The following is a 134,566-nucleotide window of genomic DNA, read 5'->3' as shown; positions in this document are numbered from 1 at the left end:
AATAAGGCTGAAAAATGCTTGAGGGGATGCTTAAATCTAAAGCATAAATTTAGGGAAATACAGAAAATCCGCAAAATTCCAGTCAAAATCAGGAAAAAAACATTTTTTGTAGGCTCAAGTAATGTTTGCCATATGCTTAATTTTTCCCCATATCTGAGCCTAGATATGCTTATAAGTGCAATGCTTATAAAAAATATCCATATTTTCAAGTTAAATCACGCAACCGAGAGTGTCGAAGTGGATCATTGTCTAAACCGATGAATTCTTCATCAAACTTAAGGCGGTCGTTATCCAGTGATGTGAGCACTGTTCTAGTTTCTATATTTCTTTACAACTACAACCTCCATCGTTGTTAAAATCGTCTCTACGCAGGATTCCCTCTACGCATGACCTTTTTCCCAGAGTAAACACGTGTAAACAAAGAAGATTTTTTACAGAAAATGTGACCGCCCTCAATCCTACAACTACAGCGGGCGTCACGCCCATCTATCTGCGCAGATAGCTGCCTAACCACAGATATCTAAGCCCGAAGGGCTAGATTTGCAGCTTTAAGCTCTCTCCAGCAAAAAAAAGTGAAGCTAAAATTTGACTTTTTAAATTTCGTGCCGATGGATAGGATCTAGCATTTTGATTGTTTTCGGAGCGCGATATCAAAAAAATTAGGCGGCAAACGCTATTTCACATCTCTCAAACCGGTGAAATTGCATATTTTAGTCATGTGACTCTGGTAGGAAATCCTTCCAAAGATGAGCTTCACTTTTTGAACAAAGCTGCAAATCTAGCCCTTCGGGCTTTACAGATATCTGTGTGCCTAACCCCCCTGGCGGCCATTTTAGTTTTTTGCCAAATCTAGCGCCACTGTAGCAATCGATCTTTATTTTTCGTTCGCAAAACATGCGTAGGGTTGAAGCGAAGCAAAATTTTTTATTTTGAGAGAGAATGGTTAGCAGAAATGGTGGATAAGGTGCTGTTGGGAAAATAATGAATAATGAATAATGAAATCATGCCGCATCTATTTTTGGGTAAGTTCACGACGGTAAACTCATATGTAAATTTCATCGGCCTTATGTAGTCCAGCCATAAAAACAATAATAGAGCCATGCATAATTACTGTATCATGCATATTGTAATAATTATGCATGGTTTTATCATTGTTTTTCTGCTGGACTACATAATTATTCAACAGGGTGGCCTCTTTGAAAAAAGCTCTATTCTATCGGTTAATCGATATCTAATCCATCGATTACTTATCGATTATTTATCGATTAACTACGCCTGGCATATGACATTGTGCCTAGAAAAAGGTCTATCGCAGATAGAAAATGTACTTTTATGTGCGTATTAAATCACAAAAATCGAAAATGTACTTTATGTATTATGTGATAATTCAATAGAGTGGGAAACTCTTGGATATATCCCCCGTCCCAATACAGGCTGATTAGATTAACAAATTGACTGAAATAAAGACAAATAAAGCTCTACACCAAATCAAAAAATAAGATCATATTCAAGTGTGTCAACGTGTATCAAAACCAAACAATACAAAAGAATAAGAATAAACTCTACAGAAAAATCAGAATAAGAATATGGGTGTATCCTCTCTACATAGAAGCTGTAGGTCATATTTAGTTTGAAAAGTTGCTTGGAAAAGCAGAAAGTCAAATAGATACCTAAAAAACCCAGAATAGTTCTAAAACGAAAGTAACGTGATACAACGTGATTATCCCAGGTCACACTTACTTGATTAACTTTAATCGTCCTTCATCCATAATCTTTTACGTATGTGAGACCGAGACACTTTTCCGGGAATTCCCCCTTGGGCGGGATACGGTGGGAAGGGTGTCAAACACCCTTGAAATATCTGTTCTTTTTTTCCAGGAGAGGAAATTTTGTCGATTTTGGAGTAAAATCCAGGAGCCAGCTACTGTTCAAGGATTCAAGCACTTCAAAAGTCTAGGAAGGATTATGAAATATCTGTTCGGAAAATCCAGGAGCAGTAAAATAGAAAAATAATTAATTTAATTTTCCAGCAGGCCTCAGATATGTCCCCTGCCTTAGAGAATCCAGGACCAAGTTTAAACAAAGAACAGATGTTATTCTTCCAGGAACATCGCGGCGTTCAACTAAATTATAAGAACAGATGAATTTTTCCAGAAGGCACGATTTAAACTCAGAACAGCTAAATTTCCAAGAGCTTGAATTTTTTAAAGAACAGATAACTTTATCCAGGGAGTCTGGCAGGAAACGAACAGATACATTTTTCCAGAAAAAGTTGTCTTTCCAGTCTTTCAGAACAGATATTTTGTAATTTCTAGCCGTTCAACGGCCGTTGGCTACTCGGCTACTCTTGATTATTCTTAATTTTTTGGCCATTTTCATCATGGACATTCTTATGAAATGTATTCTTATAAAAAAAGCGTGTACACCAAAACATTCATATAACCCCCACATAACCGCGTTACCTACTTTAGTCCTTTTATTTGGGTTTTATTTCAATCAAATGGTAGAAGATGTAAGATGTTGTCGTAGTCTGGCTGGCGGAGGACGCTGGAGCCACTCTGTCTCGACGGTAATCATTTCGATATTTGATTTTACTCTCTCCATCTCTTTCTCATTGACCATGCGGGAAAAGTATTGGAAAATTTTTTTAAAGCATTACCGGGGGAGAACAAACTCAATGACGTAATGTTTAATTTTGAAGGGTGTTAATTAATGAGATGGGAGTGGAATAAAAACTGTTATTCATTTATTTTTATAAGATTTATATCTTTTTTGTATAAAAACATTTATAGTTTTTCATAAAAGAGTTATTTTTTGTAACTTTTTGCCTTTTAATTTAAAAAAAATTTACTATGACACCTTTTGCAAACCCCCGGCTTTATGCTTTGTTTTCTTTACGGATTCTAAAAATAGCTCTATCAAAGATACACAATAAAAACTCTGTGAAGAAGGAAGGCACACACACAAACGGGAGACGATAATTACAAGGTCTCAAAAGAAGGTTGTCTATTGCTCATTCCGACATCGACTTATAACCTGACTGAAATTCGAGCCGTTACTAGCAACCCTGCGGGGCCCAAGGCGCCGAGTATGCACCCGGCACAGTGACAAGCCGTTACTAGCAACCCTGACCCTACCTAACTGTTAGTTAATCAATTCCAAACAACAAAACCCCCGGAAAATTTAAAATGTCGGAATGAGCAATAGACAACCTTCTTTTGAGACCTTGTAATTATCCTTTTCCCACACAAACAGACTTATGAAAACTGCATAAGTAAGAAGGAAGTATCAATTTGACTTGTTGCACATGTGGCTTGCCATTGATACTTTGGAATGGGTCCATGCTAATCTGATTATCCTGTCTCAATTTTGTTTTGAATTTTGCTGTCCAGTTGTATCCATCATCAATCATGGAACATTCAAATAATCAAACTGATGAAACTGATGGTACCAGGTATCAAAACTCTCTATCAAACACTCGAGCTGGTGTTCCATGTCCCCTGGGTGCTTTAGGCCCTGGTTCTGGGAATTTTAAAGCTACTTGTGATGTCACAAATAAGATAAATATTGACAAATATTTTGAGTTAATGAAAGAGGAATATTCAAACCCAAACTCACCGACTTTCAAACCTCCACGATCACCTCGCCGTACACTTGGAAGATCTGCTAGTTCCAGTAACATTGAACCTGTTGTATTGAACAATAATTCTTTGCCTCTCAGCCCAAGACGTAAGAAAAATGCTAAAAAGCGCATAAGTTGTGACGAGAAAAGTTTAGCAGCCATGTATACAACACGTAATACCGTCCCAAGAAAGACAGAATCTTATTTCAATTATGACTTATCTGGACAAATAATACCTGGGGAGGCTCATACAGAGAATCATACCATTTCAAGGCAGAAAAGTTGGGATCTGAGCAAAAGTAAAGAACGAAAGGCAAACAACTTGAGTGATGACGATGAAGAGCTTTCAGAACTTTCATTATCATATTCTGGGGGAGATTTTCGTAAACTTGCTCACAAAAAAGATGAAAATAATAATAACGCTGCTGTGAAAAAGAGTTTTGTTAAATCGTCAAAAAGTTGTGAATCTATAAGCAGTTTGGGAGAACGCCACAAGGAATTTGCTATGATGCATGGTAAAATTGGGTCAGTCTCGGAAGAAAATAGGCGACGTCGAAGAAAGCAGTATCGAAAGAGTCGAAAGGGTTCAGATGAACGTCCGTCATCAATGGTTGAAGATTCTTGTGGTAGAATCAATCATTTGTTGATGGAAAAACTTGTAATTGATGTTGGTTGAATTTAAATTTTGAATCCGAGAATGCTTATTTTTAGGTATAAAGTCTGGTTTTGATGTGATTGCATTGAACACAAGTTTTCTTTTTACTGACTGAAAGCTCGGTTTGTACATTCTAAATACGTAATTTTAACGCGCAATTTTAATTTGGTGGATCATTTTTAATCCATCCAAGCTACATAAAAATATGATTATGATTTATTACATCTTGTGTTTCTCATCTTTTTGACAGACTAAACTTAAAAGACCCTTTTCAAGTTAAAATAATATGTATATAATATTAATAGACTTAGAAAGAAAAGCTTTCTTAGTAAGTTTTAAATTAGGTTGTATGGCTTAGAACGTATTAAAAGATTTTTGAATACTTTTTTTGAATTGTAAAATGTAAATATTAGTTCACAGAAACCCAGAAACAAGTGTATACTAAATGACATAATCTTTTTGTAGTTATTTTATAACAAATTTTTCTGTTATTTTATTCTTTCCTTCTTATGATTTTGGAAGTGCGAATAGACTCCCCCCCTCCATTTTGCCCAATTAAATGATGCTATTTTCAAGTAGCCATTGATTCCAAGTTAGTGAATAAACCAGAAACCAAGAGCAATTATTCCATAAAAAGGAATAATTTGGAATAAAAAGGAATTAAACAAATAAAGAAACACTCTCTGCATTAATTTTGTATACCTTCTGTGACCAATCTGTGAAAAATCCCCTTCCTAACTGTTGATAGTGTATATATTGGATAAAAAATATGTACATAAAGATTATTATTATTATAAGAAATTATTTTTTGAAATTATCACATAGTTTGATGTTTATTTTTCTTTAACGCAGTGTCTTAAATGATTTGAAAAAATCTATGATTTTCTATTTGTGACCAAATGTCGTTAAGTTGCCAGAACGTCAGGTTACTTCCACCATTTTAATTTGCAAGAACTGGTATGGTTATTAAAACACTGAAAATTTGTTTTGTTTTGTTTAGCAGTAATATATAACTTTTCTATAATTATTAAGAAATTTAAATTTAAATCCTGCTTATCCAAATCATTTTTCATTTTAACTTTTGTTTCACTTTTTAGCCTAGAAAAAGGGTTTTCCACACTTGGTATATATTTGAGATAATTTTTTTACTGATTTTCTGCTCCAATGCTAGCATAATGTTAAACTAGATATCTTTGTTCAAGTTCTTCTTTGTGTAATGTACTTACCCGTAACAATCCAAAAGTTTCCTCGGACAATCAACAGTTTTCCTGAGCACAAAATAGATTTAGGTCAATTACATCATTATTTCATTTTCAACCAATCAGGTTGATTTGATTGTTGAGGGAACTTTTGGATTGTTATGGGTAAGAACACTACCCCACTGTTCATAGAAAAGCAGCTGGTTTGGCATATATACTTGGGACTCGAGGTAATTTGAGAAATTGAGCTTTTGAAAAAAATGAAAAATTTACAAACAGTTTTTCAATCGATTAGAAACTTTTAGTGATGGTTTTTGGAAACTGTTTACAATGTGCATAATATGTTTTTAGATACACAAAAAATGAAAAATATAAAATCAAACAGCTTTCACAATTTTAAAATTGTGGTTTGACAGCTATGTTTTGTATGGGCATTATTCTTATAAATCACTTTTTATATTTTTCTCAAATAAAGCTTTTGCTTTCATATTTTATCAACGTGGAGTCATTAAACCCCTAAAATATATTTTAAATACCTATAGGTAGTGCTTTTAATCCCTGTCAAATGTCGGTAAAGTGAATCTAAAAAAGAAAAAGACCCATTTTTTTATAATGACTGAGTTTAAATAAAAATCAACTTTTTTTATAATGAATTCGATATGATGGAGACAAATGGTTATCAACCCTTTCACAGATTCAAATTTTATCCTCATGATCCTAAGGGCAGTTTTTGTTAAATGAAATTTATTATTTTACATATTTGTTAAGAATTTATTTCCCCCATATTTCTTATATTTCGCTGAAATTAAATGCCTTTCTTTTGTGTGCATCAGTGGTAGTTTTTGGTGATTAAATTTTTTTATACACAACGAATGGAATAGTATTGTATTCATAATCAATTAGAGCCTGACTTAAAGCAATCCTATTAATTATGAAGATCCCATTATCAGATAACTACAATCATTAATCAATGGGTTATAATCCATCTAAGATAATAGCTCTACATATCATATTTTAAAGAAACAAAAATGCAGATAAACTCCAGGTCTGAAATCAATTAGATAAGAGGTTAAAGGTCTTATAAAGGCTGCAATTTAAAATTGGACAATGAATACTTCTATTCACTTCACTTCAATAGTGTTCACTCTCATGTGACTTGTCATAAGCATTTTAATGCTATTTAATATAAGAAAGTGGAAATATTTAGAATTTATGTGTAATGTAATAAAGAACTATTTTTAATATTTTCTTCCTTTTTTATGTTTTTTTGGCTGCAAGACAAGACAAGACAAGACAAAAAAGACATACACATTCTCAAGTGAGATTAGACCCGAATCTAAGTCAAAGATCATTCGGCAGGATCTTTTGGCTGCAAAGCCTAATAACACTCTATTTTCTAACTTTTTAGCCTCTGGAGCCTTTATGTTCTTTATACTTTGTTCTAAGTTGAAAAAAAATGTTTGCGTTAAATTTTTTTAAATTAAAATGTCTGGATTATTTATTAACATCCATAGAGCTCCTCGATTCCAGTCTGTCGTGTTCTCTTTTTTATAAATATCCTAGAATATCAATTTACAATTACTGTATTTCTTCTGTCAATATATAGAATTTATAATTAAAAGAGACATGTAATATATCTATATTTTTATCACTGATCTCTGAAATAATATAGTGCAATATCTACGTTATTTTAGAGATCAGTGGTTAGTATTTTAATATTTTGTTTACAAAAATTATTGTGTCAAAAAATATGTGACAAAATGCACAGATTCAAAGAAACAAACAATAGAAGTTTTTATACTGCATAACAAATATAAATTCTTGAAGTTTTCTTCCTCTTTTAAAAGATCAAATTTTCCTCAACTTCACTTTCTAATCCTTTCAGATTGGATAATCTTTTTAATGTTTATTTTGAATAAAATTTTTACGAGTCCTTACTCTCGGGTACCTAATTGCCGGGGGGGTTGGAATAAGCAGGGGAGCTGGAAAAAATCTCAAAATTTAATAAGCGGGGGGGGGGTTTGGAATAGAAATGTCCTGGGTGGAAAATGTTTGAAAAAGAGGCTAATACAGCAGAATTAAGACAAAAAAGGGAACTTTCAAAAACATTTTCCCAAAAATTGATAAGCAGGGGGGTTGGAATAAGAATGTCCTGGGTGGAGAATTTTCGAAAAATTAATTAGCGGGAGGGGGGCGGCTATTAGGTACCCGAGAGTACTTATTTTGGAAGTTGATCTCGTCCGATTGTTCACAATACATAGTATATAGCTGTACACATGTTGAATTTTGGCAACTCCATTGGATAAAAAGGATCATTAAAATGTTTTCTAATAGTCTCGGTCGGTTCTTTTGATTCTACGTAAATATGTTTTTCTTAATTTTGTTAATTATCATTTGCATGCCATAGATGATTATCTTCCTTTGCCAAGAGAGTGAAATGGTTAATGAGGTTATTGAATTTTATCAACAGATTTCTTTCTTTACATATATCCTTTGTTGTTTTGTTTTTTATAATTTGGTGATACCCTAAAGGAAGAAATTTTTGCTTATTTATTGACGATATTAGCCCAAAAACCGCCAAATTAAAGTTCATATAATGGCCGCGAAAGTTTTACTACCTGTCATCTCGAAAATTGATTTTCCCTAAAAATACTTTAATTTTCAGTCACACACCAGTATAAAAATATCTGTCAAATTCTTTTTAGAAGAAAGAGAATACACATATCACTATTAACCCTCATACCACATTCACTGCATATTCTTTTTTTAAAAACATGAGGCTCAGAATACCTAAAAACTAAGAAACAGCTGACGCTGAGAATGAGAAAATAACATTTTTTAATTCGGTTTCTTTTAAGAACCTTCCAATCCAGCCTTCCATGAGGCTGAGTTTAGAAACATGTAAGAAATATTTAAGGCTCAAAAGGCCGATTTCTTAAGAAACATCGAGGCTGCTTTGTAAAACTAGTTTCTTAAAAGAAAACAGTACGTACTTTTGTGTATATAAAAAAGTCCCTAATTTACTTTTTTCAATTTTTTCTTATTTGTGTGACACGTCAAATAATGCACACTACGTTAATTCATCTCACGTTAGATTTGTGATATTCATGACGCAATGTTTTATATGGAAGCACTCAAAACGAATCAGTTGCTTGCCACTTATTTTGTACTTACTGTAATTACGGATAACTATCCAATAGTCGAAATAGTCCGCTCAACAATTTAATTACATTAGGGAAGAATTTTTGTGGTTCACTGCTCACAATTTGAAAGTTTCATTGATTAACCCAGTTCTTAAAAACGTACTCTCGGGTACCTAATAGCTAATTAATTTTTTGAAAATTTTCCACCCGGGACATTCTTATTCCAACCCCCCTGCTTATTGATTTTTGGGAATTTTTTTTTGAAAGTTCCCTTTTTTTGTCCTAATTCTGCTGTATTAGCCTCCTTTTCGAAAATTTTCCACCCAGGACATTTTTATTCCAACCCCCCTGTCCCTTAATTCGTTTTTTTATGATTCTAACAGCGAAAGATAGTGTATTACGGTTATTTTGTCCATCATTAAAATCAGAAAAGTTGAAAAGTGGGTAGAAAATTAAGTTAAGGGGCTGCTAAGAAGAGGTTCTTTGAAAAGATATTTAGGCAAAAGTAAGTGTTGGTGTATGTGCCACGTTTTTTGACATTCCCAAACCTGTTAAAAAGGGGTAAGTCAAGTTATAATAATTTCTAGAAGAGTCGGGATTTTTCTCCTTTTTTCGGAAAATATGTCTCCGTTAAGCTTTTTCACATGTACTTAAAATTTTACTTTAGACCTTACGGAAAATCATTCGTAAGGCTGTCTTTTGGGAACTTCCCCGACATTATGTAGAGTTTTTGTTGATTAAGAGGGTCTTACGTGACTTTTCCTTACGTTCTAAACTTTTTGAATGTAAGCAAACTCTACATAAGGACTTAAAACACTACGTAAGCTTAGGGAAATTCCCCAACCTTCAAGGTCTTAAGTAAAATTTAACGTACATGTGAAAAAAGCTTTAAGGGTAAAAATATCGCTAAAATTTATTAGTCTCTCTGTAAGTAATGGTCAGATTTAACAGGTCTGGTGCAACTATTAGAAAACCTATTAACAATAGACGATATCGGCTTTCCGAATTCTCCCCGAATGATTACCCATGATGCATTGCGCAAAAAATTCACGGAAAGTCAATATCGTCCGCGAATTCTTTTGCGCAATGCATCATGGGTAATCATTCGGGGAGAATTCGGAAAGCCGATATCGTCTATTCATTTGTTTTTGCATGTGAAAATCAAAAACTGAAACTCGATGTGACGTCAAAACTCAAATGTAACAATTTACAAATATTCAATGTACGTTTTAAAGACCTTTAAAAGATGCTGTTTTTGTTTTGATTTTAAAAGATTATATTTTTTAATACTTGATAAAACCCACTGAATTACTGTATTACCTTTTAAATAAATATTGTTTTTGATAGCTCATGTTGCAAAGAAACTATGTAAAAATTTAGACATGGCGGCTTAATTAGTTGTACAGTTTGACCTAGATCTATACTGCGTAGAGTCCCTTATAGATCTAATATTGGAAACAAGGATGCTTTTGAGAAGTCCGGGGGGGGGTACTTAAGCGAATTGGGTGCCGGGTATTCAGAGATAAAGGTCCCTTTTTCACACCCTCGAAAGTCCTCCAAAGGGATACCACCACCGTTCCACGTTTTTTTTTTTAAGAAAGACACTTTTAAGAAACATGACGCTCAGAATGCCTAAAAACTAAGAAACATGCTGAGGCTGAGAATGAGAAAATAACATTTCTTAACTCGTTTTATTTAAGAACCTTCCAACCCAGCCTTCCATGAGTCTGATTATGTTAAAAAGTTTAGAAACATGTAAGAAACATTTAAGGCTCAAAAGGCCGATTTCTTAAGAAACATCGAGGCTGCTTGGTAAAACTAGTTTCTTAAAAAAAACCGTTAATGAGCAAATGAACCTCTGTAAATCGAATATCGACTCATGAATTCTTGAAAATTGTACTAAAATTTGAAAATTTTTGCTAAAACTTTGGAGAAAAAGTCTCTCTAAGAGTGGCAAAAATCTCCAAAAATAGACACAATTTTCGTGATCTAGTTATTCAAAGGGTCGATTTTCGAACTTTGGCTTGGACATACATGTCATCTCGCAAACCTAGTCCCCCGGGTGGGAAGTTCATAAATTATTTTCCTCGACGGCAAGATTTTTTGGTCTATTTAATTTTTGGATACTTGATCTGCTTGTTTTTATCTATCAAGCACTCGAATTTGATATTTACATTTTTGGGATTTTTTCCAATTTAGAAATTTATTTAAAATTTATGTGTTGCGGGTTAGGTTGCGGCCTATCAGACATTTATTTTTATCCAACAGACATGTATCTTATAAATAATGGAGACAAATTTATTTTCATGCCTACACCACCTTTTACTTTTACAAAGTCTATTCACCATACACGTTTTTTCTATAAGAGCACCCAAAGTTTCCGAAGCCTTTCGGATGTTCTTAACTTTTTGAGTTTTAAGCCTAAAAATGTTCTTAACATGTTCTTACTTTCACTATTTTTTGAGTGATTTTGTCCATTTTCCTAAGAAATTGGGTGTTTTTAGGTCCACAAAGCCTATTAAATGTTCTTAACTTGTTCTTAACATTCTGGCCATCGAAGCCTTATGTTCTTATAAAAACATGAGGCATCTGCTTGAATTTGTTTGTTTTTTTACTTTACATATTATTGTGGAGGGTACTAACGGTGTGGTTTTCAGGGAGTGACTTCTCAGCCCTCGTTGGATCCTTTCGGCCTTTGTAAGCCGTGTTGGTATGGTCTCTAACTACCAACCATGGGTCTCGAAATGTGGCTCGCGCATTACTTTTTCTTTCTGAAAATATACACAAACTTTTAAAATGTTATATCAATGAAGAAAATTTTATAAAAAGAGAGCGTTAACCACGAAAATAAAGCGTTTATTTCCCTAACCCTAAACTATTCGCAAAATTGCACTCAAAATCTTTTGCATATAAAATTACAAGAAGGTGGGAATTTACAGAAAATGTCCAAAGGCTTTAATATAATTCAGGAGCTATTAACATTAGTTTACCCACCGAACAGTACCCCCCCCCCACTTACTAAAAATAGTGTTCTAAGCCCGGGGGTACTGTTAATAGGTTGCTGGCATCTACTAATGGATTGCGAGACGACGGGTATGTCCGTGTAAAAGTTCGAAAATCGACCCTTAGAGAGACTGAATTTCGAAAATTTTGTCTTTTTTTGACGTTTTGCCACCCTTAGAGAGACTTTTTTTAATTTTAGTCCAAATTTCAAGAATTTATGACCCTTTGAGAGAATTGATTTTTTATATTCGTAATTGTGAAACCCTTACGGAGATTCAATTGTTTTTTAATGGTTTTTGTACCCCTTTGAGGGATTTTTGAAACAACGAATGTCGTACAGTCAACCCGGCACCTTTTTTGCCTTAGTACCCCCCCCCCAGGGTTCTAAGATAAGTTTCAAAGGGTTACACTTTATCTTTAACCAATAATGCAAATCGTAATTCTATATCTAATTTGTTTGTCATTTGATGCCTGATACTCTTATACTGGAAGGGTCTTTCAGGGAAATGCGGTTTTGAGCGGAGAGCTTCTTATATTATAAGAAACTCTGTCATCTTTCAATTCATTCATTTTTTGTATTTTCAAACCTCGATTAAACAGAGACTGGTGATTAGTCTTTTGCAGGCCTGTAGCAACCAGAGGGGATCACAGGCATTTCCCCGCCCTCCCCGAAAAAAAAACTTTTCCAAAAGTTTGTAGTTTTGAGAAATTTTTAATGGCTTAATGGCTGACTATTAATGGCTTCATTTTGAACACAATCCTATAATTAAATACGCTTTCATGCAATCTAGACACTTCAAATTGCAATTTTTTTCCCTCAGGCCAAACCATGGCTAGTCCTCGGTTTATATTTCTCACTTTGCCCCTCGAAATGAAAATGCTTCCTACGGGCCTGGGCTATATTAACAAGGATACTTTAAAAGCTTTAGCTTTTAAAGTATCCTTGATATTAAAGACTGCAGCTGACAACGATTCTCCATAAAAAATAACGAACCAAAACTCAATGGAGATTGATTTCCCATCCCATCTTTTATATGGTTGAGAATTTGAATTCCATTTTTTGGGGAGTTGGGATGGAAAAAATAGCTCAATATTTTGGGCAATTTTTCCAGTATCTATGGCTTTTACAAGGCTAAAATTTCAATTCCTTAAAGCCAAGTTAACGATATTCAAATTGAGTAGGCCAGAGGAATCATAATGTAAAACGCTTAAGCTTGCAAACACCCCTGTCTCGCAGCCCCGGAGAAACCTTTTTCCTCAGTGGGGATAAAAGTTCCTATTGAAGTCCCGATGGGGATAGAAATTCTATTGTTCCAAGGTTAAAAAATCCAGTTTGGATGGTTTTGGAGTACAATTTATAAGCATTGCATTTCAAATGCGGATGAAATCAAAGTCAATTTCTCATTGGGGCTGAAATTACAGGTTATTTGCCCACTGGGGACGAAATATTTGCTAAATTTCCAGCGGGGCTGGGGTCCCAGTGGGTCTGTGACACAGGGGTGTTTGCAAATCGGAATCCAAAACCAACCCCACTGGAATTTTTGACTTGGAAACAATGAATTTTCTATCCCCATTGGGATTTCGATAGAAATTTTCATCACCACTGAGGGAAAAGGTTCCACCGGGGCACTGAGACAGGGGTGTCTTGTAAAGCTAATCATTAATAGCTTGTATGTTGATTGTCCTATTTGACAATGCATAATCCAGAATTTAAACGATCGGTAGCGTATGGTTCTTGCCTAATATCAGTTCTGACAGTGCCTGATTCGAATTTTTTTAGTTTGAAGAAATTTCTTACATTTGATATGAGGGAGGTTTTATCAACCGTAAATTCTTTTAAATGGATGTAAACATTTTTTTTAAAGAACATCCAAATTTTTGAAGCCTTGGGATGTTCTTAACATGTTTTTATTTTCGCGATTTTTTGAGTATTTTTGTCCATCCTAAGAAATCCGGTGTTCTAAATTGATCTTACCTTGTTCTTAACATTTTTTCCACTTAAGCCTTATTTCTTATATAGCCTAAGTTCTTATATAGTTTGTTCTTATAAAAAAACGTGTATACTTTGTTTATAGTTATGAGAAGTTGTGTAGAGAATAATTTAAATACAGTATATCTAACCACACTTTAACCGCACTTCAAAATTTCCACTTTTGCATCATGTCTAAAGAGGTATCTTGAATCTTCCCAAGCAAGAAAATGTGAACTTGACGTGGACCCTACGTGGAACTCGTTTTTTTTCAAAAATTTGAAATTTGCGAAAAAAGTGACCCTGAATTGGACTGAAATTCCAAAAAAAATTCAAACTTTCTACTTTTTCCCCAACATTTTCCAAAAAAGGCACCCTACGAGTGACTGATTTTTCTATTTTGGTGTTTTTGCGACCCTACCTGGGAAACGTGGAGGTTAAAAAGGTACCCTGACCAATGGCGCAACTCCGTAACCCATTTTGCCTTAGTAGCCCCCCCCCCCGGGATTTTCGCATGGCATATTTCAAATCTGCCGATTATTTTTACTTCCAATCTGGCGTTCATGTAAAAAAACCACGCGGGTCACGCTTTAATTTTTGGATGGGGAATCCGTGGACGAGATCTAACTGTGGGAACTCTAAAGTGTCTAATTAACGGGATATTTTTTAAATCAATAAGCGAAGGGGGTTTTTATTAGGCGCATCTGAGAGTTAATAATTTTTAAACTTTTAAAGACAGAGAGACGCTTCAATCTCAGTTGATCGATGAGAATCATTGAACAATCCAAACCATTTGTTTGAAAAACAAAATTGTTTTGAAAAGTTAAACAAAAAAGAAAAACCAAAAAAAAACAAGAAATGCATTTATACAAACAAACAAACAAACGGCGCTCAATCGCAGCAGGAACTTAATCATTTTTTCACATTTTATGCATTAAATTGATACAAAGATCATTTTATTATCTGCCAAATTCACTCATGCGTAAAACAAAGTCTTTATTGTTTACAAATTGTACATTAATACTTTTTTTCACTTTGCGATTTCTGTTTTTCATTCTTCTCTTCTTTGAAAATCGGGATCAAATCTCTCAATCAAGGTAAGCCTTCTTTTGAATTTTACTACCTACACGTTTGTTTATAAAGAACATCCAAAATTTTTGAAGCCTTGGTCTTTAAGGCTAAAAATTTTCTTAACATGTTCTTATTTTTGCCCTTTTATTGAGTATTTTTGTCTATTTTTCTAAGTGATCGGGTGTGTGAGTCCACAAAATATAAGAATAACCTTAACTTGTTCTTAAGGTTCCGGCCCTCGTAGCCTTATGTTCTTATATGGCTTGTTTTTTTGTTATTTTTCTAAGAAATTGGGTGTGTGAGTCCACAAAATATAAGAATAACCTTAACTTGTTCTTAAGGTTCCGGCCATCGGAGCCTTATGTTCTTTTATGGCTTGTTCTTATAAAAAAATGTTGAGCGATCAAATAAACATCCTTATGTTAGTTATCATAAACCCAACGTAAAAACTCGAACCCAGTCTTATAGTTCGCTTTTTTATGATTCTTGATAGTGCTCACGATATTGTATACACCTTTTCGACCGTAGCCACCAATTGCTGCGCGGACATTTTTTTGTCCGCTTTATCCCACTAAAACCGTCCCAGTCCTTTTTTCACACCGATAGACAATAGAAAAATGCGTCAAAAATGGATTGGACGGTTTTAGTGGGATAAAGCGGACAAAAGAATTCTTATTTTCTTACATAGTTTATAAAAAAACGTGTAGGTGGAATTTTCACCAGATTGCCTCTACCGATCGTTGTGGATGTGTCGCTGAGATAAAAAAAGGCCAAACGTCGGCTCTCTATCTGAAAAGGTTTAGCAAAAGTTTTTTTATTGAAAAAAGGCACTCTACGAAAAGCAGATTTTATTAAATTTTTTTAATTCCTTTTACATTCTACCCGGGACTGGTGCAGGAACAACTAACTTGTCTAGGAGTGCATTCCCGTTACACGGGCGGTCATGTTGCTTTAAATGTTTATATCAAATTTAATAGGTGCACTGCTTTTAAAAACCCCATTTATCTATTAATTTTCATCTAGATGAGGGTGTCAATCCTTTTCTGCTCACTCTTGATTGGCTGTTACCTAGCAACCATCAGTGCATCTTCAGATGACGATTGTCCATCTAACGAACGCCTTGTTGAATGTTGCAATAATGCACCACGGGGTAAGTATCTTATTTTGAAAATATGACGCTGTTCATTGTTTACACCATTACAACGTATAACTTTCAGTACTGCTCATGCAAATTTCCGTTATTTATGAACGGTTCTTTCGTTTGCCGGTCATTTTGATGAAGGACCTCATTCAACTTAGCAGCACGCCGAAAAAGAATAGATTTTGAAAAAAGATTGCTATAGCAGATAAATTAGTATTTGAAGATGAAGCGCCGCAGTAGCTTTCTCAGAAGTGTCGGAAAATTTTGGATTATGGATCTTTTGCTTATAACAATTAGCAGGGGGACGTCTATTCGGGAGACAAGAGTAGGCGACTATCTTAAAAATTTATTGTTGTCTTTAATTACCCAGCTGGCACACAACGTCGTTTTAACGTTCATTTAATGTGCACAACGTCCATATAACGTTAATTGAACGTTAAAACAACACTGGCACACCCAGCATGGAAATTAACGAAACATCCCTTGTTGTTTTTTAAGGTCCGGCTACCGATGCCACTGTCACGAATCTTCTTTCCTACATTCGAAGCATGAATAAGAAAGAAAGCGAAACCAAAGAAGGGGAGGAAGGTCTGTTTTCATTTTACACCAACGTTGTTTCAACGTTCATCTAACGTTTACAACGTCCATATAACATTAGATGAACGTTGAAACAACGGTGTGTCTGGGATTTTATACCCACAACAATATTGGTCAAAACATATTGAGAATCTTGGTTAATTCTTCATTTTTAGCATTTTAAAGTTTGGGTGAGAAAGTGGCTTTTGGGCTGTTTGTTATATAATTGAATATTTAAATTCGGCTGGGTTTATAGACTTCCAGGCTATATTCTGAGCCCTATTAGACCGTTGTTGAACTTTTGGATTAGTCTCAAGTTAAAATCCAAGTTAAAACTCGACCCTACCAACCTAAGTTAGAGCGCTTCCAAATCGATTTGTGGCTATAAGATTTCTTGGGAATTTCCCTTTTTTCTTTAAATATTATGGCCGGTATTGCGCATGATCCTCTTTGCAAGGAAATTCTGTGCCAGGGGCGGTGTTTCACATTGAACGCCCGTTTTGTTATCTTGTAATATTCTCTCAATCTAAATCAACTAGATAAATATTTAGTATGAATTTCGTAAAAAGATTAATTTTATACGATGAAAATTTTCCCTAAGGTGCTAAGTTTGTCCTTATCTTAAATTTTCGTTTTCTATTTTGCAAGATAAATTCTTTACAGTAGGTATGCATACACAAGAAAAATTCAGTAAATCACCCGAGAAAACTGGGGAAAATGCATTTCACACCTTGGAACGTGCAGGAAATTCACCCGCATGTTAAAATCATTCACGTTCCAAATTAAGAAATGAACTTTTCCCACCTGGGTGATTTACTTAATATTTTATGTGAAGCTTTTCAGCTTTTGTGCAGAAACCGTTTTATATCGGCTTGTACCATTTGGAATGGTTTCCACATTGAAATCAAAATTATTTTGAAATTTCTTGTTCTAGAAAAACGCTGGGGCTTTGGTCCTCTAAAGGGTGCTCCACGCGTACGGCGACGACGAAATTTCCGAATCATTCGCCTCCGAATGTACCGAAACCGAATATCAGCTAGATTTCATTTAAGAATCCTTCAACGCCAAAGACGTCGTCGATTATTGCTTGTCAACTTCCGTGTAAAGTTACGCCATTGCCGTAGAAGATATAATATTCGCAGAAGGAATTGGCAAAATCGTGTTTTCTGGTCAATGATGAGAGGTCGAGCCAATTTTGCTGTTAGTATTTTTCTTCGTTTTTCTTTTTGTTTCATCCATCAACTTTGTGTCTTAAGCCCGGTCTTAAGCGAGAAATTCATTGTGTTGCACTATCTCCTCTAGCCCTTCGGGCTTTAAATTCAATGATTGCATCCCATCTGTTGATATTTGAATTAACAGGGTGGGAGTATTTTATATATACCACATATACCATGCTCAAGATGTAAAAATCATTCGGTGTCAAATATTTTTTTATTTTGAAGCTAAATAAAGGTTAAGAATTTACAGAAAATTTCATGCCAAAAGCTCTATTATTTCAGAAGCTATTAAGGGCTCTGACCATGGTAAATTTTGATATTTGTCATGTATAAAATATGAATTTCCGCCCGGTGTAGTTAACAAAACTTTGACATGTTTCTGTTTGCCCAACTATCCTTGAATCTGAAAATTTAAGAATCACAAAGAAAAAATTTGATGAAGAAGACCCAAGGGGGGGGGTACTACGGTTGGTGAATGAGGGGTATGTGCGGACGGGACCTCCGAAAACCAACCCTTAGAGAGACTGATTTTAGCTGAAAAGGTGACCCTTAGAGAGACTTTTTGAATTTTTTTTTCGATTTTTGAAAAAGCTTTTGAAAAAATCATACCCTTAGAGAGACTTTATTGCAATTTTTTCTCTGGAAATCAGAAAATTTTATAAAAATCCTGATTTTTCCGACCCTTAGAGAGACTTTGAAAGGTGAAAAAACCGACCCTTATCGTCCGCACATACCCACCATCCATTTTTGCCTAAGTACCCCCCCCCTTGGGAAGAAGAAAATGAATACTTTCGCAACGAAGAGTATTTCAACTTTGAAGAGCTTATTTTGGTCGAAGAAAAAATATTTTGGTAGTGGTAGGTGGTGTATCTTTTGCCGAACTAAAAACATATTTTCGGAAAATCTTTCTAGAAGCTTACTTGTCTCAAAATCTTTAAAAAAGTGCTTTTTGACCAATTTTTTATCCTAATTGTCCATAGAAAAACAGCTATTACTTTTGATGCATCAATTTAGAAAAATTTTCCGAAAGATTTAATACAGTTCAACTCTTTGTGAACAGTTTGAAAAAAATTCGAAATAAAAAGGTTAATTGCCCATTAAAACATACCAAAATCAATTTTTTGACCTCCGAACAGAAACAGCCCCCTCCTTGTAGTACGAATATTTAAATTGGGAGCATTTCATACAAAATATGCATCTCCTGCTAATTTCACCGTGTCACACATAAATTCGGGAAGATTACACAAATGAAAATCAATTCTAAAAATTCCAAACCAAAATCTTTTGACTTTGAAAAACAAGGAGGTGGAAAAATATGGAATTTCAACAAAGGATTATGGAAGGTATTTTTTTGGCTGAATTTCTTTTTTTATCTGGTTATCCCTATAAAGCTTTTCTGGTTGCTCCCAGCTGGTACACAACGTTGTTTCAACGTTTATTTAACGTTCACAACGTCCATATAACGTTAGATGAACGCTGAAAAAACGTTGTGTGCCATCTGGGTTGCGCAGCATAAGAATGTCCCTTTAAAGCTTTTCACACCTTTTTTGTACAAATAAATCTTTATTACAGAGAAGTAGACGTCATGTCAATTGGATGAGACGGCGGTTCGAGGTTTGCAGGAGACGTGCCACATTTACTTATCGAAGACTCGTGAGGTATAAATATTAGATAGTAAATATATCTACTTATTCATGGGGAGCTATCTAGACTAACACGCCGAGGGGGTACTTAGGTAAATGGAGGGTACGGTATGTGCCGCCCTTAAGGGTACCTTTTTCGGACTTTCAAAGTCCCGCTAAGGGTCGGAAAAATCAGAAAATCAAATTTCAGTTCCACTAAGTGTCGGAAAAATAGGAAAATTTCAACTTTTTACCCCCTGTAAGATTTGGTCAAATTTATCCCACTAGGGGTCGTAAAATTCCCAAAATTTTCCTTTGTTTTCTCCTTTTTAGTCCCGGTAAGGGTCCAAAGTTCGAAAGTCGGGTAGCACCCCCTCCATCAGCTCGCAACCCTAGTACCCCCCACCGGGACTAACACCAACATTAGGGTTAGGTTAGGTTAGGGGAAAATGGGACAGGAGAACCGTCCTGTACTTCAATTCATCTGATATATACAGAACGGGTTCGAGCTGTGAGGCAGATTGCTGCCTCAAAAAGTTTTCAGTGGGAAAGTCGAACTTAGCGCTGTCCTCACTTATTTAAACTAAAACCAAATGTCGGAACTTGCGTTTTCTCTAAGAAAGTGTGACCAGTGAAAGAATAACAAAATTTGATTGGTTGTCTATCAGTATATAAAAGAAGAAATCATAGCGTGGATCTCCAGGCTAGGGATAAATTTGCCAGAATCAAAATTACAGAAAGCTTTGGTGATCGAGAATCGACGAAAAATGAACCTAATAAAATTATCTAAATGTTGTAACGTTATTTCAGATAATAATTAATAGTCTCATTTTCTTAAGGCAAAGTATGAGACTAATTCAAATCATTTTCTAAGAGGGTTCCCCAAAAAATGTATTTGCAAATAATTTCAAGAACGGTCCTTTCTTCTTTAGATTAGCTCACCGCCGAAGATACAGACGAAGACGTGGCTGTTGTTGCAGGTAAAATATGTTCATTATTACGCCCCATATAAGTTTTTTGACTGTAGAAAAAATGGATACTAATGGAAACAAGAGCGGTTTCTACAAAAAGTCCTTTTGGAAATCGAACCATAACTTTTCGCCAATTTCCAGCAGCTCTTCAAATCAAAAACCTGCTAAAACAGGACCTGTCAGGTGTTTTGAAACTCGTATAAGCAGCTGGCATTTTAGATATTCCCGTGCAATATGCCTCCTGTGAGCATCACAGTTTAGATTTCTCTGAAATATGACCTGTGGTGACGGACTATTATTAAAATGTTATCACGCATAATTCGATCACACATTGCTGATCAAAATATCTATTTGTTCTGGTTGAATACGTGCTAAACAAAACCGCTATTTCTCGTCACAGTGAATATGTATAAAATGTCAAACTCAGGGCAAGCATAAGTTTTTTTCAATCCCTGAGAATTACTATTGAAGGAAGATTAGATAATATTCCTGTTTCTTTTTTTCTGTATTAAGAGCTGGAAATCGAAGATCAGAGAATACAAATACTAAGAATGATGACGAAGATGAAAAGAAGGTACAATACTTTCTATTTGGTAAACTTTAAATTTTTTGGGATAATTTTCTGCCTTCGCCACCACCTGCAGAATCGTGGAATTTGGGCAGATAGTCTTGAACGAGTGCTTGAACTTGAACTTAAAAGCACAGAATCTAAAGACACAGAGCCTGAACCTTTCATGTCAAAAAAGTCCCAAAAACACTGAAAACACCTTTCATGCTTTTTGGGATGTTTTTGGCAAAAATCATTTCCCAGAAACACCTTACCTCTCGAGGTGGTGCATTTCCTGTGTTCCTGGGATTTCCATAAAGCAACTCTCAATTTCTCCATAAAATCTAAGCTAAAATGCATTACCTGAAACACCAGCAAGTTTCTGAACCATTCAATGTTTTCTATGGTGTTCAAGGTGTTTTTCAAGACGATTTGAAGCTCTTGCAGTGTCCTGTCGTAACCAATCAGATAAAAATCGGGTTGAAAATCGGGTTAAAAATTGGGAAAAAATCTGGAAAATTAGCCAGTCGGGACTTTTTTTTAACAGTCGGCTTCAACAGGACATTCGGTGTTTATAAAAACTTTGAAAACTAAACCATTCGTGACCAAAAGTGTTTTCTGCAAACCAGGTAAGCAATGTGTTTTTAAAGACATGAAAGGTTCAGGCTCACATTAAAACATCTTCCCTCGTCCATAATTCAGGAGATATGCAAGATATACAGGATAATAAAAGGGATATGTTTTTTTTGCTTTCATATTCTGATTTTTGTTATACTTTTCCTTGAATCAAAAGAGTAGAATATTATAAATTGAACGAAAAAACTCAGCGTTTGATCTTTTATCTTCAACGAAATCTAAAAAAATTTAAAAAACTAAGAACGTCTAAAAAATGACATTTTAGAACGAAGGAGAAGAGAAGAAAGATGATGAAGATGATGATGAAGATGTTCAACCTGAAGACGAAAACGAGGCTGAAGAGGAATCAAAGGAGGCTGAAGAAGAAAAAGGTGAAGAACAAGAAAAACCAAAAGATTGCAAGTAAGTTTGTTGTATTAGGAAATATTTATACACCCTGTGTCACAGACCCACTGGGACGCTATAGGCTAACTGGAAAATTCGTCCAAAATTTGGTCCCCGGTGGGAAAAATACCCTTCAATTTCAGCCTCACTGAAAAATTGACTTTGATTTCATTTCCATCCAAAATTCAGAGTAAAAAGTTGCACCCTAAAACCACCCCCGCAGGATTTTTAGACTTAGAAACAATATAATTTTTATCCCATTAGGATTTCATTAGAATATTTTATCCCCGCTGAAAAAGTTTCACCGGGGCTGTGAGACAGGAGATTTATTGAAAAGACGAAAATTCTGAAAATAGGAAAGTAGGGGTAATCTGACATGTCATAAATTAGAGAAATTCCAGGTTCATGAAAAATATGTTTGAATATAATTTGACTTAATTCATTTATGTACGTTCAAATAGTCTCTTCATATAAATTTTAATTTTAAACAATATTTCGACCTCCTTTATTGGAGGTCTTCATCGGGTTTACAAACGTTGAAAGTTGAAATCATTGTTTTGACGTCAGATGACATCAATGCAATGACTTCAACCTGATAGGCGAGAGCATTGGTTTCCAGAACCTAGACATCACGTACTGACCATATTCTAGATTTAGACCATGTTCACTATGTGGCACCGTCTCACAGATTTGGATCTCCAATGCTTCTCACACCTTCCTATCAACTTTATTTTCCTCTCTTTTAATGAGCGATACATCATCCCATTTCAGTCCCTCTTTACATATCTATAATTCGCAATACCAGATAAATTCCACTTTTCGTCCTCAACGTTTTTCTTATGTTGATTCACTCGTGTGGATACTTTGACATATGTAATATACTAAAATAACTATTTTACCCAGGACTACCTCTGGAAACTGTTGCAGTGCTCTTGAAGCACTTGGAGATGATACCAAAGCCGATGACAATCTTGCCAATGACGTTAAAGCACTGTTCGAAAATTTGGTCAGTAAAATCTCGGAAGCTGATGAGGACACTGATGTGGTGACTTTGGAGAACGTCTTTGAAGATTATATTGAACTTAGCCAATGTTCTTCTAAGAAAGGTATCCTTTTGATATAAAATTGGTTCGAATAATCGAGTTATTCTCAAAGTGTGCTGTACTAATTTCTGTCTTTCATACCAGCAATGCCATTTTAATTTAACAAAGTTTGGAAATTAAGTTGGTTTAATTTTGAGTTTGAAGTTCTATTTGCTTATGCGTTTTGATAACATAGTCAAATCCTTTTCAGAGAATGGTCAATGAAATAAGTGGATTTTCGGTGCCGAGTATCATCTCTAATCTTTTGGAGTTCCTTTTGTTTTTTAAGGTGTTAGTGTGGACACGAAGAACGACTTGGCAGAAATGTTGAACATGGAATCTCCAAAATTAACCTTGGAATTGTTTGGCAATCCACAAAGCTATGATGAAGAGATGGAATTCATTTTGGAGAATGTTGATGATTCAGTTTTCGGAAAAGAGGCTTACTTCTGTCAAGAAGATAAATGCGAAAAATATGGCAAGGGAGAGGTATGTACTGTGTATCTGAATAAATAAATATCTTAAATTTGCAAAATCTAATCAATCATCTTCTTTTTCAAAAACCCACAAAGAATGGGTATCATTTTGTAATCATTTTAAACTCCAATTGTTCCAAATAACATGATAATTTTTGAGGATTCTCCTTTTGCATGAGATCTGTTCCAGTTTCCGGACATACTTTGTATTCAAAATATTTGTTATCATTTATTGCTCCAAGTGGGATGAGTTAGCTTTTTGGTTTACTTTAAATTTTATGCATTATGCTCTATTCCTTTCACCCCTTTCTCACAGACCCACTGGACACCCTTCCCACTGAAAAAATTGGCCAAAATATCGGTCTTGATAGAAAATTATCCTCCAATTTCGGTCCCCACTGAAAATAATTAAAAACACCAATCCTTACTGCAAAATATTTAATATTCTTCCCATCCACACTGAATTTTCACACTTTAAAACAAAACAATTGAAATCTCCAGCCATAAAAAATATGTGAATATCAATCCCCATCGAGTTTCAGTCCGTTAATTTAATCCCCACTGGTAAAACAAATCCTACTGGATCTGTGAGGAAGGGGTTGTTCCATTCTTTACCCCTCTAGTTCTTGAAAATAGTACTTCAGTATATGATCCACTGATCTATTTTGATATTTTTTGGCTCCCTGTTACCAATGGTCGTATCAATAGTATCCAATCTAGCACACAACGTTGTTACAACGTTCATTTAACGTTATATGGACGTTGTGAACATTAGATTAACGTTAAAACGACGTTGCGTGCCAGCTGGGAAAAATGACTATACAAATTAACAAACTGGAACTAAGTCACTTAGTATGCTTCTTTATGGTTCCGTAGCGCTTATTAATCTATCCCCAGCTGCCACACAACGTTGTTTCAACGTTGAAACAACGTTGGTTAGGAGTGGCTCTGGGTATGAGATTGAAAAAATAACAGATGAATAATAATGATTTCAATTTCAGGCTGATAGTAAACTCAAAGGAGAAGTTGAGCTTTTCGTTCCACCCAATGTTAAAGTCAAGGGAAGTAAACGAACTTATTTGCCAACTGCTGCTTACACTTTGGACAAACAAGATGGTGATAAATTTACCGTAGAAGAGGGAGAAAAAGATACACCAAAAGTTATCGTTGATCTTGAGAAAGGTATTTGTTTTCATTGTTCGGTCCATAACAGAAGATCCCGAGTGGATTTCTTTTGACGAGCCTAGTTTTTGACCTAGTGTCGACCTTCACATAAATAGTAAGAATAAAAGATACACTACTTTGTTTTTATGGTTTTTCTTTTGTAAAGAAGGTTGTAAGACGTATTGGTAATATACGTAGTCCATGATAAATAATCTTTAGTTTTCAATAAACCCAGTCGTAGCTTTGTTAAGTAGCTTTAAGAAACAACAGTCTACAAATTTATGATCAACTATGTATTTTTTACTGCAGAGAGCTATTCTTTGGCAAAGGATGAGAAAGTCTCTGACCTCCAAACACCATCACAAGTTTGTGTTTCGAAGAAAGTCAAAGCTGAACTCAAATCAAAAGGAGGTGAATGGACATTGGATGGAGAAATCTGTGCAACTAGCGTCGATGAAGTCACTGATATTAAGGTTTGTTTATTATATTTGAAAAATTTAACACGAATCTTGTAAAACTAATCAATCCCAGAATCGTCAATCGGGAGCAGATGAGATGGAGTTTTTATAAGATATTTTAATAATGGGTCATTTGAAGTAATAAAAATGACGCGTTTTTTAGAAAAGGTAACAAAATTGTTTTATTACTGATTAAACCAAATCAAATAAGAGCTTGTAAAAATCCATCTTGTCCCATTGTAAGTAGGGAAAGAGTTGTAAAACTATTAGGTCAATTGTTCGAGTGTATAGCAAATTTATCCTTAACACAAATCTAATATTGATGGAAAAATAACTTGTTAATTCCGTTCAAAAACCTTTTTAAGTATTTTATTACGAAAAAGTTTCAATCTTAGAATTTGAGAATAAGAATATTTTTTGCACGCAAGCTACAGTCTAGTTTAATTCCTTGACGTTCTCAAAAAGCTGAAAAATTTTTTTAATACTTAAAATTTGAATTAAATTATCTCGGCTTTGGTGATAGATAAACCCTTAATGTTTGGTACTGCTGGAAAACCCTTTCAAAGTTCTATCTTTCCAGGTTGCCAGATTTTTTAATTAGATCCTCAATAAAAACTACCGGCAGCCAAAAATATCGCTCCTGGGAGAACAAAATTTTACTGTTGGGACGTCAAGGAGTTAACCATTGTTGGTTTTCATGTGTATCGACTTTTGACGATTTTTCTTGGCTAAATGTTTCTTTAAGATAGACAATTTCGGCAAAATATATTAGCAACCAAATAGCAATTTAAAAGCTGCAAAATTCTGAAATTTTCATTTTATTATAGGTTAACACATCTGATGAAGACGATGAAGATATGTATGTCTTTGATATCAGCAAAGAAGGCACCGCTCTTCCATTACAAATGAAAGAATTCAACAATCAAAAGAATACAGAGCTCTTGGAAAAATACAAAAAGTTTTTGGGTGACTCCAACAAGGAAGAATTGGCGATCCAATATGCTAAATTCCCTAAGGATGAAGCTATCTGTTTCGGTAATGGTTCTGTTAAACAGAAAACCAACGAGGTGCCAACAGACCCTCCTCTTGATGTTGTGAAATGCAAGGAGTCTGGAAACGACAAGAGTGAGGAAGAGAAGAAGAAAGACGAGGCAAAGAAAGGTGAGAAGAAACACCGAATAAATCGTAATCATAACCGTTACTGGAGAAAACAACAAGTCATGAATGAATAGAAAAAAATACAAGAGCATCTACTGAATGTAGAAATTTATATTTTTCATCAAGAATTGTGTAACATGCATATCTAGCTTTACTTAGTTTTTATTATTTGCAACATATAATTTATATTATGAAGGTTTATTTTCATCAACAAATGCTCACATAGATAATAAAATTACATTCAATTTCGTTTAAATCCCGGGGTACGGGGATGTGCCATTTGTCAGGGTACCCTTTTCACCTTTATGAGTTTTTCACCTCAACTTTTTGGAGAAATTTGGGAAAATATAGGACGGAAAAATGTGGGAAATTTTGGAATTTCAGTTTCATCTAGGGTCACTTTATACACAAATTTTGGCAAAAAAAAACAAAAAACAAAAGATGCTCTTTTCCTGTTTTTTTCATTCCTCTTAACCTTGTTGTAATGATTGACTTAATAATACAATCATGGTCGAAATCTATTGAGAATTAAGCTTATTTCCTCGTTTTTCGAAATTTCGAATTTGTCAAAATTTTAGGTCTGTAGCACCACTACAGTCGGAATTAGGTGAATTCCGATTTGCGGGATCTAAGAGGGGATTTCTAGGGATTTTGAGGGATCTGAGAAAACGAAAGTGCTCTGTTTCAAGAAACGTTATTGTAGTTTTCGGAAATTTTAGATTTTAGTATATTTCGTACATCGATTGCACTATATACACAAATTTCCATCTTCATCCAACTATTAAAACTTGAGTTATTAAAAAAAAAGAGTCAAAGTTTCCCCGATTTTTTCCAACACCAGATCAGCGTGGTGCAAATTTTTGCGTGGGCCATCTCTCCAATTTAATCGGATATTTCAATTTGGCTCGGGTTTATAGACCTCCAGGCTATATTATGAGCCTTATTGGACCATTTTTAAACATTAAGTCTCATGTTAAAACTCAGAGTTAAAACTCTACCCTTCCAACCTACTTTAGAGCGCTTACAAATCGATTGTGGTTTCAAAACTTTCCGGTGGATCTCCCTTTTTTCTCAAATATTTACGACCATGATTATATTTGAAAATGAAAAATGCCGATTTCTGCTCTGCGGGGGGTCCGAAATTACGAGAAAAGCCCAAAAATTTGAAGAAAAAAAAACCTTTTTCCGACCATTTTGAATCATTTTCACTAAGTCAAAATCAGTATTTCGTAAAATATTTCACTTTTTGAAAAATATCACTTTTACGGAAATCCAAAAATGCCAATATTTCAGAAAATCTTGAACTTTTTCTGAGTTTCTGGCTGTAAATTCGAAGAAAGGGATATTTTAACCCGAAAATGTGCTTTTCCATTGAAATGGGACCACCAGCAGAGCAGAATTTAGCATTTTTCATTTTCAAAGACAATCATAGTCGAAATCTATTGAGAATTAAGCTTATTTCCTCGTTTTACGAAATTTGGAGTTCTGGCGAGAAAGTCGATTTTGGGCCATCTCTCCAATTTAATCGGATATTTCAATTTGGCTCGGGTTTATAGACCTCCAGGCTATATTATGAGCCTTATTGGAGCATTTTTTAACATTTGGATTCTCAGATGCTAAGGTCTTAAGTCTTAATTCTTATGTTAAAACTCAGAGTTAAAACTCTACCCTTCCAACCTACTTTAGAGCACTTACAAACCGATTGTGGTTTCAAAACTTTCCGGTCGATTTCCCTTTTTTCTCAAATATTACGGCCATGATTGTAGATACATGAAAATTAAAAAGGTTACATCATTTTTCACCGTTTCTAAGAATGACTTTTATCAATCATTTCACTTCTTTGCTCTTTTTGGGAGAAGGTTGCTGCTATTTACAGTGTGTCCAGGAAAAAACAGAACAGTTTTTAACCGAGGCACATTTACATTTCTATACCCTTTTTTTATAAGAACCAGTAAAATTTTTCTGAGGCACGGCTGTTCTTTTTGGCGCTTTGAGCCTCAAACTCAGGGTCAGTATTGTTCTTAAATTGTTCTATTTTTTGGTGATTTTGAGCCTATTTGTTCTAATAAAATTTCATAGAACAATGTTGCTCAAAATTGCCAAAAAAAGAACAAATTAAGAACAGTGCTGAGCCTGAAATTACTCAATTTCAAGCAATTTAGGGATCAAAGTAGTAAAAATTGGCTATAACGCCCAAAAACACTCAATAACACTCTATAAATAAGAACAGGATGAGAACAATTCGAGGCTCAAAGTGCCAAAAAATAAGAACAGCCGAGCCTCAGAAAGATTTAACTGGTTCTTATGAAAAAAGTGTATGAATGCGATATTAAAAGGCAGAGGGATGGTCAGAAGTCGGCTAATAAAAGAAATATATCAAATAATCTAAATTTGGTGAATGGTGCTATATAAGAACAATGAGACCACGAAATATTTTTACCGGTAAAATCTCTTCCTTTCAAGCAACTCATTTAAGATGAGTTGCAGTATTGAAATAAAAATCTTTAAAAATTACAGCAGAGTCTACATAGCAAATTTGTTCGATTTGAGGAGATTTCGAGTTATGGAGTACAATTCTGTTCGAGTTAAGGAGACATAAGAGTTTTAAAGGTTCGATCTAAAGAGACTCTACTGTATTTCATATGTTTTATAAAGAAACTAAGGTAAATATTACCATTTAAATTGTCTGTTCATATTGACAGTCAGCACAAAAAAGTTTCTTCCAGTTGGAACGTTTCAAAGGAGACCTAGAGTTTAAACTGCAGCTAATATTTCCCTCTTTTTCACTACCTGTTATGAGCCCAGCTGGCACCATTCGACGTTTATCTAACGTTCACAACGTCCATATAACGTTAGATTAACGTTGAAACAACGTTGTGTGCCAGCTGGGAGTGTAAAGGTGAGTATTAGGTTTAAAAAAGTATTTCACTAAGCTTTCCATTTGACATCTTAGAAACTTAAAACTTAAAATTATCTTTCTAGCGAGTTATAACTTTTAATCTTTCTCCCGTAAGAAATATAAAATCGTACAAACAAAGTAGGTATTAGCCAAAGGCCAGAGTTGATTTCCCTATAAATGATTTGAGGTAACTTATTTCCACGCGGGCTGCGTGATTTCATAGAAATTCTAGATTAAATGTAACTTTTAACCGCCAGAAATTGAAACGCGATGAAGATGTCTAAAGGGGCATTTTTAAGACTTAACTTTTCTTTGCTTGAGAAAGATTCCTCTCTAGTACGGACTGCCAACTAAGTACGAACTTTTTTACAAAATGGTTTTTTAAGAGCAATATGTTAAATAATAAAATCTTAAAACTGATAAAATCCTTAAAAATGCTACTGAATAAACGTATTAACAATTTTTGGTGAAAAATATAAATTCCTACATTCAGTAGATGTTCTTGTATTTTCTTTTATTCATTCATGACTTGTTGTTTTCTCCAATAACGGTTTTGATTACGATTGATTCGGTGTTTCTTCTCGCCTTTCTTTACTTCATCTTTCTTCTTCTCTTCCTCACTCTTGTCGTTTCCAGACTCCTTGCATTTCACAACATCAAGAGGAGGGTCTGTTGGCACCTTGTTGGTTTCCTGTTTAACAGAACCATTACCGAAACAGATAGCTTCATGCTTAGGGAATTTAGCATATTGGATCGCCAATTCTTCCTTGTTGGAGTCACCCAAAAACTTTTTGTATTTTTCCAAGAGCTCTGTATTCTTTTGATTGTTGAATTCTTTCATTTGTAATGGAAGAGCGGTGCCTTCTTTGCTGATATCAAAGACATACATATTTTCATCGTCTTCATCAGATGTGTCAACCTTAGAAAGAGGAAAATTTCAAAGCTAAGAAGAATGTGATTTCTGTATGGTTTTATAATCAATTTATCAAGATGACTTTCAAATTCTATTCCAGCTTTTACATGTTGGTTACTACGTTACTACCTTTCGACTGTAACACTCTCAAGCTCTGATACTCAGGGTATCTTTCCCTACTTACGATCGAAGATTCTGGGATTGATAAGTTTTGCAAGATTCGTGTTATCGAAACAAGTAAATTGTAAAATTCTAAACAAACCTTAACATCAGTGACTTCATCAACGCTAGTTGCACAGTTTTCTCCATGTAATGTCCATTCACCTCCTTTTGATTTGAGTTCAGCTTTGACTTTCTTCGAAACACAAATTTGTGATGGTTTTTTGAGGTCAGAGACTTTCTCGTCCTTTGCCAAAGAATAGCTCTCTGTAGTAAAAAATACATAGTTGATCATAAATTTTTGAGTTGTTGAGGACTGGCATTATTTATCATGAGTATCACAAAATTCCATACCAATACGACTTCCATCCATACGACAAAAACAAAGTAGCATCCTTTATTCTTACTACCTTATCGGTCCTTTTTACACCGGCCCTTATTGGCGTTATTTTTGGGCTAGTGGCGTAATAAGGGCCGGCGTAAAAAGGGCCAAAATTTTGCAATTTTGCAATTTTTTAAAGTGGCGTTAATTTTTGACCATAAACTTATTTGAAGACGAAAATTGTTTTATATTAAAAGGGCCGATAAGGTAATTATGTATGAAGGTCGACATTTTCAAAAAATTTAGGCTTGTCGAAAGAAATCCATTCAGGACCCTCTGTTATGGACGGAACAATAAAAACAAATGTAAATACCTTTCTCAAGATCAACGATAACTTTTGGTGTATCTTTTTCTCCCTCTTCTACAGTGAAATTATCACCTTCTTGTTTATCCAAAGTGTAAGCAGCAGTTGGCAAATAAGTTCGTTTAATTCCCTTGACTTTAACATTGGGTGGAACGAAAAGTTCAACTTCTCCTTTGAAATTAATATCAGCCTGGAATTGAAATCATTATTTTTCATCTTTTATTTTTTCAATCTCATACCCAGAGCCACTCTAACTGCTTCTTCTTCTTGATTACACAGCTGGTACACAACGTTGTTTCAACATTAATCTAACGTTAAAAGGACTTTGTGAACGTTATATAAACGTTGAAATAGTTATGTGCCAGCTGGATGGTACATATTCGTGATTGCTAACCATGATCATAAATAAGCATACTAAGTGACTTAGTTCGACTTTGTTCATTTGTATTGTCAATTTTCCCAGCTAGCACACAAAGTTGTTTTAACGTTAATCTAATGTTCACAACGTCCATATAACGTTAAATGAACGTTGTAACAACGCTGTGTGCTAGATTGGTTACTATTGATACAACCATTGATAACAGTGAGCCAAAAAATATCAAAATAGATCAATGGATGATATACTGAAGTACTATTTTCAAGAACTAGAGGTGTAAAGAATGGAATAACCCCTTCCTCACAGACCCGGTAGGATTTGTTTTGCTAGTGGAGATTAAATTAACGGAATGAAACTCGATGGGGATTGATATTTTCATATTTCTTATGAATGGGGATTTCAATTATTTTGTTTTAAAGTCAGAATATTCAGTGGCGATGGGAAAAATAGTGAATATTTAGCAGTGAAGATTGGTTTATTTGATTGTTTTCAGTGGGAACAAAAATTAGAGGATAATTTTCCAGTGGGAACGATATTTTGACCATTTTTTTCCAGTGGGAAGGGTTTCCAGTGGGTCTGTGAGAAAGGGGTGTAAAGAGTAGAGCACAATGCATAAAATTTAAAGTAAACCAAAAAGCTAACTCCACACACTTGGAGCAAGAAATGAGATGATTGATTAGATTTTGAAAATCTAAGATTTTTATTTATTTCAATATAAAGTACATACCTTTCCCTTGCCATATTTTTCGCATTTATCTTCTTGACAGAATTAAGCCGCTTTTCCGAAAACTGAATCATCGATTTTCTCCAAAATGAATTCCATCTCTTCATAATAGCTTCGTGGATTGCCAAACAATTCCATGGTTAGTTTTGGAGATTGCATGTTCAACATTTCTGCCAAGTCATTCTTCGTGTCCACACTAACACCTTAAAAAACAGAAAGGACTCAAAAAAATTAGAGATGATACTCGGCACCGAAAATCCGCTTATTTCATTGATCATTCTCTGAAATTAAAATGACATTGCATTGCTAGAAATTAGTACAGCACACTTTGAACATAAATCGATTGTTTGATTATATATCAAAAGGATACCTTTCTTAGCCGAACATTTGCTAAGTTCAACATAATCTTCAAATACGGTCTCCAAGGTCACCACATCAGTGTCGTCATTTGCTTCAGAGATTTTACTGACCAAATTTTCGAACAGTGCTTTGACGTCATTTGCAAGGTTGTCATCGGCTTTAGTATCATCTCCAAGTGCTTCAAGAGCACTGCAACAGTTTCCAGAGGTAGTCCTGGGTAAAATAGTTATTTTAAATGGATAGATATATATGAGCCCTCCAAATACATTCGGAATGGATCCTACCGACGGAGGAGTAGGAATCACGGCGCTGACAGACACTGCAACTCAACAATCGCGAGCTGCCTAGCCATGGCGTATACCATGACACTCGAACGACACTGGAAAAGCGATGCTCACACGAGGCCGAACCTTTTGAATGCCACGGCACGTCATAATGTCTGTCTCATAGACACACTCTTGTATCAGCGTAATGGTACCCAATTCCCCTCACTTGGCGGCATGGGTTGACCCGAGTGAAGGAATATTCACTTGCCAAGGGAAACGTAGAGAAACGGTGGGTATCGAAATCGGGCCACCTAGGCGGGAGTCAAGGATGGTGTCCACTATAACGGGGGGCCCTATAACACTACGCCTAGTTGTTTTAGCTATTTTAGTCTATATATTAATAGCGGTGCTTTGTGTGTCTGTGTGTCACCACTTTCATTTTCGCTTTGTTTGTGCTTTAAAATTATGACTTTTAGTTTCTTGCTCCACAAGTTTGTTCTATTGGATTCGCGCCATTTTCAAAAGATCGGATAGAGCTAGGTTTAGACTTTATTCAGCCTTTGTTTTGAAATTTAAGGCCCATCTACATTTTAGTAATTTTAACTTCTGCCCAGAGTTGCCTTTTTCTCTCTTCTTTTGTTTTAAATGTTTCGATTGTATTTCGGTATTTAACGATCGTATTTATTAATGGCATTCGAATTCTTTTCAAAACAAAACAATTTCATTTCATAGAAATAAAAGAATATTTCAAAAATAAATCAAAACATAAAAATCAAAAAGTTTGTGGACAAAAACAGCATTCAAAGGCCGATATAAAGCATAAGAAAAAATTTGTTCATTTCTTTATTCTTATAAAAATATTCAAGTCGTCGTTATGTTAAAAAGTGTGTACGTCATTTTTTATGTTTAAATTCGAAAAGTTATGCCAGGGGTTTAAAAAGCAACTTAGAATTGTCTTATTTTTTTTTTGATCTGATAAAAAACAAAGAGTTGCACTATTCTTTGTGACCTCCCCACTTTTTCCTGAAAAATTGTCATTTAAGGGCTCTGACCATAGTGAATTTTTCATAATTGCCGTGTTTAAAATGTGTTTTCTGACTGATGTCACCAACAAAACTATGGCATGTTATACATTTTCTGTTAGACAAACTATTGCTGAATTAGAAAATTCAAAAATCGCATTGAAAAAATTTGATGAAGAAGAAAATGAAGACTTTTGCGAGGAAGAGTATTTCAACTTTGAAGAGCTTAGTTTCGGCGAAGAAAGAACATTTTGAAAAAATTTTCGCAGTAGATGGTGTATCTTTTACCGAACAATAAACAATTTTGCGGAAAGTTTTTGTAAATGCTTCTTTGTCTCGAAATCTTTAAAATAGTGGTTTTTCATCAATTTTTCATCTGGATTTTGCTTAAAAAAAACAGTCATTTGAAAAAAGTTTGAAAAAAGTTCGAAACAAAAAGGTTAATTACCCATTAAAACTTAGCACTTTTTATAAAAGAAGGTGATGCGACATATTATTAACGTCTTTTTAAAGTTCATAACGTCATTTTTGCAATTAAGTTCTTAATTTTTCTTAAGGGGTTTGATTAAAAAGCAATTTATAAAGGCAATTCTTTGTTAAAAGTGCTAAAGAATCTAAAACATTACTTTTATGTTCAGATACTAAAATCAACTTTCTGACTATGGTCAGAGCCCTTAAACTGGACGGCATATTTAACGCGAGCGAAGCGAGAAAAATAACTACCTTCAGAGTCGTTTCAAACGACACTGGTACAGTAAACAATGCTCTTTCTGATAACTTTTGACTTAAACAAAAAAATATGTCACGGGGGGGGGGCAGTACACGATCCAAATATGGTTAAAAGATAAGACACCCGGGGAAGGTTAGAGTTAAACGTTTTTTTTTTGATCGCTTTTTTAAGCCAGGCTTAACATCAATAGGACTTTTAGTGCGTTCAGCTACAGCTTAACCGGCGTGCGACGCCGGGTACCGGCTAGTATAATAATAACTCAAATTATATTAAAACATATTTCTCATGAACAAGTACCTGGAATTTGGAACTTCTCCTAGCCACCCAGTGAGCAATCTTTAATTTATGACATGACAGATTACCCCTATTTTCACATCTTCAGAGTTTTGATCTTTTCAATAGATATTTCTTAATACTACAAACTTACTTGCAATCTTTTGGTTTTTCTTGTTCTTCGTTTTTTTCTTCTTCAGCCTCGTTGAACTCGGGTAGAACTTCTTCATCATCTTCATCGTATTTCATCTCGTCTCCTTCGTTCTAAAATGTCATTTCTTTGTCTTTTTCATTTTTTTAATGAAGATTTGGTTGAAAATAAAAGATCAGTTCAGTTTTTTTATATTCTCCTCTTCTGATTCATGGAAAATATAACAAAAGTTAGAATATGAAAGAAAAAACATATTCCTTTTGATATCCTGTATATCCTGCATAATTTATACAAAAGATCTGAAGTTCCATAATTCAGCAAACGACAAAGAATGTTTTAAAGATAATAGTTCGAAAATATCCACCCAAATTCCACGATTCTGCAGGTGGTGGTAGTGGTGGCAGAAAATTATTTCGAAAAAATTTAAAGTTTAAAAAAGAGAAAGTATTGTACCTTCTTTTCATCTTCGTCATCACTCTTATTATTTGTATTCTCTGATCTTCGATTGCCAGCTCTTAATACAGAAAAAAAGAAACAGGAATATTATCTAATCCTCTCTGAATTGTTAAGTCTCAGGGATTGAAAAAAAACTTATGCTTGTCGTGAGTGTGACATTATACATATTCACTGTGACGAGAAATAGCGATTTTATTCAGCACGTATTCAACCAGAACAAATGGATTTTTTGATCAACAATGTGTGATTGAATTATGCGTGATACTTTTTGCCCCCGCAGGAGCGCAGCGACGAGGAGGCACTTATAGTTTCACGCATAGATATTGGACTGGAATCTCGAATTTTTGCGTTTTTTGTTTTGTTTTGTTTTGTTTTGTTTTGTCGCGCAAGCCTATAGGTCATTTCAGGGACGGCTGCTAGTCTTTTCATTTTACTTTCGAATGACGATTGGTCAACAGGCTCTGGAAGAAGCAATTCAAAGCTTGTATCAGATTAAACAAGTTTGCTTCAAATTACAATTCTCCCTTCTTCTGCTCGATCATGAATAATAATGAACAACAAGAATATAGATTATATTGGCAACGAAAGAAATTCAAATACTCTACTCTATTCCGTGGTTATGGATATCGACTGTATATCCTTGCTTTTATTAATTTCTATTAATCAAGATTGAAAGAAACTTCAGAAGTCCATGAATTCAATATTACCTCGCCTAAACATGACCAAGAATTGTTACAACTGCAAGATTGGCATAAATGAAATGAGATCCCTTATCGAAATGTACGCTATATCCAATACTCGTTACTGATAATTCCACACGATTTACACAACGCTGAGGTGGTGGGTATCCTTTGTAAACAGTGGCTAAGTAAACCTATCAATTTCGAAAAAATTTCAAGTTTAAAAAAGAGAAAGCTTGTACCTTCTTTCATCTTCGTCATCACTCTTATTCTTTTGTCTTCTTGATCTCGATTTCCATTCTTATACAGAAAAAAGAGATATTTTTTCTTCTTATTGTTAAGTTCCGATTAAAAAAACTTATGCTTGTGTGAGTGTGACATTTATTTTCACTGTACGAGGAATTAGCGATTTTATTCTTCACTTATTCTGCCAGAACAAATGGATTTTTTGATCACAACAATGTGTGATTGATTAGCGTGATACTTTTGCCCCGCAGTAGCCTCAGCGACGAGGAGGGAACTTATAGTTTCACGCATAAATTGACTGGAATCTGAATTTTTGCGTTTTTGTTTTGTTTTGTTTGTTTTGTTTTGCGCGCAAGCCTACCCGTGTTAGGCTCTTGGTAAATGTTGGTTTTTTTTCAGGGCGGCAGTAGTTGCTAGCCCTTACCTTAATCTTTTTTTGGCAGGCGGCCGCGGGGCCCATTTACCTTTTTTTTTCGACAGTAGATATATTCCGCTTGTGTTTTTGTTGGGTTTGCAGGGTGGAGTGCTTTCTGAATTTTTTAAAATTCACGCAACAACCTCAACCTGTAGTCAAAAACTTGATGCATTTCTTTTGGTGTTTTTGGTATTTTGATATTACTTTGTGAATTTGCCTGCCCATTACAATCTGTTCTGTTAGACTTCAGGGATTGATTTCATTTTTCTCCAAACAGTTTGTCCCCAATTAATGAACACTTGTTAAATGATAATAGTAGTGAACTGATTGCTATGGACAAGTTATTTATTGTGGTGTTGAATTGCAACGAAATTCCACTGAACTTTTTGGTTGTTTTGTTGTTGGGTTTGTTCTGTGTTCTGGTATACTTTTTCTCGGGTAAGTATAAATATTTTTCTTTCTGTTACTTTTATTTGGTTTTATTTTTTTTATGTTTTCCCACAGGTTTCTGTGTTCTTGTGATACTTTGGCACTATTTGGGTTATTATCTGATGAAAGATTTTGGTGTGTTTTGAGGGTTATACATCACCATATCATCTATTCATGTTTCTTATTTTTCCCTTTACGCTTTATTGAATGAGATTCGTTTACTTGACAAACGCCATTACCTGTTTGCTCTTTACCACGTTACGTCATGATTTTCCATCCTTTTACACGAATTGCTGTTACAACTGCAAGATATGCCTTTTTTTATTTTCAAAATTTTGTCCGTGAGATCCCTTATCATGCCATTGGTTCTCGGTCCTTTTACGCTTTTCGTTAATTACTGTTCTGCTCATCATTTGGCTCGTTCTTGATACTATTCCCGTTACGTCCTATCTCTTCCTCTTCACCCGCGTTATAGCTTTGATTACGTAAACCATTTGTGTATAAAATTTGGATCACGCATATCCTTTTCAGTGGAAAAAACTCCTAAGTTGTGATTACCATCATTTTTGGTTCTGCTCGTTATGTTTCTGTGCTCCATAGCATTTCCTTGCTGTTTGGTTCTACTATGTTTCATTATACTATTTCAAATTGGTTGAAATCCCTATCGTTGATGTCTTTGTTGGTTTAGTATACACAAAAACACAAAAACAAAAACAAATCGGTAACTGTCTGATGATTTTACCTGGACCAATTTCTATCATGTTTTAAATTCGTATTTTTCTTTGTCCCCGTAATTCATATTTTAGCCCCCCCTGTTTCCTTATGTGCTATTCATTGATTCTCAAAGCCCTGCGGCGCCCTTCTAACTATTCCAAATCACTTCCACCTTTTGCTCCTCCCGCCTTCCCAAGCCTTCTTAGCATTATTGTTTTTACAGCATCCGTATTAATTAGCCGTTGGCCCGTCTGTCTCGTTTCCTCCTCGTCTGTGTAGTCTGTCACCACAGGTTATATTTCAGAGAAAGCTAAACTGTGATGCTCACAGGAGGCATATTGCAATGCAATATCTAAAATGCCAGCTGTTTATATGAGTTTCAAAACACCTGACAGGTTTTCTGTTTTAGCAGGTTTTTTATTTAAGAGCTGCTGAAAAATGGCAAAAAGTTAGGTTTGATTTTCAAAAGGAGTTTTTGTAGAGCCGCTCTTGTTGGCCCAGCGCACAGCGGTATGGGCCTTTAAAACGCAACTGGTCGAAAAGATTTGACTTTATCGGGGCTTATGCGCACAATTATCAATTGACGCGTCCAGGCTAAAATTGAATTATCTGACTTTCTATTGTGCGCATGTATAAGAAAAAACCAAATATAATTAATACCTCCAACTTATATGGTCAAATCTTTCTTTCTTTCAAAGGTACTTATCTCAAAATGATAAAGTAATTAAATTTTTATTGCTCGCGTGACTCGAGTCAACACATCAGAAAAATTTACTCCTGTAAATTTGTATTGCTACTCTGCAACGAAAATATGTTGACACTGCCAACACTGCTGGTCTTTACCTCGCTGAGGCTTTCTTGTTTCCATTAGTATCCATTTTTTCAACAGTCAACAAACTTAAATGGGGCGTAATAATGAACATATTTTACCTGCAACAACAGCCACGTGGCTGTCCACGTTGTCGTCTGTATTTTCGGGGCCAGGCTAATCTAAAGAAGAAAGGACCATTCTTGAAATTATTTGCAAATACATTTCTTGGGGATTCTTAGAAAATCATTCGAAAGAAAAAGAAAAAAAACAAGTTTTATTTTTATTTTCAGCAAAAGCTTTTTGGTAAAACCATCTTCAGTGCTAAAGGTAAATCATTCGAATTAGTCTTATACTTTTTTTTAAAGAAAATGAGCCTGTTAAATATTATCTGAAACAACGTTACAACATCTACATAATTTTATTAGGTTCATTTTTCATCGATTCTCGATCACGAATTCTGTAATTTTGATTCTGGCAAATTTGTCTCCAGCCTGGAGATCCATTCTATGTTTTCTTCTTTTATAAGTATACTGATGGCAAAATAAATAGCATGGTTTTGATTGAGTGTTTGAATTTGTAAGATCCTGAAACGACGGTTGAAAACACAGCCAATCAAATCTTCTTTTACTGGTTACACTTTTTTAGAGAAAGCACAAGTTCTGAAATTCATATAAATTTGAATTTTCCACTGTAAATTCTTTGAGCCAGCACAGCTCGAACCCGTCCTGTATATATCAGATTATAAAAAGTACAGGACGGGTCTCCCGTCTCCCTAACCCTATGGTGGTGTAAGTGTAGATAGCTCCCCTTTGAATAAGTAGATTTATTTACTATCTAATATTTTATACCTCACGAGTCTTCGACGATATTTAAGTTTGGCATCACTTTTGCACTCATGACGCTCATCACGTATCTTCGCTCCCCTTCTCCATCTCTTTTTCTGTAATAAAGATTTGTACAAAAAATTGAAAAAAGTACAAAAAAAAGGAGTGAAAAGGTGTGAAAAGCTTTAAATAGACTGGAGTCGTTTTAAATGCATGTAATACTAATAATAAACACAAATAATGATACGGGATTTAGTTTGTATAAACGACTGGAAGAATCCGGTGTTCCAGCCTTATAGATGCCGGGCCTAGCTACGCAGAAACTTGCGTAGCGAGAAAACAATTTATTAAGCAACAACAAACTCTCACAATAAAATCAACTCAAATGAAACATTTTTATCACACAAATCCACCCACATTTTATTTTCAAAAAATTTTTTTGAGCGGAAAAAATTTTAATTGCGATATTGACACTTTTTTTTGTTTGGAGTTAGTGCACAAAGGTTTCTAGACTAAAATTTACTTTTTTGCTTTATTTCTAATATGTCTGAATTAGTCGTCTAGCTTGCTAGACTAAGCTTCAAAGGGACATTCTTATGCTGCGCAACAACTGGGCCCCCTACAAATGATGGAATATTTTTATGAGTGAGTCATTACGCGGAAGTTGAAAAGTACTAACAGCTGATTTCAATTTTTTCAATTTAAGTCTTTGATCATTATAATTTTTCTTGCAATCACTTAACTCGTTGCGTCTTTGGAGTTGAAAGATTTTCAAATAATGTAATTTAACTGAATTTCCGTTCCATTTAATCATATTAACGAGTTGGAAATTTTTTTGCCTCCTCCATGGTCCTCCTCGTTTTTCTAGAACAAGAAATTTCCAAAAGAATTTTGATTTCAATGTGGAAAGCATTCCAAATGTTACAAGCCGGGATAATAAAGCGGTTTCTATATAAGTAAAAGCTGAAAAGCTTCACATGAAATATTAAGTAAATCACCCAGGTGGGAAAAGTTCATTTTTTTATTTGGAACGTGAAGGGTTCTAACATCCGTGTGAATTTCCTGCATGTTTTAAAAGGTGGGAAATGCATTTTTTCCCCAGTTTTCTCGGGTGATTTACTCAATTTTTCTTGTGCTTGCAAACCAATCGTGACAGAAATCAAAACATAAAACACAATTTTTTGAACACAATATTAGTGGTTGGTAAAAGACACCTTCTTGACTGTAGTGTCGCGCAGGTATTTTTTGTCCGTTTTATCACCCTAAAACCATCCCAGTCTATTTTTCGATCCTAAAGACAATAGAAAAAAGTGCATAAAAAGGATTGGATCGAGTTTAGGGTGGTAAAACGGACAAAAAAACCGCACAGCAATTGGCGGCTACGGTCGAAAAGGAAAATCTCCATCGTATATACTGAATTTTTTTGTGCTTGCATACCTATGTAAAAAATTTATGCAAAATAGAAAACGAAATTTAAGACAAGAACAAACTTAGCACCTTAGGAAAATGTCCATCGAGGGGCAAATCACTGAAATAAATCTCGTACACAATTTTATAAATAAAAAATAAATCAAAAGTAAATCATAAATCAAAAATAAATCAAAAATAAATCAGAAATAAATCAATAAATCAAAAATAAATCAGAAATAAATCAATGAATAAAAAATAAATCATAAATAAATCAAAAAAAAAATCAAAAATCTTTCGAAAAAAATTTTATTTTTCAACTTTTTTAATTTTTTTTTGACAATGATGTTTTCGATAAAATTTCTCCTATTCATATGTCGAGATGGGAATAAAAACCATACAGATAAGAAAAGAAATCAAAATCATAAATTAGAGATGTATCAAAAATAATTCAAAAATAAATCATAAATCAAAAATAAATCATAAATCTCGTACACCATTTTCTGAGCGATTTGCCCCTCGATTCCCATCGTATAAAAAAAAATCTTTTTAAAATTCAAACAAAATGATAATTATAGGATCACGAAATTCTTACTAAATATTTATCCAGAGAACTATCGTTTAAAAGTTGGCAATGAATCAAAATAAAGATCAGATATACAAGTGTCCTTGGATTAAGCAATTAAAAAGAAACTATGAGAATCATTTAGGATCTTTGATAAAAGCTGTAATCACAAGTAAGAAGCAGAAACGGCGATTATACTATGTTTAACTCGTTCAGTACAGTCACACCTGGCACGCAACGTTGTTTCAACTTTCATCTAACATTATATGGACGTTGGGAACATCAGACGAAAGTTAGAAGAACGTTGTGGACCAGCTGGGGTGGGAAACTGAAATTTAAGGATTGTTTCAAAACCGTGGTTAGTAGCGTCCTAAAAGGTGTTGGAAAATTTGTGTAGGAAAGCAGGTTTTTTATGACAAAATTATTAGCTATTCATAACATAAAATACAATTACTTCGTGACAAAATTGTGCTCTCTTACACAAAGATTTTCCGACACTCCTGAGAACGCTACTGCGGCGCGTCATCTTCAAATCCGCTTTAGCAATCTTTTTTTTAAATATATTATTTTTCAGCGTGTCACTAATTTGAATTAGGTCCTTAATCAAAATGACCGGTAAACGAAAGAATCGTTCATAAATAACGGATATTTGAATGAGCAGTACTGAAAGTTATACGTTGTAATGGTGTAAACAATGAACAGCGTCATATTTTCAAAATAAGTAACTTACCCCGTGGTGCATTATTGCAACATTCAACAAGGCGTTCGTTAGATGGACAATTTTCATCCGAAGATGCATTGACGGTTGCTAGGTAACAGCCATTCACAACGAGAAAACAGAAAAGGATTGACACCCTCATCTAGATGAAAATCAAAAAAAAATCATTTAAAAAAACTCTATATACATACGTAGCAGAAATCACTTGAACAAAGATTAGATGATCCCAGACGGCACACAACGTCAAAACAACGTCCATGTGACATTCATAACGTCCAAATAATATTATTTGAACGTTAAAACAACGTTGTGTGCCAGCTGGGATCTGTTTATTCCCTTTGAACTCTTGAATCCCTATCTAAAAGATACCTTGATGAGTGTATGAGTACTACACTTGTGACGAAGAACATTCTAGTTCAACAAAACTAACCAATCAAAACACGAGTAAGAAACGTCATCAGGCCCGGTGGAACAACTGTAAAAGTGAAGGCTCAAAATGAGATAAAACTCACTAGGAATTCGAGAAAAAAAATCTTATTTGCTCAAAAGTGGGGAGGCTGAAGTCTCCCCAGTCTCCCCTATTTCTGCCAGGTCATCTCCAAACATAAAAAATATCATCACAAATGTCTTACAAAATATTGATACCACACTAACTAGCCTCTCTTCTTCCATCAAGACTACACGTTTTTTATAAGAAAAAGTTAAGAACATAAGGCTTCGATGGCCAAAATATTAAGAACAAGTTAAGGCTTTATGGATTCTAAAACACCCGCAATTTCTTTAAGAATTGCACAAAAAGACTCAAAAAATGGTAAAATTAAGAGCATTTTAAGAACATTTTTAGGCTGAAAACTCAAAAAGTTAAGAAGGCTTCAAAAATTGTGGTGTTCTCATAAGAAATTGTGTATTGAAATTTTTTGGCAACTCCTTTGAAAACCTTACCTTGTTAACCTTGTTACTTCTTCAGTTTGCCCAGATCGAATGATCGAATGAATGAACAAATAAAGAATAGCTATGGTTAAATAATATGTATTATCAGCAATGGAGCGGTGGTCTTTATGCATGAATAAGCAATTAAGACATACACACAGAGGAAGCCCCGTAGTTATTTATGTTAAACCCATAAAAATATACAGAAAGTCCAAATTTGCACTGTCAAGCTGTTTATAGCCGTCTAGCTGTTGATTCGATGGACTGGCAAGCTTCACAGCTGGCACACAACGTTGGAAATAACGTTGTGTACCAGCTAGGATGATCCGGTCGTTTGTGGTTGTTTGTTTTATGATGTTAAGTCAAGCGAAAATGAGCAATAGCTACCCCAGCTGGCACACAACGTTGTTTCGACGTTCATCTGACGTTCACAACGTCCATATAACGTTAGATGAACGTTGAAACAACGTTATGTGCCAGCTGGGACTAATAAACTGTTTAGTAAATGGTTGATAGATGGTTTTATTTTATTTAATCATACACCAAAACAATACAAGCTGTGTGGTTTTTTATAATATTCAGGGTTGGTTAGGTTTATTCTCTTTGCACACTGTTACACTGTGTTTCCATGGAAAGTGATCCGTAAAATTCCAATATATCAATTTGAATTTTGAAAATTCTAAAAGAACATAATTCGGGACAAAAAACATCGATTTTCTTGCTCAATATATTTCGAAATTAAATTCGAAGTTTAAAACTCTGGCAAATATTTCACATTTTCTCATAAAATCTAATACACTTTTTTTATTATAAGAGCCAGTAGATTTTTTATTAGGCTCAGATAATTATTTTTTGGCACTTTGAGCCTCAAAATATACTTACCACGTACTTTTGTAAACATTAAAATTGAGGTATTTTAGGCTTTATACCCAATTTTACAAGTCTATTTTCTTCTATCTGCCGAGAGTGCTCAATGATATCACGGACTATGATGATATCAGAGCTTGGCTTGTTCAAGAATCAAAAGAAGACTTTGATTTATTATTTAGAACTTTAAGTTTCGACATCGAAATAAACATTTACTCGTGAACTTCGGGGTCACTCAAAAATTGACGTCAGAATTTCAAGCGAAGAAGCCATTGTATATGAATACTTTTCAAACGATTTTCATTTAGCTGATGATTGTCGTCTATACGGACGGCATGAAAGTTCTCAATTATAAATAAAAGTGTCTTTCTTTTTATTTTTACCTAATTTTTACTGCTTTGCCCCCTAAATCGTTGAAATTGAGTAATTCCAGGCTCAGCATTGTTCTTAAATTCTTATTTTTTGTTGATTTTTGAGCCTCAAGTTTGCATAATCTCAAAGAATATATACCATGAATTTATTATAGACACTGGAAAAACAACGTATAAAACGGTGGAGAGCCAAGCATTGTATTTCTTTTGTTTAAGGAAACAATCGAGGATCTAGCTTTGTCCGCAAAGGACAACTGTCATGGCGGCTCGAAGTTCTCTGATTTTGAAAAATGATTAATAATAGTCCTCTATCTTTTTCTTTTTGTACTTTTACTCGCCAAAAATTTGGAAATAAAGGCTAAAATAATTAACGGATACATATATTAAATCTGTTGTGACAAAAACATCATCAGACAAGAAAAATCAAACAAAAGGCCTAAAATGACACAGAATTTTAAGTTGGCAATATCTCTCTAACATCTTTCTGAGAAGAGCTAAGATCGACATATATGAGAATTGAGTGTTTTGGAGGCTCGTGGTGGATCAGTGGTTTATTAAGGTTAAATTTTGAAAATTTCTGGTGTCAACATTCATTTTAGCATGTTTTTCGTATCTTTCTTGCAACTTGAAACGTCATAACGACACGTAATTAGCAATTATTTTGATGCGTTCGCCTCTCTAAGGAAAACTTAATTTTCATTTGGGAATTGAAATGACTGTGTTAAGATGAAAAAAATGATCAAAATGTTACGAAAAATCGTTTAATGAAGGAAGGAGAGTGAACAATAATGTCATTACTGCGGACAAGGCTAGAACATGAGAAATCAATGAAAATATAGCTCGTTGGTTATCCGGTGTCTATTAATAAATTCTTGTATATACTAAAATACTAATGGTCGTTTTCCTTGCCAAATAGAAATAAAAGAAATTAGTTTAGGTAATTTTCCTTTGAAAATACAACGAACTTGTTTTTAGTTAATTTCCCCAAATATTTTTGGGAAAAACAGGAAAATGTTTTAATTCATATCCCATTCAATATAAATGTTTTTGTAAAAAAAATTTGTTAAATTTAAATTTATTTTCTTAAAATAAAAGCGAGAGAAACGAGGTTAAAGATTTTATCTTTACATAAGTGGTCCCGTTTCATTTGTCTGTACACATACCCAGTATCTACAGCTAATTTTAAAATTCATTCCCGTAGAGGCAATACTACGAAGCGATAAACGTGAGATACACTCTGGTACAGAGTACCGTTTCATTTAAGACACATAGTTCATTCATGGAGGTCGTAATATTTGAGAGCAAAGGGAAATTCCCGCAAAATCTTATAGCCACAATCGATTTGGAAGCGCTCTAACTTACGTTGGAAGAGTAGAGTTTTAATTAATTCTGAGCTTTAACACAAGACTTAAAACTTAGGACCTTAAGATCTGAGGATCCAAAAGTTCAAAAATAGTCCAATAAGGCTCAAAATACAACCTGGAAGTCTATAAACCCGAGCCAAATTGACATATCCGATTAAGTTTAAGAGATGGCCCAAATAGACTTTCTCGCCCGAACTCCAACTTTCGAAAAACGAGGAAATAAGCTTAATTCTCAATAGATTTCGACCATGATTGTACCTATTGCTATATTATGCTTTTATAAGCAAAACAAGAGCCGCAAAGATGCGGATAAATATTTCCTTTACGAATGATAAAATAATTATTGATGTCCTCAAAAGATTTCAAAGTGCTTTATCTCAGATAACATCAAGCAACACAAGTCCCCAAGAATTTCAAAATTCGTTTATGTAATTGCTAGTATTTGCAGGATTATTCCTAAGATGACGAAGGCTCAAACCTACGGATTACGGAGTATATCCAAGCTGAACTCGACTGAGAATAACAATGCAGTAACCAAATTGGCTAGACAACCTTTAATTTTTGTTACTCTCGGGTACCTAATAGCCGCCCCCTCCCCGCTAATTTATTTTTCGAAGATTTCCACCCAGGACATCTTATTCCACCCCCCCCCCCCCCCGCTTATTAATTTTGGGAAAATGTTTGAAAGTTCCCTTTTTTGTCCCAATTCTGCTGTATAGACCTTTTTTCAAAGAGGACGTGCTGTTGAATAATTTTGTATTCCAGCCATAAAAACAATGATAGAGTCATGCATTAATTACTGTATCATGTATTGTATACATTATGCATGGTTTTATCATTGTTTTTCTGCTGGACTACATAATTATTCAACAGGGTGGCCTCTTTGAAAAAAGGTCTATTAGCCTCCTTTTAAAAAATTTGCCACCCAGGACATTTTTATTCAATTCTTATTAGAGTTTTGAGATTTTTTTCGAACCCCCCCCCCCCCGCTAAATTCCAATCCCCCGGCTATTAGGTACCCAAGAGTAGGTGGACTTTAGTTGGATTTTAGTATATACTAGCCGTCACCCGGCGTCGCACCTGCTGAGTAGAGTGTTGTGTTATTGAACACATCAAAAGGCCTTGGGATAGTGCATAATTATATTATTTTATTTTAAGCGCTTATTGCCAGAAATATTAGCCGAAAAGGAGAAATATCTGAAATGAAAGAATGAAAAAAAGGAAAAAGGTTGCCATGCCAGGTCAGGAAATCACTTGAAAAAATTGTCAATTGAGAACAAAGTTTTCTTCATTTTTTAAATGCATATGATATGTGGAAGAAAATGTCAAGTTTTAAACGCACATTGAAGAAAATATATTCATAACAAATGTTTTCCATCTTTTAAATGTACGTGTAAGAAATCTCCAAATTTATAAAGTTTTCCACGTTTTCAACGCGTATTGAAGAAAATAAATTCATAACAAAAGTTTTCCATTGTTTAAATGCACATGTAAGAAATCTCCAAATTTATAACAAAAGTTTCAACCTTTTGCCTTTAAAACGCACTTGGAAAACAGTCTACAAATTCACAACCAAAGTTTTCCACATTTTAAATGCACGGGGAAGAAAATCTCCAAATTCACAACAAAAGTTTCCACGTTTAAAACGCACGTGGAAAAAATCTCCACGACCAAAGTTTTCCACATTATATGGATTATAAATGCATGGGGAAGAAAATCTCCAAGTACCAAGTTCAAGACAATGATTCCAATTGTTTAATTCCATATTCAATACAATCAAAATTTTAAGAGTTAACATTCTTCATATTATATTAGCCAAGGTGTTCCGGTTATATCAGCTTAAAAAGTTTGAAATTACAGTTCTGTGAACCGCAACAGAATTTTCCCCACAAAAAGAGTTTTCACCAACTGTCAATAACCAGTTAGGTAATTCATTGTTGTAGATAAAAACACCAAGGGAAATTCAATCATTAACCAGTCAATTTTTCTCCATGTTTAAATTTTTTAGCTCAAAGCTAGCTAAATCATAGTTCATCACCACCCATATCGCCATCTGACCATTGCGCATTGGGTGGTGCATACCATAAAAGTGAGTTCAAACTTTTTTGATGTCGCAAGTATTTTTTTTCAGGTATAACATGGTCAGATTTATCCATAATATCACTTTAGGTAAATATACAGGCAAAATTGAAGTTAGTTTGTTGTGAAGAAACATGAAAGTTGACAAAATGTCCTGTTTTTCCAAGACCATCAAGATAAGAGATTGTATCTCTCACACCAAGAGTATGTAAACGAAACATCAAATCCAGACAATCGTACAAAAAACATGATCCAATTCAACTCATGAAAGCATAAAAACGAAAGAAAAATAGCGAAAGAGCAACATTTGTTGTCTATTTTTTGCCTCCATCTTTGTTATGACGGTTAGTGTAAAACGCAGGTCACAGGTCACAGGTCAACAAAGTGCAGACCAGAAAAACGATAATAAGATCATAACATATGCATAACATAACATCACATCAATACATAACGCATTAAATTACAAAAAAGTAATACATGTTATTTAGATATTATAAAATGACAATTATATAGAATAACAACCTAGTGACACTTACAAAAATAATGACAAAATCATAAAATATGATGCCTAACAAGACAAAAGCACGAAAAATATTTATTATACAGAATGTGATGTTGATAGTGTGAATGGATATAAAACGGCACCAATCAGAAGCTTGTAAGGTCCCTAAGAGAGTGGTTTTAGAAGGATGAAACTAATTAATCATTCATTTGTTATATATTTTAATGACTTAATGACAATTTTTGACAAAAATATTGACAGAATCAGAAAATATCATGTCTTACAAGAGAAAAACACCAAAAATATTTAGCATACCGAATGTGATGATAACAATATGGCTGGATATAAAATTACGCCAATCAGAAGCTCGTACGTTCTCTGAGAAGGTAGTTTTAGAGCGATGTGTTTTATTATATGTAACCATCATATAACATTACAAACATTACAATATGTAATATACCTGTTATACGTATAATATGGTTTCAAATATTTTCTGGTCTGCGTTATACACGGCGCAAACTGCGAAAGATCGATAAAAGCACATGGTTAAATTTTGATGTTTGAAATGGTTTTATATGGATGAAATTGCTTAAGAATTATGTTTTTGATAATTCTTTGTGTTTTCCAAACATTTTCCTCTGCAATGACATTGATTAGAGTCAACCTGTCATCACTGACCTGTGACCTGTGACCTGCGACCTGTGACCTGTGACCTGCGTTTTACACTAACCGTTGTTACGACTGTTAAAAAGCAGTATGGTCCGATCAACAATACGCTTTCGAACCGGGCGACGTTTTCCGATGGGCAAGGAGAATAGACCACCGTACGCATATTTCCTACGACGTGTCTTGAAAAAATGACGTCTTCCGCCTCGAAAAAAGAACATCATACTGTTTTTACCACCGGAGCTTGATTTTAAAAGAGACTCATGTACAAACTCACGAAATTGACCAAAACCGGCGTTAGACTTGAAGGAGAAGAAGGAGAAGGAGAAGGAGAAAAATTACCGTTTTAACAAATATTTCCTTCTGGAAAGGAAATATTTAAAAATGTTTTTCTTTTTCTCTTTCTGACCAATCTTGCTCCACATATGTGTCAATCCAATGTGAAATTAAAGCTTGTTAATTAAAATTGATGAGTAAGCAAACGTCATCACTCTTATTTAAAAGCAAAACCTTTAATTACCGGGGCGGCTAGTACTTTGAATAACCCGGGGGTGGTACTAGGGCAAAATTCGTTTTTAACCTCCACGAGTCCCAGGTAGGGTTGCAAAATCACCAAAATAAAAAAATCAGTCCCTCGTAGGGTCTTTTTTGGAAAATTTGGGGAAAAAGTAGAAAATTTGAGAAAATTTTAGAATTTCAGTCCCATTACGGGTCACCTTTTTCACTTTTTAATAAACCATCCCTCCCCCCTAGGTGAATAACACTCATCCCAATTTCGATTAAACATGTCCATTAGTCCTCGCTAAATAAACAATCGGTCGAACTCTATTAGTTTGTTGAAATATACTGAATTTCAGTGTCTTTTTACTTGCTCTCTTGATATCCAAATGTTTCTTTAAACATATTATAGGAGATAATGCTGAATTTATAACATAACATGATTGAGCAATAGCCGACATTACACTTGTATGTTTTTGTTTGGTAGTTTCTCCACTTAAATCCATCAAAAGATTTGATGTTATGGATAGACATAACGGTAAAGATAATACGAAAGTTGTCACCATCAACAAACCAATCAATTCTGAAGCTTTTTTGAATTTTGTTGATACTATATAATACGATCTATTTTCGCCATGTCTAACACTTTTGCACGCTTGTAATGGGATAATAGTTCTTTAACAACCATGTTATACGTTATAACAAATATAATGTAGTACATTATAATAAGTAATAGAGTGATCAATAAAGTCAGTGTGGATGATAGTAGGATAGTACCGACAACTATTATAGGTGACAACCAACATATAATGATATAATATGTGTAACTTGGTTCATCCTTTCGCACCAACCAATGATATTTGTGGAATTGTTTCAACCGTCGATAATAGATTACGGACACAACAGCTATACAGGTCCCAGATATGATCAACAGTCCTTGGCTGTAAGTACCTAAAACAGAAAAGGAAACTACCTAGCTAAAGATAGCCTAGCCTCAACCTCGTCCCTGTGTATTCCAGGCTTTATTTACGTTACTGATTGACGGCATTATCTAGCGCTATCAGTAAGAATCAAAAAGCTGATAATACGCAAGAAACGAGTTTGGCCTAGCCTCAATCATGAGACACCCCTGTGTTACAGACCCAGGGGACCAACCACCCCATGGAAATTCCAAAATTTCGTCTACGTTTTTTTTAAGGAAATAGACTTTTTCACAAATTACGTACCCTCTTGCCTCGTTTTCAAAATAATGCCATAGTGATTGATTCCCAATTCATAGAAAGTCCACTCTAGACGCAAGAGATTTAATCAACTTTTTGGTAATGGCTTCAGACGAGGCAGTAGTTGCACTCAAAATAATTTATAGAATGAACTATAACAAGCTATATAAGAACATAAGACTTCGATTGTCAAAATACTCTAGAACACCTAGAACACCCGATTTCAGTTGGTTGGTTGTCTAGAGCAAAGGAAAAAACTAGTTAAAGATACACCTTTTCATAAGAACATATAGTAAGCATGAGGGCAAAAGTATTAAGAACAAGTTAAGAACATTTTAAGGTTTTGCCGAATCTAAAACACCCGATTTCTTAAGAAATGGTAAAATCAAGAGTGTTTTAAGATACATTTTTAGGCTTAAAATTCAAAAAGTTAAGAACATCCGAAGGCTTCAAAAATGTTGGATGTTCTTATAAATAAAAACGTGTATTTCAAACGATTACCTAACTTGTTGACACTGCACAGGTCGGAGAAATACATCTGCAGGAGTTTGGTAACTACAAAGAAACTTGTCACCAGAAAATCAGCCACAAACATGGAAAAGAATAATTTATTTCCACCTTTTCTGAGTTCTTCAAATCTCACCATTAAATAAAGAACGTATGCATTTAACAATGTGCCGAATACACCGAATCCAATGAGGAAAATATAGAAGAAGATTTTAGATTCGGATGATAGTATGGACATGAAGGAGATACAACGTTCGAAATTATGATCTTTAGTGTAATTTCCCATCCTCTTCTTTCTTGTGTGTATTTACTATTACATATGACTGAGTGCTGGTTTATCTCATCGCCTATGGATATATTATTGAAATATTGAATTATGACACGGGAGGGACTCGATTCAAAAGCGATTATACATGCCGCCTAAAACTAGGCCTCTCAAAACCCTTACAGTGCAGAGAAAATTTTGCAAAATTTGAGCCAACCATTTTCAGGCAAAATATGGTCAGATTTTCCAAATTTTACACTTTTATAAGTGCAATTTTTTTCACCTTTGCTGATATCAACCCTTACAGTGCACTTTGGGAAGCTTGAAAAATATACCCTTAAGGGCCGCACGCATGGTATGTAGGTGATCTACCTTGAGTGTCCCCACCCTCCGGAATCATGTATACAACCTCTATCACAGCATGGAGGTATAAAGAAAGACAGGAGAAGTATGCTATTGTAACCAAGCTCGCCCTACGATTAAAAAAGTTACGATGTATGCATGCTCATAATCTCATATGTCGTGCATTTTTAATGAGCTCTTATTGGCTCATTTAAGTTTTAGAAATTAGATGAGACGAGATTCATTGTTTCTGACATCAGTGTAAGAAAATATTTGGACTAAAAAAAGGCCTGTAAACTTGGCAATCCTTCATCAAATGATAAGATTTTTCGATCAATGTTTTCTTTCAGGTGAACTCTATTGCTTGATACTTTCCTCCAAAATTCTCCAGCGACTTTATGTCTACAAATTGAGTCTGAAATCGTGTGTGCTTATAAAGAACTTTTCATTTTCTGGCTTGAGAAAATATCTTTTCAAAACAAAATTGAACGGATAGCGAAATGGAACATAAATTTGTTCCGTGGACGAAGTTTTATCTAATTTTCGTATATTAAAAGGCTAGAATCTTCAATACTGATTATTAGAATGTTCAGAGCAAACTTGAGTTCTACTAAAAAGTCTTATTTCATCGGGCGAGCTTAGAATTTCCTTTGATACATTTTATAAAAGAAATCAAAAGACTTTAACGACCAATTACCGACACATTCAACTCCTGTTTTCTTTATACCTCTATGATCACAGTCCAGTGAAAATTTACATTGAATTGATATTTCCCAGTGGGGAAATATATTTTGTACAGTCCCAGTACCTACACTCGGACCAAATTTTGACCAAATTCTCCAGTGGGACTGGGGTCCCAAATGGGGGTGTATGCATTCGTTATGATTCAGCTTCACAGTATTGAACTTTCACAAGAAGCGAAGCGTTTAGTGTGGTAGAAACGCATTGATATAGTTTATTATTCCTTTTTTACATATAATGCTATATTTATACACCCCTTCTCACAGACCCGGTGGGACCTGAAAAACACTGAAATAATTGATCAAAATATTAAAAAGATGTATGGAAAAAATTAAATCCAATTTCCTAGAGCCATAAATAAAACATGGAAATATCAATCCACATCGAGGTTCAGTCCGTTGATTTTACCCAAAATGGCTGAAAAAAATTCAACCGGGTTTTAAAAATTCTCTACCACAACAGATCTTATCGGAGTTTTGATTTTTCTAAAAAAGCGATGCATTGTGGGATTGTTTCGGGGGTATTACAATAGAAATCTCTTAGGAATTCCTCGAGGGAATTCTATTGTAATACCCCCCGAAACAATCCCACAATGCATCGCTGTTTTAGAAAAATCAAAAACTCCGATAAAGTCTATTCAACCAAGATCTATACAGGTTTTTCAGGAAATAAGATACACAAAACAAACTGCCCGATCATTTGATATGATCACATTAAAAAACAACAGAAATTTCTTTTTTTCTAACACAAGTGTGTGTGGCTATAAGAAATGGTCATCAGATACATATACATTTATATTTTTTGTAAGAGCATTTACAATATCTTTAATTACGACAGTTTTTGATAAGCATGCAAGTAAGTCTGTGACCGCAGTTGTAGGTGACCCGAAAGCTCCTCTTTAGATAGCTATCTACTGGAAGGTAGGGGAGGGCGCCACTCTTTCTCCCTAGATTGCTCCATTTACCCTTGATCGTTCTCTTAATTGCTGAGCATCAAGCAGGAGTGAGTGAGTGAGTGAGTTCCTACAGAGTTCAAGCAGAGAGAGGCATCAAGTACCATTTTGAGAATCTATGGTATGACCCGGCTTGGGGTTTTAGTATTGGGGTTGGAGTTATGGGGGTTTGAAACCACAACCTTGCGAGCCGTAGCCGGATACTCTACCACTGCACTACGGTCGCTACCAAGATAAGCAAACCATAAAGTCCAAGAGAAGGAACATTAAAGGCTTCAATGACTCTAAAACACCCTATCTCTTTGGGAATCACACAAAAAATACTCACAAAATGGTGAAAATAAGAATATTTTAAATATAATTTTTAGGCTTACATCTTAAGGCTTCGATAATTTTGGATGCTCTTATAAAAAAAACTAGTTTCAGTAATTAGTGTGGTTAGCTATTACGAGATAATGAAGTGAAATCATTAATTCGTGACATCCTTAACATTAACAATCAAAACAGGAATACCAAATTTTCCGAACACCTTTTCGACCGTAGCCGCCAATTGCCGGAAGGGCATTTTTTTGTCCGTTTTACCACCCTAAAACTGTCCCAGTCTTATTATTGCGCCTTAAAGACAATAGAAAAAAGTTTTTAAAAAAGATTGGATCGAGTTTAGGGTGGGAAAAGTGGCGCACACCTGACCGCGCAACTACGGTCGAAAAGGTGTATCAGTCCGGTCGCGATGAGATAAACTTTTGTTTGACAAGATCAATTATGGGGTTGTAGGAGCACCACATTTTTGATCAGAGCCATGGAAAATAATGCTAAAGGGGTAACCAGATAAAAAGCAAAACAAAGCTGAAAGATTCCTTTCATATGGTCCTTAGTATAAGCACCATATATTTTTGAAAAATAACACATCCTGAAGAAGATATGACGATTTAGAATCTCAGATTTTCGTACCTTACAGATTGTGGAAATTCTATTGGTTTCAAGCAGAACTAAAGTTTACAAACCTAAATATCAAAACAAATAGCCAAGCAGTAAAATTTGAAAGCTCTGCTAAGAACTATGGAAGGAATCTTTTAGTTAAATTTCATTTTCATCTGGTTATTTCTTAAAATCCTAAACTTATGAACAAGCTCTTCTCCACCCAAGCTCAAACCGCAATGGCTAAAAAGCTCCCTTTGCGTGAGATCGGAATCCCGTAGTAGATAAGTACTCACAATATACAGGTATGGTGAATGTTCAGTGGTAGGATGACGTTGAAAATTTAGTGAGCATGTAGCTATAGTGTAAACATAGTCCGTATAAGAAACCCCGGTCTGGAAGCCTTTTGTTTCTTTCCATTGTTTCTTACTTGAACTTGTGTTTGAGAAATTAGTTTGTTTTGCTCGCTTTTTGATCATGTGATTAAATATTAAATCAATCCCAAAAGGAATACTTGGTAACGTGATCAAAAACTGAGCAAATCGATTTTTATCTTTTGATATTAACAAAGGAAAGAGCTAACAAAAAGTTAAAAATTCTTAAGGCTTCAAGACCAGAGTTTTTTATACGGACTATGGTGTAAAGCAGAATACAAAAAATAGATGATTGAACCTTCGAAAATTTAAAAGACGTAGGTTTACACTGGGCGAAATAAGAGATTTCCAATCCTGGAAATATCTTGAAAATATGATATTTCCATATACTTTTGTAAATATGGAAATATGACTTTTCTATACTTCCAAAGTTGTGGAAATATCACATTTCATGATATTTCCGATTCTGAAATTCATTGAAACATCATATTTTCAATATATTTCCAATTTTTGGAAAATATGATGTTTCAGAATTGGAAAAATCATGAAATATGGTATTTCCACAACTTTGGAAATATAGAAAAGTCATATTTCCATATTTACAAAAGTATATGGAAATAGCATATTTTCAAGACATTTCCAGGATTGGAAATCTCTTATTTCGCACAGTGTTAATTTAATTCTGATCGTTATTTTTTGCCTCCATTTCTTGCAGCCTTATTTTTCGTAATGACTTTTTAGCTGTTGAGATTAAAATCCAATCTCAGAGAGATTATGACTTTAGTGATAGACGTTTTAAGCAATCAATTATTTTTACAACAATTGTACCCTGTCAAACCATGGAAATACAAAGGAAAACAGGAGATGTATGTTATTATAACCAAGCTCAACCTACGATTAAAAAGGTTACGAGGTTTACATGCACATATAATCTCATATATCATGTATTTTCAATGAGCTCTTTTGTCAATTGGTGAAATCTTATATTAGTTTATTTCAGTTTTAGAATTAGATGAGACGAGATCCATTTTTTTGACATCGGTGTAAGCATGAACATCGTGTAAGAAAATATCTGGACTAAAAAAGGCCTGTAAACTTGACAATCCTTCATCAAATGACAAGATTTTTCGATTGATGACTTCTCAGAGTGAACTCTATTTTTTGATACTCTCCTTCGAAATTCTCCAGCGACTTTTTCTCTAAAAATTGATTCTGAAACCCCGTGTGCTCATAAATAACTTTCCATTTTCTAGCTTGAGAAAATATATTTTCGAAACAGAATTTAACGGATGACGAAATGGAACATAAACTTGTTTCGTGAACGAAGTTTTATCTAACATCCGTATATTAAAAGGCTAGAATCTTCAATACTGATAGTCAGAATGATCAGAGAAAACTTGAGTTTTACTGAAGAGTCTTATTTCAACGGGCGAGCTTGGAATTTCTTTTGATACATTTTATAAAAGAAATAAAAACACTTTAACGACCCTGATCGATGTTACGTGCCCTCCCCCTTTGTATCCTGAGAGACCTCGCCCCAGGAAGCCAAAAATAAATAAATACATACATATTCCTTTCCCTCAAAGATGTATTTCAAAGATTCAATAATTAAGGTTTAACGACAAAATTTATAAACATACTTCTTAAAATAAAATTCTTGGACCGTAATATCAATTTTAAGACACCATTTCAACTGTGAAAATGCTCAGAGTTTTTTCAGTTATGATCTTTTTTATTTTGTCGTTGGAGACGTAGAACCATAGAGGTATAAAGAAAACAGGAGTTGAATGTGTCGGTAATTGGTCGTTAAAGTCTTTTGATTTCTTTTATAAAATGTATCAAAGGAAATTCTAAGCTCGCCCGATGAAATAAGACTTTTTAGTAGAACTCAAGTTTGCTCTGAACATTCTAATAATCAGTATTGAAGATTCTAGCCTTTTAATATACGAAAATTAGATAAAACTTCGTCCACGGAACAAATTTATGTTCCATTTCGCTATCCGTTCAATTTTGTTTTGAAAAGATATTTTCTCAAGCCAGAAAATGAAAAGTTCTTTATATGCACACACGATTTCAGACTCAATTTGTAGACATAAAGTCGCTGGAGAATTTTGGAGGAAAGTATCAAGCAATAGAGTTCACCTGAAAGAAAACATTGATCGAAAAATCTTATCATTTGATGAAGGATTGCCAAGTTTACAGGCCTTTTTTTAGTCCAAATATTTTCTTACACTGATGTCAGAAACAATGAATCTCGTCTCATCTAATTTCTAAAGCTTAAATGAGCCAATAAGATTTAACCTATGGATAAAAGAGCTCATTAAAAATGCACGATATATGAGATTATGAGCATGCATACATCGTAACTTTTTTAATCGTAGGGCGAGCTTGGTTACAATAGCATACTTCTCCTGTCTTTCTTTATACCTCCATGGTAGAACGTCCTTAAACTAGTCACGTTTCGGATAGATTCTCTTTTTTAGAAGGTTGTGTTAGTTTAATACCTTATTGGTACAACAAAATACTTGTTGACGACTTTTTTTTGGCAGAGGAATGTTAGGGAATGTTTAACTCTACACATGGTCAAAATGGTGTCTTCTGTTCATTTGACCTCTCTATCGAGGACAGCAGTAACTGATGGTGACATATCTGTTTCTCCAGGACGATCTATACCGGCCAGAATTCGGTACCCGTTGTGCACATTGACACGTCTGCCCATAAAACAAATTATACGCACTTGACCCGAATCCACATTGACATCTGTAAGCATAATGTGACGGTCTTGGACAAACATTTCGGGCTTTTTGAGCAGTAGAGGTGACTTTGATTTGAGCATGACAGGGCGTTGTACCTTTCAATCGAATGTATTGGATTCCACGGAGTATTGCGTATGCATGATGGCAGTGTTTACCGAACTTACCAGGGTTACATCTACATTTACCAGTTTGCGGGTCGCATTGAGCTCCTCCGCAATTACAGGTTTGTCTGCACCCGTTTCCAAACTTATTGTGTGGACATTTTTGTCCGCAGGTTTTCCCCTACAAGAAAAATAAAAAGCAATGTTTGATTCAAGAGCCAGAAAATAACTGGATACATTAAAAAGAAAGCATTTAAATGTTAAAACTTAAAACTATTTTACACTATTTTCTCATGCATACATTTTTTCCAAAGAAAATTGGCTGGCAATTTCTTTTGCCTGAGAGGGATTAACGTTTCGCCTCTAGCCTTATAGGCTTGAAACTCAATGGCACGAACCATACTAAATAGGTTAATAGGATAAGGACTAGAGGATGGGGATAGAGGTCTTCAGACTATAATCATGGTCGTAATATTTGAGAAAAAAGGGAAATCCACCGGGAAGATTTGAAACCACAATCGATTTGTAAGTGCTCTAAAGTAGGTTGGAAGGGTAGAGTTTTAACTCTGAGCTTTAACCATGGAGGTATAAAGAAACAGGAGAAGTATGCTATTGTAACCAAGCTCGCCCTACGATTAAAAAAGTTACGATGTATGCATGCTCATAATCTCATATATCGTGCATTTTTAATGAGCTCTTTTATCCATAGGTGAAATCCTATTGGCTCATTTAAGCTTTAGAAATTAGATGAGACGAGATTCATCGTTTCTGACATCAGTGTAAGAAAATATTTGGACTAAAAAAAGGCCTGTAAACTTGGCAATCCTCCATCAAATGATAAGATTTTTCGATCAATGTTTTCCTTAAGGTGAACTCTATTGCTTGATACTTTCCTCCAAAATTCTCCAGCGACTTTATGTCTACAGATTGAGTCTGAAATCGTGTGTGCTTATAAAGAACTTTTCATTTTCTGGCTTGAGAAAATATCTTTTCAAAACAAAATTGAACGGATAGCGAAATGGAACATAAACTTGCTTCGTGGACGAATTTTTATCTAATTTTCGTATATTAAAAGGCGAGAATCTTCAATACTGATTATTAGAATGTTCAATGCAAACTTGAGTTCTACTAAAAAGTCTTATTTCATCGGGCGAGCTTAGAATTTCTTTTGATACATTTTATAAAAGAAATCAAAAGACTTTAACGACCAATTACCGACACATTCAACTCCTGTTTTTCTTTATACCTCTATGCTTTAACACGAGACTTATAATTAAGAACCTTAGAATCTGAGGATCCAAATGTTCAAAAATGGTCCAATAAGGCTCATAATATAGCCTGGAAGTCTATAAACTGAAAGATCCGATTAAATTGGAGAGATGGCCCAAAATCGACTTTCTCGCCCGAACTCCAAATTTCGAAAAACGAGGAAATAAGCTTAATTCTCAATAGTTTTCGACCATGATTGTAGAATCATTATTGACTTACCATGCGACCAGGAAGACAAGTACATTTGGATGTAGAGTGAGGGTTGCAATAACCATATGGAAACATGCATCTCCTGTAATATCGTGAAAAGTAAAGATGGTCACACAAGAATGAATCTAACAATAGCAAAAAGAGAGAACGGAGCCAATGGCTTCATTCAAACGAACTCACAGAACGACTAGGACCCCAAACCACTCGAAAGATTTTGACCAAAATATCATCCCCATAAAATATCTCTAATTTTTGTTCCCACTGAAAATGATCAAATAGACCAAACCTTCGCTACCAAATAATATCCTACTTTTTTTCAACCCCATTGAATTTTCTGACAAAAGAATTGAAATCCCCAGCCATAAAAAATATGGGAATAACAATCCCAATCGATTTTCAGTCCGTTATTTTTACCCCCACTGGCCAAAGAAATCTTACCGGGTCTGTGAGAAGAGAGTGTTTTTATGATCATGATAGCTCTCAAGTTTATCAGTAGAACCAAAAAGTGGCACGTTAAGATTAAATACTTTTTAATAATGTTCATTCTCCTCGATTAGAAAAACAAAAAACTCACACTTTGTACTTAATACGAATTCAGGATTTAAAGTCCATTCGCTTTAAGTGTGCACTAAACTTGTTTTGTTTCCAACCAACTCTTCAAATAAGAGTAAACAATACTGGTACGCCAGTGTGTCGGCGTTTCGATATTTCGATGACGGAAAATGTTGAATTTTCAATCGGTGATACGGTAATTTTGATGCAAAACGTCGAAGAAACGGTGATAAATCAAGGGCTATTTCTCAGAAATTCCTCTTATCTTCTTATTTCATATTAGAATTTTGAAGAAAAAAAAACATGAAACAATATCGGTGTCGGTGCTCTGAACTATCTTTTCAACGGTATATCATTTAATATATTTGAAGAATAGGTTGCACGATAACAAGTAGATGATGTTATTGTCCATTACAGTGATATTAAAGGCGGGAAAATATGGCAGTATGGCGTTATGGCGGTTTACGGGAAAAAAAATCGGCGGGAGAATTTCGAAAAAACAACTGGCATGATAACTGATGATGGCGTAAGCCGAAAAGCTTTTTATTCAATTTTTCAAATATATTTTACATTCACAACTTAACATGGCGAAAATTCACTTAACTGGCATTTACTCAACCGGCTGTAAACTCTTTTCGGCAAAAAAGCCCGTTTGCAAATTTTCTTAGATAGTGATTTGACTTAAACTATAACATAGTCTAGATAACAAGCAAAAGAACGTTAATGCGCAAACGAATTGACTTCAGCCATAATTTAGTCTCATGCTCACATAAAATCGTTCTAAATATCTTAATAAATAAATATATTTACCAATTTTCATTCGTGCGACACTTTCTCTTTTGTTGTGGCCAATTAGCACAAGAACCCCCACAACTGGCCCCTCTTGTTACACGACTGGTACGCGAAGAATCACCAAGGCACGTACAAGGTGTCCAAGCATTCCATTGACGAACACAGTTGACCGGACTACATCTTCGGCGTCTGCGTCGCCAAGATTTCACAAGGCACACAGTTAAAAGGAGTATAAAAAGAACCTTCAATCGCATCTTATTGTGGATTATTGATTTCCATTAAATTTAACCTCCCTGGTTTCAACTATTTATAGGTTTTATGAATGAGGATATTCCTTTTGTCTAATTTATTAAATTATGGTGCTTTTAGATTTAGCTTTTCTTTGTCTGTCTGTGTCCCTTTTAAATAATAGAACCGCAGTGTTGATACACAGTAAATCCTATATCAATCTTCCCTTCTTATGAGAGTGTGATTTTAAAACATTCCCTTTTACACGTTTTTTATAAGAACAAACTATGTAAGAACATTATGTTTCGATGGCCAAAATGTTAAAAATAAGTTAAGAACATTTTAAAGCTTTGCGGACTCGAAAAACAACCAATTTCTTAGGAAAATGGACAAAAATACATTAAAAATGGGTAAAATAAGAACACTTTTAGGCTTGAAGCTTTTAGGCTTCAAAAGGTTAAGAACATCCGAAGGCTTCAAAAAGTTAAGAAGATCCGAAGGCTTTAAAAATTTTAGATGTTCTTATAAAAAAAAGCTTTTATAAATGACTTTCTGAGAAATCCTTATAATAAACCAATAATTTGCTTAAAGTTTTATCAGGTCAGTGAAAGATTAATTTAATCCAATAAAACATCGCATTAAATGAAAGATATTTAAAAGTTTTAGATGGTTAGTGATACAAGTGATCAAAAGGGGTAGATTTTGATAAAGCAATCTTATATTTCCTAGTCTTGCACTTTCAACAATAAAAACGTCGCATTAAGGTGGTAGTTAACTGAGAAATGGAAAATCATCGAAAAAATTGTCGAATTTTGGTTTTTGGAAGTTTCGAGATCCTTAGGCCTTTCTGAACATCTCCTGAAAATTTCAGTGCGATATCTTTATCATTCAGGCCGCAGTGAGCATTTTTATCCTGCTGGGTGCTTGAAAAATCGCCCTAGCAACAGAAAAAATCCCGTTGCTAAGGACTTATTTCTTCAATCTTGGCCGGAACATAGCAATGTGATACGCCAAAAGAAAGCTTTTTTTACGCCCTTTTCGAGCGTCAAAATGTTTTTTCACGTGGCATTACGTCATCCTTAAAATTAAAGATGGTAGCCTCAGTAGTGCAATATATCAAAACAAACCGAAAAACAGAGCTGTAAGCATGATTTTACAGAATGTTTGGCAAGTTTCTGCAAGTTTTAGATCGAAACTTAATCTCTTTGATGGAAATGTTTCATTTAAATGAAGAATAGACTCTAAGGAAGCTAGAAAGTTGCTGTACATTGGTTATGTTGTAGGATTTCTGCGAAAAACTTTCAATTTGTCGCCATTTTGTTTTGGGCATCAACATAGCGCTTTTAGTGACTGACATTATGTTTTGTAGTGAAGTTAAATGTAAATGAGATATTTCCAAGCACAGCATGATGTAACAAAGATGGAAATGTGCTTTTTAAGGAACTGGAAGTAACTTCTCGAGACACGCATTGTCATCTGACACTTGACCACGCAAACCGCTTTCGGTGTCAAGTCCGCTCATTGTCAATTCAAGTCTATATGGATAAAAATATGCATCAGAAAAGTTTTATACCTACAGAGAGTCACCCTGGACTATTAATGAACATTTGGTCACATTTCTCTGGCAGTTTCCACCCAAATTTGATGTTTTCGCAAGATCACCGCAAACTTTGCTAGTAATTATTATGTTAACGTGACTTAAGCGCAACATGTTTTTGTTGATTTTTGGATAATTTATCAATTTTTATGAAATTCTTATCTTTGATTTATGAAACCTGTATGGTTTGATGACTATTCAGTGAAGAAATTTTTTAAAAAGAGCTTTCAAGCTTAAAATAATACGCATTTTTGTCTTTTTCCTTGATTTTCTCAAAACGCGTTTCCGGGGGTTTGCTAACGCCTATGCAGGTTTTTCTCGGGATTGACAAGTGCTAGCTCCATGAAATTTTCAGGGGTTGTTTCTTTTACCATTTGGCAGAGGATAAGTGAAGAAAAAATTCAAAAAAATCTGTCATTGGTTCTAAATCTCAAAAATTACGTTTTTTAGGTTCCAGACCCCCTGGAAAAGAATTTAAATTTTTTTTTTCACTTATCCTCTGCCTTTGATGAATACCAACCACCATACCAAAAATCTTTTGCTAAAACGTTTTAGAAGTCTTTAAAAACCTGTATGGAGAAAATTATAGTACGTAACCCCCTAGTCAGTATCACCCCCGTCTGTGCTATTTTTAGAATTTTTTTTTCATATTTTTCATTGTTAATAGTTTTACTACCATTGTGGAAAGTTTCATTGACATATCTTAGATATTTCAAAAGTTATTACAAAAAAAGTAAAAAAATGACTTTTTCCATTTCTCAGTTAACTACCACCTTAAATGAATGATACTTCAAAGTTTTAGATGGTTAGTGATATACAAAAGGGGTAGGTTTTGATAAAGCATTCTTATATTTCCTAGTCTTGCACCTTCAATAAGTGTTATTTCAGGGGTCAACAGCAGTAGTTTGTTGGCTGGAGTGAAAGGGGGGGTAGCTGCCGATTATTTGGGGGTGCTGAAAGACAAGGGTCAGAGAAAGGCGTCTTTGATTAATAATATTGGCGCCCTTTGCTTTTTTGCACCTTAGAATTAGCAGTTTTCAATCAAAAAAGATAGAAAATGCCAAAAGGAAATTTGTCCCCGCTTCGCTCGCGTCGTTTTAAAAGCTACATTGCAAATACTGCTAAATACAAGATCGAAACAACGAGAAAATAACCGTGTCGAAATATGGGCATCGAAAAATAAGGCAGTGTACAGCTGCGCAGCTAGTCAATGAAACTTTTCATCCCCACGAATCCAGAAGCTCGAAAATTAAAAAAAATAACTCCATTGTAAATTGTGTTTTTGGGGAAATGTTTTAAGCGTACAGGACAATTGCCGTGGGACAACTATTCCCCCTGAAGATTATCAACTAAGAAAATGGCAACCTGAAAAATTTCTAATTTGATAAATATTCCATTATACGAAGGAACTTCATTATACAGTGAACATAATAGGACCAAAGAGAAAAGATAAGAAAGATAATCTTTGACCAAAAACATTTGTAGCCATGACCTGTCTGCTGCAAGTTTAATCTAAATGAAAAAAATGAGAACTTTCCAATAAGGAGGCCCCCCAGCGGACCTTCAATTCATGCAATTTTCATTCACGCAAAGTCTTCCAATTCACGCATTCACGCAAGTGAAAAAGCCTATTCACACATTCACGCAAACCACTGGGGGGCAATAAGGTCTAGAAAGGGATCAAATTAAACCAAATAGCTGGATTAGAGAAATTTCAATCCTTTGTTAGAATTTCAATTCCAATAACGCTTAAAGTCTAACCTGGGGTTAGTTTCCTAATTTTTAGCTTTGCGCCCTGTTGAAGTTTGCATGGTCGATACCTCGCAATTTGGAAAGATATGTATTTCAAAACAATGTCTTAATGCATGATGCGTCGTATTGATGTTAATTTGATCAAATGTGGCTAGACTAAGTATAATCAGAGAATCACCTCTTACTTTCATCGTTTCAGCTCAAATTCATTTAACAGGAGGATAATAAACTTGGGTAGTGTCAGCAACAAGAGGTTTATACTTCCTCGAATTTTATGCCCAGTTTGACTTCGAAATATTTACACATCAACTCATCCACTTCACTTGTTGTTGCTGTTATCAGTCAGGCAAATCTCAACCAACCGTTTTTATTAAAAATTTGGAGATTTGATGTTTTACAAAAAAGTGCTAGCAAGGGGTATTTCGGGTCCCATATCTTCTGAAGGACTTTTCTGTTTGCCTTGAAATTTGACAACCTTTTTAACCTAAGGTTGAACTGCCACTGATGTAAAAATGAACGTTGCAGCATAAGTAGAAAAAAGGCTTAATTTTTGCAATCGCAAATTTAACCGCTAAAAATCGCGAATTTTTCAGCCAAAATACATTCAAATATAGCGCTTTTGATTCTCTAAAACAAGCTAAATTTTTTTTGCAATTATATTTGACTATCAAAAGTTACGGGCATTCTTGTTTCCACTGCCAATTATATCTGGATAGACTTTAGGGTCAAAGTGTCAAAATAAAGATTTTTTAATAGAATTCTTTTTAATATAAGTTGACTGAATTGTTTATCGTGAAAATTTTTAAAAAGAAAACCCTAATTTAAGCAGATATGTCATATCTTCGCTGGGGTTACTAGGATTGAGAGCCGACAGGTATGTGCCGCCCGACTTTCGACCCTTGTACCCTTAGCGGGACTAAAAGGGAGAAAAAATAGGAAAATTTTGCGATTTTTGCGACCCTTATTGTTATTATTTTACGACTCATTTAACCAAATTTTGATCTTTCAAGGAGCCAAAAGTAGAAATATTCCTATTTTTCCGACCTTTAGTGGGACTGAAATTTAATTTTCTGGTTTTTCCAAAAAAGACACCCTAAGGGCGGCACATAGCCGTGCCCTTCACTTGCCTAAGTACACCCCCCTCTCGGTGGTACGGCAATCATTCCCCTAAAATAAAGTTTAAAGTTTTCTTTCACAAGGGCGTCTTTTGAATGATTCAGACTGGGGTCAATGTAGCATATCCAGGGTCACTGTGTCAAAATAGAGATTTTTTAATAGAACTTTTATTCGATTTTTTCAAAATATAAATTGACTGAAATGTTTATCTTGAAACATTTAAAAAAAAGTCAAACTTAAATGATTAAATCAGGTATATTATATCTTTGCAAAAAAATTATCAATTTAAATGAAAAATTACAAAAATAGGCAACCATGTATCAGTAATCATTTAAGCGGAAAGATTTTCGAAATGGAAATTTCTGATCAAAGCATTGCTTGGAGTATAGAAACGATCTCCGAAGTAAACATTGACATGTTTGAAGACTTGGGGTTTCTTGTTAACAATAGTGTACACTTCAACATTGTTGAAGAAAATGGAGTATCGATATTCACCACTTTCCAACACCTATAAAAAAGGAAAATAAGAATAATTCATCTATTTTGATTGGTGGACACTCAACCTCGTCCCAGGCCTAATCTCTTTGTATAATTTACGGGCTGCAAAATTATATCAATGCAGTCAAAACATGTGATTACTCGAAAAAGTTCACGTGATTTTATTCCATACTTTACAACTTACTGATAATTTTATTAGTGTCCATAAAATTGAACCTGAATCAGAAATAAATGTCATGTAACAACACATAAAGATTTTAAGTTTAAAAGCGTGATTTGACGTCTGACTTTAATTTTGCAACCTGTGTATTGATGAGGAGATTAATCCTGGTAGTATCTGCCAAAAACCTTTCAATTATTTTCAAAGCTATTGCTTAGAGACAAAAAGTGAGTGGCCATATATCCGTTATCAAAAAGAGACCCCGAAAATTCCAAACTGGAACAAAACTAAAGTTAACAGAGGCTTTTCAGATTTTGCAAAAGTTAAGTATTCAAGACCCTTTCTGTGGTTGCCGAACTAACTCTGTTGAAAACACTCAACACTTTCTTCTGCGCTGCTCTATATATTCCCATGCAAGAAATCTTTGTTCGACAAACTTCAGACCCTAGGCATTATTTTTCATCCGCCACTTAACCCTCCTTTTTTCTGTCGGCTTTTATTATATGGGGATGAAAGTTTGACTTCAAATCTAAATAAATCTATTCTTTGTTCTGTTGTTGAATTTCTTAACGAAACTGGAAGGTTTAGCGGTGCTTTATTTTAGACTTTTACCTAACAACTGTAGCTTCCTTCTCCAAGATTTTTTTTTTCTATTTACTTATTTAGCTCACTATTTGCATTATGCATTGCTCGCTGCTCGCAGTTTGAGCACTCTTGTGACTCCACAATGCAATCCATAAAATGTGTAACCGTACATCCTGTGCCCAAGTTCAGGAGTTGCCATAAAGCCATTATGGTAATAACCGGGAGGGCACATTGCTATACATTGTATTTACTTATTTTTTTTTTTACATAGTCTAGTACCTCTGGCGATATAACGTTAGTTCCTAGCGGGGGGAGGGACTATATTTTATGTTTAAGTAATGTTTTGTAATATATGTTCGTAGTGTACACGTGTCTTTGTTTCAATAAAGAAAAAAAAAAAAAGAGTATTCAAGAAAAATCTGCCATTATGGAAACAAACGTTTAATTTGTAGAGGTGACTTATTCTTATTCAAAACCTTTGCTCTCATAATAGCGTTAGCTACGTTATTTTAGACAACTTCGAAAATTTCTACTCCATTTATTCATGACGCGTTTTAAAGTAAAATTCAAAACTAGATTAAACTAGAGACTAGACAAAAGTTGTATAAAATTTGCCACTACTGGCAAAAACCGGGGTATTTCCGTAGAAAACATTGCGTCATGAATATCATGAATCATATACCTGTTGTAAGTCGACTTTGGTGAATTTGTTCATCGGAATTGTGCGATCAATATAGAAATTACCACGACCATTAACTGCATTACACATATGAAGTCTTGTGGATCCGCTAAACAAGAAAAAAGCAGGAATTCTGCTGCCATAGCCACAGCAGTTACCGGCATTGGAGGTGGCGTGAAAAATGTTTGTCCACCCATGTCTGACGCCCAAAGGTTTGATTTCCATGGTGAAACGATAAGCTTTTTGGATGATAGGGATTGTCTTGATGTATTGGTTTCGTGCGATCTCATAAACTGGAAATATGAAGAAATGATTGTAAAACAACAGTTTTTCTCTCGTGTCACAATGGCTAATAAGCTCTAAGCGCCGGCCTTGCTAGAAAAGGGAAGGCTTCTTAAATATGTCCGAACCGATTTCATAGAAAAAGACCTTGTTTAAATAGTTGCATTGGAAAGGCCTCGCTTCTTTTGGCTAGTTGACGGACAATTTTTAGAGAGGAAGAAAATTCTAGTCAAAACATAGACATTATTTTTTACCATCGTGTTCGACGACTGGTGTAGCCAAATGAAAATCTTCGATCAAGACATCTGCTCCTTGATGTATCTTATCACAAGTCAACAAAACGTTTCCTTCAAATCTCTTTGGTTTGGTATTAAATGTCTCATAAATGACATGGTCATCCAAGGATACTGTATACCTGCAAAGTAGAACATTTACGAATTACTACAGCGTATAGAATAATAGAAGCTCGAATTAGAGAGTGTCAACTGTACTTACCTGTAGAGAGCTTGAGTCTACTACTTGAAGTTAATTTTTCAGATTAATATTTGACGACGCTGAGTCTAGTCAAGCTCAAAAGTATCCAGGCTAGGAATCCAATTCAAAATTACCGCCAATATACCGCGTCCAAGACTAAGGGCCATAACTTTTTAACATCTTGATTTGAAAGAGTGTAAACCTTGAACGAATATGAAAATACCTTTCTGATGGTACCAAAATCCATTGTTTAACTCTCAAAGTACAAGCTTTTATTCCAGTTTTTTAAGGTGAAGCAGAGTTTTAATACTTAGCTCTAGTTTAAGCTAAGGCTACACTGATAGTTTTTTCAGGCGGCTGCAATGCAATTGTTGCATTGCAGCCGCCTGAAAATTGTTGCTGTCTAGCCATCTAAGAAAAGGAACCAGGAAAAACGTCAAAAAAACATTCGAATTACAAAACATTCGAAATACAAAACATTCGAATTACAAAATATTCGAATTACAAAACATTCCATTTTATCAAAAACATTCGATTTTCGAAGGTCCGACGTTCGAATGACGTAATAAGATTGGAATGTCAGATACATCGTCAAAAAAATTGCAGATTCTTCTGCAACAAAATCAGTTCAAACTGATTTTGTTGCAGACACTTGCAATTTGTTCTGCAATATTTTTATTGCGTTGCAGAGCAATTGCAGAAAAAATTGACGTGCTACATTTTGCAATTTCTCGCGCGCTTGCAACGCAACGCTAATTGCATTGCAGCCGCCTGAACGGTCGACTTTCTACCCTGCATATTCTAATTGTTTTTAAATGGACGAAAAGTGGGCGCAAAGTTGGCAGTTAAAATGTTTGCTTGGAAAAGATTAAAAGAAAACATTGCATTGACGTCAAAAGAGGGCAGTGCATTGACTCTTGACAGCCAACTATCTTCCCAAATTAATGAACAGGGGAATAGGAATAGGCGGGGTGAAAAGTGGGCCGTCGAAACTAGAACTTACTTGTATAGCCCAAATTCAGTCAAGACTTGTTTGATTTTTACGTAAGTCATTTCATTGTAAGGAATGGATTTTGAAACAGCTCGGTTGGGATCACCATTGACGTCATTGAAGATATGTAACACTGCTTTATCTTTAATGAAAACACCGGGAATTCTGAACCCTGAAACTCCATCTTTGACCTGGTAAAGAAAACAGTAACAGTAACATGTAAGTAGTCTATAAGAGATAGATGTCGTGCTTTGGCTAAAAAGTGTGCCAAGGTTAGGTAGGAATTCCTACCTACCTACCTAGGTCACGTGACATTAAAATAGAATTTCAGCGGTTGACCAATAAAAAGCTTCGCGGGTTTTCGAAAACAATAGCAGCAATATCTTTTGCGTAATTCACTTTTTTTTTGCTTGGAAGAGCTTTTTGAGGTTCTAGCAAAAGTATTTTAAGGGTCGTAAATTCTAAAAAATTATACGGAATAACCCAAAAAAGTCCAGGCGTTTATATGAATTTATAATTAAAGGCAAAAACCCTGTCCTTGTTAGGTGCTTCCTTTTAAAACATTATGTCATGGATATCACGAATATATATTTTCGACCGTATCCCACTAAAACCGTCCCAATCCTTTTTTGAAGCATTTTTCTAATGTCTATATGTGCGAAAAAAGGACTGGGACGGTTTTAGTGGGATAAAGCGGACAAAACAATGCCCGCACGGCAATTGGTGGCTACGGTCAAAAAGGTGTATATAAAAAAGTTTTGAACCTTGGTATTGCTGATTGATAAAATTCCTTTGTAGTTTCCGTAATATTGTTTGTTGGGTTTGACTTTGAAAGAGACTTCATAAGACTTGTCGATGACGGGGATCGACTGACGCACGTACCCTTGTTGTGGCTTGAAAACTAAAGTTAGAAAAGATAAGAACTGTTGATTTTAATTATAAGTCTTTTTTTATAAGAACATCCAAAATTTTTGAATCCTTCGGATGTTCTTAATTTTTTGAGTTTTAAACCTCAAAATGTTTTTAAAATATCCTTATTTTCCCCATTTTGTGAGTATTTTTGTCCATTTTCCTAATAAGTCGGGTGTTTTAGAGTCCTCGTTTAAAAAATTAATCGATGGCTAATTAATTTCACAGCAAAAATTTTGGTCTATAAGGTTAAAAGGCTAAAGTTACAACCAAAGGCTTTGACTTAACTAAGGCTCTAGAATATGGACGTAATGCAGATGTTAGCTGAACGTTGTTTTTTGGCGATATGCGATTAGTGAAGTCTTTGAATTAAAGGATCAAATATTTGAGTGACAAAATAAGAAATTTTCTCAAAGTAAGATAAAGGCGGCAACCTCTTTACTCATAGTAACAATAAAACCTTATTCTTTTTAATTAATTTGCCGTCTTTAAAGGTTTTATTTTTACATAAGTGTTTCTGTTTCGTATCAGACACATATTTCATATCGGGGCAGTGTCTTCCTATTGTTATATTATGCTGATATAAGCATAAAAATGTTTTTCTTTTCCTCTTTCTGACCAATCTTGCTCCACATCCGTGTCAATTCAATGTGAAAAAGCTAAATTAAAATTGATGAGTCAACAAACGATATCACTCTTATTTAAAAACAAAACCTTTTTAACTTTTATACTTACATTGTTTCGGGAGGGGACTTTGGAAGTTGAAATATCTCAAAATAACTTTTGAAGGATTGTACCATTTGTCAGACGCATATAACTGAACGTTATTAAATTCCTGAGGCTTGTTGTTGACAGTAGATGCTATTCTTCGCTCGTTGAAGTAAACAGAATACAAATATGAGCCATCGGATCTTTCAACTTGTTGAACAGTCACATTAGTGAATTTTCCCATAGGAATATGCTCATTTACAATATGGTTTCCATTACCGTTCACACTGTTGGTAATGTGAAGACGAGTGGATTTTGAGAACATAAATAAAGCAGGGATTCGTTGTCCGTATCCACAGCAGTTACCTGGTACAAAAGGAAATTTTAATTAATGTTTGGAGGTGGTATGTTACTCTTGTATCCTGAATCGGCTGATACTGCAAGACGTCCTCAGGCGGGTTACATGGTTTTTGACGTCATAACGATGACGTCATAAAAATTTAAAATTGAATCAGAAAAATGTCAGAAATAATATGTACAGGACGTCTTAGAAAAACCTATATAGTAGCTCAAAGTCCTGTTTGGACATGTGCATAGTTTTGTGTTGTTTTTGCTCTGTGGGTAAATTTTATGTCAAGGGTTCAGGTATAAACAGATCTTCCAGCTGAATTTCTCACTTTTACCAGTCAATCAAACTATATATGTGACCCGGTTCCGTTCCGTTCCGAAACAGTTCCGAAACAAGTGTGAACGTCAAAAAAGAAGACGTTACAAAGCAAAACAGATCGAAACGGTTTCGTTCCACTTTTTTCATCGAATAACGGAACAACTCCGTTTTCTTGCTCTGAAACGTTCCGAATTCAATACGAACACTCTCGATCCGTAACGAAAGTTATATCGGAGCGAAACGGAACAGTAACATGTGAAACAGTTTTGAATAAAAATAGAATCTTTCATACCACTTTTATCATAAGCATGAACAATATTGGACCATCCACTGATCGTACCAGTAGGCATAATTTCAAAAGTGAAAGAATACGATTTATGAATCTTCTCAATCTTCTTGAAAAGCTTGTTCTTCGAGACCACATCACCTGGAACAAGAAATGAAGATCTCTTCTCAATTTTGTTGGAATGGGCCAAAAAAATAAGAATAGGGTAAGAATATCACCATCATAAATTAAACTTAAGAATTCCAAAGGGGTAGCTCAAATTTAAGAGAATGAAATTCCAAAATGAACCTCAACATGTGGAGTACGCACTTTGATTGGAAAAGCCCTATAAAGACTTACCACATGGTTTCAAATTGCATTTCTTGATTTCACTTGAAGCTCCAAGTTGTTCACAATCTCTTCCTCCCCTGGAAGGAGGAGGGTTGGTACATGTTCTCTCTCTCACTTGTTGACCTTCCCCGCAGGTGGCGTCACATGACGACCAATCTGTCCATTGACTGTATCCTCCGTTTACAGCTGTATTGAAAGAAAAGGAATGTATTTGATCTGGTGTCTTAAAGGAATAATCAGATAGTTTGAGATATGCCCTGGAGTAACCTAGCTGGTACACAACGTCTTTTCAACGTTTTTCTAATATTCATAACGTTAAATGAACGTTGAAACAACTTTGTGTGTCAGCTTAGGCTGCTGACATCCACTAACGGATTCGTGCTCCTTATATACTACCTGGGGTTTTGTAGAGGTCTGCGATTCAGACTAGTGTCAGCTGGGAACCATCTACGGTCCTGAGTAAAACCTTCAAGTATTTTGGTTTAACTATTTTCCAATGTCGAGATATCACAATTTGAAATTACGGAACTCTCTGTTCACAGCTGTGCAGAAGAAAAAAGCTTAAGCGTCAAGAAGGCCCAATGACATATATCAATAGTCGAATGTTTGTTTGCAAGGCTACAAGGCAAATTTTCTTCAAAAAGAAACTTGAATTAACAAAACGCTGCTTCTTCAAAAACGGTCATACAGCACCACAGACAACGAAATGCTAATGAGAGACCCGATGATGGGCCAAAAGTAATGGGTATATGTTTCGGGCTGTTTTTCTTTTTAGAAACAATTTCTATAAGATCAGGAGTCATGATTTCAGCCTCAGATTTCATAAATGGCTAAAAAAGTTCTGCTGATCTTGAATTTCTTCTAAACAATAATTTTGTCTTTTCTAAAACCTTAAATAGCTTATTTTGACTATTTCTGAAGTTGTATTTTTGTCGATTTCGCTCATCCTTCTAATAATTCGAAGGTGCTTAGGTTCTTAGCCTATACTAGCCGTCATCCGCGTCAGCCCAGTTTTTCGGGCTTACGTCACTTTAAACTTTTGAAGCTAGGGAAGAGAAAAATCAAATTTCTTCAGAAAATCGTCAAAGTGGAACTCACTAAGAAACAAGATAAAAATTTTCGGTTTTTGGTAAGGTGCTCGTTTCGATCCTTGACATTGAATGAGGAGTCTCAACACTTACAAGTGGGTTGTGTAGGCATTGCACGTCTCATTTCGTAGATATACATGCTCTCAACTTCACCTGCACATAAATCAGTATCGCTTGTTTTGCATTCTTCGTACCTAAAATTAACATAAGAATGAGGAAATAAGAATATCTAGATAAGATAAGCGTCCTAATTTTATATGGCACTGCTTTAAGCACAGCGTTTAGCACTTTTGTCAAAATTTGCAAAGTCTAAATATACAGGCGAAAGATGAATCTTAAATCAGGGGTAACACCCCTGTCTCAGTGACCGGGCGACGATTCATTAGCCCAGTGTAGATAAAACAAAAGAGTTAAATAGCATAGGGATGAATTTTTTTAGCGATTGGAGATTTCAAATTTTGTCATTTACAGTGCGAGAAAAAGTCAGCTCACCGGAGGCGGTTTTAGGCCAAAAGGGATGAAATCCTTACGAGTCTTTGATACAGAGTATAAGGACAGAAATAAAACAGTCTATGTTCATTGTTTTTAAAAAGTATACACGATATTCTTACCATTGTCCCATTAAACATTGTTTTGACACGTGACCTTTAGATTTCTTTAAAAAGTCTTCGAAAGCAGCAGCGTCCTTTGCTCCATAGCAGATTTCATAATTTCCAATGGCGAAATATTTGTATCCTTTTTTCACTGCGATATCTTTACATTTGCAAACGAGGCTGGAAGGCAAAATTTAATCTAGTTTAGTCGGCATAGCAGGCCTTAGAGCTCAGATTCAAGAGCTTTCAAAATTTGACAATAAATCTAGGTTGGCTCTCCCTGATTCGATCTTCATGGGGACCAAATATTTTGTTCGAATTAGAGAAAAATAACAGTAATTAATTCAACACTTTTAAGCTAAGGGGACCAATATTTTAATTCAAATTAGAGTGATTCGAATAAAAAAGGTTCGAATTAGAGTGAGTTTTAAAAGGTTCCAGCATCTATGGTTCCAGGTATGTTCATTTCAACTTAAAAAGAGCTGTAACTTACGTTTGTAAATGCTTTGAGAAGTTGTTCCAGTCGGCTTTTTGGCCGATATAACCTTCAGGGTAATCTTGAAGAGTAGTGGCTAATACATCTTTGAAAATGTGTCTTTGGTTGTTGAAACATCCCATTTTGACATGATCATGCGCGCACGTGACATGATTGTAAACACCTGAATAACAAAAACGATGTTACTTTATCGAACCTTTTTACGCTGACCCTTATGGCGTCATGAGTCGTCAATGACGTAATGAGGACCGGGGTAAGGATCGGAATTAAATTAGGGCAGGGTAGAGATTGAAAAAAATTCAGCCTTGTCGTAATAAGAGCCGGTGTAGAAGAAACCAGCTCTAAATAACAGCCGGCGTAAAAAAGGATCGATAATACATGGACTGTGTTTTTTAAATAAGATTAAGTGAAAATAGACGCCATGTGCCGCCAAAAAATTGGCTTTCGAAAAAAAAACAATTACAGTTCTTAAGCAGTGAAAAGGGACTCTTACACCCTTACAGTGCATTTTACTGGATCTTTCTGACCCTTACAGTGTTGTTTGGTTGCAAGTTTTTAAGTTCAATTTGTATAAAATATGTTACGGATGAAAATTTATATTCTAGCCAATCAGTCATGCAGATTTAGGGCTTCCAACATCCATAAGAAAAATAAGTTTCAAAATTTTTCCAAAAACAAGGAAGCTGTCAAGCAGAAAAACATCGAAACTGTCAGCTTAGTTGACATCGACAACGAATATATGATAAAAATTACAATATTAATCTGGGATTTCGATAGAAATCATTAACGCCGATGTGGGAAAAAGTTCTACCGGGGCTGCGAGGGTGTGTTATTCTCTTCCCATTCATAAAATTGGGTCATTCTAAACCCCTAAAAGCAAATATACTGCTTACCATCTTGTCCAGCTTTGATTCCACTCAGAAAAAGAATGCCAACGGTGAGAAAAGACGCTTTAAGCAACATCTTTCTCGATTATACTGAAAGAGAAGTACAATGAAGAAATTAAAGTACGCAAAAGCGAGGCTTTCATCCAAAACCTGGGAACTAGAAGCCAGTAAAAAAACTAGTCTTTTGCTATAATAAACTTTCAAAAATTGCACTGAAATTTGTTTAAGTCCAGATAAATGTTATCCACCAGAAAATGGTTTAAATAATGAAAAATCTCACCACGTCTGTCCAGTAGTGAGTCTGTAACCAAAATAACTAATCCGTCAATATTGTGCCCTTAATTTATGATCCGAAAAATAAGAATGGTGCACTATTTTTCTTACCTTGCTGACAACTTTGTTGACAAAGACTGTACAAAAAGCATTTCTTTGGTTTTACTACATTTCACATGGAGGATTGAACACCTGGTGAAAACTTGCACCTGTTTTAGGGTACATTTTTTAGAAAAGGTGTAATATCGAAATCTGGCACTACACAATCTCAAGTTTAACAAGTTTATGTGATTATTTAACAGCCTTAAAAAGTGCAAAAATATTATGACCTGATTCATTATTTTTTCGTATACTTCATATAATTTGGAATTGAAAAATGAATGATATGATTGTAGAGCTAGCTACCGATTTCCTTTTTAACACTTTAGTGAAAGATCTGTTTTGACTTTATCATATTTTGTTTTTTTTATCATGTTTTTATTTTTACTTCACGCGATGGCATATGAGTCCCTTTAGTTCATTTTTTTATGACTTGATTTTGATAGTGTCTAATCAATAAGTAACTCTGCGACCGCAGTTGGAGGCGACCCGAAGGCTCCTCTTTCGATAGCTATCTACCCGAAGGTAGGGGAAGGCGCCACTCTTTCTCCCTGGATTGCTTCACTCACCCTTTATCTTTCTCTTAATTGCAGAGCATCAAGCAGAGAGGCATCAAGTACCATTTTGAGAATCTGGCTGGGGGTTGAACCCACAACCGTGTGCACCGTAGCACTACAGTCGCTACGGTCGTCTAATCTCCTTACGTATTTTGGATTTTTGATGCTTACTGAGTCGCCCGCAGACCTCTACAAAACTGCAGGTAGCATATATAAGGAGCACGAATCCGTTAGTGGATGCCAGCAGCCTATGACCACACCATAATTTAGAGCACTATAGTTTCTAGGTTAAACAAATCAAAGAAACTTCGGTAAAATATAATTTGTCGACAAAAAATATTGGTCTACACAAAATTTTGTCCATTGCCAATAATAATTTAACCTCGTAGTCGTACCCAACCTCTTGGACGCTATTTGCGTTACTTATTTACGTTACTTATTGACGTCAGAGAATAAGAAAGCTGATAATACACAGGGAACGAGACAACCAGCTTTTTTAAGCTTCCTGATAGCGCCAGACAATACCAGAGTTTTTCACGACGTATTGTTTTGAGGTTCCCCCTCTGAGAGGGGGCTCGCATCAGCCAACACCAGGATATTCTTTGGCGTCGCTAACACCAGGGTATTCTCTGGCGTCTATCAGTAACGTAATTAAGCCTGGAATACACTGGGACAAGGTTGCCAATAATTTAGGCATTTTTGTGCCGACACTTGAGGGCCTTATAATTCTTTCATAGGTAATAAAGTTGACTTTAAAGACTGGTAAAAGTATTTACTAATTACTAAACACTAAACAAAACAAATAAACAGCCGTGGGGAGAGGACTTTGCACTAGAGCATATCTCACGTTTATCGTTTCGTCTGTTTAAAAAATCTCAAACCAGAAAAGACAATGACAACAGACCATCAATGAAATATAAGCCCGAAGGACTAGAATTGAATCTCCTTGGTAGGATTTGAAGCCAACAAATCCTACCATTACCAAAGTTGCGCGGCCTAGCGCGGCCTGCCTGGTTGTGGTTTTTGTAATTTTTCGGATTTTGATAAAAATTTCATCCCAATGATGGAAAGACTGCCCGGGGGGGGGGTACTTAGGCAAAAATAGGTGCTGGGTATGTGCGGACGGTAAGGGTCGGGGTTTTCACCTTTCAAAGTCTCTCTAAGGCAAGGGTTACAAAAATCAGGAAATTTCAAAGTAGTCTCTCTAAGGGTGGGAAAAATCAAGATTTTTAGAAAAAAATTTTAATTTTGAGAGAAAAAAATTACAAAAAAAGTCTCACTAAGGGTAGGAAATTTTTGAAAATCAGAGAAAATTTTTATAAAAAGTCTCTCTAAGGGTCACTTTTTCACTAAAATTTGGTCTCTCTAAGGGTCGGTTTTCGGAGGTCCTGTCCGCACATACCCCTCATTCACCAACCCTAGTACCCCCCCCCCCCCGGGAAAGACTGCCACCGGGGCTGTGAGACAGGGGTGTTGTAGTTGGCCAACACAGACAGAGAATCGTTTATCAATCAACCAACGTATGACGGAAGCCCATTAATTAGCGCAATTTAGATTTTCCTTTAGTTTTTTAACGACGAAACTAAAAAAATTGACGACGAAACTAAGAAAATTGACGACGAAACTAAAAAATTGATGACGAAACTGAAAATAAATTGTTACTTCGTTCACACGCATCATTATTATTCCGGATCATCATTTTCCGACCAAATCTTACGGACTTTGAAACGGTAAGGTCTTTCTCGGCTGCCGTAGTAATAAAAAGTTAAAAATGGTACCAAATTTCAAAAAAAATTCCATTGTCTCGTGTCTCAAAATGTAAACAAACATTACAAAAGTTTCCAAGACACTCAAACAGAGCTGGATTGGCACAGATTTGCTAAGTATCCCATGGATAATGGCAGCAAAAAGTTTAAGGCTAAGGTATGTTACATGTTATGATGTGATCTTTACGAAATTGCTTTTGCAGTTAATTAGATTTGAATTTTGTTGTTTTGCAAGATAATGTTCACAGGCACTAAAATATTTAATCATTCTGTCAATACACCTTTTACCCAAGCTGCAAAGTAGGTAGTTAGAGAGATTTTTTTAAACCCCTTACCCAGAATGTTTTTAATCTATAAACATTTAAAAGACCAGATAGTTGCTATTACGGAATTGTACAAGGTATGTTTGGCATTACAAGAAGTTACTAATTGTTTGTGAGATAGACAATAGACCTTTTTTCAAAGAGGCCACCCCGTTGAATAATTATGTAGTCCATCCAGCAGAAAAACAATGATAAGACCATGCATAGTTATTACAATATGCATGATACAGTAATACACCTTTCCCGTAATTCGTAAAACTAATGCGCGCGCATTATTTTGATGCTCTCCACGGTTTGGTCTCTGGAGGTAAACAAACCCGTTTTTGCCTGCGTTCCCTTAGGGAAAGTTGGTTTTTGAGCTTTTCTTAAGTTCTGTCGAACAAAATCCCTTCAAATTTTAGTATGCACAAGCGACTATCAAAGTTTCTCGACAAAAACGAATATCTTGACAAAAACCAACATGGTTTTCAAAAGGGTAAGTCCACTTCTTCTGCTGTTCTTCAACTGAGTCGAATGATCAAAAAATCTCTTAAAGCCAAAGAATATGGTTGTGCTATCTTCTTAGATCTTGCCAAAGCTTTTGACACAGTTAATCACCCTATTCTGCTACAAAAACTTCAAAGATCTGGTGTTCGTGGTCCCATCCTAAAGTGGTTCCACAGCTACCTTTCCAACCGTCTACAAACAGTGACCATAAATCAAACAAAGTCTGATCCCAAACATATTTCTCATGGAGTTCCACAAGGATCTGTGTTGGGACCCCTTCTATTTTTGATCTATATAAATGACATCTCTCTAAACACAACTCTTTCAAGCATTCTTTTCGCAGACGACACTTGCCTATTTCTTAGTGACAAAGATCCTCTCAGGCTTCAAACAACACTGAACTTGGAATTGGACAAAATTTCGAATTGGCTTGTATGCAACAAGCTTACACTAAATGTTTCCAAGTCAAACTTCTACTATTCTATTTTATGGGAAACACAACAAACTTAAAGATTTTAATTTATTTGTTTCAGGCGAAAAGCTCAAAAACACCAGTAGTTGTAGATATCTTGGAGTCATTGTAGATGAGAAACTTAATTGGAAAGAACACACAAAACTGGTAAGCACCAAGATCAAACAAGGGGTAGGTATGTTACACAAGGTAGGTAGATACATCTCAAAAAGAAATCTAATGTCTTTGTACTATGCCCTAATTCAATCCCACTTAACATACTGCATAACTTCATGGGGAAGCCCAGAAACCCCTGGGCTGAACCAAATTAACAAAATCATGGCTAAATCTCATGCCTTCATTAACAACAAGGTTGAAAACAATTCTATTTTGAATGTCGAATTCAAACCACTAAACATAAACAGTTTATTTAAACTTGAAGCTTGTAAACTTGTACATAAATTTTTAAAAAAAGATTTAACCAAATCATTAATCGATCTATTCACTTGCCATCCTCGTCCATATGACATCGACAACCCAGCCAACCGTAATGACAAAAACAGCGTCTTTGTTATTCACTCTAATAAAGCTGATTGCCCGGTCATGTACCACGCCCCTCTAGTGTGGCATCAACTTGATTGTCACAACATTGCCGAATTATCTTCGCATTCCCTCTGTAGTCACCTTAAAGATACGCTATATAGAACACAGTAAAACATTGATTATCGATTGTGTATATGCTTTATTTGGTTTGTTATATAACTTGAGCTACTTTATCTTAAATTTTTATTTTTATTTTTTATTATTGCTGCTTTAGACTTTTCATTTGTGCGTGTAAACGTTATCCTGCCCCAGAGGCAGTCATTCCTCTAGTTTATCATTATTACGAAAACGTTCCGTAATATTTTAAAAGTTTCCTGTAATATTTTTAAAGGATTTTATACTGATGAGTGGCGTAGAAAGCTCCCATTTATGAGCTCTTTTCACTCTCAGGTTTTTATTCACTGTAAATAGTACTACAAAAAGCGAAAGAGAACTTAAACTTAAACTTAAACTTAGTATGTTCAATCTATTCATGATATTATACCACCCTGAAAATATTTTGCCAAAAGAAGATCGCTGTCAAAAGTTAGAGGCTCAAATCCCACTTTCCCTAACCCATCGCAGGCAAAAATGCGTTTTTTACCTCCCAAACAATTTTATACACAACGGTGGAGCGCGCATTTTCCCGGGCCATTTCTGAGAAATTTGAATTACGGGAAAGGTGTATTATGCATGGCTCTATCATTGTTTTTATGGCTGGACTACATAATTATTCAACAGGACGTCCTCTTTTGAAAAAAGGTCTATGTGACAGTGTCTTTTCCAATTACTCCAGCAGAATTTTTTTAATGATAACATCATATAATTGATAATACACCTGTCTTGTAATTCAAACTTCTCAGAAATGGCCCGGGAAAATGTGCACTCCACCGTTGTGTATAAATTATTTGGGAGGTAAACGAACGCGCTTTTGCCTGCGTGCGAGGGGTTTTAGGGAAAGTGGGTTTTCAGCTTCTAACTTTTGATAGGGATCTTCTTTTGGCAAAAGATTTTCAGGGTGGTACTGTATAACTACTAATACTGTGGCGTTGTGGTATAGTGGACATCAACCTTGATTTCTCTGTACAGTCGACCAAGGTTCGATTCCCACTCACAACGGTTCACTTGGCAAGTGAACAAACCTTCGCCCGGGTCAACCCATGCCATGTGAGGGGAATTGGGTAGTCAGTTCAAGGTGCTGACGGGATGCTTACTCAAAGCATCTATAGTTGCGAGAATGGGCTCTCAGAGCCTCCTGTAACTCAGTCTGGGAAATCCTCTCAATTGCACGCTTATGTTCCGAGGGCGTAAGCGCGCAATTGCATGGTTATAATTTACGCCCGTTCCCGCCCCGGTTGAAATTGCTTAGGGATTTCAAGGGGTTCAGAATTCTCTAATTCGGGCGAAGGCATGGTTTAACGGGCAATCCATTTTTACGGAATCTTCTTCTACGATAAATTTTGAGTAAAACTGCCCTAGGCTTTTGAAATTCAACAGAGCTTTCGGAAGGAATTGCGTGTCAGAATAATAAAGGGTGCAATTGCACGTTTATCGCTTACCGCCCATCTCAGAACAATTTCAATAAGCGTATAATTACACGCTTAAAAATTCTGCCAATTCCGCTCGCATCTTTACTCTACCTTTTTTGTTTTGATTTAACTTTGTATTTTAATGAACAGCCAGGTCTTTTATTTGAGGGCTATGCATGTTAGCCTCCACTGATGCAAGTTACCCAATCTCACGGTATGTACAAGATAACTTATCCCGTTTTACTGGCTGGAGTAGTAACTTGTTATCTTGTCTGTCTAGTTCATAGTTTAACATCTATCACCTAATTTTGATACTCTTCCTTAGAGCATAGAAATAAAAGGAAGGTTGGAATGGGCCATTCCAGAATTTGTCTGTAACAGGGGGGGGCGGACGATACAGGATTTCCAAGGACAAAAGTTTTCACCAAAATTCGAAATTTCCAAGGCGAGAGAAGAAAATGTATGAATTTCCAAGGCAATTGAATTAAAAAAGGCAAAAAAGAGTGGAATTTGCAATGCATTTTGCAAAAGTACATTGATTTTTATCGGAATTTCCGACCACCACTGGAAAAGAAAAATTATTTCCGAGGCTAGAAAAAATTAAAAAATGCACGTCGTCCGATGGGGGGTAACAAAAATTTTTTGGAATGGCCCAATAACTGATAGTCAGTACCTTTACCAAATTAGGAACATTTGTCTTATTTTTACCAATACACATTTTTTTTTTTTTAAGAAACACACTTTTAAGAAACATGAGGCTCAGAATGCCTAAAAACTAAGAAACATCTAAGAAACATGCTGAGGCTGAGAATGAGAAAATAACATTTTGTAAATCAGTTTTTCTTTAAGAACCTTCCAATCCAGCCTTCCATGAGGCTGATAATGTCAAAAAGTTTAGAAACATATAAGAAACATTTAAGGCTCAAAAGGCCGATTTCTTAAGAAACATTGAGGCTGCTTGGTAAAACTAGTTTCTTAAAAAAAACAACGTGTATTCCCAAGTAGGAATCTTATTTTTAGTTTTAGGAAGAAAAATATTCCTAACTAGGAAGAAATATTTAAAAGTGTAGTATCTTTCTAATGAGCTACATCTGCAAATTCCAAGTACGACAAATAGATTCAGTATGCCAAATGAGATAACTGTGCAAAAAATTGAAAACTTTCATTCACGGATGGTGGAATTATGAATGCCCCCCAAAAAGAATTCCAAATTAGGAATTTTTTATCTGTAAGGCCTGCTTACACCTAAATAACTTTTTCAAGTAACATATAGAAAGGGCTTTAATGTGTAATCACACCTAAATTCTTTCCCACCTAAATGAAATGGCAAGAATCTTTTTCTTCTATTTTTGGAGAAAATCTAGGTATTTGCTTCATATATATGTATTCCTACTAATTTGGCTAAAGGTACTGACTGATAGACAAAATATTTTCCCCTTTGATGGTTAAGCAAAGAAATATAGTTTCCAACAGTGATTCTAACCGTCCTAACCCTTTGAGCATCCTATCATGGAGGTATAAAGAAACAGGAGATGTATGCTATTGTAACCAAGCTCACCCTAGGATTAAAAAAGTTATGATGTATGCATAATCTCATATCGTCAACTGCTCTTGCTTGGGACGATTGGTCGAAACATGGGACTGGTTGATATCTGGTCTGTATTTTCACTTAGTGTTAAATCTCTTTGACAACAAATTTGTACGGTATATTGTGCATTTTTAATGAGCTCTTTTATCCATAGTTGAAATCTTATTGGCTCATTTAATAAATTATTTTGCTCATTTTAGAAATTAGATCAGAAGAGATTCATTGTTTCTGACATCAGTGTAAGAAAATATTTGGGCTAAAAAAGGAGTAGTTTTTAGCTGAACAACAGCTCCAATGTATCTGAAAAGAGCTAAAGTTAGTTTGGCATTTTAAGAGAACAACACATTGTATCCAGGGGGGTACCGAGTAATGGCCCATAGGGTACTAACTTGATTTTTGGATTTTTTTCCAAAAAATTAGACCACTACCTTTTTTAGTACACTGTACTAACTTTCTTCCACGGCTGGGGCTTTGACACCACCCTTTTAGTACACTGTACTGAGGTTACTCCACGACCAGATTTTTTATACCACCCTTTCAGTACACTGTACTGACTTTTCTCCATGACCAGATTTTTGATACCACACTTTTAGTACACTGTACGAGCTGTTTTAAGATGAGATTTTTTTGATCAGATAAGTTATAGTGCACTGTTCTAATTTCTTTTTGGCCAGATAAGTTTAATTGCCACCATTTACAAAGGTTTTGAAGCATTTTGCTAAAAAAGCACCAAATTTTATAAAGGGAAAGATTTGAATATTAAAATGTTTGAATCCTTGCAGTACAAACACTGAAACAATGAAACAAACAATGAAAGTCATTAGAATACAGTGAAATTCGCTGAAATTAGCACGTCAAAACACTCAAAACCAACTTTGTTATTTTCCTTCTTATGAGAATGACATATGTCTGGCAAGTTGTATGTCATAATATAGAAAGGGCCTTAAAGAAAATGTAACACAGATTGGACTTAAGGTTGGTCTCCACCACGCACGCTGCGTCTCTGAAAAAAATCCAATCAAGTAAACAATTGAGGAAACATTGGGAGAAAATCAGTGAACTAATTTGTATAGTTTAACCAGTCTTGACTTGAAGGTCTTGGACCAGCTTGGACCAGCCAAATAAGGGCAAATATACATGGAAATTCGCTGGGTTCATGTGTTTTTACCACTGAAGTTAGTACAATGTACAAACTTTTCAGTGTGTATCAATTCAGAACACCACCCTTTTTAGTACAGTGTACTAACTTTTTCATTGTATTTTTCTCAGAGGACCACCCTTTTAGTACACTGTACTAACTGAATTTAACCTAAAAAAATACACCACCCCACCAGCTATGGGACAATATACCCCCTGATATATCCAAAAATCTAGGTCAACTATTGTTGAACAGCAGGTATTTAAAAAAGGCCGTTACCGGATGCTTCTGAATTGGATACTTGAATGTTGTATTGAAGTATCAAATTATTTTATGTGCATTATATAGTTTGTGTTGAACTTTAATCATGATGCCATGTGTTAATATCTTTTCACTCAATTTCAGGAAGTTAGAAAGATTATAATGAAAAAATGGACAGAAATGATTCTACTGGAAAGACATCTTCCTTATCCACAACAACCATACCCATCAGTAGAGCTACAACAAAATCAGGACGCAAAATATCAAATACTAGGTCCTTGGCAATAACTGTTGGTGATACGCTGAAAGAAAAACAGGTGATTTATTTCGTTTGTACTTTGAAATATCTTCCCAACTATATCCAAAAGGTTGTTTACTTAACTGTGTTTTAAATGGGTTTTCTTGCAAAGTTTAATGTTTTTAAAATACCTGGTCTGGATCAAAGAAGGGTTTCTCAAATTGAAGATATATTTAAGCTCAAAATATAATCTACCATAAAAGTTATTGAACTGCATGCATGATAGGCTAGTATTTTACCTTTAACATGACAGATCGGATAAATTTCCAGGATGGTTTTATCTATGAAACCATCAATGCATTCTCTTGATTATTTTTGAGTTATTTGAAATTTTTACTTCTACTTGATAATTGTAGAAATAAATCGGGTCTCTTTTTCTTGTACTATTCTGTTCTGTTTTGATTTTTGATTTTTAAACTGTGAAATCTTTATGCTGGAAACTTATTTTATAAACTCCACTATGGTAGTATCTTTTTAATTTACTGTAATAGAAAGATCGAGGAAAAAGCAAAAATCCAATTATATTTAAAATCACAGCACAGCATAATAAGCCTCTTTAAAGAGTATTCTTGATTTTGGTTTGTTTTTTACTGAAATGTTTTTACTGAAATCTTAACCATGCTGTGGGGGAAGGTAGTTTGTGTGTGGTTTGATTTAAATCATGAGAGATTACTTATATTTCCTTTTATTCCTTTTCTCTGTTTTGATAGATCCTCTCTCCTCTCTTTGAAAGTCAAGAGGCAGGCAGGTGGTTTCTCATTAGTGTTTACACATTTTTTTATAAGAACATGCTAAATATTTGAAGTATTCAGATGTTCTTAACTTGAGTTTTTAAAGCCTAAAAAATGTTCTTAAAATGTTCTTAATTTCATTATTTCGTGAGTATTTTTTTGTGCAATTTCATAAGACATTGGGTGCTTTAGAAACCATAAATTGTTAAAATGCTCTCAATATTTTGCCCATCGAAGCCTTATGTTCTTATATTGTTTGTTCTTATAAAGAAAACGTGTATAGCAATTTGATAACTGTGATATATCGATGATAGAATATCTCTATAAAATAAAAAAGGCTTAAATTATATTATCTTAAGCAATTGTAGTAAAGTAGTGAAAATTGAGATAGCAATTGAAAAAAAAAGTTTTCTTTTTCTATAACTTTAGGGCACTGAGACTATGAAATTAAATATTTTTGAAAGTGAGAATTTGTTTTGGAAATTTTTAAGAAATAGGTTCCTATAGTTTCGGCATACAAATTCACAAGGTGATAAGACCTTGGAACTTTTATGATTGTAATATTTTTGGATTTTATTTTGACTACCATTGCTTTACGTATACAAATGATAGAATTTTTATTCATCTGGTAAAACGATATTTTCATTAATACAAACACAATGAAACGAGGTTTAACCTGGCGTGCTTCAATCAAAAGACTTCAAGCTAAGGCTGAAAAGGTAAGGGTTGATTTCACACCTATTTGTTAAAATCAGTTTTCTGAGACTTGAGATCTAAATTACCTGCAAGATCAAAAATTTGCGGAATATCAATGTATTCAATCCATTTTTTTGTTCACTGAGGAATTTGGTGAATTGAGAATAATATATAATTGGTTGGTTAAAAAAAGAGAACAATGTACCTTACATTTTACAAGTACGAAATATAAACGAATGGTCGAATAGTCTGTGTTTTGTTCAAATATTCATTGTAATTTTTTGTGCATTTTTTGGTTCGCCGATAAAAATCAGATGACAGCTTTTTATCTTACCCTGGATTAGACTGGACTAGGAATTGTCAGATAAATACATAACATGCTCTGTAATATTGTTAAGATGTCACAAACCTGGTGTTTGAATTGAGAATTCTTCAGGATAACCGATTGTGAAAGCTCTTTTCAAATGGAGCTTAGCCTTTCAGCTACCTTCAGACGAAGTGCTTTAAAAGTAAGATACAACAACAATCTCTCTCTGTAATTCGAGTCTCTGTACATGGGCCCCGTCAACGGGGGGGGGGGGGGGGGAGATCCATGGCGGCCCCCCCCCCCACTTTTTGGTAGACCATGTCATACGTTTTTAAGAGTTACTTTTTTAAGCTGGTTTTAGACCAAATCAAACCACAAAAACTATTATTCTCCCCAATTAGATATCGTTTTAAGGTGTTTTGAGTGTGTAAAAAGTGAAAAATTTCTATCGTCGCCCGACCATGGTAGGCGACATTTTTTTCAAATGTTGGCCTCCTCACTCAAAATGGCTCGCCGGGGCCCATGCTGTAAAGTCGAATCTTTTTGTAATTCGAATGCAAAATTGGTCACTTCATCAGCTGGAAAATCATTTAAAATACTCCATGTAATACGAATTTGCCTATAACTCGAAAAAAATCCTCGATTACTTGAAGATCACATTAGAAAGAGTCAACTGTATAATTATAAAGCTTTTTCTTGCAAATGGTGTTTTTACAAGGTCTTATTTGATTTGGTTGGTCGTTAGCCAGTAATAAAACAATTTTCTTACTTTTTCTAAAGAAAGCGTCTTTATTATTACTTCAAATGACCAATTATTAAGGTATCTTATAAAAACTCCAGCTCATCTGATGGTGTTTTGCAGAAAAATCAATTTTTTGAATTATTTCTGAATGTTTGATTCGTATAAAAGTAAAAGTACAGCCACTAACTGAAACGTACAGCTTTAAGTCCAGATTACCTAAGGTAGGGGTGGGCGCTACTCTTTCTCCCTGGATTGTTCCACTTACCCTTGTGTTGCCTTGATCCTTATTATGATATTAACTTACATAATACATTAGTAGAAAAACTTTTTTAGTCTTCTCTAAACGTAATTTATTATTCGATAAATCATCGACAAAAAAGAAAACTAACTTACAGTATTATTACCACAAAGTGCGTCATGCGGACTCAATCTTCAGGTAATATTAATGTATCATTGGTTTTGCTTTCGACTAGTTGTTGAGAATATAAGATTTATTATTATAAAAACAGTTTATTTCCGTTCAACAGCTTCAGGTCTCTTGATGATAGATTTGGTCTCATCCACTGACCTTTATGTATCCTTGGACCAAGTTACTCAATGTCGGCCAAGCAAAATATTATGATCGGAGTTTCTTTGAAATTGGTACCCGCGTAGAGAGCGCTAGATCTAGTTTCGCTTGTACACTAATGATGTAGCGCCGTTTGTCGTTAGGCAAAGCTTCAAACACTACCATGGCTTCTTTGTGGGTACCAACTTTCAAAAAAACTTCGATCAAAGATGGCGAATATAGCTTGGTCCAGGATTATATAAAGGTCAGTGGTCTCATCATACGTTTTGGCTGTACTGAACCTCTAAAGACGGTATCTGCAATAAAAGTTAAGAAAAAAATATAACATAACTAGTTATTTATTTTTTCTCAATGGTAGAAAATTAGTACTCAAGCTCAAATGAAAATAACAGACCTAATTAAAACTGCTAGAACAGAATAACATGAGAGAGGGGGGAACTTTAATTCTTTGCGATTGACGAATTTTGTTAGTTTATTGGACGCTTTGCGTCTCTGTTTATATGTTGTTTTGCTCTATAACTTTGGCAAGGACGCCATCAAGATTTACTTCGTTTCTACCAGTCTTTTGAAATTTGTCTTTCGAAATGCCACATTCAAGGGGCTGGAAGATTTTAAACCAGAAACTTCATGAAGTATGTAGAATGTTTGGTTTTCTGGTTCCTATTCATGATTATGCACCACTGGAGAGTCTTCTGAGAACTTTTAAAATTTTCCACCCAATACGTCACTTAAACAATAGAAAAAGTGACGTATTCATGATATGCACAACTGGAAAGTCTTCTGAAATTTTTTAAAATTTTCCACCTAATACGTCACTTAAACAATAGAAAATAGTGACGTATTGGGTGGAACAAAAACAGAAAAGTTACATAATTTCGTGAAGTCATTGCAGTGGTACATATCATGAATAATATCATTCGAAAGTACAAGACAGGAAGTGGAAGACAGTCACTGGTCTCTAGTATTCACCAAGTCAGGACAGTGTCGTTAGGATTTAACTTTGCTTTTTTTTCCATATGAAGAACAGAGTGTGAATGTTGAAACTTTTCTGTTTAGTTGAGATACAAACACACAATCTTCTCGACTTGCTAGTAAGAAGAGTATCTTATCAAATCCAAAAGATCTACAAAACCAAAGATTGATTATGATTTCCCTACAGATTTATAAAACATAGTTGCAACATTGAATGAAAATGTATCCTTTCGGAAATTCATACAATCAACTCTCTGTAATTCGAATCTTTCTGTAATTCGAATCTTTCTGTAAAATTCGAATCTTTCTGTAATTCGAACTAAAATATTGGTCCACTTAGCTGGAAAGTGGTTTAAAATATCTTTAATCTTTAATTCAAGTCTTTCTCTTATTCGAACACGATTCTTGGTCCCTCGAAGATCGAATTAGAGAGAGTCAACTGCATTAACATTTTAAACTTCTTTCACAATGGGTTTAACTTCTACTACTACAGGCACGAGTGAAGGAGGAGAAAGAGGCAAAGAAAGCACAATTAGACGCTCGCCATGAATATCTTCTTGGAAACATTTCCGATGCACTCAATGTCGATTACAATGAAATTGTGGAACATATCATTGAAGGAACACAGGTTTGTGACACCTTTGTATATACCTTATCGGGGAAAACTTCGTCGGGGAAAATTTTCGTCAGGGAAAGTTTTTGTCGGGGAAAAATATTCGTCACTTGCTGGTAGTTGGTAAACGCATTAAGACTGGGGAAAGTTTTCGTCGGGGAAAAATATTCGTCATTTGGCCAAAATTTCGTCACTTTTCCCCGACGAAGTTTTCCCCGATAAGGTATTTTTTCAATCCAGTGAAAGTATTATCTCTATTTCATGCAAGTCAAATTATACCACATCTCTCATAAACTCTTTATTTATTATTTATTTTATGTCAGTTTTTTTCTTTGTAGCTTATCATTATCAGGTACTCTTTTTCGTCCGGATATTTCCGGATTCTTTTTCTTTCGATTACCGATTACCGAACCAGCGTCTCTTTAAAGCTACAGATCAAGGAAAAAAAGACTGGGTGAGTTCATCCTTTGCACATTTTTGGCAACATAATAGACTAGAGTCTACTTTTGGCTGAACTTTGCTTTTTGATAATTTTTTATGACGCTGAGTCCAGTGAAGTTGACTAGGAGCATTTGGCGAGGTCGCCATTTTGAAAAAAAAAATTTAAAATCCAAATAACAATAAAACTACTTAAAGTTGAAAGATATAACCAAAAATAGGAAACAAACACGATTAACAGATTTGCAATCCCTTATTTTTAAATAAAAATATTGCTTCATACTGTTTTTACCTTCCAAAAACAACTAAAATCTGGCGGACTGTTTTACAGTCCGCCTAAGCAAAAGCATTATTACCATACACTACCGGGCCACTTAATCGCGCCATCCAGTCTATAAAAAAAGCTTTAAGTGGACCCCGGGCTAGCAACATAATGAAGTTGAAAACCAATAATCTGGAACATCTGATGGCAGTCAACTTTCATTAATTCGAACTTGAGAGGGCTGTCCCGTTATAGAGTATTATTTCGAATTATCAAAAGATTTGAATAATGGAAAGTCGAATCACCGAGAGTCTACTGTAAACAATATGTTCTATAATAATTTCTTTGTTTGTGTTTTCAGATCGAAACAATCACCAGTTTCTTTCGAGAAAACGGACCAAGATCCAGTCTGATTTTTTTCTATCAACAAATGGAAGCTACTAATGATGGAGGTTAGTAGATTGGGCTTTTCTAGAAAAAAAACTTTACCCCCACTGTTGAGGATACTGATTTTTCGAAGTATCGAACCCCCTGGTTATCCTACTTTATTAGTAAAGACCCCCTGGGTATCCACTTTTAAAAATATGCTCAACACCCTGGATATCCCCTCTTATAAAGATGCTTACCCCTGGATATCGTATTTTTTACATGAAAAGACACTTTACCTTCAGGATATCCGCTCCCTTGTAGATATTTAACCCCCCGGATATCCACTTTTGAACAAAAATCGTTAACCCCCTGGATATCCGATATCCTAACAGGGGGGCACGGACTATTTCCGGAAAAGCCCATTTATAACACTGATCCCTAACAACTTGACTGGATATGATAAAGGAAGTGTATTCAGCTTTAGAGGTGAATTGTCCGCCATTTTGTTTTAATTCGGGTCGTTAACATTGCGTTTCGAATGTTTTGGAATTCAAACGTTCGAAAATCTGAGGTAAACATGAAATCGGCCGTTACAAGAATTTTGGATGTTCTTTTATAAACAAAAAAAATACGTCTACCTAGAAAAAAATCTATCATGGTGATTCGATTGTGGTTTTGGTAGCTGAGGACCAAGATGTTCTAACCCCGGGAGGCACTTGGGCAAAAAAGGGTACGGGGATGTGCCGAGGGTCGAGGTACTTTTCTCACATCTATGAGTCCCAGGTAGGATCGCAAAAACGCAAAAGTAGAAAAGGAAGTCCCTCGTAGGTTACCTTTTTGGGGGAATTTGGAAAAAAATTTAAGTCTCATTCAGGGTCATTTTTTCCTACGTCCCACGTAGAGTTCATTTTTTCGGACCTCTGTGGCACACCACGTCGGTTGGAAAGGGTTGTACTCCCTGGGATTCTAACACCCGTAATGATTTCTTAAATAAAAAAAGTATTTTTTTTAAATATTTCTTGTGGTGAGTTTCTTTTGTTTTTTTCATAGTGGATCACATGCGTCTTGGACACGGTGGCAATCAACTGGTCAACAAAACCAAACATAAATTATTTCTGACTGACGGATTGGCAGAAAAATTGACTGGATTTTGTTTGTATTTCGCGAAGATCAACAAAACAAAAGAAATCACTGCACAAAATATACATAATGTAAGTAAGTTGGATCAGTTTGGATTAATAATCTCAATACTATTATACTGTTCAGGGTTTCGGTAACGTGGGAAGATCTATCCCACGACACAGAAATCCTAAAAGCAAACGGGTAATCTATATCAATCTAATTACCAGTGGTAGGTTTGTTTAAAAAAAGAAGAAAAAAATTCCAGAGTGGACAGTTGTGGAAAGGAAATTGAAGTCAGTGCTGCTTGAGGAAGAGCTGAGAAAGTGTTCTTGGAGCAGATTTGGCTGCTTGAAAATGAATAGAGAGGAATTGCTTGAGCATAGAAGGTGAACAATGTTTTAAAGAAAAGAAGATGAGATTGTGATGGGCACAAGGTGTCATGGAAATGTCAGACGTGTATGCTAAATAAATCATAACATGGGGCTGTGGGCCATAGAACAAACTTTGAAAAGATGAAGATCCTATCTTTGTGTTGGAGTGGAGACAAAGTCATGTGGCTGTCTAGGCTTTTTGAATGGCCGTAATGGAATAGAGTTGTAGACAGTTGTCTAGGCGAGAAGAAGAGGAAGCATTTAGGACTTCCCCTAGAGTTAGGTGTGCCGGCAAGAGTAAACACTCTTTGCTTTTCTAGAACCACCCATCTTCTCTACCAAGAGACATGAAGTCGATCAGGCGTCATGTCTCTTCAACTTATACCTGTAGACGTGGAACATGACATGACATATCAGTGGAGGGATTCAAAGACTGTTATGTGCCTGAGTGAAGCCTCCAGAGGAGAGTGAGAAGATTGAGAAAAAAAAAGAGATGTTGAAAGAAGTAGGTATTTTGAAAGCAGTGGGGAAAATGAGATGGTGGGTAAAAGAACATAGAAATATTCTTACATTGAGGTGAAGTTTGCGTGATCTTGACAGTAGTCTTGAGCGAAAAAAAGAAATTCTTTTTCTTTTTTTTGAAATTTGGCGCTGTTGTAAACAACTTGACGTAACCATGGAGACTACATTTCGATTGGTTTCTATTCAGAGATTCTAACCAATCGGATGAGAGGGGCGTGTGTGGCGGAAATGTGATGGGCGGGTCAAACGGGTGTGACGGAGGTAGATACTAGCCAAGTTGGAAATAGTACCAGTTTGACAGAGGCGAATTAGAAAGTGGAGTGGAAAGAGAGGTCTTGAGGTAAAAGGAGTGTTGAGAGATAGGGGAAGAAGGAGGGAGATAGAGTTTTTTTTTAATTTAAAATTTTGAGATAGAAAAATAGCATCCTCTGGGGGTCGAACCCGGGTCATTGCGGCCCGAGATGGGAGTGCTAGCAAAAGGCCATTGAAGCTGAACTGAACTAAAGTTGAAAAGATTGGATTCTGTTTGTATTTCGCTAAGATCAACAAAACAAAAGAAATCACTGCACAAAATATACATAATGTAAGTAAGTTGGATCAGGTTGGATCCACATAATTTCAAGTAGTTCTAGCAATTCAAGTCGATCAAGCAATATCAAGAAAACTTTTTCAAAAATCTCACCTTTAGATAAGAATTGATAGTCCTTTGGTTTGATGAACTCTGCATGAAAAGGGCAACGGAATTTCGAGTATTCCAGAAATTTCTTGCTTTGAGACCCCGCAAAGAGAGAATAACCTAAGGCTGAAGTTGTTGGATATGTTATTTTGATTCCCTTATTTAGGGGGACTAAAATACCTTCAATCTTAAAAATCATGACAAGCTGCTCGGTCTGTACTCTCTGGCCGCCGTCAATATTATCCGTATTGGCTTTCAAAACAGTCAACATTGTATAAATGTATACCTGTAGGCAAAAACAGCCATTGAATAATTCCTGATATACCACGGCTATTATACCACGGTAGAACATTCGAACGTTCGATTATGAATGGGAGTGTTTTATGTGAAACATTCTACTATAATTGACGTAATCAATGCTTTGTTTTTGCCTCTAGGTATATAATAAAACATATATTCAATAGGTTTTCGTTGGTTATTATTGGGTTATCAAATTTTACCTATTGAATATCTGCTTATTATTAACCCCTTTTTAAGGAAGCACCACCAATAGTAAAGTTTTACCGAGATCTAAAATTATCGGAAAATTTGAAGAAGCTCTTAATTTTAAAAATCTGTCCAGATCTGTCTAGAAAGAGGTTGTTCTGATGTCGACATCCCTCATGTAATTCCGACATCCTTCTTAGAGATTAAAAGAAAGGTCAGAATTAATTATTGAAATTGCGTTCAGCAATTCTGACATTTCTGTTATTTTCTAGGTTTAAATGGGCTTTTCCAGAAATTGGAATTGAGGATATCGGATATCCAGGGGGTTAACCATTTTTGCTGAAAAGTGAATATCCAGGGGGGTTAATATCTACAAGGGAGTGGATATCCAGGGGGTAAAGTGTCTTTTCAAGTAAAAAATGCGATATCCAGGGGTAAGCATCTTTATTTATAAGAGGAAATCCAGGGTGTTGAGCATATTTTTAAGAGTGGATATCCAGGAGGTCTTTACTAATAAAGTAGGATATCCAGGGGGTTTGACACTTCGAAAAATCAATATCCTCAACAGTGGGGTAAAGTTTTTTTCTGGAAAAGCCCAATAAGGGTGTCGAAATTAGATGAGAGATGTCGACATTAGACTAGACTAGAGTAAACTTCTAACTGAACTTTGCTTTCTGATGATTTTTATGGTGCCGAGTCCAGTGAAGTACACTAGAGGATTTCGCCATCTTGAATTTTTTTCACTTTCGTTTTCAAAAATTATATGAAAACGTCAAAACAATAAAATGTTTTCTAAAATTCCATCAAAGTTTATGAAACTATAGTAAAGACAAGAAAATACATCCAAAATTTGAAGAAAAAAAATTGGTCTATTGGCCATGGTTTTCTGTTTGTTTTTCTTCAAAAGAGACTGGATCTAGTGGTACGGTACTCAATGGTACCTCAAGCAAAGCCAAAAAATGGAGCCTTCTAAATTACACCGGGCCACTTATGAGCGTCGCATTCAGTCTATCAAAAAGCTTTAAGTGGACCCCAGGCTAACATTAGACCAACATACGGTACCTAGAAGTGAAGTTGAAATTCAAAAGAGAACATAACTTTTCCCAATCATTGAATTATTTTCATTCTTAAAATGCAGAATGGTTTTGGAAATTACGATTATTTTGAAAACTAGGATACAATTCGATTATGAAGTATTAAAATCAACTTTATATATAATCTTGATATTACTTCACATTTTCAGATATTCCGTAGAGCCCTGGTAGAAAAATGGTATAAAAACGTTTTTGTGACATAAAGTTTATCTTCACCTAATACGTAATACGTGCCTCTGCTGAGCGATGAGATGGTGCAAATATTGTTATCTGATCTCTGGAGCATCCTAGAGCAATCAATGATCTCCTCATTTTGTTGTAAAATTCGCGGTATTTTGTTGTGTCCAGTTCTCGACGGGGCAAATGTTGAATTTCATTTCTTAAAATCTTTAGTGTGAGACAATGAGCAATTTTGGTTTCTTCTGTTTTATCAGGCATTTCGCTCCAACCGTTCCTTGGTGCTTTATAACCGCAAAGCGTTCGAATAAGTAAGAAAACCAGAGTGATGTCAAACATTTCTGAATTTGTTTTTCGGTCTGAAGGATAAATCAACTCGTATTGATCGGTCCTCAAAACCTTTTTTTTCTTCAATTCATCCAGCTTTCTTATTTCATTCGGTTGGCTCAATGCTTTGCATAGGTCCTTGGGTTTGCGTGGATAATGCTCATGGAAGACATTCAATAAACATGTTTGCGAAAATCCAGTCAACTTGTCCAAGTTGCGACGGTTCTCTTCAAAATACTCCATTTTCTGGCAACTTCTTGTTTTGTGTTGTTTTGATTTGATTACAAACTTTACTTACAATGATGATGATATGAGCTCTCTATATAATGCAAATTACACGCCTATGTAAGATGTTTTTAAACATAACATGAGAAAGAGTACTTTGATTTTAATTGCAATATTTTTTGCTCGCAAGTCAATTTTCAACTCCATTTATTTGGTATGCGCACTTTATGACGTAAATTGGTCTACACGCTTATAAGAAATGTTTTTGATAAAATCGAATTTTAGGAATATTTTCATATCCCTTTCTGAGCATTAAATAATCTCATAATGATTTAAGAATATTTTAGACTGATCAAGAAAAATTAGATCCTGAAAGTCAATCACACAATCAGATGAGATGGAGTTTTTATAAGATTTTATCGGTACATTAGATCGAAAGTTATGCTCAATTGAATAAAAAAGTTACTTTCTGAAAGTGCTTAAAAACGTTAAAAATCGACCTATCAAATTAAACAGAAGCATAATTTTTTCGCTTCAGTCATCAACTTTAATGATTGGTCATTTGATGTAATAAAAATGACGCGTTCTTTAGAAAAAGTAACAAAATTGTTTTATTACTGGTTGACGACCAACCAAACCAAATACAGGGTGTCCCTAATTAAAGTATCGAGTCGAAACACAACTATGAGTAGAAAGTTTTATGTGCGTTTTCACAAAATTGTATTTTAAGCTCTCCCTCTTTTTGCTTTGTCATTACGATTAATTTATACGTTGTAACTACCTTTTGTAATAAGCCTGTGTGATGGAGAACGTTCTTATATTTTAGCGATAACACACACAAACTTTTCTACTCAATCGCATGTTCAAACTCGATACTTTAATTATACTCTAGGGGCTGAGTTAGGTCCCGTATGCGCATCGGCGTATAGTCATTTTTTCTTTTGATCATGAAAGTATAGTCCTTGAAGAGTTAGAAAACGTGTGTGGCGTTATTTGGATCAGGCTCAAATTTCCATAATGGCGGATTTTAGATTTCAACCCTTTTTAGCCCTTTTGCTTGAAAAAAATTTTTCTTTTGACTTTAAACATAGACATATTATATACCAATCGATCACAAATTTTATGCTGATTAAGAAAAAGGTCAGAATCATGGTCTGAAAATTTCGTTATCTGGAGATATGAAGCACTTTCGATTTCGATTTTTTGAAATGAATACTTTTGGTTCCAAATTGCGTGGCTGTCACATTTGATTGGCTTACTTGATTTACTTGAAATTTTCGGAGGGTCTTGCCTACCGTTCAAATAATAAAATTCAGAAACATTTATTTTTTACATGAATTTCGAAATCCATAATGGCGGATTCAAAATTTTCTTTCGTCACATGGGCTCTTAGGCTCTGCTAAACAAAGAAAAATATTTTTTGAGCTTAAAACCCTGCACATTATATACCAATCGATCAGAAACTTTATGCTGATTAAGAAAAGGGTCAGAACTATGGTCTGAAAATTTCGTTATCAAGAGATACGAAGTACTTACGTTTTCTAAGTTTTGAAAACGAAAGTACTTCATAGCTCGAGAATATTACTATGTTTAAAGTTAAAAAAAAAGATTTTTCAAGCCAGAGGGCTAAAAAGGGTTGAAAATCTAAAATCCGCCATTATGGAAATTTGTGCCTGATCCAAATAACGCCACACACGTTTTCTGACTCTTCAAGGACTATACTTTCATGATCAAAAGAAAAAATGACTATACGCCGATGTGCATACGAGACCTAACTCAGCCCCTAGAGTATTAGGGACGCCCTGTATAAGAGCTTGTAAAAACTCCATCTCGTCCCAAGTCAATACGCTTTAAGTAAACACTGTTATCTGCTACCTAGCCTGGGAATCCAAGCGTTAAACTTTTTTCACAGTCTAGTTTATGATATTTTTGCTGCTGGTTTAACGCTTGGTGCAGGTAACTCGCCTGCAGGGAGATTTTTCCCTGCAATGCAGGTTCGGCCTGATTGGCCAGCTTTCGGCGTATTACATAGCAGTACTTTCGCGCGCATTTTGATTATTTCGATGCGCGCGCATAATTTATGGAAAAAGCTGACTCTGCAGAAAAAAGGAAAACAAATGAAAATGAAAACATAGATTCATTTCAAAACAAAATGGCTGTTGGCTGGAAGTCTAAATACATGTGGCTGATGTTTTTATTTGGTTTTTAGTAGCTTTGAAAGTCTTTAGAGCTTTTGAAAGAGTTTTTATGGTAAGTTGATTATGTGTGTTTGCCTGGGTTTCCAAAGTTCAGAAAGTCTGTCAACAAGGGTTCATACACAGACTGTTTATAACATTCTGTGTCAGACTAATCTACCTGCACCAAGCTCTATAATTTTAGAACTTTGTGAGGTGAGGTATTTTTTGTTTTTTCTAAAATTATGAGCTTGGATTCCCAGGCTATCTGCTACCTTGTGGAAACCACTCTCGAGAGAATAAGACTAAGAACCTTTACATGGTTTTCCACATCATTGTAAAGCTTGAGTTTTCTTAATTTTTAATGATGAGATTGAAAACATTATCCTTATCAAAAAACTGTCGATGATGCGAAGAGATGAAAATTCTTGGTATGCAACCAATAGTTTCTTAATCGCCCACATAATTGGAATGATAATAATAATTATATAGTGCAAAAGATGATCGTCTTTTTTTGTCTGTCATTCAATCTATTCTCCAAAATTTGTCCGACTAATAATCGAGCCTTCATTAAAATTAATCAGTTATAATGATGCCTTAACTATATTTTTGATAATTGTTATTTTTACAGTAAGACGAGCCAACCCTCAGGTGTAAAGGGTTAAGGCACTGACGGTTTCGGTTTTCTTTTTGGGCCTTCCATTTTGATTAGAATTAATCCTTTTCTAAAAGCTCTTGATCTTTCGTCTCATTTCAGGAAATCACTTTAAGCGTGTTAGATTGTCAATCACGAGGGCTTCTCGATGCTGTCCATCAAACATTAACGGATGTCTTCATACCCGCCGTGTCTTCATCTAATGTTTTCCAAAATACGGACAAGAAGAATGGCGGACAGAGCCGCGCCCGGTTCATTAATTCCTTATCGACTTTCATAGACGCTTTGACAGGTACAATCAATGATTTAGAAGCCCCGAGGGCGCTAGAAACTCTTGGATGATTAAAGATAAGAGTGTACTGAAGAGGGGTGCTGCAGATAAGATGGAGTTTTTATAAGATACTTTAATAATTGGTCATTTGAAGTAATAAAAATGACGCGTTTTTGGACCTACCCCGGTGGGCTGTAGGTCCTATAAATTAACCTCTGTTCGTCCGTTCGTTCGTTCGTCCGTTCGTTACTAGCTTTTCTCGGGGTTGGCTCATTAGTTTTTCCTAATTTTTGGCACAAAGATGCAAAATGGTAATGCCCAAAATGTGACGGAGCCCGATTTTCGAAAAAAATTCATTTCCGGCCGAAAATGCCGGAAATATGCCGGAAAAACCGGTTTTTTGGCATTTTCTCGAGATTTCATCATTAGTTTTTTCTGATTTTTTGCACAAAGATGCGTATTAGCAATGCCTAAAACATGGATTAGTCCGATTTTTGAGAAAAATTCTATTCCGGCTGAAAATTCCGGAAATATCCCGGAAATCGCCGTTTTTGCAGATTTTCATTGGACTTTTTCCTTATATTTCGTTGTTTTTTCACACAAAAACATTATTTGTAGCAATGCCCCCCCCACCATCAAGCATGGTTTAATTGTCAATAAAAGTGATTTTTGAAGCCGGAACACTTTCTAAAAATCGCCGGAATAGCCTATTTTCGCCGGAAAAACGGTATTTCTTGAATTTCTCGAGCTGTACTTTATATTTTTTCATGAAATTTTGCACACTGATGCAAAATGGCAATACCTAAAATATGACAGAGCCTGATTTTCAATTAACGTACTTTTCCGGCCGAAAATGCCGGAAATATGCCGGAAAACCGGTTTTTTTGGCATTTTCTCGAGATTTCATCATTAGTTTTTTCTGATTTTTTGCACAAAGATGCGTATTAACAATGTCTAAAACATGACCTAGTCCGATTTTTGAGAAAAATTTTATTCCGGCTGAAAATGCCGGAAATATCCCGGAAATCGCCGTTTTTGCAGATTTTCATCGGACTTTTTCCTTATATTTCGTTGTTTTTTCAAACAAAAACATTATTGATAGCAATGCCCACCATCAAGCATGGTTTAATTGTCAATAAAAGTGATTTTTGAAGCCGGAACTTTCTAAAAATCGCCGGAACAGCCTATTTTCGCCGGAAAAACGGTATTTCTTGAATTTCTCGAGCTGTACTTTATATTTTTTCATGAAATTTTGCACACTGATGCAAAATGACAATACCTAAAATGTGACGGAGCCCGATTTTCGAAAAATATTTTTTCCCGGCCGAAAATGCCAGAAATATGCCGGAAAACCGTTTTTTTTTACATTTTCTCGAATTTTCATCTTTAGCTTTTTCTGATTTTTTGCAGAAAGATGCGTATTTGCAATGCTCAAAACATGGCCGATTTTTCCGGTTGAAAATGCCGGAAATCGCCGTCTTTGCAGATTTTCATTATATGTTTTCCTTGTATTTCTATGTTCTTCACACAAAAACATTATTGATAACAATGCTCACCATCAAGCATGATTCAATTGTCAATAAAACTGATTTTTGCGACCAGAACTTTCTATTAATTTTTCCCTACAACCCTTCCCTCTCCCCCCATCAACAATCAATGATGAATTTATTGCGTTATGCATTTTCGCTAAACGATATATTTTCTGACTGATTTTTTTCTCCTCGCATTGCTATCTAACTTTCATCATCAGGTAGGTCCATTCAGCATCTAGCTTGTTTATTCTTTATTACTGGTTGACGACCAACCAAATCAAATAAGAGCTTGTAAAAACTCCATCTCGTCCCGGATGCTGACAGTCTATGTACAACGACCTATCCTCGTCTTTAGTTTCACCTTATTCTTTTTCAAACGTCAACACATGTCTGTCAGAAGTCGCCATTGCGATGCTTTATACGGCCTTCACACGAATGCTTTAATTCAGCATCAACGTGGTACTCGCCCACGCACTTTGTATTATGAAAATGTGAGATGTAGAATTACGGCCTTCTTGCTCACAAAGAAACTAACACACGAATGCTTTATACGGCCTTCTTGCTCAGCAAAGAAACTAACACACGATGCTTTATACGGCCTTCTTGCTCACAAAGAAATGCGTTACTTCGACAGCAACGTGGTACTCGCCCACGCACTTTGTACCTTATCGGGGAAAACTTATATAATATTCGTCACTCTGCCAAAATTTCGTCACTTTTCCCCGATGAATGTTTCCCCGATAAGGTATTATGAAAATGTGAGATATAGAGAAAGAGTGGCGCCCTCCCCTACCTTCGGGTGGATAGCTATTGAAAGAGGAGCCTTCGGGTCGTCTTCAACTACGGTGCCAGGCTTACTTACTTTGTGTTTTAGGGACTACTGATGGTGACAGAAGCTTTCAAGCCTTTCGTGGACGGCCCTAAAGCCGGCCCTCTCATCCACACTTTTTCAATGTCTATTTTCTGAGTATTTAAGGTATTAGTATGAACGGGCAGTGTTGTGTGACCACGTTCTTTCAGATACGTGAGCTTCAAAGTAAACTCCGTTAAATCCATTTTGACTGTGTACTCTCTGATTTGTCAACAGGTGCTCAACAGAGTTTAAGTGACGTGGTCAAACTCTCGAAATGTGATGCTTTAGATTTAAGTAAATTGACAACGCCCGCTTTGTATCAGAGCGCGGCCGCTTCGAGTGACACTTTGGAAGTGATTGAAACACAGACTAAAGCATGGATCAAAGAAATTGAACAGGTAACAAACTACTATTTGTCAGTATAAATAATTTTTCATTGGGCTATGGTTTCATGAACTAATCGAAGGATATTAGTAAAGTTTGCACTCGCTGGTTTAAGATTGTTTTGAAAAAAGATATTAGTGAGAGTAAGTAAATCGGTAAAATCACGACAACGAACGAAAACTTAACAGGCTAGTGAGCTTCAACCAATCAAACTTTGTATTTTCACTAGAATTTTACAATTTTCGTCCGTCGTCGTGATTATACTGGTATGCTTAACCTCAGTATTATCGCTGTCGTTCTGTCCGAAAAAAAACTTAAATGACTGCATTGGATTCGTCATTTTTAACACTCCTCGTGACCGTCGTATTCTGGAAATTCTTTACTCACTCTAATTCGAACCTCTGTTATTCGAATCTTTCTGTAATTCGAACTAAAAGATTGGTTTAGATTTGAATTACTCTCTGTAATCAGAATCTTTCTCTAATTCGAAGAAAGTTTTTGATCCCCTTGAAGATCGAATTAGAGAGTGATAACTCTTGAGATTAAATATGTTTTTCATTTTTTTCTCGAAAGATTTTAGCAGAGACAGAGCAGATGAGGCGGGAGGCGGATAACGTCGGACCCAAGGCTGAATTGGACCACTGGAAGAAACGCATGTCTAAGTTCAATTCTCTTCTCGATGAGCTGAAATCACAAAAATGTAAAGCTGTACTTGGCGTCTTACTGGTTGCAAAATCTAAACTATTAAAGGTAAGAAAAATTCTTAGCTATAGCTATCTACCCGAAGGTAGGGGAGGGCGCCACTCATTCCCCTTGCATTTTTCCTCCTACCCTTGATCCGTATTTTTAGTTACCGAGCATCAAGCAGAGAGGCATCAAGTATCATTTTGAGAATCTTTGCGATGACCCGGCTGGGGGTTGAACCCACAACCTTGTGAACCGTAGCCGGATGCTCTACCACTGCACTACGGTTGCTAAATTCTTTCTAAGAAATATGGAACGAGGTTGTAGAACAGAGTATTTGGTTCTTCTTTGCATTACCTCAATTTCTTTTATTCTTTGTTTGATGGTTAGTTAGTAAGTAAATTATGAGATATTTCGTAATGTAATTACTGCTAAATAGTCAGAATTAAACGACAGTTGCTCTATTATAACAGGGATATGATAAAGCGTATAAAGCGAGTTTCCTCATCTGTAGACAACCTTTTGTTGGAATATCGTAAATCGAGCTGGCAATATATTGTGGACATCTTTTCAACAATACTGTGTGCACTTGACAATATGTAACCTGTATTCACCAATATCGTATTACTTCGAATAAACGCCCCTCCTTAGGGGAGAAATCATTAAAAAACTCTCCCACAAATAAACGCCCCCTTCGAATAAACGCCTCCTTCTTTTAAACTCCTCCTTCGAATAAACGCCCATCCTTTAAGGAAAATTTTCAATGAACACCCCCCCCCTCAATCTGACAATATATTTTGTAGTGTGTGTAGCCCTTAAAGCATACGTACATACATAGCCCTTAAGTACTTGTATAACAAGAATAATCATAACCAGTTCAGTTAGGCCTTTGTGCCTAGAACTTTGTTACATTATAAAGATAAACTGTAAATTTAAATAAGATTGTTTCATAGAGGTCAATAGACCTGCGAAATATACTTCTATAAATGATTAAAAAAAAAATTAAGCAGTGGTCTAATTTTTATCTGCAAAACTTAAGACTGAAGTGATTTCGGATGAATTTAATCAGATGGAGCCTTATATCATGGCAAAATATATACAGCCACCATTCTCTAACAAGTGCATCCCTGTTTTCTAACCTTTCTCCTTTCAGACTTGGAAAGAAATTGATAAGAAAATCACAGATTACGCAAACGAGGCCAAGGATAACGTCAAGTTTTTATATTCCCTGGAGAAATTCTGTGAACCATTATATAACTCAGATCCAGTGTCAATGATTGAAAGTATTCCGGGTCTCTTGAACGCTATCCGGATGGTGCATAATTATTCACGGTATTACAATACCTCGGAAAGGATGACAGCCATTTTCATTAAAGTATGTATTTTGTTTTAACCAAAGCTGGCACACAACGCTGGTGCCACAAGATTTATCTAACGCGTTATATGGACGTTGTGAACATTAGATAAACGTTGAAACAACTTTGTGTGCTAGCTGGGATGCGATTTTTTCTAAGTTCGAAAGATAAAGACGTAACGCAAATACAAAACTATAAGAATAATAAAAATCGTGCTGGTAAATGGCAGATAGAACTTTCGCGAATTCATACAAAATTTAGCTTTTTGCGGAACGAGCGTTGAGCGCGCGAAGCGCGCGAAGCGAGTGGAGCATCCTTTCTCTAGATCTGCGCATGCGAGATGTGGGATTTTTGTTGTATATGCTTGAAAAATCAAAAAGTCAATCAGGTTACCACGTGAAATATCTCCTTTGCTAAACGAAAGCCAAAAAGATCTCTTTTGCTACTAAACGATAGCCAAAAGCTGAAAGTATCAACCAAATCGGTCGTGGCTTCTTCACAAAGACGAAAGACAGATCTGGACTTATTTCGTACTTTCCTGTCTCTTGTTCGTAGTTTTTCTGACTTTCTGGTTATTTGTGAGTTATTTTCTATGTTTTCTAACTTACTGAATGACTTACCGATCGCCACCGGTGGGATTCGAACCCACTAAATGCAATGTTCCGATGATTTGAAACCCATTGCCTTATCCACTGCGCCACGGACTCATGCCGAAAGAGCGTTTCTGACGGCTATTTATAATGTACAAACTGCAGACCAGACTGTATTAAGAGAAAATCACAAAAGAGTGCTTGTTTCGAGCTCCAACCCTAACCCTAACTGTTAATAACCCAATTCCTAGCCAATCTGATACGTAACCACACCCAAACCACACCCATACCCAACCCTACCAGGTCGCCTGCAGGTCCTGACACTATTCCCGCATACCGGATCCGAAAAATAGATACATGTCTTTCGTCTTTACGAAGAAGCTTTCACCAACCAAATCGTAGTAGTAGTAGTTATTTTCTTATCGACTCATGATTTTATGCTGTAAAAATGATCTATTTTGGACTTTTGGTCATTTTTCATGATGATATAATTGGTGGTTGTCCCTTTTGGATTTTCAAACTTGACAATGAAACTTTCAAACACACAGCCATTGATACACAGTATTTTTTGTGGTGTTATGCATGGCTGAAATTGATCCTGTTTTGGACTTTGTTATTGTCGTATTCATCATCGGCTGGCGACCGTTCCTTTTCACTTTTCAAACCCGACACAGATTTTTTACAAACATATCACTATGAGAATTCAATATAGGATACTGAAACACAGTTCCTGTGTAAATTTTAACAAGATTGGAGAAATTTTCACAGTCAGACAGTGTTATGGCTGAAAATAATCATTTTTGGCGACCATTCCTTTTGATTTTTCAAACCCGACACAGATTTTTTACAAACATATCACTATGAGAATTCAGTAAAGGATACTAAAACACAATTCCTGTGTAAATTTGAACAAGATCGGAGAAATTTTCACAGTATTATGGCTGAAAATGATCGTTTTGGACTTTGTCGTAATTTCGTCGCGGCTGGCGACCATTCCTTTTTGATTTTTCAAACCCGACACAGATTTTTTACAAACATATCACTATGAGAATTCAGTAAAGGATACTAAAACACAATTCCTGTGTAAATTTGAACAAGATCGGAGAAATTTTCACAGTATTATGGCTGAAAATGATCGTTTTTGGACTTTGTCGTAATTTCGTCGTGGCTGGCGACCGTTCCTTTTGATTTTTCAAACCCGACACAGATTTTTTACAAACATATCACTATGAGAATTCAGTAAAGGATACTAAAACACAATTCCTGTGTAAATTTAAAACAAGATTGGAGAAATTTTCACAGTAATTATGGCTGAAAATGATGATCGTTTTTGGACTTTGTCGTAATTTCGTCGCGGCTAGCGACCGTTCCTTTTGATTTTTCAAACCCGACACAGATTTTTTACAAACATATCACTATGAGAATTCAGTAAAGGATACTAAAACACAATTCCTGTGTAAATTTAAACAAGATTGGAGAAATTTTCACAGTAATTATGGCTGAAAATGATCGTTTTTGGACTTTGTCGTAATTTCGTCGCGGCTAGCGACCGTTCCTTTTGATTTTTCAAACCCGACACAGATTTTTTACAAACATATCACTATGAGAATTCAGTAAATAAAGGATACTAAATCACAATTCCTGCGTAAATTTGAACAAGATCGGAGAAATTTTCACAGTGTTATAACTGAAAATAATATTTTTTGGACTTTGTCGTAATTTCATTGGCTGGGGCGACCGTTCCTTTTGAACATTTTTTAAACGCGAAACAGGTTTTTTCCAAATATAACAATATTTATTACATACACACTATTGAACCATTTTATTTGGTTTATCCTACTCTTCTCCAAGTATTATCCCAGCAGAAAAAATAATGCTTAGCTAAAAACCCGTGGCTTAATGGAATAAACTTTTGCGGGGATTAAATTTTGCTGATTTCGTGGATTTGGGTGTCATCCGCGAAATTAAGTCTCAATGGAAATTTGGAAAGGCCTCATCCGCGAAATATTTCTAAACAAAACTCAAAATTTGTCAAACAAATACTTTTTGAATGTTTACTGGCATCAAAGAAGTGCTAATAATGTGTATTTCAACAACAAAAATGCACGATTTGACAGTTAAGTCACAAAATCGTGAAAATATTGCCACCCGCGAAAGTAAGTCCCTGCAAAATTTTTAAATTTCGCGGGTAGGCCCAATCGTGAAATTAAATCCTCGCGAAAGTTTATCCCATTAACGAAATTTTATCCGGACAATCAAATATCAAATCAACGGCGCATCATTGCTTCGCTATTGGCAAGTTTAGAAATAAATAAATTTATAAGAACTTGGAAATATTGACTTCTAAATGTTTATCTCCTTTAGCTCCAATTTTGAACTTTTTAGTTGAGGATGAGTGGGCGGGGGATGGGCTTGGTTGTTTAAGCAAGAAAGTGCATGTGTAATCACTTAGAAGAGCTAAAAACTTCCAGCTGGTTTATTCATTCGTTAAGATTATTTCTCATACTCGCTCTGCAATAGATTTATTGCTTTGCTTTCTGATCTGTTCTGATTAGTAGTTTGTGGGCAACGTTCGAACACAACTAATTCGTTTGTTTGATACTAGATTTTAAAGTTGTCAAGTTCTTTCCTCACAATCCATGATTGTCTTAATTGGTTCTGGATTGATAAATAGTTTAAACATTGCAAATTCTTTCAGGGCTCAGACTTAAGCCCAGCAACCTAAATCTCTTGTGTCCTGAATTAGATTCATCTACAAACTTTCAACTTTTCAACAGGAATTGTGAGGGACCTATTTTGTGTGATATCTATGATATCGATATTTAGTAAAATGAGTTGTGTTTTATACAACTACTCTCGAGTGAAAAATTCCGAGAGTAAAGGTAGATTGTTGATTTTTATCTTTTATTATATATTATTTATTATATATTTTTATTATATTTATTATGCACAGTAAAAAAAGAAATTTGTAGTTTTTTAAATTATTATACTAGATAATATTCTACCGGGTGCGCCACAAAAAAGTTTCTCTCTTTGAAACTAATTTTCTCGAAAGCTAAAAATTTTAAAAGAACCATTCCGCTTTTATTGGAAAGAAGAAAGATAAACTTAAATTCTGATGGGTCATTTATCAAATTCGATTCATTAGATCAAAAGTTATGCTCAATTGAATTAAAAAGTTACTTTTGGAAAGTGCTCAAAAGCGTTAAAAATCGACCTATCAAATTAAACAGAAGCATAATTACATGATACATCAGTATTTTTGCTTCAGTCATTAAATATCATAATTAGCTGTCTAAATGACCTTTTGTTATATAAAGGAAGATTGAATTTCAATGAAAAGAAGAAAATTCGTCGAAAAAGCCCAAAAATCTGGTAAAATTCATAAAAATACATCAAATATGGGTTTCGAGGTAGATCCAGTCTTACAAAGACTTTATCCAGTCAAGCACCAAAAACCTGAGGAAAATTTCGGTAAAAGTAAATATTAAATTGATTTTGATGAAGATTTTAAACCCTTTCGACCCTTCAGTTTCAAAATTTATGTGTTTAGTTACTGAAAAACGCTCTTAATCATGTAAAGGCTAATGCGATTGCCAAATTTAAAATAAAAATTTGATAGGTCGATGTTTAACGTTTTCGAGCACTTTCTGAAAATAACCTTTTTATTCAATTGAGCATAACTTTTGATCTATTGAATCGAATTTAATAAATGACCCATCAAAATTTAAGTTTATCTTTCTTCTTTCTAATGGAAAAGAAATGGTTCTTTTAAAGTTTTTAGATTTCGAGAAAATTAGTTTCAAAGAGAGAAACTTTTTTGTGGCGCACCCGGTATTAAAAAATGTAAACAATATCATAACAGAAAATTTTGATATCAAGAATAATTCAATACATCTCATGCCCATTGCTAAGACCTAGCCGTTTAAAACTCTGTCAAGCTTAACATAAGGGGTATAACTAATGAAGTATAAGCCCGGAGGGATAGAATTAGGCTTATACTTCATTGGGTATAACGTATTTTTTAAATGGTCCAATTTGTTACGTTGTCGAATTTGAGGACTTCTTTTTGCAAAATTGATTTGAAGAAAAGCTACCCTATTTCTATTAACCTATACTAAACATCACCCACGGTACGAGATAAAAATCCCGCTTTTTAGTGAAGTGCTCGATACCTTAGTACACTCATTTTTTTATAAGCATAACGTTTATAAGCATACTGAAGCTCAAATTTCCAGAAAAATTAAGCATATACTAAGCATTCATTGAGGCTGAGCCAAAGAAATTTTTAGAACCATAATTTTCATAAATTTCTTACCTAGCATAGCGTTAAGCATAACTCGAGGCTCAAAATTGAGCTTTAGGCATAGTAAGCTTCAGCCGAAATTTATCGTATGCTTATAAAAAAAATTAGTGTATTAGAATTTTTACTTTCTGCGTCTTCGAGTTGTGAAGGAATTCTTGCGTTTTACAAACTACACGTTTTTGGTGTGGATCGAATCCGTTAGGTAATCTTTGGCAATTTTCTCATTCCTTTTCCTATGTAAATCGAAAGTATTTTTACATTTTTGGAAGATTTGTCAATAACCTTAGCCAGGCAATCAAAAGTATGTTTTTTTATCGCTTTTAGCAGCGAGCGCAGCGAGCGCTGAATTTCCTGAGTCACAAAACTTCGCTTTGCGAAAACGGAACGCTCGTTCCGCAACCCCTTTCATGTTGATTTGGTAACAAAAACTCATGAAACACGCAAAAATTTAGCAAACAGTGCTGAGTAGGAAAGTTTATTTTTTGCGAAAAAGATCTTTCGCGTTTTTCAGGTTTAATTTCTTACCTGGCAGAAACTTTCGCGAAAAAGGATCAAAATCGCGAAAAACGCGAAAGTTTCTGCCCGTATCTAGATGGTTGAAGATGTAACCTGGTCAACAGAATAGACGAACCTTTAAACTCATCTTGTTTCTATCCTCCATATTCCAGGTGACGAATCAAATGATCACAGCGTGCAAAGATTACATCACACAACATGGCAGCCTTTCAATATGGGATATTGATTATGATGAGTTTCAAGTGAAAAGCCAAAATTGTATCAGGTACTAAAAATCAACAAGTCGTTTTCAATACAGTTAAGCTCTAGTTTAGACGGCCGACTTTCTGCCCTGCCTATTCTAATTGTTAGAGTAGGCAGAAAGTGGGCACAAGGTTGTCAGTTAAAATCTTTGCTTGAATAAGATTGAAAGAAGACATTGCATTGACGTCAAAAGACTCACTCTAATTCGATCTTCAAGGGACCAAGAATTTTATTCGAATTTGAAAGAGATTCGAATTTTAGAAAGTATTTTATACTAATTTCTAGCTGATGGGACTAGTATTTTAGTTCGAATTGTGGAGAGGTTCGAATTAGAGGGAGCTGACTGTAGTCGTCCTAAAGGCTGACTGCGGTCATTAAAAGTCGCGCAAGCTTGTGCTGTGGAAAAAAAATTTGGAAAGGCTGACTAATCGAGGAGAAAGTGAGATACCTTTAAAGACTCTAGCCTTCCGGGCTTTAAACGCAATGGAAATAAACCTAATCCTCGGTTTCTTTTTGTTCTTTCAAACCACAGGCTTAACGAAGAATACCAGAAAACTTTCATGAGCACGAAACGAAAAATCGAGGAGAACGAAGATGAAAGACAGTTTGATTTTAGTGAAACATACATATTTGGTAAGATCAACTCCTTCGTACGACGGCTGCAAAAAATCCTTGATCTCATGCAAATATGGAAATCGTGGCAATCGTTGGAAAGATCACATTTAGAAGGAATTGAAATGTTGAATTCCAAATTCCAATTTTTGGTTAGCAATGTGAAAAAACGGAATTATGATTTCTTGGATTATCGGAAATCGGATTTCGATTCGGATTATGAAGAATTTAAGAATTCAATCAAAGATTTGGAGGTATATTTCTTAAACTGTTATCTTGTATTGCCTTGAATTGCCGATATTTACGATCCAAGCTTATTCACGGCCATACAATTTATAAACTAAGTAAGTCAAGGTTCCCATTATTATCTGTTGGATTTATCTACAATTCCCATAAAAATCGTAAAATCGTCTTTATACCAACTGAACGCAACTTCTCCAGTACTTTTTTTGAAAATCCTCAGTATTCCTCAACAGAACACGGTCTCTTCCTGTATATTGATTTTTAACCTTGCAACCTTTGAAATTAGCGCCCGTAGCATAAAGGTAGAGTATCCAGTTACGGTGCGCCAGGTTGTGGGTTCGATCCTGAGCCGGGTCATACCAAAGATTCCTAAAATGGTACTTGATGCCTCTCTGCTTGATGCTCAGCAACTAAAGAGGCGGATCAAGGGTAAGTGTAGAAATCCAGGGGAAGGAGTGGTGCCCTCCCCTACCTTTGGGTAGACAGCTAGAGAAAAGAGAGCCTCCGGGTCGCCCTCGACTGCGGTCGCAAACTTACCGACTTATTTACTTTGAAATAATTAAATGGTTCGCTTTCAGATCCAAATGGTGATTTTCATGGAGCGTGTTTTGAACAAAATTTCTACTCTCCCAACATCACTGAACATGCTGAGCAGATTTGAATGGTAAGAAAATTTTATGGGCCACAAATTGATATTTTTTTTTGGCAAATCCTGGTACCTCATTCCAAACTCCTCCCCATAAAAGTTAGCATGTTCTAACGGATTCGTGCTATCTGGGGTTTTGTAGAGGTCTACGATTCAGACTAGGCATCCTCTTATTGTATTAAAAAAAAAGTCTTCAAACAATGACTCGAGTGCGAAGTAATACTTAGGGGGTTGAAATAAGCCTAGAATTCTCTGAAAGAACAAGAAAGTTCTCGTCATGATGGTTTGTTATTTACTTAAAATTTCTAGGCAAGTCATTTCAATGCAATCATAAACTCCATTAAACCCGTTGCTTTCGAGTTCGACGTATATCTTAGCTAATACAGTTAAGATTAGTCAGTAGTTTGTCTGTGTAGATGTCCGCGATTCAGACTAGGCACTCTCAAAAAGTTCTCGTCGCGATATTTTCTTAAAGGTTTTGTTTTTAAATAAGAGTGATATCGTTTGCTTACTCGTCAATTTTAATTCACAACCTTTACAGGGGGGGTTGTACTTTTACGGTGTGACGGGATTGGCCCTTTTTTAGTACGGTATTACGGGATTTGACGAAAAAGAGACGGGAAAACGGTATTTTAAAATCAGACGGTGACGGTATTTTGCCCTGTACAAGCCGGTGTGACGGTGTTATTATTTTTTCAATTTTCGGGATTCCGAGATTCAGCAAAAATTTTGACGGGAAAAAACGGTATTTCGAACCCCTACAAACCCCCCCCCTTTACACATTGAATTGATACAGATGTAGAGCAAGATTGGTCAGAAAGAGGAAAAGAGAAACATTATTTTGCTTACATCAGCATAAAATAACAATAGCAAGACACTGTCCTGATATGAAACGGAAACTTTTATGTAAAAATAAAACCTTTTAAACTTATATTAGCAAGCCATTTTCATATTAATTCCATAAATCCATTGCATTGGAGCTTCACCTGATATTCTGTCTTTTACAGTCTTTTACTTGTTTTTGATTTTGTGGTATGTTTACAAATCCTCGTCTTCTGTCCGTCTAGGTCCGGAAAAATCTCAACTCCAAGTCCCTGGCTCTTTTCGTCGCCGCTCGGCTATTGTGGGGTCCGCACTTAGGCCTTTGGAGGCAAGACCGCTTTCGAACATCGGATAGGCCCCGCTGGCAAGATCGGTCTCTCCTCCATAGAGCATAGCGGATATCCCGTTCTTCTTAAATTTCAGTGCCCTATATCATTTCGGATATTACTGTTGCTTTTATTTTTAATCAAAAACGAAAGTGTAAATTTTGTTATATAGTCTAAAGTAGATGATATTGTTTAGTTATATATACTGATATATACCAAATTGTTTGGTGGTTAAAGAGAATTTAATAAAAAAAAAAGTTATAGTAATCAGTAGTTTGCTTCCATCGGTCTTTGTCAAGGATCAGACTCGGTGACGTGCCCGTGCGTAACAAGGTTGGCGTGAACACGTATCACTTAAGTAAAGTGAAGGACCGACTCATCAGTTCCGTTGAACCAGAAGGATCTGACGTTTGATATGAAATTTCTGATATAGTATGTTCTATGTGTAATAATCGCTTGTGGTTTCTTAAATTGGCTATTGAGAATTCCCCTTTGTCAAATGGGAAATTCCTACTTACAATCGATACGACTTTTTATAAGAATATAATCTCTAACTTGTAAAGCAAAACATTATGTTTGGATTGTATTGGGCTGCCGTTACTTCTTAGTGTTTTTCTTAAATAAGTTTATTTTCTTTATCTTATAAGAATCGATTTTATAAGAAACTAAATTTTTTTTAAATGATTGAAAAAATCTCCAAGATAAAAGATGAGAAATATAATGTTGTGGAAGCTCTTTTTCTCAGCATAGAAGAATCATATTAAGTGTGCACACATTTTTTATAAGAACAACTATATAAGAAACACACAAGGTTTCGATGACCATGAAATTAAGAACAAGTTTATTAAGAACATTTTAAGGCTTTGTGGACTATAACCACCCGATTAGAAAAAGGAAAAAAAAATCACAAAATGGGGAAAATAAGAACACTAAAAGAACATTTTCCGGCTTAAAACTAAAAAAGTTAAGAACAGGCGGAGGGTTCAAACATTTTGGATGTTCTTATAAAAACCGATAAAAGACATTTAACTCGAAGCAGGCTATACTGTATTCATGATATTCATGACGTAATGTTTTCTACAGAAAGACTCCGGTTTTTGCCAGTAGTGGCAAATTTTATACAACTTTTGTCTACGTAGTTTAAATTTGACACTACTGGCTAAAACCGGGGTATTTCCGTAGTAAACAGTATGTCATGAATATCATGAATATCATGAATTCATAGCCCCTGGCGTGCGAGAGTCAGAGAAAAGAATTATGTCGCCCACAATGGTTGGACGACGAAAGAATTTTTCGTTTTCTCACCCTTATTTTACCCCCTAGACTAGTAAACTAGTCGGTTATTACTTATAAACTTATGATAAAACTGTCAATCAAATAATGTAAACACTAATTAAATATTCAGCGCGCGTGAGAGAAAAGGAAAATAACACTGAAATAACCGACTAGAAGCTACTTCCGAGGCCTTTTTTTCTTCACCTAAAAATCGTAAGGATAGATTTCTGTATGTCTCATCCGTGCGGGATTGCATTTATCTTTCTTTCTGTTTATTGCATTTTTGGAAATGCTCATTTATTTATATGTTCCCATGTTACTATGAAATATCATTTAGTCAAAAAAGTTGGATGGATTCTCAAAAACCTAAAAAAGGTTGTAAAATTAAACAACGTTTTTTTAGGGAAGAAGCTTCTAGTCGTTGAAATTCAGAAAAGACACGCAACCTCACCTCTTCGATTCTTTTTATTTGGAGCTTGAATTTTTTGTATATGGGTCTGTTTTCAACGACTAGTTTACTAGTCTATTTACCCCCTAAAACCGTTTTTTTACAATTTACATATGATGACAAGCTCTTCAATTTCAAAACTTAGCACTATGAAAATTTTTTTTTAAGTAACAAAAAGTTACTTTGCAAATTATTGGGGGCCATGGTTAGCCTAGTTAACTAAGCCCGTATTCACAAGGCTAGGCCACACGGCTAATGGTAATATAGCGTTTTCAGCGGTTTAAAGTTTTTTTATATTTACGTTACGGATAAGTTTGCCTTGGAATACTGTTATTCAGTCACAACTTGCCATCAGATTTATCCTAGTGACTGATTGCTTAGATTTCTAGGCTAGGCCATCGTGTTATATATATTTCTTTATCACATTTTCATCATTTTTCACCAGGTTGGAATTACCAGCACTGAAGGATCCAATCAACGAATACTACATCAAACTTCTACTGGAGTTCGGTAAAGACCTCGAAACCACAATGAGGTTGTACCAAAAACAGAAGAATGACCCGCCCATTGGGCGTAATATGCCGCCCATCGCAGGTAGGATCTCAGCACTCTCACCCCCTCTGTTATAATTAAAATCCTTCTTCGATTAGCACTCGAATAATATCCAATAACGTATTTTTGCTCCTTATAGAGGGGAGACTACACGTACTTCATTTATTAAAACCCAGTTTATAAGAACACTTCTAAGTTGAATATTCAGGGAAGAAAAAGAACCTTGTAAGAGATATCCTGCCTTAGAACTGATAAGGTTTTTCATCCCTTTGAAATAGGTTAAGGTTTCTGCTTCTATCATGGCACAGACAGGTTTCAGATGATAGCTTTGCAAAGGTTTTCGTGATTTTTCGTTTATTTTATACACTTCGTGCAATGATCTTACCATTGACTTTACATATTGATTTATGTATAACAAACAGTCTCAGTGACCCCAGTGAGAGATTTTTCGCCAGGTTGGATGTATTGAAGGAAACTAAATGCTCCAAAAATTCAGTCGGCATTTTTAGATATGCTGCCCCTCCCAATAGGAGAAAGACTTGAGTGTTATTTTCCAATAGGGGTTTAATTTCAGGGTATATTTTCACACTGGGGACGAATTTTTGGTTGACTTTGTCAAGTAAGAGCCTCAACAATGGGGTTGTGACCGAAAGGCTAAATGGCGTACTTTTGTGTTGAAAAGTGTGCCGTGGTTAGGTAGGAAATCCTGCCTAAGTCACGTGAAATTACAATAGGATTTCAGCGCATGGCCAATCAGAAGCTTTGCGGGTTTTCGAAAACAATAGCAACAATATCTTTTTCCGATATTCACTTTTTTTGCCTGCAAAGGCTTAAAGCCCGACATCTAGCCCTTCGGGCTTTAAGAATATATTGTTATGACAGGAATGTTTTATTGATATGTTTTTATTAATATAGGGAAAATCTCATGGGCCAGACAGTTGTTCCGTAAAATACAAAGTCCGATGGAATATTTCCAAAATTATTCCGCCATCTTTAAACTTGAAGACGCAAAGAAGATAGTGAAGAATTACAACAAGACGGCGAAAGTTCTTTTGGAATATGAAATGCTGTATCATCAGGCGTGGCTCGAGCAGGTTAGTGCTGGGGTCTTGATTAGTGCCGGGGTCTCGATTAGTGCCGGGGTCTTGATTAGTGCCGGGGTCCCAATTAGTGCCGGGGTCTTGATTAGTGACGGGGTCTTGATTAGTGCGGGACCACTTATGGTTTGGTGATGGATATGGCAGCCTTCATTTTTTTGACTTTGCTTGAGCACTCAGGATAGCTATATCACTTTATCTAGTCCCTTTACAGAAAAGAGAATTGTGACCTGGTAACTGATTTATTTTTCAAGATTGGGATTGATAAATTTTGATTGGCCTTCGAAATACATATATTTTTTAAACACCAAAACAATAACTTTTTTCAGATGTCTTCTTCATTGGACTTGGCTTTATCAAAAGTCATCAGAAAACCAATTTCAGTTAGAAGTAGACTGACGGAAAATATTGCTGAAACGCCTTTCAATGTGTCAAAAAGACAAAAAATGCTGATAAAGAAGCTACACACTTAGCAAATCCAACCTTAACAGCTAAGTAACTAAGGAACTCGATAAGGAACTTTGAAGTTGAAACTCTCAGGCAAAATAAGAAACTCCAGGCTCGGAGCCAAGTTAAGGTTCCTTATATAAAAAAAACGTGTATAATTGAATATATAACTTACAGTAAAGACTTTCAATTTGTTTTCACCATAGATCGAAGTCGCCAAATCTGGTCTTCAAGCCTCCTTACTGGTTAGACACCCAGATTCAAAAGAAGTCTTTGTCAATTTCGATCCACATATCCTGATCTTGATGCGAGAGACAGAGTGTATGGATAAAATGAATTTGGAAATCCCACACACAGCTCAACCTTTCAAACAGAAACAAAGTGTATTCAAAGCAAACTATAACAAACTGCAGGTTCGTGATTAAAGATGTTCTATAATATATAGAATTGATAGAATTGATACAAGCTTATAGGCCGAAATTACAGCAAAATCATACCAGAAGTTATGCTAGTCTACACAATAGACAGATCCAGGCTTTTAGGCCTTACCCTTGGTCTATAGGCACTGCTATAGGCGGCCACTAGTGACCCCCACCGGGAATTGCTTATTAATAGGTTTAAACATAATAGACAACATTCACAAAAGTTGTTTATCAATAGAAATTTTAACTCGCACTTCTGAAATTTTAAGAGCGGTGGTAGGGGAGGGTGTGGTTTTCAAAAAAAATGGGAAAATGCTCAGAGGATTGGTTATATATTTTTTGTTCTCTGTTGGAGAAGTGCACACTTCATCAAAGTTACATATCCCTCAGAAAATCCTATATTTTGGTTGTTATCAAAAAGAGAAATCATAGCATCGCTATTTTTCTTCATTTTTTACTTTTCCAAGATGTCAACCCCCTCCCATTCAGATGCTTCTACTTGTAAAGAATTTAGGAAGATGTGGGCTAATATTATACCTTTTGGACAATTATTTTTTGTTTGCATTGCTTTTCCATTTTCTTCATTTAAAATTTTCCAGATGTTGATGACTGAATACAAACGAGTGCTTGGCAAAATCCCTGTTGTTGTCAAACCCTTGATGTCACCCCATCTTGTCAAACTGGACGCCGCCCTTGAGCCAGGTAATTTCCGCCCGCACTGCAATTTTTACACGCCAACTATCTAATTACCCGCCCTCGTTTTCAACTTTCTGTTATAAAGTATTTGAAAGCTTTTTGAATATAGCATATCTCGATTTTATGTCTTCCGTATTCACTTTGTACGCGTTGTCTATTTTGCTGTTAATTTTTAACTCAGGGGATCTCTTGTTGTGTGCAAGCGGGCAATAAGTGCATATCCTACGGAAGCTTGTTAGTGCCATATTGTTATCAGGACAATTTTATCTCGAGGTAATTTTTACTTCGGGAAATAAAAGAGATAATAATTTATCTCGAGATAATTTATCTTATTATAATTTTATCTCGAGATAATTTAACTCGAGATAATTTCGAGATAATTTATATCCGGATAATTTATCTCGAGATAATTTAACTCGAGATAATTTATCTCGAGATAATTTCGAATTTATCTCGAGATAATTTATATCCGGATAATTTATCTCGAGATAATTTATCTCCGGATAATTTATCTCGAGATAATTTATCTCCGGATAATTTATCTCGAGATAATTTATCTCAGGATAATTTATCTCGAGATAAGTTTATCTGTGGCGTGGCGTGGATAATTTTATCTTGCGATAATTTTATCTCGAGAAAACTTTTAGTTTTATTTCGGATAATTTTTATCTCGACTCGAGATAAAATTATCACTGGATGCGTATTTATCTCGAGATAGCTCACTGGATGCTTATTTATCTCGAGATAGCTCACTGGATGCGTATTTATCTCGAGATAGCTCACTGGATGCGTATTTATCTCGAGATAGCTCACTGGATGCGTATTTATCTCGAGATAGCTCACTGGATGCGTATTTATCTCGAGATAGCTCACTGGATGCGTATTTATCTCGAGATAGCTCACTGGATGCGTATTTATCTCGAGATTCGGTAACATTCTCTAAAACGGCTTTGCACGAGGGAGAAGAAGGAAATGCTGCTTTGGATCGGAGATGGATGCGGAAGAGGTAAGAAATTACGAAATTGATCCATTAATATCTCATAGTACCAATTTTACATTAAATTAAATCTTAAATTCTCATAAACCCTCGCAGGCTTTCTTTTATTTGTTTTTATGTTTTAATCATGTAATAAAGGTTATGCGATAAATCAATTTTAAATTTTCTCTTGAACCTCTGCCCAGCCCTAGGCCAGGGCCAGGGCACAGGGGAGCGGAGAAAGTCGATTCTATCTGATTTAAAGGGATAATCAGATTGTTTTTGATATTTGGCCTACACACATATATGTACCTTCTATTCCTGAGAATAAAGTTATTCCAGATTTTGTCCGTAAATGGGGGGCAGACGACACAGGATTTCTGAGAGCAAATTTTTGTTAGAAAAATTTGGAATTTCCAAGCCTAAACAGACCCGGCGGAACAACCGTAAAAGTGGAGAGGCTGAAGGCTCAAAATGAGATAAAATTTGCTAGGACAAAAAAGGTCTCATTTGCTCAAAAGTGGGGAGGCCGCTGAGCCTGCTAAAGTACAAAAAATGATCAATTTCCAAGGCATTTTCTCATTAATAGGTAAAAACGTGGAATTTCCAACGTCTCCCCCCCAAAAAAAAATGCAATTTTCGCAACTATTTTGAATTTTAGAAGGAAATTCTGAGACCTTATTTTTTGCAAAAAGTGGTGTCGTCCGGAGGGGGGATACAAAATCAGACGTTACTAATCGATATAATCGATTATCGATTAAAATTAATGGATTATCGATTAAAATCAATAGCTAATCGATAGCTAATCGATACTCACAATTTTTTAGCACTAAATTCAATTATCACCATAGATTTTTAATCGATAATATCGATTACAGTGTTAATAATTGATATAATCGCACGATGAGCTATTTTTTCTTATTTGGCGCGCCTTCAAAGAGAGCAATTAATCGTTAATTGCATCCTTTAAGAGAGCAATTAGTCATTAATCACGCTCAATGCCGCGCCAATTTTACAAAATTGATTTTATATTATGTTTTTTTTTATAGTTTTTTTTCATCAAACTGCATTCGAAATTAGTTTTTTGAGAAAGAAAAACATAAAGAGAATAGAAAAATATAAAACTTTCAGTGTAATTTACTTTCCTGACGGGAAAAAGTAGTGAAACAAATTGTGCGATTAGCTCTTAATCACATAATAACTCGTACAATTCGAAAATTGTACTCGTTATCATGTGATTACATAGACATATAGATTAACATCAATATAATCGATACCTCAACCCTATCGCTTTTTTAATCGATTATATCTAATTGATATAATTGATATCTTATATCTGATCGATATAATCGATACTCATAATTTTTTAGGCGCCGATTATTTAACGATTATCGTTTTTAATCGATATTTAATCAAGCAATTAATTATCGATTAGCTATCGATTTTATCGATTAGTATCGGTTTTATTGATTAGTAATGTTTGGACAAAATTTCTGGAATGGCCCAAAACCTCCAAATTTTTTGACCCAATTTTTGTAGCATTTATTTTTTAAATTATTTTAGATACTCAATTTTGTATCTGAGCGTGGCTATGGTGAAGATATTCTCCAAAAGATCCGAGCTTCAAAGGTATAAGATTTTTCCTTTTATTTTAATCTAGTTTGTTAAAACTACTGTATTTTACTCAACTTGCTCAATTTATTTACAAATGCAATATATTACGCCATAATTTTAAGAGAGAATTAACCCTTAAATTGAGTTTAAGTTGAACAGAGTTGGATGGAAGTATTTATCACTGCAATCTGCTGCAATCTTTGTCTATCAGTTCTAGATCAATCAGTCTAAGGCAGTCAATTGACGTTTTTCTAACCTAAAATCGATTTGTGAGTCACCCCTAAGTGACGGAAATGTGTGGTTGCCAAGCATATTGTACTTCTAAAGAATGCTCGAACTTAGAATGAAACCTGTGTTTTCGCTTCCATTCAGAGATCACTTAGGGCTTAAAGTACCTCTATACCTTAAGTTTTGGACCCGGTATAATTAAATATTAACCTAAAAATTAATTATTAAAGAAATTGTAATCCTGACGTCATAATTTGATCGAATTTGGTGACGTCATGAATCGTATAATCACTATAATATTAAAAATACATGTCCAATCTTTCCCAAATTTGAACCAAAGATGCATTTAACTGAAATGTAACTTTTTGAAAAAAAATTTTGGAAAAATTTGATGACGTCAGCAGAAAATTGCATTTTTCGATTTTTTGCATTTTTTGCTGACGTCATCTAAATTTTCAAAAAATTTTTCATTGAAAAGTTTGGCACCATTAAGATGCATCTGTGGTCCAAATTTGAGAAAGATTCGACATGTACTTATAGAGTTAGAGCTAATTTACGATTTATGACGTCATAATTTGATGACGTCATACTTCACACTTTCTTTAATAATTAATTTTTAGGTTAATATTTAATTACGTAACAACCGGGTCCTGAAACCTTAAGGTATAGGTCATCTAAAAATCCATAAGTGAATCCCTGAGAATGGGTGCTATTGGTCGCGGATTCGGGATTTGTGATTTTTAAAAATCTAGACACGCCCTAACTCACCCGAGTGAAAATGTGCTTCCATTCTTATTTTTGATATACTAAAAAAGAACATAAAGTAATATAAGTATGTGATCCAGTATAATTTTTACCTTTCCTAATCTAATTCAGGTCACAGTGAACAACATCCACCTTTTTTCAAATAAGGACTTCCTAGAAATGGGTTTGGCCCTTGCACATTCATACGAAGTCATCAACCAATTTAACAAAGTCCACAAATCCAAGCAGCTGAAAAACTTAGTTATCAATGCAAGAAAGAAAACAAATTCAAAAAAGACTATTCAAATCAAGACATCTACTAATCTTAATGTTTCTATGAATTGGTTTGATTATAATCCAGATAAATTCCAATTCTGCCAGGTATGTCCAGTTTTGTCAAAGCAGGGTTAGAATCTGGCAATATTATTTTCCACAGTTTTCCATATTTTTTGAAATTGAATATTTTTTAGATCATCAAGGTCTCGCATAATTTTTGCAGTCAACTTTTCCTTTTTTCTGTTGCATATATAATTGAATGAGGTCTTTAATTTACAATTAGCTTTAGTTTCTACAGACACTTTGCCCGTAAATTGCTTCATTAGTTTTTTCAGATTTTCGGCAGAAAAAGAAAGAGGGCAAGGTTCTCTAAAAAGTGAGAGCCCCGGTTTTCGAAATTGCAGTCTGAATTATGTTAACCATTTTTTCCTATTTTCATGTAACTTAAATCATTAGTTAGGTCCATTCAGCATGTTGCTGTTTTAAAGTTTTTTTTATCCTGATATAATGACTTTTTTCTATCTATAGGTACGAGGTAGTGGTTGCCATTCTGAAAAATTTCTCTCAAGTCCGATCCATTATCAATCATTATGGATTACATGAAGAAGAAATTTTTTCCAAATAATGAAAGTCAGAAAGGACCTATCGTGTATTTCGAAACAAGTTTTTGGAATAAAAAGACTGGAGATATCTACAATCTGGAAGAATCGTTATCCGACTTTAAAAGATCAAACGATTTAAAGGACCTAAAGTTTTCACTTAGAACAAAGAAGAAGTCAAGAATGGATATCCTGGAAATTCGCAACAAACACCATTATGATTCTGATACTAGTTTTGACTCTGACTTTGAATCACCTTACAAGAGAAAGGTATTCTTAATTTCAACTTAGGTCAACCCTTGCAAACCAGGTTGGTCAAGATTGAGAATATCAGCACCTAAGCTTGAGGCTTTTTCAAAATGTGGAGGAAAAATTAAAACGTTCTGAAAGTTTTTATATAATTATGTACCAAGAGCCTAGGTCAAAAGCAATCTGCTTCTCTAGAAACTTTTCTTCTGAGTGATTTCAATCTCAAATTTTAAAGCTTATCATATTATTTTGAGATGGATGAGAGATGATATAAATTTTTTGAACTTTTCTCAGCATGGTTCTTTGTTGGACCCTACCAAGGCAGTCCTTTAAATTAGCTCATTTTCGTTTTTCTCAAGATTTCATCATTAGTTTTTTTTTGATTTTTTGTACAAAGATGCATATTCCATTAATGTTTTAAATATCTTCAATTTTCGAATTTTTGCATTCGTCTGATGTTAATCATTAGGTAGGCCCATTCAGCATATTGCTTGTTTATTTAGAAACCTTGTGATGATGTCATTGATTTAAGTGATGATTCCATGACACCAAATTTCTCAAACAAGGTATTTCTTGAATGTTTTATTCTAAGTCAGGGGTTATGCCTACAGTATAATGGGTTATATGCAGTTTGTATTTTAGAAAAGCAGGGCAGTGTCCCCTTTTTTTTCATATTTGGTGCTTTGGCTGTTTAGTGAAATTTAGTTTCTCCTTAAACTTTATTTTTTTGCACCTGAACTGTTAGATAATTTTATTTTTTTAGGATATGTTATCTTCTACTCAAAGAGAACAAAATACTATCAATAATCAGGTACTTTAAATAATTTGGTACATTTAAATAATCTGGAGTTCCCAACTTTTACATAGAACATAGAAAGTAAAACCAACTTGAAATAATCCAGATCATTCAAGCATCTGTACTATAATACTCATCACTCCTGGTGAGCATAATTTTTGGACCTACCTTGGAGGTTCTATAAATTAACCTATGTTTGTTTGTTCGTTCGTTTTTTCATTCTTTCTTTAGTCTGTTACAAGTTTTTTCTAATATTTTGCACAGTAATGCAAAATAGTGAAACCCAAAAAAGGAAATTCAGAATACACAGAAAGTTTTGTTTTATACTCCAAATACCCCTCCCCTTCTGATTCTAGCTCTCACTTACCTCACTTCACTATGAAATGGAATAATTTTTTTCATCTTTTTTTTTATTTTAGGATTTCAAATCTTCTACTTCTGCTGACACTAGACATTCTTCTATAAGTCAGGTAATCTTGATAATTTTTATTTTCTAAAGTCAGCAACAGTAAGCCGTAAGCCCTAAAACTCAGCCCTGCAAATTATTATTTTGAGAAGTTTAATCATTTTCCAATTTTTTACATAATGATTAGCACATTACTGTTTATAACTGTTTATACCTTAAGGGAACTGTTTTTTGCGGTTTGCAGTGCAAGATTTAATATTAAATATTATTAATATAAACTGCTAAAAAAGGGTCTTTTGGACTTGAAATATTGGATTTATTTTAGCAAATCACGGTTTCAAAAAATTTCGCTTGGATAAATTTTAGCGAATATTTGTATTAAATTATCGACTGAATTCGTTTTCCAGTATTTCTTTGCACTGAAACCCTTCTTATTGATAAAAATGTATCAAGGCAATATAACCAGAAATTTCGCGCAGATAAATTTTTGCGATCTGTCGATTCGGTGTGTTTTAGCGAGATTTATTTTGGCGAAAATTGGGAAAACTCACAAAAACACTAAAATTAGTCTCGCTAAAATGTCTACGATTAAAGTATCTATTCGCAAAAAATTAATCCACCTAATGGACACAGTTTTAGGAAATACATCATTATTTTAAATGTTGTAGGAAACAGACAAACAGCTGCAATCTGATGAGAATGATGAGAAGGTGAATTAATATTTAAATCTCTTCAACTACTCTTAGGTTCCAAATAAACAAGAGGGGTTAGAAAATTTTCAAAGTTTTAATAAACGGGGGGCCTAATTGCCGGGGGGCTGGAAATTGTACTTCTGAAAACCCAAAAATAAGGTAAATACAGGCTAAAATCAGGCTTTTTGGAGCAAAATAAGGGGCCTTCTCTTTGACAGCTGAAAATATTCTTAAAAATTAATAAACAGGGGGTTCTAATAAGGTCCGTGGGGTTGGAAAATTAAAAAGCGGGGGGGGGGCGTTTATTTGGAACCTAGGAGTACACTTCTAGAGCATGCATTTTCAATGTATACAAATTTTGTTCAACACACTTTAGTAGCAAATTGACATTGATACATAATGCTACCACTATGGATCTTTAAGGTACTAATCAAATTGTTGATATTTCTTTTAATTAGACAACAGATTTGATTGGGAATAATGAAGAACGGGAAAGGTTGCGTCAGGAACAGGAAAGAGAATATCAAGAGTCGTTGGAGAAGGATCGTTTGAACGAAGAAAACAAGCAAAGACGCCAAACACTGATGCAAGCAAGGCAATTGAAAGCAGATGCGATACTAGAGCCCAGCCTTGAAGAAGATCACATTGTGATCAAAATAAGACATCCATCAGTAGGTTAGTATCAGTAAACCAAACACTGGCAAACACAATTAGTAATATTGTTCTCAGCTCTAATTGAACTAAATCTAAAATTTTTTGGACTTACCAGAAAGGTCCTTTAAATTTTAATTTTTGTTCATTCGTCCGTTTGTCTGTTATCAGCTTTTCTCAGGATTGGCTCATTAGTCTTTTCTGATTTTTGCATAAAGATAGGGCAAGATGCTCTTAAAAGTGAATCAAGCAGTTTTTTTCGGCAATTTCTTTTGGCGGTAAAAATCAGATTTTCTTATTTGGGGAAATAGATTGTGCCCAACCCTTAGCACGGTTTCATTTTCAAAAATATCTTTTTATATGGGGCTGCTTACCTCTAAAACCCTAAAACATTGGAGAGTCAAACATTTTCATCTTCATTCAGCATGATTCGGACTACCTTAAGGGGAATATATTCATGCGAGAATAAATTAGTGTAGAATTAATTAATGCGTGCAACCCCCAAAAAATTTTGATGTTTTGCGTAATAAATTAATGCAAAAAGTCCCATATTAGGGATTTTGTGAAATCAATTAATGTGAAATAGAGTTGGGAATGGAACCAGTGAAACTGGTTTTGGCATTTATTAAGCACCTTACAAGAAATTTAATTTTTCAATTAACCGCCAAATTAATTAATTTCCTCTGAAAAAACTTTTTCAGATATCCGCCAAATTAAATTCCCGCCAAAATTTCTTTCTTTAAGGTAGCAGAATAATGTCAAATGGGAATACATACAAGTGTTTGATTTACGCCCTAGAGAGTCCAGAAAGTGAATATTTAGGCTTTACACCTTTTTNTTTACATGCGTCTTTAGCAACCTATTTCGAGCTTTACGCAAGTTTCATTTGTACAGCTTTAGTAGTTTCAAAGATATGGAGATTTTCCTAAAGGATGTGAAAATGTGTTTGTTTATAGATTTGACGTCAAAACAAAAAAAATTGTCAACCACAGTTCCCTAACGTTTAGTATCCGAACCGGAGTTGCGTTGTTTATTTCAGTTTTTGTTTTGGAATCAGAAAGATGCAATTGCAGTGTTATTTTAAAAGATGACATTCTATTGCAAAATGGTTTTACTTACTAACGTTCAAGACACAACTGCATTTTAACCATTACTGAAGAAAAATCGCCACAAGACAGATTGAAGAATGGCACTTCTTTCTGACGAAGACAAGGTGATTATCAGACATTATATCGAGAAAGAGTATACAGCTTATGAGATATGGAAGCTGAACCCAGCAAAGAACTGGGCATTATTCAAAAGTTAAACGTGCCGGAAAATCTATGAAGCAATTTGTTGGTCGTGTTCGCACTGTTGGTGAATGTAATGGTTCCTCAATTAAGATGCATTATTCGTGAACTCAAATCTCGGATTTACTCATTATATTTTTTGTCTTTATATTAGTTTTATCATCAAAAGTACTGCTTTGTAAAAAGTGAATTTATCTTCAGAAAAAAAACTGACGTCAGTCAAATCTATAAACAAGCACATTTTCACATCCTTTAGGAAAATCTCCATATCTTTAAAACTACTAAAGCTATAAGAATGAAACTTTCAGGAAAGCTTCGAAATAGGTTGCTTAAGACGCATGTAAAATTTCAAGTTTCTATTCTAACTGAAAAAAGTTACGTCAAAGTTTCAATTTTAGGCCTATTTTTTTTGGCACACCCGGTATAACTTGTTTATCGTCAACTTGAAAAATATCGACAAAGTCTTTTCTCTTTCTATTTGTCTTTTTCTTTGTTTCGTTTATTTCTTTTAAGTTCTTGTATATTGATAAAATCAACATCAAAACATTCGAAAATGATTCTAATATAGTCATTAAAAATATCAATATATTCTTTGGACAACTTTTATGTGTATTGAGAAAGAGGACGATTGCTCATATTTCATGTTGACGATAATAAGCAGATATTCAATAGGTAAAAGTTGGTTATTGAGATTAATTAACCCAAGGTGATGTAATATTCAACGAGGCGAAGCCGAGTTGAATATACATCACCGAGGGTCAATAAATCCAATAACCAACGAAAACCTATTGAATATATGTTTTATTATATACCTAGAGGCAAAAGCAAAGCATTAATTATGTCAATAGTCGAATGTTTCACATAAAACTTCTTTTCCTTAATCGAATGTTTCTTTTTTAATGATTTTCTTGATTACTTTGAGTCATAAAAATTTGTTAATGAAATTGACAATAGATTTATTTCAATAAATTTCTTTGATAAACAACAAGAGTGACACAAAAAATCTAACTTTGAAAGCAAAATCAAACAAGAAATTCTACCGTGGTATAATAGCCATGATATATCATGAATTATTCAATGGCTGTTTTTGCCTACAGGTATATAAATTTGTGTTATCAATATTTTTTACACCGAGCAGATTCTGATAGCCTGCGCACAGCACGTATTCATTTTAGATGTCGTGGCTACGTGTGAGACTCTGCCTAGGCTAGCGGACCGTTTTGATCCTTTTCATCAAGATTTGTGGTGAATGAGCTTTAAATGGACTTTAGAGCGCGGTGATTGGCTAATGCAAATCATTGCACCAAAACAAACGTCAATCACAAACATAAAGATTAGAACACATCGTCTCTTTCGCTTTAGTTTTTGTTTTCAAGTAAAAGGCAACGCAATGAACTGATTTTGAGACTAAAAAAGAGGTCATCCTCTTATGCTGACAAAATAGAATAAACGAAAGAATTTCCATGAATGTTTTTACTTTTATCTCAAAATGCTGTGGAAAATGAGCAAAGGGAATCAAAATTCATGGAATATTAAAAAGAGATGTTTGATCTGTTCTTATTTTAGAACAGAAGCAGTTTATGTGTACCAGCATTGGAAAATACTACTAAAGATGAAGATGAAGAAGATTTGATAAAGATTGTTATTCCCGACAATTGGAAATTATTGCCGAAGTTTTTAGTTAGTTTTTACTTTAGTTTTCGTTTCCAAGTAAAAGGCAACGTAATGATTTGAGAATAAAAAAGCTACATGCTCCATTCTCTTAAGCTGACAAAGTAAAATATACGAAAGAATTTAGGAGAAAGAATGCGTTCTTTTTTTTTATCTCAAGATGCTGTGGAAAATGAGCAAAGGGAATCAAAATTCAATAGTCCCTGGAATATTAAAGACATGTTTGATCTGTTTTTATTTTAGAAGAGAAGCAGTTTATGTGTACCATCATTGGATTCATTGGAAATTACTGAAGATGAAGATGACGAAGATTTGACAGAGATGGTCACAAAGAACAACATCAAGGCCATCTTTCTCGACGAGTGGAAAATATTTCCAAAGGAAGAAATTGAGAAAATGATTTCACTGGTCGAAATCTGCTGGATTGCTCCAGGCATTGAGGAGTATTGTTATGATGCTAGAAATATATCACAAGAATTGAGGATGAATTTTGAATTTCTAGATTTAAAATTGAATCTACGCAACAGCAGAAAGATCGTTGAAACATCCATGATGCTTAACCAGGAGTATGAACGTGAAACCTCATATGATCATGCAGGTATCACACTGCCTCCACAGAATTTCCCTTGTGGCCAACCATCTGTTTTTTGCAGACTCTCTGGAGAAAGCTATTGCAATGGCAAGAAAATTTACAAAAGGTGGAATATTGGTTATTACTGCACCTGATGATGCATGTATCGAGACTTTCATGCAGAGCACTGGTGAAAAATGGAAGTTGAATAGTGATCTTACAGAGACTGAGGATCCTTACAAGCTTCTGACGGAGGGATATATTCTATTTGTTAATTGTTGCAAAAATGTGACAGGATTTGAATGGCCAGTTGTCATTTGCACTCCTTATGATGATATCACTATCAGTCTTGAAGGTATAAACTACCATCGTAGAAACATTTTTATGCGATGCACTACTTACCTTATTGTAATATCAAAACGTCAGACGCAATACTGAAATTTTTAGCTTGGACATAAAACAAAGGAATAGGAATATGTATATATACTGGATTTCACTTAAAAAGAAATATACAACAAAAAGAGAAATTAATAAAGGCGTCAGACAAAAAAACAAACTACAAATTAACACACACTCCTTCTCACAGACCCAGTAGAATTTGTTCAGCCAGTTTGGGTAAAATTAACGGTCTGAAACCCGTTGGGAATTGATACTTCCATGTTTTCTATTTAATTGCTTTTTATTAGAATTCCATTGTTTTCAAGTCAGAAAATTCAAGGGGGGGTGAAAAGATAGCACAATAATTTACAGGGAGGATTTGTTTATTTTATTTTCATAGTGGGAAAAAATTTGGAGAATAGTTTTTTAACTGGGGACGATATTTTGGTCAATTTTTCCAGTGGGAGGGGCTCCCACCGGGTCTGTATAAGAAGGGGTGTATTAAGTTAATAAAATCCGACCTACCTATTGGTTCTTGATTTATCATCGATTCTCCATTATCAGCATTTAAAGGTGGTGTAACTGCGCCAGTTTGGAGTTTTTCAGCATTCTTTGCATTCAAAATATCGAAATTCAATAAGTTTTTCTTAGCGTCCAACAACAGTTGATGTAGAGTAGGTTTGACTAGTTTGATTTCATTTTGATAATTGATTTTGTTGATGACGGTTGTAGTTGTTGGTTTGAAGATTATTGTTGATGATATTGGTTTTAGCATTGAGTCTGGATAATATAAGCAAATAGTTTTCTTAAATTACATGTTTTTTCTAAGAAAATAATGTATGCGGACGCTCAATAAAGCTTTATGGACTCCATAACTTGAAATGGTGAAAATCTTAAGAACATTTTAAGAATATTTTTAGGCTTAAAACTCAAAAATTAAGAAAATTGAAAAATCGAAGTCTTCAAAGATCTTGGATGTTCTTATAAATAAAACGTTTACACGTTTGAGGATGTATATTTTTGTAAGCCTCCTTATCCTTTATTTTTTGAGCCCCAAAATATGCTTATATGTTTTTTTTTCAATTTGGGAGATTAGATTCTTTGAAATTTTATAAACTGGGGCTCAGCAATGCTTAAGTGATGCTAAGGTTTTCCTAAATTTGAGCCTGATGATGCTTATAAGCGCTATACTTATAAAAATCGTGTAGTTTTGTGTAGTTTTCTTATTATGGTTTCATGCTTGAAATTTTCCGAATTCGTAGTTTCAACATTTGACTTCTTCCTATTGAAGAAACGCCCGTGTCAATGACCCAGCGAGAACCCTGTCAACTAGAAAAGATTGGCATCCATGGTCCGAAAAATGTGCTAAAATGTCTTCCTAATTGTAAAACTCATAGAACTCTCATTCACATTGTGAATATCGCTGATAATTTCAAAATTACCATAGTGGATTTCAAAATATTGTCGAGCAAGAATAATTACAAAACCCCATTCTTTGAATGAAGATGATTTGATTTGATTTGATGATCTGATTGGCTTTTAGCCTTTTCATTTTTTCCACACTGGCTAAGTATTTTAGCCGGGATTTTAGCCTAAATATCCAGGCTCTAAACCGTTTTCCTTTATTTTGATGTTTCTAGTTTACCGCCTGGTCATACTAAATCCATTTGTATCCTAATAAGAAGGTAGCGCATGCGTAGTATAAAATCCATCATTTCGTGATGTAAATGTAAACAGCAGAAGCATTCAAATAAAATGAAAATAGATTACCACTTAGATACCCAGGATAGTGCTTTTTATATATATAGGTTAAATCGGTAAATCAGGGTTATTTGTTTTTGTTTTTTCTTTATGTAAACTAAAACCTCCCAAAATCTGTCAGTTTTCTTTTCGGCTTTCCGATAAAAAAAATATCATTCTTACCTATTGTTCCAATAATTTCATCTGCATCTTTCTGGTTATTTTGTTCAGTCAAAAGTGTCGATGAAGTTGTAGGAACCCTTTTCAAAGGGAACATTTGTTTGTAATCGTCTGTAGAAGTTTGAAGATTCGGTGATTGTCTGCTCATTTGAGGCTTGACACTTGTTGGGAAAGGCAGGCAGTGATGGTTAATTTTGGAGATTTCAGCTTCAATACTGGTTCATTATCTTGCAAAGACAGGGTAGGTAGCTTTGTCTTTGAACTCGATGTAGGTACAATGTTAAAAATAGTGGATATCGGTGTTTTGACGCTTGCCAATTGCGGTGATATAGATTGTTCAATTAGTTGATCCGACCTAGCTTCTGTTGGTCGCGATAATGATAATTTCAGTGCGTTTGGTTTGGGCATGATATTTGTCACTAAAGGTTTCAATAGAGGTGCCCGTATCGATTTCGGAATTTTCAATGATTTTAGTTTCACTTTAGTGATTATATCATTTAACGGTGCATGAATGGGTTCTAATAATTGATTTGAGACTTTTCCTAGCTTTTGCTCTTCTCGAAGACTTTGATCAAGCCATAATTGTTGCGCTTGTTTCTGGTCCATTTTGTGTTTCAATATTGGATTCAAGGTGACAGTCGGAGGATAAGTCGGTCGTTTTTCATTTAATTTGTGGGCTTTGTGCCCCAATAAGAGCGTGGTCACAGTTGTAACGCTCGTTTTAAGAGCTTTTAACTGTAATTGATACTGTTCAAGCAAATCAAAATCCAATACTTGCTGTAAAGAATAACGAATGGTGCGTATGTTAGATGTAAACTGATTGAAAAAGTCGTCCAGATTTTGAATCACTTGTTGCTTCTCAACATTAAACACACGTGATTGTTTATGCTTCAGTGATTGGTTTATTTGACGACAAGTGATGTCTGCTCCAGTCCTTTTTGATTTCTTACATTTGAACAAAATGTTTTTCTTGGTAATTGGTGATTTCTGATAGGCTGGGAACAAGTCATGTGATGCATTTGACCATTGTCGTTCAACCGTTGTTCTTTTTGTTGATGTGACGATAACCACCAAATTTGAAAGTACTGAAAAAAGAATTAATTATTGTATTCAATCCGGGAGGATTGTAAGCTGACGGGTATATGGCCCTCGACTTTCGACCCTCGGACCCTTAGCGGGACTAAAAAGGAGAAAAAATTGGAAAATTTTGCGATCTTTACGACCATTTTCCTATTCTTCTGACCCTTAGTTGGACTGAAATTTAATTTTCTGCTTTACCCCCCCCCCGGGTATCAATTCAATACATTATGAGAATGCACCCATCAATCCTAGATCTTTCAAGGGAAGTTAACTGCAAGAGTTGATCCTATATTTCAACAATTTACTGGCATCATTATGACAAAGTCAGAAAATTAGAATTTAGACCCAGTCACCTGGCGGTGCTCATTTGTCGATAAATACACATGAAGCATCCAGATGTCTGAAACATTGACTGAATGAAGCAATCAATTAAAGGTTTTGTATTTAAATGAGAGTGATATCATTTGCTTACTCGTCAATTTTAATTCACAACCTTTTTCACATTGGTATTGACACGGATGTGGAGCAAGATGTTGTCAGAAAGAGGAACACGGCCATCTTTAATCGGATTATCAGATTTCAGATTAAAAAAGTTTCAATTCTGGTTGAGAAGAAAAATTAATGAAGTTTAAAGATAGGATTTTTTCTTTGTCCAATACAGAACAATAAAACGGATATCCAGTGAAAATTTCAGAGCTCTACTCCTTCCTAATCGGGAATTATTCCGATTCCAATTTTGAGGGATCTTACGCGGGATATCGCGGGATTCTAAAATCAAACATTTCCATAATTACCCGATTTTGAGCATCTTTCATTAAAACAAATTTTTGTGTTCAAATTGTACACACAACTTTTTTGACCCAAAGAATGGGGTTCTTTTAAGAAACTGAAAAGCACATATTACAAAAGTTAATTTTGGATTTCCACGATTTTTAAACATTACTCTAAAGATTGCAGGGGAAAAGAAAAAAATTTGTTTGCTTATATCAGCATAATGTAACAATAGCAAGACACTGTCCTGATATGAAATTTGTGTTTGATATGAAATGGAAACATTTATGTAAAAATAAATCCTTAACCTCTATTTCTGGGTGATGAAAGGTGAGGTTTTTACAGACCCGAAAGTTTTACACTTAAATTGCTAATTTTCGTAACATTAAGTTCTTCAAGTTTATGAAAATATAGGACACGAAAGGTAGAATCAAACGTATTATTTACAGAATTTAATCTTCGCTCCATAGTTAGACTTTAGTCATTACTTTATGATTAATATAATATGATAAATGCAGCTAATATTTTCGGGGCCCCAGCAATGTTTGAAGAAAAAGTTTTCCCGTACATTGATTCGAGCGTAAATAACATACCGCAGTGATTCTAAAATAGACCAAGGATTTATTATACACTGGATATACAAGTAACCAATTTTTGCCGATTTCTCGTGTACTAGCTATGTCCGCAGTAATGATATTATTGTTCACTTTCCTTCCCTCATTAAATGTTTTTTCGAAGCATTTTTATTGCATTTCTTATCGAAAACCACTCATCCAATTCCCAAAAGAGACTTAAAACTTTCCTGTGAGAGTCAGATTCTTCCACTTAATTTATAATTATAAGTCGTTATGACGTTTCAAGCTGTGAGAGAGATGCAAAAGACGTGTTGTGTATAAGAAATTGAATGTTGACACTGGAAATTGGGCTTTTCCAGAAAAAAATCGTGCACCCCCTGTTGAGGAGGTCCATTTCCGTTCCAAGGGGGTAAGGTTTGAAATGCAGTGGAATTCCATAAGGGTAGACGAAAATCCGTCAAAAATAAGCGGAATTCCAAGGGGGTAATGATTGAAAATTTGTAAAAATTCGGAATTCTGTTTGTCCAAGTTTTAATCCAATCATCCTTTGCATTAATTGCTTTTGCACGCATTACGAATCAAAACAAAAAGGATTGTGGGATTGAATTTCGGGTAAATTTTAAAAGTAATAATTATGATGTTTGCACAGCGGTGTGCTACTCGAATGAACTTAAGACCGGACTTTGGAAACCATGGAGTTAAAAAATCAACTGAGCCTAAGAATGCCATTTTTAGAGCATTTCATCTGTAAATGGCCAATTATACCACAGCAATATAAAAAAGTTTCACAAAAATGCCAAACTCTTGCTTGAGGTATGTATTGCATGCTGGGTTTAGGCTGGGGGTTTGTTTACTAACCTAAGAATAACCGCATTTTTCAAGATGATTTTTCCCAAAATTTAAGTACATCCATGATGAAAATGAAAAAAACACCATTCTTATTAAAAAAAGTATTTGATATTCAGCTTGAAAATAGGAAAGGGCGTAAGTTGACAATACGTGTTTTGAAGAATTTTTCTATTTTACATGACTACCAACACAAAATTTATTGTAACATATTACAAAATATATTTCTAGTTTACAAAAAATTCAAAATCAAATTCAATTACTAATACGACCTAAGATTGACAATATTCCTCTACAATTCATTCACAAAATATAAGAATATTAAAAAAAACTCAATTACAATACAAAAATTCGGCATGTATTTACAAATTTCACAAAATCTACAACAGAAATTGATATTTTTAAAGTCAATTAATCGCAATGACAAAATGCTTTTGGGCAATAACCAGTCGGACAAGTGTTGCTGCACCATTTTTCAATGTTTTTATTTGCACTAAAAAGTTTACTGGCTTTGCAAGAGGTATTTGGTTTCCAGTCAGGATCACAGGAGCAATAACTTTTGTAACCTTCACATGAATCATCACGACAATTCTTTTGACACCAATCGTTGATTAATGGTTGACCATACCAAATGTTTATGGCAAAACATTTCTTTGTTCTTTTTGTATTTTTCATGATGTTTGAAGATTGGTCTGGATTATTGGTGGATTTCTTCATGCTTTGTTGAACGGCCGTTGCTGTTGGTTGAGTCGTCATAATTGATGATTGGACAGTAGCTGTTGTTTGTGGAGTGGTTGTTGTTATTGGTCGAATTATCATTTTTTTTGGTTTTGTGGTAGTTGTTGGCCTGATGGTAGTAGTGGTTTGTCGGATGGCCATTGTCGTAGGCTTGGTGGTCGTTGTTGTATATGGAGTGGTCGTTGTTGTCGGTTGAGTGGTCGTTGTTGTCGGTTGAGTGGTCGTTGTCGTAGATAATTTCATTGATGTTTCTTCACAGGAACAAAAGCGAGGATCACAGTTTCCGTCGGCACAGTTTCGAATGCACCATTGATCCATTGCAGCATGACCAAGCCACACGTTGGCTGCAAAACATCGTTTTTTGTTTGATGCTGATTTCATTGGTGCTTTTGTTGTTGTGGTGGTTGTTCGGGTGCTCTTCAATAACTTCTCGCCAATCTTTGGTTTGGTTTTGATGTGAGCTGATTTGGAGATGATTGAAGTAACTGTTCCTTGTGCACCAAGTTCTTTCTTTACAGCATTCAGCAAAGGGAATTTTCCTTGGTTACAATGAGCTCCAGAAAAGTCATCCAAATCAAGTGACCAAAACATGGCTCCTTTTAATCCGCGTCCTTTGATCAGTTTCTTGACTTTATATCTCAAACTTTCAATGTCATCATAACCAACCCAATAATTGTCTTTGTGACCATATGGTGCCATTGCTTTAGGATGTTGAACTACTTTCATTCCAGATTTAATTTTGTCGCAAATTTCGTAATAAGAGAGAAATCCACTTTCTCTGGTGGAAGGACCACTTGCTCCAGCTCCTTTACATTTTTCTCCCATCTTTGATTTGGACTTTGAAGTCAATGTGAATGATCTGCCGTATGTTCCCAAACCCAACGCAATCTAAAGATAATATTAAAGGAAATATGGTTCGTTTAGTTTTTTTGTTTTTTAATATGGGAAAAAACATTTATTATCCAGTAAAACCGAGAATTAGCAAATTGTGGATTTCAGTTCTTTAGTATTGAAACCTTCGCTTTGTTTAAGCCTAATCTAAATCTGAATCTTCACCTACCTTATTAGCTGGAAATCCACCGTTAATCCATGTATCTAATCCAACGGGAACGGACCATTTCCTGTTAGCATCCATTGATGTGTGGTGACCAGTTTTACCATCCCAAGCTCCTGCAAGGTCGTAACTCATCAAATGCAACATATCCAAAGATTGGCCGAGTTTTGAAACTTCGTAAGCTCTTTGGATGGTTGCCTTTCCTGCTGCTACGGCTGCTGTCAGCATTAATCTTTCTTTGCCAGAAGATCGAGCTTCTTGGTCGAAGGCTTGTTGAAGTTCTTTGCAAAGAACTGTGAATCTTTGTTTGTCAGATAATGGAGATGTTCTACTGGCTGGATATTCCCAATCTAAATCCAATCCATCGAAACCTCGTTGTCTGAGGAACCGGATACTTTGTTGAATGAATCCTTGTCTGTTTGAGCGTGTCTTTACCATTTCGGAGAAAGGACTTCCTTGAGATTCGTGATTCCATCCACCAACAGCAAGTAGAATCTTCAATGCTGGATTTTTGTTCTTTAAATTAATGATTTGTTTGTAATAATTTGCATATTCATCATCATTCCATTCATAAGGTTCCAAACGATGTTCGACGATCTTTGCAAAAGCATAGACGATATGTGTGCAAAGAAAAGGATCGATGTGTGATGGTGAAAACTTGGCTTTTCCTGGACGATATTGTGACCAATTCGTGTAGTAGCAAATTCGAACATATTCAGCTTGT

At 35.1% G+C, this 134,566-nt stretch overlaps 7 protein-coding genes, 2 long non-coding RNA genes and 1 pseudogene across 10 annotated transcripts; 4 read left to right on the top strand and 6 right to left on the bottom strand.

Moving 5' to 3' along the window:
• Positions 1-14,575: 14,575 nt before the first annotated feature.
• Positions 14,576-26,332, top strand: LOC136800695 (uncharacterized). 2 transcript variants are annotated; one of them, XM_067057351.1, is made up of 13 exons: positions 14,576-14,688; positions 15,686-15,812; positions 16,302-16,391; positions 17,314-17,579; positions 19,169-19,254; positions 20,151-20,198; positions 20,703-20,763; positions 21,638-21,774; positions 22,660-22,862; positions 23,128-23,327; positions 24,316-24,496; positions 24,788-24,951; positions 25,764-26,332. In XM_067057351.1, exons 2-13 carry the CDS (start codon positions 15,686-15,688, stop codon positions 26,166-26,168), a joined length of 1,968 nt encoding a protein of 655 aa, XP_066913452.1. In that variant the 5' UTR covers positions 14,576-14,688; the 3' UTR covers positions 26,169-26,332. The 2 variants fall into 2 exon arrangements, with proteins under 2 accessions (XP_066913452.1, XP_066913453.1); XM_067057352.1 differs by lacking the exon at positions 16,302-16,391 and having other exon boundaries at positions 14,616-14,688.
• Positions 26,333-29,507: 3,175 nt separating this feature from the next.
• Positions 29,508-31,148, bottom strand: LOC136800798 (uncharacterized). The gene is made up of 4 exons (XM_067057455.1): positions 31,128-31,148; positions 30,761-30,941; positions 30,169-30,332; positions 29,508-29,912 (listed from the first exon to the last, which is right to left on the bottom strand). The coding sequence occupies exons 1-4, from the start codon at positions 31,146-31,148 to the stop codon at positions 29,508-29,510; spliced, it is 771 nt and encodes a 256-aa protein (XP_066913556.1).
• Positions 29,809-38,584, bottom strand: LOC136800694 (uncharacterized). Its single transcript, XM_067057350.1, has 8 exons — positions 38,524-38,584; positions 35,107-35,167; positions 34,657-34,766; positions 32,222-32,424; positions 31,855-32,054; positions 30,761-30,941; positions 30,169-30,332; positions 29,809-29,912 (listed from the first exon to the last, which is right to left on the bottom strand). The coding sequence occupies exons 3-5, from the start codon at positions 34,749-34,751 to the stop codon at positions 31,897-31,899; spliced, it is 456 nt and encodes a 151-aa protein (XP_066913451.1). The 5' UTR covers positions 34,752-34,766; positions 35,107-35,167; positions 38,524-38,584; the 3' UTR covers positions 29,809-29,912; positions 30,169-30,332; positions 30,761-30,941; positions 31,855-31,896.
• Positions 38,585-41,930: 3,346 nt separating this feature from the next.
• LOC136800693 (uncharacterized) lies at positions 41,931-42,905 on the bottom strand. Its single transcript, XR_010845744.1, has 2 exons — positions 42,861-42,905; positions 41,931-42,060 (listed from the first exon to the last, which is right to left on the bottom strand). It is a non-coding gene; the product is annotated as an uncharacterized lncRNA (long non-coding RNA).
• Positions 42,906-56,999: 14,094 nt separating this feature from the next.
• Positions 57,000-60,496, bottom strand: LOC136800690 (multiple epidermal growth factor-like domains protein 10). Its single transcript, XM_067057349.1, has 3 exons — positions 60,213-60,496; positions 58,860-58,932; positions 57,000-57,552 (listed from the first exon to the last, which is right to left on the bottom strand). The coding sequence occupies exons 1-3, from the start codon at positions 60,446-60,448 to the stop codon at positions 57,130-57,132; spliced, it is 732 nt and encodes a 243-aa protein (XP_066913450.1). The 5' UTR covers positions 60,449-60,496; the 3' UTR covers positions 57,000-57,129.
• Positions 60,497-65,131: 4,635 nt separating this feature from the next.
• LOC136800686 (uncharacterized) lies at positions 65,132-74,886 on the bottom strand. The gene is made up of 13 exons (XM_067057345.1): positions 74,801-74,886; positions 74,527-74,610; positions 73,631-73,796; positions 73,156-73,317; positions 72,638-72,738; positions 71,466-71,642; positions 71,133-71,267; positions 70,201-70,539; positions 69,321-69,457; positions 68,569-68,747; positions 67,346-67,506; positions 66,813-67,102; positions 65,132-65,395 (listed from the first exon to the last, which is right to left on the bottom strand). Exons 2-13 carry the CDS (start codon positions 74,594-74,596, stop codon positions 65,219-65,221), a joined length of 2,094 nt encoding a protein of 697 aa, XP_066913446.1. The 5' UTR covers positions 74,597-74,610; positions 74,801-74,886; the 3' UTR covers positions 65,132-65,218.
• A 1,998-nt stretch (positions 74,887-76,884) lies between these two features.
• Positions 76,885-88,509, top strand: LOC136800689 (uncharacterized). The gene is made up of 3 exons (XR_010845743.1): positions 76,885-77,372; positions 83,718-83,890; positions 88,381-88,509. It is a non-coding gene; the product is annotated as an uncharacterized lncRNA (long non-coding RNA).
• Positions 88,510-91,555: 3,046 nt separating this feature from the next.
• LOC136800797 (dynein axonemal heavy chain 5-like) lies at positions 91,556-117,585 on the top strand. The gene is made up of 15 exons (XM_067057454.1): positions 91,556-91,571; positions 92,091-92,167; positions 97,501-97,690; positions 100,289-100,452; positions 101,012-101,188; positions 102,276-102,497; positions 108,042-108,154; positions 108,665-108,998; positions 109,566-109,651; positions 112,950-113,098; positions 113,972-114,150; positions 114,807-115,013; positions 115,622-115,724; positions 116,433-116,724; positions 117,546-117,585. Exons 1-15 carry the CDS (start codon positions 91,556-91,558, stop codon positions 117,583-117,585), a joined length of 2,349 nt encoding a protein of 782 aa, XP_066913555.1.
• Positions 117,586-118,063: 478 nt separating this feature from the next.
• Positions 118,064-122,978, top strand: LOC136800796 (DNA ligase 1-like). The gene is made up of 8 exons (XM_067057453.1): positions 118,064-118,323; positions 119,413-119,661; positions 120,085-120,425; positions 120,908-120,970; positions 121,168-121,215; positions 121,620-121,670; positions 122,275-122,316; positions 122,757-122,978. The coding sequence occupies exons 3-8, from the start codon at positions 120,147-120,149 to the stop codon at positions 122,976-122,978; spliced, it is 705 nt and encodes a 234-aa protein (XP_066913554.1). The 5' UTR covers positions 118,064-118,323; positions 119,413-119,661; positions 120,085-120,146.
• A 9,483-nt stretch (positions 122,979-132,461) lies between these two features.
• The window catches only part of LOC136800770 (chitinase-3-like protein 1 pseudogene), a 2,155-nt pseudogene continuing 50 nt past the window's right edge, over positions 132,462-134,566 (bottom strand).

Source organism: Clytia hemisphaerica, unplaced genomic scaffold, assembly GCF_902728285.1.
Source record: "Clytia hemisphaerica strain Z4C2 unplaced genomic scaffold, Clytia hemisphaerica genome assembly, whole genome shotgun sequence".
NCBI lineage: Eukaryota > Metazoa > Cnidaria > Hydrozoa > Leptothecata > Clytiidae > Clytia > Clytia hemisphaerica.
This window is presented reverse-complemented; position numbering and strand designations above follow the sequence as displayed.

Excerpts from the sequence above, each read along its gene's own strand:
- LOC136800798 (XM_067057455.1), bottom strand. The coding sequence starts at position 31,148 with ATGGTTAGCAATCACGAATAT. Across the intron at positions 30,942-31,127 it reads TGGTTAGCAATCACGAATAT|GCTGATATTAATTTCAAAGG; the intron begins GTACCATCCAGC and ends TTTCAATTCCAG. Across the intron at positions 30,333-30,760 it reads TATCGTTGATCTTGAGAAAG|AGAGCTATTCTTTGGCAAAG; the intron begins GTATTTACATTT and ends TTTTTACTACAG.
- LOC136800686 (XM_067057345.1), bottom strand. The coding sequence starts at position 74,596 with ATGTTGCTTAAAGCGTCTTTTCTCACCGTTGGCATTCTTTTTCTGAGT. Across the intron at positions 72,739-73,155 it reads CAATGTTTAATGGGACAATG|GTACGAAGAATGCAAAACAA; the intron begins GTAAGAATATCG and ends TGTTAATTTTAG. Across the intron at positions 71,268-71,465 it reads ATGCAATTTGAAACCATGTG|GTGATGTGGTCTCGAAGAAC; the intron begins GTAAGTCTTTAT and ends TTCTTGTTCCAG.
- LOC136800796 (XM_067057453.1), top strand. The coding sequence starts at position 120,147 with ATGGATTACATGAAGAAGAAATTTTTTCCAAATAATGAAAGTCAGAAA. Across the intron at positions 120,971-121,167 it reads CACCAAATTTCTCAAACAAG|GATATGTTATCTTCTACTCA; the intron begins GTATTTCTTGAA and ends TTATTTTTTTAG. Across the intron at positions 121,671-122,274 it reads GACATTCTTCTATAAGTCAG|GAAACAGACAAACAGCTGCA; the intron begins GTAATCTTGATA and ends TAAATGTTGTAG.
- LOC136800797 (XM_067057454.1), top strand. Across the intron at positions 108,999-109,565 it reads ATTCAATCAAAGATTTGGAG|ATCCAAATGGTGATTTTCAT; the intron begins GTATATTTCTTA and ends GTTCGCTTTCAG. Across the intron at positions 113,099-113,971 it reads TAATATGCCGCCCATCGCAG|GGAAAATCTCATGGGCCAGA; the intron begins GTAGGATCTCAG and ends TTATTAATATAG.
- LOC136800690 (XM_067057349.1), bottom strand. The coding sequence starts at position 60,448 with ATGCGATTGAAGGTTCTTTTTATACTCCTTTTAACTGTGTGCCTTGTG. Across the intron at positions 58,933-60,212 it reads TGTCGCACGAATGAAAATTG|GAGATGCATGTTTCCATATG; the intron begins GTAAATATATTT and ends ACGATATTACAG. Across the intron at positions 57,553-58,859 it reads CTTGTCTTCCTGGTCGCATG|GGGAAAACCTGCGGACAAAA; the intron begins GTAAGTCAATAA and ends TTTTTCTTGTAG.
- LOC136800694 (XM_067057350.1), bottom strand. The coding sequence starts at position 34,751 with ATGAAATACGATGAAGATGATGAAGAAGTTCTACCCGAGTTCAACGAG. Across the intron at positions 32,425-34,656 it reads GAAAAACCAAAAGATTGCAA|GACTACCTCTGGAAACTGTT; the intron begins GTAAGTTTGTAG and ends TATTTTACCCAG. Across the intron at positions 32,055-32,221 it reads CAAATGTTCGGCTAAGAAAG|GTGTTAGTGTGGACACGAAG; the intron begins GTATCCTTTTGA and ends CTGTTTTTTAAG.
- LOC136800695 (XM_067057351.1), top strand. The coding sequence starts at position 15,686 with ATGAGGGTGTCAATCCTTTTCTGCTCACTCTTGATTGGCTGTTACCTA. Across the intron at positions 16,392-17,313 it reads AACCAAAGAAGGGGAGGAAG|AAAAACGCTGGGGCTTTGGT; the intron begins GTCTGTTTTCAT and ends TTCTTGTTCTAG. Across the intron at positions 23,328-24,315 it reads AAAAATATGGCAAGGGAGAG|GCTGATAGTAAACTCAAAGG; the intron begins GTATGTACTGTG and ends TTTCAATTTCAG.